At 36.9% G+C, this 144,179-nt stretch overlaps 2 protein-coding genes across 5 annotated transcripts; one reads left to right on the top strand and one right to left on the bottom strand.

The window, feature by feature from the left end:
• Positions 1-47,327: 47,327 nt before the first annotated feature.
• AP5M1 (adaptor related protein complex 5 subunit mu 1) lies at positions 47,328-67,636 on the bottom strand. The gene is made up of 8 exons (XM_032621105.1): positions 67,268-67,636; positions 60,181-60,826; positions 55,325-55,552; positions 54,612-54,751; positions 53,802-53,887; positions 53,592-53,710; positions 50,637-50,733; positions 47,328-48,190 (listed from the first exon to the last, which is right to left on the bottom strand). The coding sequence occupies exons 1-8, from the start codon at positions 67,339-67,341 to the stop codon at positions 48,108-48,110; spliced, it is 1,473 nt and encodes a 490-aa protein (XP_032476996.1). The 5' UTR covers positions 67,342-67,636; the 3' UTR covers positions 47,328-48,107.
• A 133-nt stretch (positions 67,637-67,769) lies between these two features.
• On the top strand, positions 67,770-122,770 carry EXOC5 (exocyst complex component 5). 4 transcript variants are annotated; one of them, XM_032621104.1, is made up of 19 exons: positions 67,781-68,048; positions 81,086-81,180; positions 81,806-81,953; positions 82,946-83,140; positions 86,759-86,823; positions 89,049-89,077; positions 92,459-92,568; positions 93,297-93,341; positions 93,446-93,586; positions 94,554-94,636; positions 95,958-96,167; positions 97,459-97,606; positions 107,835-107,943; positions 111,451-111,571; positions 112,756-112,842; positions 115,071-115,179; positions 115,373-115,588; positions 121,023-121,074; positions 121,870-122,770. In XM_032621104.1, exons 1-19 carry the CDS (start codon positions 68,022-68,024, stop codon positions 121,977-121,979), a joined length of 2,100 nt encoding a protein of 699 aa, XP_032476995.1. In that variant the 5' UTR covers positions 67,781-68,021; the 3' UTR covers positions 121,980-122,770. The 4 variants fall into 4 exon arrangements, with proteins under 4 accessions (XP_032476993.1, XP_032476995.1, XP_032476994.1 ...); XM_032621103.1 differs by lacking the exon at positions 67,781-68,048 and adding an exon at positions 68,290-68,405; XM_032621102.1 differs by having other exon boundaries at positions 67,770-68,048; positions 116,244-122,770.
• The last annotated feature ends 21,409 nt before the right edge of the window (positions 122,771-144,179 follow it).

Genomic DNA, 144,179 nt, shown 5'->3' with positions numbered 1-144,179 from the left:
ATTTTTTTTTTTTTTAAGTATAGGTGGGAAGGGACCAGGCGTTATACAGCTGACTGCTGAGTCTGGGGTTCTTTCTGTATTGAACGTTTTTCTAAGTGTATAGCCATTGAGCTTCAAGAGGACCACAAGTTTACAAAGAAAAGACTAAAATTCAATAATAATTCAAGCATTCTTTTTCTTTCTTACCCTTTGTTTTGGGTGTATGGGAAGCTAAGAATGGGGCATCTCACTTTGAGTTCAGAATGACAAATAATTATTTTGATAGTTTATTTTCCAAAGCATAAATATCTCCTGGGAGACCTATACTTGGCTTCAAATTTCTTAATAGGAGATTCTTACAAGTCTCTTCTTTCAAGTCTGATTCCTACATGGCCTGTTTTAGGTTGAGCTAGATTAATAAAAGACAAAAGTTGCCCATAAAATTTCTGGAGTTCACTTCAACTGGTCCAAGCCAGAGCAGAAAGCTGGAAGTGCGTCACAGAGGAGAGCGCAGCCACAGGGGTGCGGAAGGCAAAGCACAGGGATTCCCGCACAGAGGACCAGTGCCGACCAGCACTCACCAGCCTGAGGGGCTTGTCTGCTCACCCACTGGGGCGGGTGGGGGTTGGGAGCTGAGGCTCCGGCTACGGAGGTCAGATCCCAGGGAGAGGACTGGGGTAGGCTGAATGCAGCCTGAAGGGGGCTACCATGCCACGGCTAGCCGGGAGTGAGTCTGGGAAAAAGTCTGGAACTGCCTAAGAGGCAAGAGACCATAGTTTTGTGGTGCGCGAGGAGACAGGATTCAGAGCACCGCCTAAACGAGCTTCAGAGATGGGAGCGAGCGAAAGCTATCAGCACGGACCACAGAGACGGGCATGAAACGCTAAGGCTGCTACTGCCGCCACCAAGAAGCCTGTGTGCGAGCACAGGTCACTATCCACACCTCCCCTCCCGGGGGCCTGTGCAGCCCGCCACTGCCAGGGTCCCGTGATCCAGCGACAACTTTCCCGGGAGAACACACAGTGCGCCTCAGCCTGGTGCAAACGTCATGGCAGCCTCTGCCGCCGCAGGCTCGCCCCGCATTCCGTACCCCTCCCTACCCCCGGTCTGAGTGAGCCAGAGCCCCCTGCTTCTTTAACCCCGTCCTGTCTGAGCAAAGAACAGACGCCCTCAGGGGACCTACGTGCAGAGGCGGGGCCAAATCCAAAGCTGAACCCCAGGAGCTGTGCGAACAAAGAAGAGAAAGGGAAATCTCTCCCAGCAGCCTCAGGAGCAGGGGATTAAATCTCCACAATCAACTTGATGTACCCTGCATCTGTGGAATACCTGAATAGACAACAAATCATCCCAAAACTGAGGTGGTGGACTTTGGGAGCAACTGCAAACTTCAGGTTTGCTTTCTGCATTTAATCTGTTTCTGGTTTTATGTTTATCTTAGTTTAGTATTTAGAGTTTATTATCATAGGTAGATTTGTTTATTAATTTGGTTGCTGTCTTCCTTTATTTTTTTAATATATATATTTTTTCTTTTTCTCTTTTTGTGAGTGTCTATATGTATGCTTCTTTGCGTGATTTTGTCTGTATAGCTTTGCTTTTACCATTTGTCCTAGGGTTCTGTCTGTCCGTTTTTTTATTTGTTTTGTATAGTTTTCAGCTCTTGTTATCATTGGTGGATTTGTTTTTTGGTTTGGGTGCTCTCTTCTTTCTTCTTTCCTTTTCTTTTTTTTATTACTTTATAATTTTTAAAATGTTAATAATTTTTTATTTTAATAACTTTATTTTCTTTTACTTATTTATTTTCTCCCTTTTCTTCTGAGCCGTGTGGCTCACAGGGTCTTGGTGCTCCGCCTGGGTGTCAGGCCTGTGATTCTGAGGTGGGAGAGCCGAGTTAAGGACATTGGTCCACCAGAGAACTCCCAGTTCCATGTAACATCACAAGGCAAAAGCTCTCCCAGAGATCTCCATCACCATGCTAAGACCCAGCTCCACTCAACGACCAGCAATCTACAGTGCTGGACACCCCATGCTAAACAACTAGCAAGACAGGAACACAATCCCACCCATTAGCACAGAGGCTGCCTAAAATCATAATAAGGTCACAGACACCCCAAAACACACCACCTGACATGGTCCTGCCCACCAGAAAGACAAGATCCACCCTCATCCAACAGAACACAAGCACCAGTCCCCTCCACCAGGAAGCCTACATAAGCCACTGACCAACCTTAGCCACCGGGGGCAGACACCAAAAACAACAGGAACTACGAACCTGCAGCCTGCAAAAAGGAGACCCCAAACACAGTAAGTTAAGCAAAATAAAAAGACAGAGAAACACACAGCAGATGCAGGAGCAAGGTAAAAACCCACCAGACCAAACAAATGAAGAAGAGACAGGCAGTCTACCTGAAAAACAATTCAGAGTAATGATAGTAAAGATGATCCAAAATCTTGGAAACAGAATGAAGAAAACACAAGAAACGTTTAACAAGGACCTAGAAGAACTAAAGAGCAAACAAACAATGATGAACCACACAGTAAATGAAATTAAACATTCTCTAGAAGGAATTAATGGCAGAATAACTGAGGCAGAAGAACAAATAAGTGACCTGGAAGGTAAAATAGTGGAAATAACTATTGCAGAGCAGAATAAAGAAAGAGGAATGAAAAGAGTTGAGGACAATATCAGAGACCTCTGGGACAACACTAAATGTACCAACATTCAAATTATAGGGGTCCCAGAAGAAGAAGAGAAAAAGAAAGGGCCTCAGAAAATATTTGAAGAGATTATAGTTGAAAACTTCCCTAATATGGGAAAGGAAATAGTCAATCAAGTCCAGGGAGCTCAGAGAGTCCCATACAGGATAAATCCAAGGAGAAACACGCCAAGACACATATTAATCAAACTATCAAAAATTAAATACAAAGAAAAAATATTAAAAGCAGCAAGGGTAAAACAACAAATGACATGCAAGGGAATCGCGATAAGGTTAACAGCTGATCTTTCAGCAGAAACTCTGAAGACAGAAGGGAGTGGCAGGACATATGTAAAGTGATGAAGGAGAAAAACCTACAACCAAGATTACTCTACCCAGCAATGATCTCATTCAGATTTGACAGAGGAATTAAAAGCTTTACAGACAAGCAAAAGCTGAGAGAATTCAGCACCACCAAACCAGCTTTACAACAAATGCAAAAGGAACTTCTCTAGGCAGGAAACACAAGAGAAGGAAAATACCTACAATAACAAAACCAAAACAATTAAGAAAATGGTAATAGGAGCATACATATCAATAACTACCTTAAATGTAAATGATTTAAATGCTCCAACCAAAAGACATACACTGGCTGAATGGATACAGAAACAAGACCCATATATATGTTGTCTACAAGAGACCCACTTCAGACCTAGGGACACATACAGACTGAAAGTGAGGAAATGGAAAAAGATATTCCACGCAAATGGAAATCAAAAGAAAGCTGGAGTAGCAATTCTCATATCAGACAAAATAGACTTTAAAATAAAGACTATTACAAGAGACAAAGAAGGACACTACATAATGATCAAGGGATCAATCTAAGAAAAAGATATAACAATTGTAAATATTTATGCACCCAACATAGGAGCACCTCAATACATAAGGCAAATGCTAACAGCCATAAAAGGGGAAATCTACAGTAACACAATCATAATAGGGGATTTTAAGACCCCACTTTCACCAATGGACAGATCATCCAAAATGAAAATAAATAAGGAAACACAAGTTTTAAATGATACATTAAACAAGATGGACTTAATTGATATTTATAGGACATTCCATCCAAAAACAACAGAATGCACTTTCTTCTCAAGTGCTCATGGAACACTCTCCAGGATACATCATATTTTGGTTCACAAATCAAGCCTTGGTAAATTTAAGAAAATTGGAATCATATCAAGTATCCTTTCTTCCTTTTTTTTTGCGGTACACGGGCCTCTCACTGTTGTGGCCTCTCCCACTGCGGAACACAGGCTCCGGACGCGCAGGCTCAGCGTCCATGGCTCACGGGCCCAGCTGCTCCACAGCACGTGGGATCTTCCCAGACCGGGGCATGAACCCGTGTCCCCTGCATCGGCAGGTGGACTCTCAACCTCTGTGCCACCGGGGAAGCCCTCAAGTATCCTTTCTGACCATAATGCTATGAAAGAAGATATCAATTCAAGGAAAAAATCTGTAAAAAATACAAACACATGGAGGCTAAACAATACACTACTAAATAACCAAGAGATCACTGAAGAAATCAAAGATGAAATCAAAAAATACCTAGAAACATATGACAATGAAAACATGATGACCCAAAACCTATGGGATGCAGCAAAAGCAGTGCTAAGAGGGAAGTGTATAGCAATACAATCCTACCTCAAGAAACAAGAAACATCTCAAATAAACAACCTAACCTTACACCTAAAGCAATTAGAGAAAGTAGAAAAAAAATCCCAAAGTTAGCTGAAGGAAAGAAATCATAAAGATCAGATCAGAAGTAAATGAAAAAGAAACAATAGAAATGAAGGAAACAATAGCAAAGATCAGTAAAATTAAAAGCTGGTTCCTTGAGAAGATAAACAAAATTGATAAGCCATTAGTCAGACTCATCAAGAAAAAAAGGGAGAAGACTCAAATCAATAGAATTAGAAATGAAAAAGAAGTAACAACTGACACTGCAGAAATACAAAGAATCATGAGAGGTTACTACAAGCAACTATATGCCAATATATTGGACAACCTGGAAGAACTGGACAAATTCTTAGAAAAGCACAACCTTCTGAGACAGAACCAGGAAGAAATAGAAGATATAAAGAGACCAATCACAAGCACTGAACTTGAGACTGTGATTAAAAATCTTCCAACAAACAAAAGCCCAGGCTTCACAGGTAAATTCTATCAAACATTTAGAGAAGAGCTAACACCTATCCTTCTCAAATTCTTTAAAATATAGCAAAGGGAGGAACACTCCCAAACTCATTCTACGAGGCCGCAATCACCCTGATATCAAAACCAGACAAGATGTCGTAAAGAAAGAAAACTACAGGCCAATATCACTGATGAACATAGATGCAAAAATCCTCAACAAAATACTGGCAAACAAAATCCAACGGCACATTAAAAGTATCATACACCATGATCAAGTGGGGTTTACCCCAGGAGTGCAAGGATTCTTCAATATATGCAAACCAATCAATGTGATATACCATATTAACAAACTGAAGGATAAAAACCATATGATCATCTCAGTAGATACAGAAAAGCTTTTGACAAAATTCAACACGCATTTATGATAAAAACCCTCCAGAAAGTAGGCATAGAGGGAACTTACCTTAACATAATAAAGTCCATATATGACAAACCCACAGCCAACATTTTCTCAATGGTGAACAACTGAAACCATTTCCTCTAAGATCAGGAACAAGACAAAGTTGTCCACTCTCACCACTATTAGTCAGCATAATTATGGAAGTTTTAGCCACAGCAATCAGAGAAGAAAAAGAAATAAAAGGAATCCAAACTGGAAGAGAAGAAGTAAAACTGTCACTGTTTGCAGAGGACATGATACTATACATAGAGAACCCTAAAGATGCTACCAGAAAATTGCTAGAGCTAATCAATGAATTTGGTAAAGTTGCAGGATACAAAATTAATGCACAGAAATCTCTGGCATTCCTATACACTAATGATGAAAAATCTAAAAGAGAAATTAAGGAAACACTCCCATTTACCATTGCAACAAAAAGAATAAAATACCTAGGAATAAACCTACCTAGGGAGACAAAAGACCTGTATGTGAAAACTCTAAGACACTGATGAAAGAAATTAAAGATGATACCAACAGCTGGAGAGATATACCATGTTCTTGGATTGGAAGAATCAATATTGTGAAAATGACTATACTACCCAAAGCAATCTACAGATTCAATGCAATCTCTATCAAACTACCAATGGCATTTTTCACAGACCTAGAACAAAAAATTTCACAATTTGTATGGAAACACAAAAGACCCCAAATAGCCAAAGCAATCTTTTTTTTTTTAATTTTTTTTGTTTGTTTTTCAAAGCAATCTTGAGAAAGAAAAATGGAGCTGTAGTAATCAGGCTCCCAGACTTCAGACTATACTGCAAAGCTACAGTAATCAAGACAGTATGGTACTGGCAGTAAAACAGAAATATAGATCAATGGAACAGGATAGAAAGCCCAGAGATAAACCCACGCACATATGGTCACCTTGATAAAGGAGGCAAGAATATACAAGGGAGAAAAGACAGCTTCTTCAATAAGTGGTGCAGGGAAAACCGGACAGCTACATGTAAAAGTATGAAATTAGAACACTTCCTAAGCTGCTCCGTGGCATGTGGGATCTTCCCGTTCCGGGGCATGAACCCATGTCCCCTGCATTGGCAGGCAGACTCTCAACCACTGCACCACCAGTGAAGCGCAGCAAGATCCTTTTTGACCCACTTCCTAGAGAAATGGAAATAAAAACAAAAATAAACAAATGGGACCTAATGAAACTTAAAAGCTTTTGCACAGCAATGGAAACTATAAACAAGACAAAAGGACAACCCTTAGAATGGGAGAAAATATTTGCAAATGAAGCAACTGACAAAGGATTCATCTCCAAAATTTATAAGCAGCTCATGCAGCTCAATATCCAAAAAACAAACAACTCAATCCAAAAATGGGCAGAAGACCTAAATAGACATTTCTCCAAAGAAGGTATACAGATGCCAACCAACACATGAAAGGATGCTCAACATCACTAATCATTGGAGAAATGCAAATCAAAACTACAATGAGGTATCACCTCACACCAGTCAGAATGGCCATCATCAAAAAATCTACAAACAATAAATGCTGGAGAGGGTGTGGAGAAAAGGGAACCCTCTTGCACTGTTTGTGGGAACGTAAATTGATACAGCCACTATGGAGAACAGTATGGAGGTTCCTTAAGAAACTAAAAGTAGAACTACCATATGACCCAGCAATCCCACTACTGGGCATATACCCTGAGAAAGCCATAATTCAAAAAGAGTCATGTACCACAATGTTCATTGCAGCTCTATTTACAATAGCCAGGACATGGAAGCAGCCTAAGTGTCCATCGACAGATGAGTGGATAAAGAAGATGTGGCACATATATACAATGGAATATTACTCAGCCATAAAAAGAAATGAAACTGAGTTATTTGTAGTGAGGTGGATGGACCTAGAGTCTCATACAGAGTGAAGTAAGTCAGAAAGAGAAAAACAAATACTGTATGCTAACACAGATATATGGAATCTAAAAAAAAAAAAAAAAGGTTATGAAGAACCTAGGGGCTGGAGAGGAATAAAGATGCAGACGTAGAGAATGGACTTGAGGACACGGGGAGGGGCAAGGGTAAGCTGGGACAAAGTGAGAGAGTGACATGGACATATATACACTACGAAAGGTAAAATAGATAGCTAGTGGGAAGCAGCCACATAGCACAGGGAGATCAACTTGGTGCTTTGTGACCACCTAGAGGGGTGGGATAGGGAGGGTGGGAGGAAGACACAAGAGGGAGGAGATACGGGGATATATGTATATGTATAGCTGATTCACTTTGTTTTAAAGCAGAAACTAACACACCATTTTAAAGCAATTATACTCCATTAAAGATATTTTTAAAAAATAGAAAAAGTCACAAATAAACCACATCTAGCAATAAAACAAAACAAAACAAAACAAAAAACCCAAAGTGTTGCTAGTTTAAAGAACTGGTAAGTTTATCAGATCGTAACCAAGCAATTCCTAGCCTTAAATTCTAATTAATTAACCCATTCCAACCCAATTCCTCACTCCCAGGGACCAGAAAACCTTTTATAAATCAAAGATTTTATTTATTTATTTATTTATGGCTGCTCCAGGCAGCATGCAGGATCTTAATTCCCCCTGTATTGGGAACTTGTAGTCTCAACCACTGGACCGCCAGGGAAGTCCGAATTCAAAGATTACTTGATGTCTACTAATGAAGAAATGTGAAAATATCACCCCCTTTAAAATTCTTTTCACACAGGACCAGATTCTGTAAAATGCCAAATATGCTAAGAATTGGGGACATTCATCTAATTTTTGCTTAAATCTCACTGTAAGCCCAATGGAACCTGAAGATATTTGAATTCTCTTATTGCACACTCACACAAATACATACACACAATTTTTTTTTTTAGTAAAACTGAAATTGCAAGGCATTTCTCATCTGACTTGAGTAAAATTATCCTTAATATTTTTACACATCTCCAAAGGAAATCCTTTTTCAAAAAGCTAATCCCATTTATTTCTGTAGGAATTGGAGTACAAAATATAAAGTACCTAGACCTAAGATGCTGTAAATCATGAGTTGCTGTTTCCAAAGAATCTAAAGCTCAAACCACAAGGTTGATACACAGTCAAATTCCTGCATTTTGCTGCCTTTCTTCAAAACTCCAAACTCAAAACTTCACTGAAATAATTTCTAAAACAAGCTGAGGAAATGTGAGGCTACGTGTGCTGTCACACTTAATGCACTGAGGCCAGTTGTGTTAGATATGTTCTGGGGTAAAGAGGAACAGAACTGTATTCTTAAGATTTATATTAGACAATGGTCCAGCTCACTTTAATTTAAAAAATGTAATAACATATAATTCATATACCATTCAACCATTACCACTATCTAATTCTAAAACATTTTCATCCCCCTCAAAAGAAATCCCATACCATTGGCAGTCGCTCTCCCTCTCCCCCAGCCCCTGGCAACCACTAATCTGCTTTCTGTCTCTATAGATTTGCCTATTTTGGACATTTCATATAAATGGAATCATATAACATATGGCCTTTGGTATTTGGCTTATTTTACTTAGTTTAATGTTTTCAAGGTTTATCCATGTTGTAGGAATATCAGCACTGCATCACTTTTATAGCTAAATTTCATTGTATGGGTGGATATACCATATTTTGTTTATCTATTCATCAACTGATGGACATTTGGATTGTTTCCACCTCTTGGCTATGTGAATAGCGCTGCTATGAATAAAATACGAGCATTTTTTTTGAGTATCTGTTTTCAGTTCTTTTGAGGCTATACCTAGAAGTGGTATGGTAATTTTATGTTTAACTTTTTGAGAAACTGCTAAACTGTTTTCCACAGCAGCTGCACCATTTTACATTCATACTAGCAATGTATGGGGATTCCAAGTTCTCCGCATTCTTGCCAACACTTGTTGTCTGTCTTTTTGATTAAAGCTCTCCTAGTTGGTGCAAAGTAATATCTCTTTGTGGTGCTGATTTTCATATTCCTGATGACTAATGATGTTGAGCATCTTTTCATGTGCTTCTTGGCCCTTTGTATATCTTCTTTGCAGAGATGTCTATCCAGATCCTTTGCCCACTTTTTACTTGGGTTACTTGTCTTTTTATTGTTATGATTTCATTTTGTGAGCTTGTCAAGAGCCAGACCCACACATCATCAATATTTAAGAATAAAAGAAACTGTTAGATTTCAATAGGGGGGAAAAAATCCAGATTTCCTTTTCTTTCAACATAGAAAAAGATATACTTACTAGATTTCCTTTTAAATACACAGTAAAATGACTTAATTTTTAATATTTTTATGAGTTAAAATATTTAGATAGTTCAATTTTATTTGTAATATATGAACTAACAATATCTACCTTACAGGGCTGTTGTAAGAACTAAATGGAATATAAATGGAATCATACAATATGTGGCCTTTGGTGTCTGGCTTATTTCTTTTAGTTCACCACTGTATCCCTAGAGCTTCATATAGTGTATCATATATAATAAGCACTCAAAAACAGAACGAATTTGCAAGTACCTAGTAGAGTCCCACAAGCACATCAGTAAATATGAGTTCCTCCCCTTCCTCTTTAGGAAACTTGAAGGAGGAAAGAATAACCACACTAGAAGAGCCCCTTGAACTATCTAGATTGTGGTACAATATGAGTTGAGTCGCTTGCCACTTAAATACTATGAGATTTATGGAGCCGAGAGGTTTAAAGGATGTGAATGTGGAACTCCACCTATCTTCAATGAAAAATGAATATGTTGGAGAATGCTTGGGTTTGGAAAGTTAAAAAGGTCCCCATAGGCTACAGTATTCCTAACTTTGTGACATTGAGTCACTTGTCAACAAATTTCCTGACTTGATGCTCTGAGTGTCAGTGAATTAGACACTCAGTGAGGAAGTGCCCATCATCACGGTGCCTTAAATGGAAAGTGGAAAAGCTAGCATGCGAGGCCTCTTAAGACACTGAGGTGGCTTGAAGACAGAGATATTGTTTATTTTCTGGAAGTGGTTGCAGGGGTACTGTCATAACTGATATTTTATAATTGATATTTTGATTGATAATTGCAATTTCAGGAATCTGTCTCATTATCCCCCAGCCTTCATATAACTAGTTTTATCCTCCAGAAATATTAAGAGGATATTGCATAAATCAGGAAAATTTATTTCCCACCTTCTCATATTATTAATGTCAATGCACACAGCTCAACACAACTAAAAAATCCTTTTTACACATCTTTATAAGCAGTATGAGACTCTGGACCTGAGAAGGGAATCTACTTATTGCAAACTGGAAATGTCATTCTCTGTGATATAAAATTGCCTGTTAGGAGCATGGCAGTTATACAGTTTAACTCTATACAGTTTAAATTAACACAACACGAATAGCTGAAGGCACAAATTAAAAATCATTAGTTTTTTATACTTAAAATATAAAAAAGAAATATTTTAATTTTTAAAAAGTACTCTGTTAATCAACAAACTTCATGTTGCACTTTTTAAAAGGAGATCTGATTTTGATAAAAGAAGTATTTAAAATTGCTTAATAATAATCTTTGAAACAAAAGGAAACTTACCTCTTAAAGCTACTAGACACAGGCAAGCATTGTGAATCTACAAATCTCTTTTAGTTCCAAACCTAATCTGTAGTTAATTTCTTTTCTTCGGGATGCACCAGGCAGAACTGAAAGACCAAGTTATTCTGGTAAATTTGATGAGCTCCCCAAGGTCAATGATTTGGAATACATCTTCTAGCAATGACCCGAGGCTTAACATCTGCTAATTCTGTGCTACTCTAAGACAGTTCTTATCTTACTGGGTCTGAAAAGCAGAATTTCCTTTTAACCTCTGGTATTTCTTAGCAGTTTCTGCCTGTGGTATGATCACCCGATGGTGTACTTTTAGCCAGCTGTGTGTATTCTTGGGGGGTTGTCTGTCTTAAAGAACATTCAGAAAAAAGGAATGGCTAGTTACAAACAGGTGATCGTGTTAGCAGAGGTTTATGGCAGAATTAGACAAAAGCTATTGGAAAGAGGGTGTACATTGTGGAGGAGAGGGTAGCATATCCAATAATGTAAAAAATCATTAGAAATAAATCTGAAAAAAAAAGACCTATCAAGACAGGTAAATGGCTGTTTTTACCTAGGGATCAAATTCTTAGAAATTGAAGCCACGAAAGGTAATTATGTGGCTTTGCAAGCACTCTTTTACTCAGAAACAGCAGTTTTTGTCTAATAAGGCTGCAGGTGCAGAGAGGTGGTAGATGATAGCCATGGAAACATCATCCCTGGGACAACTGGGTGCAGTGAGGGGTGGCAGGGTGGCCCACACACATGGGCAGAAGCCTGCCGTTGTTTTAACATGACCAGTCATATCCACGGCTCTCGCAGTAGTTAGTTCTAAATTGAATTTTGCTTCTCGGGTATGTTTTTCACTTGGGAAATTCAAAACGAGGTCAACAAAGAAATCCATGGCATTGGCATGTTTTAGACACTAGGTGGGATGAATAAAAGAGTTCTCAGGATTCAGGCAATTAAATTGGTTCATCTGCTTTATTCCCCAATCTCTTTATTATTTTTAAAAGCCTATCCTGGATTTTATTTCATAAAGTACTGTGTTCCTCTGAAGTTGTACGTGAATGCTACCCTTATAGGGATATGGGTGTGCTTTCAAAGACATGAGATAAAAGCTTGCCTGTTGACAAATACTACTTTTGTAAATTATATCTTTCCTCTCTTGTATTAGATACTTAAGGATCTCGAAAGTTTTTCTAAAAGCATTTTCTTCAAAGTCATAGCATCCAACAACGATGATTATGCTTATTATACTTACACGAGGCAGAAGTGGAAATTGTTGAAACAATTTGTCCAAATGATCTAACAAATTCACAATTGAGCTATAATGCATCCTGAATTGCTAGGGTACTATCTTAATGAATTTTGCTGCTGTTTGTTCAAATAAAATGGTATTGATTTTAAGGCAATCACAACTGAGATATAGTTCAAATTTCTAATAATTTTCTCAGCAATACAGTTTCATTTCTCACCTGGAAGTAAAAACATGTGTAAATGTGTTGAAATTGTATATTTTGGTAGTACAGTCTCTACATTTTCATAAATTAAAAAAAAATTATAAGATGGGAGCTTAGTTGGGAGTCAAAGTAAGAAAAGATATATTAATATATAAGATCCTTCTTATACTTTTAATTCCCTATAATACTTTAAAAATTACCAAAATTATGGTCATTGAGTTTCATTCTTATGGAGCAAGTAAAAGCAATTTTTAAAAATGACTGATTGAGGGCTTCCCTGGTGGCGCAGTGGTTGAGAGTCCGCCTGTCGATGCAGGGGACACGGGTTCGTCCCCCGGTCTGGGAAGATCCCACATGCTGCAGAGCGGCTGGGCCTGTGAGCCGTGGCCGCTGGGCCTGTGCGTCCGGAGCCTGTGCTCCGCAGCGGGAGAGGCCACAGCAGTGAGAGGCCCATGTAACGCAAAAAAAAAAAAAAAGACTGAAATTAATACTCCTTATGAGGGAAAACTGAAAATAAGTGCATAATTAAGCATATACAAAGAAAAACATCTTATTCTATAATTGTAATAGAACAATTAAATTTATATTGACTTTAACATCAATGACAAACATATGTTCAAACATTATTGTCAATTACCTACAGCATCACATTGTTATTGACAATTATTAGTCATAGCAAGACAAGCATTTTCATGAATACAAAATATCATGGAAAATGTCACAGAATGCAAAATAACACTTTGCAGTTGTCTAGTTCTTTTTGTTTATCAAAGTGTTTTCACATTTGCTATATTATTTTATTCTCAATTTTTAAATAATGAATTTTTTTATACCTCACGCATTTGCACATAATTAAAATTTTCTTTCCACTGAAGAAAAACTAACCAAATATCCAAAAACTCTTCTACCAGTTTTTTTTAACCTAAGTTGTTTTTCAAATGTTGCTCCTTTGATTAACTCCTGTCTCACTGTCTCTGCTTTCCCTTGTTTTATCCTCTGGGAAATATGCTGCTTCAGGAAAATCTTTATCCTCATGATCAGAATTCTTTCATGTTTTCTTTCCTTCTCCCATTGCAAAGGACCACTTAAAGTCTTCCTTGGTAACTATGACATATTCTTCTTTGTTTTATTATACCGATCATATTGTTTTGCCACCAGATGTATTGTATCGATACTACTCAGACTATTTCCTGTATTTCCCTAATTTGTACCTTTCACTCAGAACATAACATGGAGCAGAGACAATAAAGATTCAGTAAGGAATCAAGTTTAAAATCAATTGTGTTTGCTTTATGATAAAGGCCGTATCTGTTTGCTCTGATTTCTTTTAAGACATCAGAAACACTATATTCTATACTTTCATGTTTTTATTACAACTATTCCTTGGTTGAAACAGCTGTAAATTACGTATAACAGTATGTACTTAATAAGTTGTTGTTAGCATAGAAATATCCTTAAGATACTATCTGCTGAATTGTCATTAAAATGAGTCACCAGTCTACATGAAACCAGACCTACCAAGATGATTACTTGTCTTATTTTTACACTTCTTCATTTAACATTTCCTCTGCCCAAACATCTTATTTATTTTTGTGATGTTTTTACTGGGACAGTGGTATCAGTTACTTCTCCAGATTTATTGGTTTATAAAATCTTAGAACATCTGTGTTGAGTCTATTGGCTGGTATGACTGTACAAGTTAGAAGAACTTATAATCTCATCAGTACTATATTTGTTCAAGATTTGTGCATTCTCTATATGTTCAGTTGTTTAGTTGCACTCAGAAACCAGATTATCTACTACTTTATTCTTGATGTCATCTTGTGTACAAATTACCCAACCATGAATTTCCATGGAAATTATTTGTGGCAAATGTTGACTTGTATCGGCCAGAGACTTTTGCTTCCACCACTGCCATTGGTGCCCCTTGCATGTCTCACGATGACTGTTATAGTTCATGCTGAGGAAATGTGTGATTGACCATGAAAAAACACAGTGTCATTTTGACTTGTTTTATCTTTTTGAATTGGACTCTGTGGATGACTTGCTAAATATGTGGATTACTAGATCTACTATGAAATATCTATGCTCTTAGCCCTTTCACACTGTATTTTCTTAACAAGTTGTGGGAATAGGCTATAAGAGTGGATTTTAAGAGATAGTAATTGTTGCAAGGGTGGTCGCCACAGTACTATAAACTTCTTTACTGTCTTTACATGTTATAGTCAAAGGTGATATTTGAACTTAATCCAGTGCCATTTCCATCTTGTTCAAATGAGAAAATGGCTCCTGTGGGAATTCTTTGACTGTTTCCACCTGCTACAGGGTATTAGCAGATTAGACCAAACATTGGGAGGTGCCCTGTGTCATCTAAGCGAACAACAGCACATTTGTTTGCCTTTCTACCTTCAAGGATATTTGAAGGTCAACTTCTGAAGAGAGTGTTTTATGAACATAAAAACAGCCATGTTCTTGTGTAGAAATGGACAGATACTTGACCCAAAGGAGGATCTTCCAACCATATAACTACAAATAGGAAAGAAAGCCTAACATGACAGTTTTCTTTGTGTCTGCTTTTTCAGCATGCTGAGGGCTTCACCCACCCCTAGACATCTCCCGCCCGGGGGGCGCCTGTCTTAGAGATGCCCAGGATTACATTGGAGCTGTGAACAGCGGTCAGCGCTCTTATCCTACAATTGACACAGGAGAAAATCCAAAAGAAGAAGTGGTGAAAGAAGTGTTTTTTCTTTCCACAATTTTGCTTTCTATAAAGGCTTGAAATGTGCAGGTTTCTCAATACTGTTTCTACACTGATAAATGACAATATAATAGCAATTAAATCATTTAATGGGTCGTATTCCTGGAATTTCTCATGTCCCCAATGCAGAAAGGATGGTAAGGATCTGCAGAAATCATGCAACTGGTCTTTATTTCCTTTTCCATAAAATGGAAAGCATAATGGGTAACTCCTTCTTATGTAATAGGATGTTTTATACACATTTAAGAAATGTTCATTGGGGACTTCCCTGGTGGCACAGTGGTTAAGAATCCGCCTGCCAATGCAGGGGACACGGGTTCAACCCCTGGTCCGGGAAGGTCCCACATGCTGCGAAGCAAATAAGTCCGTGTGCCACAACTACTGAGCCTGTGCTCCACGAGCCACAACTACTGAGCCTGCACGCCTAGAGCGCCTGCTCCACAACAAGAGAAGCCACCGCAATGAGAAGCCCACGCACTGCAAAGAAGAGTAGCCCACGCTTGCTGCAACTAGAGAGAGCCTGCGCACAGCAACGAAGACCCAATGCAGCCAAAAATAAATAAATAAATAAATTTATAAAAAGAAATAAAAGAAATGTCATTGGAGAAATGAATCCTATGGGCAGACAGCTCTTAAGATCCATAAATATCTTATTATGCTTGACATCCGTAATACTAGATGAAAGAAAATGCTTTTTCTTTTTACTTTCTTATTGAAGAAAACAATGATATTTTTAAAAAGTTGATATACCATGACAGCTGGCAGAAGACACTCAAAAGTGTGGTCTGTGAGGATTAGCATTACAGTAAACAGTAAATGGGTAATTGAAAGAGTGACTTGTTTGGGTTGTCAAAGGGTTTTGTGAGAGATGTAAGTGCTAATATTAGAGGCACATGGCTAATTCCATATGCCTCCAGAAAAAGGAGACTGCACTTGGGTTTGCTTATTGAAGAAGAAATTATTTTATTCTTTTGTTTTTTTTGTTTTTTTGTTTTTTTTTTTTTGTGGTACGCGGGCCTCTCACTGTTGTGGCCTCTCCCGTTGCAGAGCACAGGCTCCGGACGCACAGGCTCAGCGGCCATGGCTCACGGTCCCAGCCACTCCGCAGCATGTGGGATCTTCCCGGACTGGGGCACGAACCCGTGTCCCCTGCATCGGCAGGCGGACTCTCAACCACTGCGTCACCAGGGAAGCCCAGAAGAAATTATTTTAAACAGTTGTGAAGCCTGAGGAATAAAATCTCCATCTGAATAAATATTCAAATATGTTTCTTGTCGAGAAACAAGGACCTTCAGTGACCAGGGTCCTGTCTTCTTGCTGTGGAGAGTTTTCCAGGTGTCCAGAGGAGGAGATGTGGCCAAGCTTCAGCTGGACGCAGGTGCAGCCACTCTTCCACGGAGAAGGAACAATGTCCGGAGTTAGCCGACACTGGTTTGTCATACCCCATGGTGACTGCCCGTCGTTTGCCGGCTTTTGTCTATTCTTTGTGTACTGCTTGACTCAGCTTGAGCCAAAGAATCAGCAGCTAAAGCTGGAGCCTACCTTTCTGCAGACAGCGTAACGTTTGATGTTTCTGGACATTTTTGCAACACATAACCCCTACCCCGAGCTCCTGCTGCCTTACAAGCACTTCTCACATGAAAGTACAAGACTTTAAAACGGTACCTTCCACACACTATACTCCCATTTAGGAGGCAAGCGGACAGTGTTACAGTGTTTTCTGACAGCTGGCTGTCCATCTGGTGTTTGATGTGTGGCAGAAAAGCACGGTGGGGTAATAAGGGAGATGCTGTTTCTCTAGGTGACAACCTGGCGTTCCTGAGAGCAGACTCCCCTGGACTCCCTGACCTTCTGCACAGCGCGCTGCCTCTCCCCACAGGACCCTAGACTGTCTTCTTAGTGCAGCTAAGCTCTTTCTATGTGCCTACCTGGCTTTTCATCGATTCACAATTTCTTGATGACAACAAATATTTCAACCACTTTATGATGGTGCTGTCAGCATGAATGCGTTGATAAAGGTTTTTAACAATTCCATTCTTTTTCAATTTTTATTTGTGCATGAAATTCTCCTTTATTATTATTCGTGAACAGCTTCTGGTCTTTCCACTACATTTACGTTAGACAAAAAGCTATCACCTTGCAAACTGTGTCAGGCCAAAGATAAATTTTTTTAAACTTTGATAATTTTCAGTTTACTATGCTTGAAGTTTATAAATAGTTCAGATATATGAATACACATTGCTATATTATGCATACCCAGTTTAAGAATTGTTCAGAGAGATATCTTCAAAAACAATTACATTAAAAAAAACCTGTACTTAGTGTCTACAAAATGTTTTGCCTATGGACTGAGTGGAACATTCACTGCCACGTTCTTGTACCTTTCAGCAACCTTTCTCAGAGCCACCAGCAGACTTCCCCTTATGACTTTTTTTTTTCTTTTGATCACACTGCGCCGTATGCGGGATTCCCTGACCAGGGATCCAACCTGCACCCCCCCTGCAGTGGAAGCTCGGAGTCTTAACTACAGGACCGCCAGGGAAGTCCTAGACTTCACCTTATGTTTTATTGGCCAAAAGAGCATTGCTTGGGCTTCCCTGGTAGCGCAGTGGTTGAGAGTCCGCCTGCCGATGCGGGGGACACGGGTTCGTGCCCCGGTCTGGGAAGATCCCACATGCTGCGGAGCGGCTAGGCCCATGAGCCATGGCCACTGAGCCTGCGCGTCCAGAGCCTGTGCTCCGCAACGGGAGAGGCCACAACGGTGAGAGGCCCGCATACCGCAAAAAAAAAAAAAAAAAGCATTGCTTGCCCATGCCTAGGCCAAACCTGACAAAAGAATGGTGCCATGATAATTAACTTATATCAATCAAGACTCACCATCTAGGCTTGGAGCTGGTGCTAGCCCCTCCTGAACGACATGGCTTCCTGGAAGAGGGAGACACCTGAAAGAAGTCAGAATTCATAGGAAGGAAGAAGGGGTGTAGGAAAAGGGGGGTCCAGAGTAAAGTTGGTAGGCAAGGTCACCTGTACACCCTATGCATAGAGTATAACAGTGTCCATGTCCTTAATTATATTTTAAGTGCAATTGAAATGTTTGTCTGTGATGGCTCCTGTTATATAGTCCCATCTCTTCTCAACTACCAAAATCAATAGTGAATTTATTGTGTATTTCTGTGGGGGGAGGTGAGAGCAGGGGAATGGAACAAAGTCCAATTAAACTCAGTTACTGCTAGTAGCTCCCCCAATATGCGTTCTCTCCTCTGCCTAAGGGCTCATTTGAATTAAGTCTGAATATTGAAATTACTAGTGTTCAGAAGTATGAATTAGACGGGCTTCCCAGGGAAACTATAACTATTCCTTACTCATGGTTGACCAGCAGGATCCCTGAAGAGTAAAAACAGAGAAATTGGCATTTAGAATTTAGGGCATTTTGATGAACCACATAGACTCTTTGCCACACATAAATTTTGGGGTGAGGAAGGTAGCCAACATACGAAAAACGATGAAGAAAACTGGATGGAAGAAAATGGCAATGAATGAAAGATGGAAGAGAGACAGTAACAGTGCACATATGTGAGAGGGAGGGAAGGAGCTGCATGCTTTTGTCACTATTATGTTGCTATGGTAACGAAGCAAAATTGGGCTGATGCTGCTCTACTGGTTTTGTTTTGAATGAGAGACCAACTCTGAGCAAGCAGAACGACAAATGAAGTCTTCAGTAAGCCTAAAAGACAGTCTAACTGTATTCCATCTAAAATTTCAATGTAAACTTTATAAGAACTCCTACGTTCCTTTGAAATAATAAAATCTAAAAAGATTCTGAAGACTTACACAGTCATATTAAAGTTTCTTTTTGTGATTTAACAGTGAATGAAAACTTCTCAATTATAAAATACATGTTTGCTGCAGAAAAAATTTAAATAAATAAACGAAAATAGCAGATGATAAAGAAAAAAGGGCACCTGATCCTGGCTGTTAATGTTTTCATGTGTAGCTCTTCAGTCTTTTCATTTATATGTTTTTACCAATTGGGACTGTACTTTATTTTTGTATGTTGAATATTTAGGTTAATTCTAGTTTTTCACTGTCTTAGCTTGGGCTTCTATAACAAATTACCATAGGGTGGGTGGCTTATACGACAAATATTTATTATTTCTCACAGTTCTGGAGGTTAGGAAGTCCAAGATCAAAGTGTCAGCAAATTCAGTGTCTGGTGAGAGTGTGCAGTGTCTCCTTGGTTTGCAGACAGCCACCTTCTGATTGTATCCTTACATGGCACAGAGTAGAGAGAAAGAGAGGGCAAGCTCTCTTGCCTCTTCTTATAAGGGCACTACTCCCATTCATGAGAGTCCCATTCTCCTGACCTAATCACCTCCCAAAGGCCCCACTTCCAAATGCCAGGGGTTAGGGCTTCAACATTTGAAGTTTGGAGGAGTACAGATATTCAGTCCATAGCACACTGTTATAAATAAGGTTTCAAGGGAAAATTTTTACATACTTTTTTGTGTACCTCCATAAATTACCTACAGCTACTTGTGGCATATTGTAGACATTCAACAAATAGGAATTATCATTTTCACTAACAACCACACCTAAGTTTAGTGTGGTCAACAATTATTTGTTGACTTATCAACTGGGGTTCCTCTTCGAATACTACAGAAGGTGCCCTGTAGGGATCCTGTTCAAGTGTATGACTGGAGGGATTAGCAAGCCTTCTGCCGGAGGGTCCCACAAGGCGGCATTTACTTCTCCATGACTTTCAAACCTGATGCTTTGCAGAACCTGCAACAACCTATGCAGTCAGCATCTGGACATGCCAATTCACATAACTAAACTCACGGTAGAGATGGCTAAATTAATACCAAAATTTTAATCGGCAATGAGAAATATAACTGCTAGGGAGATGGCGCATTTCCATCTGCACAACCAGTATTTTCTCCTTTTATAGTCAAACAACAACTGCCCACAGAAAATCACAAGTTTACTAACAAACAGAATCAGATGAGATGTATGTAGCCTTGTTATTCAGAGAGGTCACTCTCTTTCCTGGACATTTCATACAGCCTATCTCCAGTTTTAGTACCATATAATTCACTATACAAGTTTACCCTTTCTAAACACAATTTCCAGATCACCTTGATTGGAATTGTGGGGATTTCTAATTGTGGGGTTTAAGTCACACACTTATAGACAGAGTCTTGGTTTACTTCTTCAGATGGCTGTTCATTTTATGTGGATATCACTAGTTAACTCTAGGTAACTGGGTAACTTTATTTTTCTTTATCACCATATTCATCAATGGTCCCTGTTGGTTGGGCACTTTGGCAGAGAGAATAAAAAGGTTTTAGTCTATTTATTAAAATGCTTACAGAATAAAAAATTTAAAGGCTATGGATATATCTTGAAATATTTGCTTGACAGATATTTATTGATTACTTAATGAAAAAGAAAATAAATGGAGTAACTCATCAAGTCCAGGAACTGTGGATTTATCTGATGGCACAGTGAAGCTGCCATTTTATAATTGTGGTAACTTTCACTGGCACTTCCAAATTTCCTAGGAGGAGAGGATTTGGCCAAGAACTCAACCTCACTTTAAAACACTTTAAAACAACTTTGTTTGGTGCTATGCAGAGGTAGTTGTGGGCCAATAAGCTGAGCATCATCTGAACTAGGGGTTTGGGGGAGGACATATCACGGAGTATGTGAACATTCAGGTCTGAGTCCAAAAGACAATTCAGGATGGTCGTGGTCCATCCTCAAGCTGGTCAGTGTCTTCTGTTTCTTGTGATCCTGTATGAACCTACAATCAGACCAAAAATGATGACCTGTGTGGTCCTGACTGGATAGGGAAGGAAGTAAAGCTGGGAGGAGGATGGTATAATGGGGAGATGGGCAGGGACTGCAGACTGGAGTCCTTGATGAACTTGAAGATTAGGTTAAGTGTGAGTATGAGACTGAGGCTGATGGAGACATGTGAGGTGAGAAAAGGCAGTGATGGGAGAATGGAATTTCTGGTGTGGACGAGTTCCAGAATTATAAATTTTCAGGATGTGGTCATGAGAATGAGTTCTTACCAGAAGATAATGAATGATGGAAAGAGGGGTGTTGGGGACATTTGCTGCTTTGCACAGCACTCATATTCTTTGGGAAATAATCCATCTGAGTAAATGGTCCTAGTAGAGGCTGCCAATCATGGCAACATACTCTCTTGACCACAGGGTTGGGTGTATCATGAAAGTCCAGCAGAATTCTTCCACAGGACTTTTCAGTACTTGGTTGGGGAAGTGGGTGGAAGACGGGAGAAGAGAGTTCCTCTCTGGGCACTGAGCTATGAGGATATGATTCTGGAACAGTGCTCCAGGTGACTCCCAAATCGATATCTCTGGCTCTAATCTCTCCTTTGTCCTCTAGAACTCCTAAAAACATCTCCATCTGAATTCCTCATTAACCCAGGGCCCCGACAGATTTCTTCATTTCCCCCCACCCAAACTGATCTCCATCCTGCATTGCTGTCAGTGGCACCAGCCATCCAAGCCAGACATCTGGAAGTCATCCTCAACATCTTCCTCTTCTTCACGCCCAAACGCAAGCAACCCCCAAACCCTGCTAATTCTACTTTATAAAGATTTGCAAATTTCTTCCCCTCTCTGCCTTTCCACTGCTGTGGCCTTAGTATGTACCTTTATTACAGGCTCTTAACTAGTCTTCTGGCCACCAGTTTTAACAAACCCCTGTCTATTCTGTCCTATTCCCACCCCTACTCTCACCCTGGCTAGAATGTGCTTTGTCCTTCAGCAGCTCACTCCTGCTCTCTCTGCAGCCCCTTCTCTGGCCACACCCCTGCTCTGCAGCCACACTGAACAGCTTGCAGTTCCCTGAACCTGCCACTTTCTCTCCCTGCTCCGGGATTTAGCTCAAAGGCTGCTCACTTTGCCAAAAATGTCCCTTTTTCCTTCTTTCTTCGTGGCTAACTCCTGTTCATGATTTAAGGGGGGACTTGGGTGTTGCTGCTCCAGGCAACCTTTGGTGACAGTTTTCAACCTTGACTCCTTGGTTGAAATCTTCCAGACATGCTCTTACACCACTGTGGCATATGCGAGCAGAGGATTCGCTGCCCTGTGCTGTGAAAACAAATTTGTCTTTCTTCCCCACTAAGCCGCAAGTTCTCTGAGGGAAGAGATTGAGTCTTAGGCAAATTTGTACTCCATTTCCTGTTTGGATTCTGACACATAATAAATTTATCCTTAATAAACACCTATTGAAGAATAGATAAATGAGTGAATGCAGGGAAGATGCTCACTAATTCTAGTTCTTTGATTCTGTGGACCCATTCTCTTCTTGAACAATGATGGTTTTATGAAACACTGCGAGGTCGTGTCTCGTCTGAACCCTATATCCTCATTAAAATTTCTTTTGCCATCAAAGCTGGAAAAATAGTCAAATGTCTTTGTTTTTACAGATGAGGAAACTAAGGCACAGGGAGCTTGAATGACTCTCAAGGGCACACAGCTAGGGTACGATCCTGGGCTCCTCTGTCCTGACTCAGCGTTTTTTTTTCCAGCTACTAAGTTGCCTCCCTCAAGCACTTGTAATTTCAAACACTTTTGATCTTGTTTCTTTGAGGAATGTGTTGAGTGCTTCTAGCCTCAGGAAATAAACGCTCCCACCTGCAGACAGCTCCCAGGAGATATCTGACTCCTTTCTGAAATGATGTTACTCTGTATTTCAGGTAGGAGGGTTAAACAAAGTGTTTCCAATTCAGCTGCCCCTGGCCTCCTCCAAGCACTTCAAAAATTCTAAGGAAAGTCTGCTTCTTCTCTCTGACTGGAAACGTGAACATGGTCTCTGAGACAGGATCCACTTGGTTGTGTAATGCGTCCCCGGTAGGTTTTTATAAAAACCATTTACAAGTTAGTCATGAAACTAAAGTATGTGGTGCTGGAGGTGGTGGGATGGTTGTTCAGAAAGTAAAGCAAAGCTGTGAGTTGTTTCTATGATTGCTTCCCACAGTAATTTAGGCTTCTATTCAAGCCAAGCCTAGTTTGAGTCCTTGCTTCTGTTTCCTTCTTTCTTCCATTCTATGACTCTGTCCCCGTCTGTTAAAATGATCACTCCTGATTTTTCTTCAGCGTATTTCTCTGATCACTATACTTATTGCTTGTGACATTTAAACATGTTTTAGCAAGTCAGCTTGACGGAGGTTTCCTTTAGTTATGTAACATAAGCCAGTTTAAATATTTGATTTATTTGAATTGCTGAATTCAAAATACTGTTGGGCATTTCACATTAATTTTAAGAAGATGCTTTATAGATGACTAGTCTGTTTGTCAAATTATTGCCTTTTACCGTTTCTTAAAAGTTTTCATATTTCTTCTTGTAAGTGTTTGTTAAGGATGGTTACTCACCCAAAGAATAATGGGAAAAAAAGCCATAAACCTGAACAGGAAGGGCCAAGCGGATGGTGAAGACCTTCCATCTTACCCAGGCTTCTCTCGGTTCCACTTTGAACCTTAGATAACACGCTGTTTGTATATATGGGTGTGTGTGTGTATGTATGTTTATGTATACAGATGTATAAATTTAGCCACCATGCATACTTGTTGGGGTGTCAGATCAAAGCACCCTCCAAAACATTCTCTACTAAGGACAGGAACAATTTTGAGCACTGTGGGGGAAATTCCAAGGAAGCTTAATTAAAATCCTTGCCAGAGCAGATACTGCTTTTTCATGTCAGGTATTTATCACAGAATTTTAGCTTTCTTTTAAAAAAGGGCACTCTAAATATTTACTAATAAAACATTCTGAATCAATTTCTTCCTCTTTAAAATTTCTAGGTGATGAACATGAGGACTGTAATTATACGCAGTACTAGAGAAGAAATGATTTGGGGATTGATGCACATGAATTCCATGGCGGCTCCACCTGCCAGGTGGAGGTCTGAGCATCTTCACAAATCCATTCTCCCTACCCATCCTTCCTTGCAGCCTCCAAGAATGCCTGCCCAGGCAGCCTCAAGCTTCCGGTAGGGGTTGCTGTTGTCTAATACAAGGCCTATTGTTCTCAATAGAATTTGGTTATCGCTTCAAATCATTGCTAACCTTTGCCCTTTCCCAGGATTTAATCTGTTTAAATTAATATTGGTTATTTGCTCTTGAGTTTACTGGGAATTTAATCTTATATTACTGTTTAGTACATTAAAGTGCTACTTTGGTTGCTACCACTACACTGATTAGCATTAATCTTCCCCAGAATGTGTTCTGAATATCAGTGAACTTGTTCAGGAGAAGGAATGATAATTTTATTATTTTTAAAACAGTGAAATATTTGATTACTTTATAAAATGCATGAAGTAAATTTTGATGAGATCGGTTCTAGAATCAAACAAAGACTTTCAGAAGAATTGAAACACGCATCTTCACATACAAGTTTTGCCTTTAAAATTTTATTTTCCTGCTGGTAGAGATGCATTATATTTGCATTTTTGAGCCTGAATAATTTTAATTCCATTTTTATTATACAAACCCAAGAGGAACATTTACTTTGTTTTCACTGATTAGTTATACAATTATTCTTTTCAGATACTACATGAACCATGAACCATAATATTATATTCCTTGCTAATACACTTTGGCAAAAGTATTTACATGAAAACACAATACGTAAATGTAATGACTTTCTCAAATGAGCACACTGTTGCCATGAAGCAATCACCATTATTTTAATACAAGTAAAATTCATTAATTTTTCTCAGTTAGCAAGCCGACTTTTCTAAATGAACTAGTGAAGGAAAAACATTGCCTGTTTTATCCTAACCCAGCTGATTTGCCTTTTATTACCAGATGCCTATTTGGGGAGGAGAAAAAAAAAAAGAAGTCTTTAATTTTAATAAACTTGATGCAATGCTGACTCCTACGGGATTAGGTATGGTTCTGATATACTTAGTTTCTTTTTGGTTAGTTTCAAAGTAAAAGTTAGATTCAAAGCAAAAGGCTTTGAAGCCAAGACACTACCTTCAAGACTCTCAAACATTGAAAAGAAGAACTTGGAGACCCAAATGAACAAATCCTTTGAATTGCAAAACTTAACTTACACAAAAGAATATTTTATTTTTTCCCTTTCATTAAAATGTTTAAATCCCATCATAAGTCTAATAACCAGATTATGTCATTTGACACAGACAGTTGAGTTGAGCCTTGTATCTGTAAATACAAATGTAGTTTTTTGGAAAAAAATACAGTTAACTTTGCATTCACATTTATATAGTATAGATTTCAGACTAAGTTAACTGCCCCTTTCTGAAGTAATTTTTTAGTTATAGTGTTGGTTATTCACTTTATGTGTAGAGTAAAAACATCTTTTTTTCCACGTTAAGATAAGTTAAAAAAATGACACTAGCTATGCACATACTGAATAACTCAGGGTATGGGATTTATAAAATCTGTTAGCTATTCCTAATAAAAATGCAAAGACTAAGAATGCTAACGATCTTATATATTTGTGAGGCTCCTGCTCTTAAAATACTTAATATCACTTAATCTAATTCTTGGAATACCTGTTTAGCATTCTTCAGATGGATTGTAAAATGTTAGTTAAATAATATTTCTAAGGGTACGAGGTGAAGACTGAAAATTCCAGTTTCTAGTACTGTTTTTCCAAGATAAGGGACAACTAATACAGTCTTTTGTCTTGTAGGAAGCTGGAGTCAGATGTTAAAATAAAGTTTACATTAATCCTGAGGAAAATTCACAGTATCTTTCTCTTTCCCTGATATTTCAAATAGCTCTTAAGTTGACAAGGGGGTGGAGTCATAAAAAAAAAACAGAAGAATCACAGCAGTAAACTAGGGGTATGTGACATTCTCTAATAAAAGGAACCAGGCTCCTTGGAAAAATGGCTGATTATAGGACTGAGGCAGAAAATATTCAGCATGAATCTGGAGCATCCTGTAGTGCCAGAGAGTGAGGAATTGCTCAGAAAACAAAAAGAAACAAACAAACAAACAAAATGAGGCATGTCAAAGGGAAATAAAAAGCAACCTGAAAAAACTACTAACAGACAAACCTGGAACAATGTAGGCAACAAAATAAATAAGGTAGTATTGGATGTATGAGCCATAGTATAAAATAAATAGCCATGAATCCATAATTGAACAAAAAATGAAATATAAAAAATGAAATACTAAAATATTAATATGAAATAGCCCAATTTAAAAGTTTTAAACATTAGCAAGTAGTTAAAACTCTTTTTAAAATACTGTTCAAAGAAAACGTATTTGTGAACCAAATTGAGTTGCAGGTCTCCAATTTACAATCTAAGCCACAGTCTTCTATTTGCCCTGGGTTCATTTTTCAAGATTATATAGGGTCATTCATAATTTTCACAGCAAATGTAACCCTAAAGTTTGATGTTGATCTTTGGGGAATAGTAAGCTTGTTAAGATATGAAAAAGGAAATGTGAAAAAATGGACCTAGAAATCCTTGCCAAGGACCTACAGTTTTCTCATATAGAGCTGGCCCAACTCCTCAAAACCAACCTGCTTTTCCAAGGTCCTTCTGATCAAAATGGATCCTGTAATATTATCTAGCCTCATAAAGGAGTAGAGAAGCTCCCTCACCATTGATAGGAAAAGATTGATAAGATATATCATTAGGTGAAAAGCCAAGGTGGAGAACAATATTTCTAATATAACACTTTTTGTGGTAAAGTAGAGGAAAATAGAGATATATTTTTATAGTTGCTTGTATAAACATGAAATAAATCCAGAGGTTATGTAAAAATTTCATAACTACTGTGAACCTATGGGGTGGGAACTGGGCAGATGGGACAATCTGAAGAGGAGGCTTTTGTTATATACCTTTTCTTTAGTTATGCTATCACCTTTCTGAAAATTTAAATTTAAAAATATATTCTATTTTAATCACAAATCCATATTCAACTAACTTAAGTTTGAAAAATGTGTTCTGTTGGTTTATGTACTGGAAGAGTCCGGGGGCAGAGTAAGAGATGGCTGGATAAATCAGAACTTTCTTGGTTTTGTTCTCTAACTCTCAACTCTCAGCTCCTGGGTGTTGGCTGTATTCTCTCTTGCGGCAGATGGCTGACCCTCAAAGTTCAGGAAAAATGGCCACAAGATGCATGAGTCATAGGCTTATATTATCCTGAGACCTTGCCAAAGAGGAAGAGAAAACATCTTTCCTTTTCTGACAGTTAAGTCTAGACTATCTTGGGTCACATATCCTTCTTGACCCCTGAACCAATCATTGTGGTCAGGAGGTAGAATACTCTGATTGGCCAGGCCTAGGTCATATGGGAATGGTGAGGATGCCCTCACTGGTACCACACAGAAAGGGGAGGAATATTCCCCCAAGGCTGGCATGATGGGCAGTGAACACATATTTACTATAGAGCCAAGTGTACTTAAAACCAGAACAAATCCAAATCCCTGTGGCTCAGGCATTTATATCTAGACTTACTGCAGAACTCAGGGATCCACAAGATGCTAGGGACCTGGAAAATGACCATTCATCATATAAAAGTTTGCTCTCCATTTATGTGGGCGTGAAGTTGACATCCTTCTCTAAGACCCTACCTGATTAAAGTTGCTATAACAAACGGGAAAACACATCAAGCCCCTTCCCCTCACACACTGTTTATTCACTCCTGATATAGTTTTAGAGTCTAAACTTAAATGATGAGACAAAGGAAGATGTTTGCCAAAAGAAAGAGTAATGCAAGAAGCTCTGATTTCAGAAATGCTGAATTAATCTTCATAACGCTGCCAAATTTTTAGAAAGTAAAAAACTCAGCTAAGCTCATTAAGAAATCATCTAACATGATGATTGAAGACAAAAGGGTGGATATTCAGTTAGTGAGTTATCCAGCTCATGCATCTTGCAGCTTTTTCAGAATCTTGGGAGAACCCACATGCTTCAAGAGAGAAAGCTGCTACACTCAAAAATATCTACACACTATGCATTGTGAGAGGAAGCAGGGTGAACTAAGCCTCTCAAATCCCTTTAAACGTCAGTTTCCTCATCTGCAAAATGGAGATAAATTTGTTTTGCAAAGCTGTTGGGAGTTGTATTTGTGCCCTATTGCTGCTATAACAAATTACTACAAACTTAGTGGCTTAAAACAACACAAAATTATCTATAGTTCTGGCAGTCAGAGTCTGAAATGGGTCAGCAGGGTTGTATTCTTTCTGGAGTCTCTAGAGGGATAATCCTTTTTTTTTTTTTTTTTTTTTTTTTTTGCCTTTTCTAGGTTCTAGAGGCTACCCACATTCCTTAGTTCATGGCCACATCACTCCAACTTCTGCTTCTGTGGTCATATCTTCTTTTCCAATGCTGACCCTCCTGCCTCCCTCTTACAACGATCCTTGTGATTACACTGGCCCACCCAGATAATCCAGGGTAATCTTCCCATATCATGATCCTTAGCTCAGTCACATCTGTAAGGTCCTTTTTGCCATATAGGATAACATACTTATAGGATTCAGGGATTAGAACACAGACATCTTTGGAGGTCATTATTCTGCCCGCTACAGGAGTATAAAATGAAACAATATCTGTGACTATTCTTAGCATTGTGCTTGCCACATAGCAGACATTTGACCAATACCTCTTTGCAGTTTGTAAATTTTAGCAATTCAGATATTTGACTGTGCATCCTGTCCAGCATTAAATTCTTAGATGTTCAGTATCTTTGCGGGGGCAGAATACACAATGCTATGTTCCCATGGATGCCAACCTAATTTTATACATTTATGAGCTCTGTGTACTGACCTTAGAAGATACTTTCTGTCCAAAAGTAAAGGGCAGTCCTTGAATAGAACTATTTTAAACAGTAAATGGTAAACATGCAAGTTCTCTTCAGTTACTCTTTAACCAAAGACCAAATGCAGCACACAAATTGTGGAGAATTTTCAGAGAATACTCAATGTCCTGAAGAATGTTACATCTTGTAAAAGATAGTAAAAGGGTTATTTCATCAAAGTATGTTGTAAGAGGTCAAGATGTAACAATACAGATATTGGTGCCTCAGCAAATCTCCTCATTTGTATTTGGGTTAACAGGTTCCCAGGGCATCTCAGCCTCCCTTTTTTGGGGAGGGTCCTGCTGGCCGCAAACTGTACTCAGTGCAGCCCAGTGGCCCTGAATCAGGGTGGTGGATGCTAAATTGTGAGTTTTTCTCTAGGCCCATTATACTCTAAAGACTTCAGTGGCCAAACAAAACTCCCTATCACTTTGAAGAAGGTATGCAATGGCCTTCAAGAGCCTCCCCAAAAGACTCATGGAGCTTAGTTCACATATCTAAAGAAAGGTAAGATGAAGTCTCCACTAATTTTAGTGAAAAACACCCATGATACCCAGAGGGGCCAATCTTTGCAGTAATGATGCAAGTATTTGGTATGCAAGTATTTGCAGTATTTGGTATGATGGGCCATCCCTAGTATGTGTTCTTTCTGGTTAACAATAGTCTTTGTTTAGTAGTCACTCTCCTATGAGGAAATGCTAATGTAATCCTCACAGTCTTCTGCTGCTGGCTGGGACCTATTATCAATAGGTCATAAATAAACGACTACCACATAGGAAAGACAGCATGATTATATATACTCCTACTACTTCCAATTACAGTTAGAGCAACAATTATAAGGTTGTACTCCTACAGCCACCCTAGGGAGAAAATGAGAGGAAAATGTTCCATTAGCTTAATGAAGAGAGCACAGCAGGGGCACAAATTTTCTCACTATTAGCACCTATGGCGCTACATGAGGGAAGGTGGAGATGCAGGGTAACAATTAAACTTTCTGACAATTAGCCCCTACAAAGTGAGTTCCCTGAACCCAAAGGAGACATTTAGAGAATCACATTTACCTTTTTCTCACCTCTTATCTGAAATTTGAGTGAGTCATTTGCTTGTGGAAACAGAGGGAGTCAGGATGAAAGTTTATTTCAGAGTTGACTACAAAGTATTATTGGCAGGCTTGCTGGAGAACACACATCAGCTGAATGGCGTGGTTTGTGGAAGGGAAGGTTAAGAGAGCTTAAAGCCAAGAAATGTTTACACCAACCTAACTAGAGAAAATATGGATTTGTTCGATGTGAGTAATGTAGCTTCCTTGTTACCTCTGCTAAGAAGATGACCACAGGAGGGGAAAAAACTGCTCCACTCAACGAAGCAGAACACTGACCTCGATCACACCGGTCCACTACTGCTATTGCTTCTTATTGCCCCACAGGGTCGCTGCTGAAGAATGTCCAACAGCCCCCATCCATGTTGCAAGGAGGCCTCTCTCAGCAGGACAAAACCGATCTTAGATGAAGGCTAACTCCTCTTCCTAGGAGCTAGCTTTGACCAGAGTATGCCTTTTTCTGTTTTATACCCCACGTCCTGGTCAGCCTCAGTAACTCTGGATCAGGACTGGTTCAACCCAGAGCCCTCTCTCCCCACCCTTCCCTGAATTTGACACCTCCAGGAATTGGGCAACTTCTCAGTTTAAACCCACAAAATACCCTGAGGGGTTTCCTGGATTACAAATTTCCAACCTCTGACTTCCAATAATAGTGACTGAGAGAAAGCTGAAAAGAAAAATGTTAAGTTGAATAGCAGACTATGTCTTGAGAAACAGTATTGCCTAGGAGACAGCCTTTCAAGCGTGATTATCCTTAACGTCTGTGGGTTTTGCCCGTGTTTCAGGAGATAGTCTGCGACTACAATTAGGCTTTAGGTGTTTGGTGAAACAACCAGTTGTTTTAAAATCATTAATTCGTAACAAGATACTGAGTTGGAGAAGTAGAGTACTTCCCAATTACACCGTCACCAGTCCTCGTGACAAGCGCGGTCACCTCCCTTTCCTGAATCGTGTGGTAGCTACTTTTCACAGCACTTGCTGCTCTCTCCCTGATTACCGGAAGGCTTACTCTTGCCCCCTGCCACCTCCACCCTCAGGTTCTGTGGCCATTGTGCATTATGTTGTAGAAATTACACCACCCTCTGGACCTCTGCATCTTTCTTCCTCCCCCCACCCTCCTTTTTTAACTCCAGAGAATTTGTCACTACTGACATACGCCATATTTTACTTATTGTTGTGACTTTGTTAACGTTTGTTAAGTAGAGCCCTGGGGTGTTGGATGGTGAGCCACAAGGTGTTCAACGAAAACCACCAGGGAAAGTGAAATAGAGAAACTTATTACTCATAGGTCCTGGAGGAGGTACATGACACACTGAGAGGGGCCATGAGGAGAGGTCGAGTCAGGGTGCAGGTAGAGAGAGTGTGGCAGGACCCAGGGCATATGCCTTAATAGGGTCCTCGGGTGGAATGCTTTGGGATTCCCAGGTGAAGGCTGAATTGGTCAATTCAAACCCAAAAGAGTACAGTTTTGGTGTAATCTAAGGGGTGCACAAGGAGAGGCCCTGGGAGATGGGGGAGAGTGCTTATCACAATTGGGGGAGTCATATCAGGATCTTGTGACTCTGCGGGTATGGTGTCAGTTCAAGGTCCCTGCAGGCAGTGTGGCCACATAAAATGAATGCCAAGGCAGGAATATGTGTTATAGGGTCGTATAAACTCTCAACACTTATTTATGTCTTTATTTCCTATCTCTCCTTAATATAGTATAAGCTCCACGAGGGCAGGGGTTTGTTTTATTCATTGCTGAATTCCCAGTGCCTAATATGCCTGAACATAGTAGATGCTCAATAAATAGTTGTTGAATTAAAGAAAAAACTGTAGGCAGAATTTACCAAAGTCTTTGTATATGTGTGTGTGTTTGCGACCCAACCAAGAAAATTCTGTAAGGGAAAGATTTTTGTAACTCCACAACTTGCCTTCCTAACAATGAGCCCTACCATCATTTTCATCACCGTCACTCTTTCCTACTGCTAATAATTTGTGTCATCCAAATTATTTTCCCCAAATTACGTGGCTACAAACGATAGTATTTGGTTTACATAAAATGTGTCTTATATGCATAATAGAAGCATAGCAGGTGACAGAGACTTAGAGATCACCCAGTCATCTTGCCTTGCTCCCACATTTTTCAGATGAGGAAACAGACAGTAAATGATGTAGCCATGATGGCATAGCTACCAGCACTGCCTGGATCTGGGGGCTTTTGTTTTAGTTTTAGGATAGAAAAGTCATGTGACTTTACAAAGCGTTTTGAAAACCTGTCCTCATCAGGATAGAAGATCCCCCGTTAAACTCCCAAGCCCTAATTCCCCATTTGGAATCTGGAGGTAATGATTTATCAAGGTGGACCACGTGAACAGGATGAGTAGGGAATGGTTGACGTGGTGTAATTTGAGAGGTAGGATGGAGGCCCTATAACTTCAAATACAGAACACTCCCAAGGTCAGAAATTGCACCATTGGCCTTTGTGCCAAGCTTTACTCACTCTGCAGTCCTATTTGAAAGGCAAATCTTCTGAATGGTGGAACACACAGGTTCCTAATACTTCAGTGGGTACCGTACATCTCTGGATGTTTTCTGCAGTTGGTGTACGTGGCACAAAACAAAGCATGTTTTGCGGGTAGAGAGGAGAGTAGGCAGTGATGTATTGAGGGCAGGGTGGTCCTCTTCGCATGTACGCAAGAAGGGGATGCATTGTCTGTAGAGAAGCTAAACACAGTAACAAAACTGATCAAAAGTTGGTCTGCTTTTTATTGCCATGTGCCAACAATTCTAAATAATGTTAGTGATGAAATAATCCTCCCCCAAACTCTCTTTTAGTCTAAATTCTAAACAATTGCTGTGGTTATTGTTGAGTTAAAATATATAAAATGAGCACATTTTGATAACTTATCCTTTAATAAACACTGTATCCTGCATGTAGATTGATTTGGAGAATTCCCAATTATACTGTTTGCCCCACACGTGGACCCGGCTACACCCATTCCTTTCCAGAGTAATAACAATTGAAGATTGTTAAAGCTTGCTTTGAAAGCAGTTTCTCTCTCTAAACTTTGGGGCACTACATAGTCCTGTGTTTAAACAGCTTTTTTGTTGTTGTTGAAATTAACAATTTAGCACAGTGATTGGAAAGATGAAGAAATAGAACTTGGGTTGCTTCAATTCGGTCTTTCTGGGCAGTTTTTATTAAAATAGTGAAACAGTATACTAACTCTGAGGTATAATGTTTCTGTTTGGGAAGTGTAAATTTTGTTTCAAACATCTAATCTTTTACTCAATTAGAATAATACCTTCATCGTTAATCATTTGTTTTAAACTAAAAAATAACAAGAAAATAGAATGTTACATCAGTGGTATGTTTTAGTTGTCTAAATTGTACCTTTTGCATGTTTTGGTTTTATTAAAACTCACTTATCAGTTACTGCAATGTTATTTTTTGTTACTGTAACAAAGTTATGTAGGTATAAATTCATCCCCCTTTAAAAATACATCAATGTAATTTAAAAGTAAGTACATTTTAGTTTGTTCTGTGATATTTTATTTTGTATTTTTTACTGGCATGATTATTATGTATATGGCATATATATACATATATGAGATACACACATATGTACATATATATTCAATAAAAGACAATTTTTATTATCTGCACCCCTTTTCTGGCCATCATTCTTGTTCCTTTCGTATGCTGAAAATAATTTTGTCATATGGAGGTGATAGGTGTTAAAAAATCATCCACTCCATATGTCAGATACTGCAGGTATGCCACCAATATCCACACTGACACTACACTGAGATCTTCTACCAGCATCTCTAGTAGCTAGTTGTAACTTTGCAAATAATACTTTGCATGTTGGTTGTTTTTTCTAGTGATTACTAAGCCAATGGTTTGTATAACAATTTGAGTTCCATTTTTAACTCCATCAAAAGATAAGGATTCTTACTATTGTAATTACTTTGTCTTTACCGGTTAAATTAACATTCAGCTCTTGGGGTTGCTGTGCAACACACGATATGATTTTACCTACTGTTTGTTCAAAGTAGTCTTGTCACAGTAACAGCATGCTAGCTTGAAAAGCCTTGTAACAAATAGGTAAATACACGTCTTTTGTGAATTAAAGGGGGTAATTATGTCAGCCTTACTGCATTTGTGGGTGAATAACTAAAAATAATTGAAGTAAAAATGTCAGGAAACATTTGACATTAAATACAAGGAATCACAAGATTGCCATAAAAATGAGAATGACCTATAAAACACAATTTTTAGTTTCTCTTGAGAGAGTACCCACATTAGAATATGAAAACACATGCACAAATACTCTTTTATTTCCCCTTCATTTTAAGCAGTCCCACTCCTATATACTACAGGTACAATTGCTATAATTTTCCTGTCAAAATAGATCTTTGCTATAAAAGACCCCCAAATGATTATTTTTAAAATTTATCTTTATGCTTTATACAAACAGAACCCAAATAAATCCTGATATTGAAAATATTTTGGCTTGCTAGAAACATGTAGGATTATGCTATATGGGGTGTGCTTATTATTGAGATTCATTTAAAAACAAACACACCAGAATTTGCAACTGAGCTTCGAAGTAGTCTTTGGTTAACTACAGACTTATTCCATGATTCTGTCTTTGTGCCAAATCTTTCTGGGAATTCCTTTTTCTTTGTGAATAGCCTTTAAACCATGTGGCATGTTCTTCCAAATATTTGATTTCTTAAATTTAAGCCCCATGACTATAAGATGGTTGATTAAGCTAGATTAAATGGTTTTTTATTTAATACAATGAGGCAATCATAAGATTCATTTTCCTTCTGCAGCTTCTAAATTAGCTTTGAAGGCTTTTGCAAAGAGAAGTCCCCGAAATATCTTTCTTGCTATGATAGCTTCACTAGAATCACCTCTAGAGGAGATTAATCTGAAAGACAATATGTATTTGAATACCTGAAACTGGTGGGGCTGTTGATGATGTGAGTCCCATTTTTAAAAGAGAGGCAAATGGATTCTAATGGTTTTTGATGTAAAGCAGTGATGGTGGCATAACTAAGTTAGCTGTGTTTGAACAAGAGTGAGATACTTCAAGTTAGAAGTCACCAGGAAACTGACATAATCAGTTTCAGAATCATATTCAGTTTTCTCTGATCTTTTTCTCTTAAATTTTGCCTAGAACATTATCAGTGTTCTGATAATGTTCTTTTGCATATGTAATTATTCTCAACCTCATTCCAAAAATGACTTGAGGAAATTAAAAATAAAGCATATAATAGTATAATATTAATAAAGTTCAATGTAATAGGATAGAGTAGTACAATAGGATACAGTAGGATAAAAAGATAGAGAAATTGAGGCAAAGGAAAGTAAAGTTAGAATAGTAAAATGATTCAATACAAAGATGACAAAAAATATATATGAAAAACTCTGCACATCTTTAATAAAGGTCAAAATTTCAGCTCTCAGCTTCCTCGTGACCAGAGAGGAAAATGATCTGTTACAAGAATATATATGTGTGTGAATGAGTTCATTCTCTTTCTCTTCTCTCTCCCCACCCTGTCCCCACCCCCGTGTGGTGTGTGTGAGTGTTTAAGGAAAAGCAGTGGGGCTGGTTAGCTTAACTAGATGGAAATCTAAACCTAACTTTGCCATTAACACAAACTTTAAATTTGTCTGTCCTGCAGTAAATGTGGGGATTTAATATTTTGCTTTTCCCTATTTTGCTAGCACATTACAAAAAAGAAAATACTTGGGATGTAAATAATAGTGACCTACTTCCAGTTCATAAGTCGTTAAGAAAATAGAAACAGCTATCATTATTTGAGGGCGAGTCAACGGGAATGTGTGCCATCACCCGTGTACCATTCACTTTATATGTGCTGTGTCATTTCATTCGTACACCAATCTTATGAAGATTCCTATTTTACAAATGAGGACGCTGGGTCCAAGGTTTACTTAAACAGAGATGGCATTTGAACTGTGTCTGCCTAACCTGGAAGTCACACTATATTCTCCACTGACCACACTGCTTACTAACCCCTCCAAGGGCTTTACTGGAAAACAATGAAGACTCATCCTGATTTCAGATTCCCTGAGCGTCAATCTTTCATTTTCAAAAAGGCTCAAGGTAACTTTTGTGTACCCATTAGAGCTTCAACTTTTCTGTTGCCAAATACTACCTGAACTATTATTTACTCTATATTTTGCTTTATATGTATTCATTTAAAATTTATCAAGAGGAAACTTTATATTACTATTAAAAATGTACAACCAGCATGTTTGTTAGAAATAGAAACATAAAGAGAAATAACTATTAATAGCTGTGAGTTTATGTGGCCTCTAGGAAGCTCTCAGGCACCATCAACTGGGCATCCCAAGGGAAGCCTCTGGTGCAGGACTGGGAAGTTAGGAAGCTCCTCCCTCCCTGGGTGTGGGGAGTGGTCCTCAGCACGAGTTTCCTGAGGGTCACGTACAGGGCTCGATGGTTTTATCATGCCATTCACTTTTCCACTTTCAGATATCAGACAGTCTTCGCGTTGTGGTAGGGCCTCAGGCCTAGAGAAGATGAAGGAATATGTCCACTGCTATTAGAAATCTGTAGCTGCAGCTCAGAGTACTTTATTCAGTAGAGCTAATTTGGGCAAAAGTGCTGGTAGAATAAAAGAAAACAAAATGTTCCTATTCTGTTAAAAGAGAACAAATTATTTTCAACTCTTTTTAGCATTACTAAGATTTAAGTGCCCTGATCCAAAACTTCAGATTTCTAGGAAGCTAAATTTGACGATTCAAATGTTTCATTAAATCAGTAAATCAAGCAATCTGCCTTTTTTTTTTGCGGGGGGCGGGGTTCGCAGGCCTCTCACTGCTGTGGCCTCTCCCGTTGCGGAGCACAGGCTCCGGACGCGCAGGCTCAGCGGCCATGGCTCACGGGCCCAGCCGCTCCGCGGCATGTGGGATCTTCCCGGACCGGGGCACGAACCCGCGTCCCCTGCATCGGCAGGCGGACTCTCAACCACTGCACCACCTGGAAAGCCATTTAACTCTGCCATTAAAAAAAATTATGTTGTCAATTAAATCACTTTTTTCTATTATTTTTAAGAAAAAAATTTCAAGAAAATTCAAGAGATAAGAGTTGGTACTTAAAGCATTTCTTTCTTTCAGATTGTAAATTCTGGGAAAGCAAGCACTTTGTTTAATCTTTACCTTTAATCTTTACATTTTTTCCCCTAGAGTCTAGTACCATATATTACATAATAAATAATGTGTCAGAATATTCTGAATGTATTTATTTCCTTACCAGGTTTAATCAGTTGTTCATCTTATGAAGAAATGATTCCCACATGTAGCAATTAGTTATGAATGGTACAGACTGTATCTTGGACATTATAAAGAAAAGCCTTCCAGAAGTTAATTGAGCTCTGTTAATAGTTTGTGGGTTATTACTGCATTTGTTCAGTGTTCCTGTGGATGAATTTTATTTTCGCTCAATCCCACTTTTGGCAGAATATGACTGCTAGGTCACCTTATAATATGTGAGTTTTGCGTAAATGTCTTTCCATGAATAATGATGAATTGTTAAACTTTAGCAAACTTTATATAAACACTTAAACCCAGTCAGTTCTACGGCCATTTTATTAACTCCCAAAGACCCATTCAAGCAATGGAGTAGGCATTCCTGCAATACAATATACAGCTGAACATTCAAAACCAAGGTCAAATGGACAATTCATATAATTTTGATAGTCTGAAGGCATAACTGTCTAATAACTAGTTGCATGAAAAGGCCATTTTTAATCTTTGATGTAGAAGGGAATGAACTCTAATCAAATACCTATGTACTTAGAACTTTGTATCATTCAATGCTCACAATACCCTATGAAGCTTGGAGGAAAGTGAAGACCACAGACATTAAGTAATTTATCCAAGACCACCCAGCTTATAAATGGCAGAGCTGGGATTTGAAATCAGGCCTGTATGACTTCAAAGGTTATATATTTCCTCTACATCATTCTGCCTTTATGATAAATGCAAATTTTCAAAATAATCACTTGGAATTCTTGGATACTGGCAACTCTACTTCATCAGTATATGGGACTCACCGAAAGCTGTGACTTTATGAGGTGAGGGGAGTCATAGCATACCAGGTCATATTATATTGAACAAAACCAGGATTGACTCTGGTGAATAGTGGGGAGCACACAAAGCCATTGTAGAGTGAGTTCCAGAAGGGAATTTCTAAGATAAGAGTGCCAAATGCTTTAGGGTTTACGGAAGCATAACTGCAAAGAATGTGTCCTATGATGGGCAGCAACTGCAGGCCTCCGCTGTTGCTAGTCTAACAGGTTGAGCCAAAACGCTGCACACTGTGTCTGAAGAGCAGTATCACAGACGGTGACAAACCCTCCAAACAGTGTTAGAGATGGCAATCACAGGGTAGAAACCACCTGTGCTGAATGTGAACGGAACTACCGTTTGCCCAATGGACTTTTTATACACACATGCAAAACCATAATCACTCGACATCATTGATTTGTCTCAGGTGGGAGGACAACCTGCTTTATTTCATATTTAACATTTCATTGTGTTAGTGAATCAAGGCTAAGCTTCTGTTTCTAGTGGCACTGGGAATACAAAGATGCAAAGATGAATGTCATTGTCCTCAAGGAGTTCAAAATATTGGTGAGGAAGGCGGGGTAAAGTTTGCAAACTAATACGTAAGAGCAGTGCTCTAGAGCTTGCATTTTTGTTTTACTTACACACATATGCAGTCGTGTATATATGTATGTATATATATACTCAAATGAAACAAGGTTAAGAATGTGTTCCACAGTTCTACTGGATGTGAACTAAAAAATTTAGGTTTTTAATTTATCTGTCCATTGACAGATGAATGGATAAAGATGTGGCACATGGGCTTCCCTGGGGGCGCAGTGGTTGAGAGTCCACCTGCCGATGCGGGGGACAAGGGTTTGTGCCCCGGTCCGGGAAGATCCCACATGCCACAGAGCGGCTGGGCCCGTGGGCCGTGGCTGCTGAGCCTGCGCGTCCGGAGCCTGTGCTCCGCAACGGGAGAGGCCACAGCAGTGAGAGGTCCACGTACTGCAAAAAAAAAAAAAAAAAAGATGTGGCACATATATACAATGGAATATTACTCAGCCATAAAAAGAAATGAAATTGAGTTATTTGTAGTGAGGTGGATGGACCTAGAGTCTGTCATACAGGGTGAAGTAAGTCAGAAAGAGAAAAACAAATTCTGTATGCTAACACATATATATGGAATCTAAAACAAAAAACAAAAAACAATGGTACTGATGAACCTAGTGGCAGGGCAGGAATAAAGACGTAGACATAGATGGACTTGAGGACACGGCGGGAGGGGGAAGCTGGGGCGAAGTGAGAGTAGCATCAACATATATACACTACCAAATGTAAAACAGATAGCTAGTGGGAAGCAGCTGCATAGCACAGGGAGATCAGCTCGGTGCTTTGCCAAGGACCTAGAGCGGTGGAATAAGGAGGGTGGAAGGGAGGCTCAAGAGGGAGGGGATATGGGGATAATTGTATGCATATGGCTGATTCACTTTGTTGTACAACAGAAACTAACACAGTATTGTGAAGCAAGTATACTCCAGTAAAGATCTATTAAAAAAATAAAAATGCTAAAAAGCTATGACTTTTTAGACCATGGCATTTTAGATTGGCATTAACTCTGCTTCATGACTTCTTGCATTATCCACTTGCAGTGGGTAATGACAAAAATACAGAAGTTATATTATAAATAAATATCTGGGTGTACTTAAAAATAATTAGTTTATCAACTGACTGAGTACAACGTATATTAGCATATCAACAAATTATATAACAGCTCTTCACTTATATATTTTCTGTATAATCCTACTTATACATCATTACATTTTCTTCATTGATAATGCAGAGGTAAGTCTCATATGTGCACATGTGAACATTCATTCAAAATTAGCAACGAAGGGAGGCAGAGAGGGGAGACAGAGTGTGTGAGTGTATATTTGAGTCTTTAGGAATGCGTTAGTATGTCTGTATATTAAGGTGGAAGTTAAATATAGTAATTTCTTTAGAAGTTTATATTTATCTAAATATCAAACATCTGGAAGCAAAAAATATTCCCTTGCAATGTATATACTTACTATATTAGATGTTTCTGGGTTTCTGGGATTCTCTTTTTGGAGAGACAGACCTCCAGGGATATGACATTGTCCCTGGGATGCTCTTCTTTCCTTTGTCTGCCTGGTGAACTTCAACCATCACACCGCTTTGGACAATTTCTGTACAATGTATAGAAGTAGTCTTCCATATTACAGTGCTAACACATTGCAGGAGTTATAATGTACCATTCAAAATCAGGTACTATTTTTTGTCTAGTTCTGGAATGGTATATAATAGGAGCACAGTAAAAGTTTAATATTAATTATGAGTTTTTATTGACTAAACAAAGTTCTCAATTTCAACCTGATTACTCAGCAGTTTTTAAATCCAAATCATATGTTATGTTCAACTTTGTTTAGGCCTTTAACATTAAATTAAATGACTTACTATTTTAGTATGAGGGAAATACTTTAATTATGGGCCTGAAGCCACTTACATTCACCTTAGTTAAAAAGTCCTCTTGCTGCTACCAGTTAACAAGCTGTGAGCATTATTAACCACTTCTCCCGGTGATTTCCTTAGCAAAAGTGGAGTTAGAAGCTTGGCATTTGCTTTATTTTAGATTCAAAAAAACTTTTTTAAGATTATGAACAAAGACTGAAGTTCCTTAGAAAAATGTTAAATAAGATATTCATTTTAAATATAAAATATCCAGGTTAACTCAAATGAAATATTTTTTATCAATTATTTCTATACTTTATATAATGCTCTGTAAATACTATAGAAATGGTAAATAATAAAATATCTGGCAAAGAGGTTCTCAAGAGCCTATAGCATAGGCTAATAATCTTTGCTAAGTGTGACAGAAAGATTTTTAGGCTGAAATACAGAAGACTGACAACTGGTCATCTTGGTGAATCTAAGAAGACAATTCTTCAAAAATTACTCAATCCGTAAGAGATTACAGAATACTGAATTGTATTCAATAACACCTGCAAGGGACCAAGTAAAATGTGGTATTTAAACCCCTATTAAACACTACACTTCTAAAATTTAAAAGTGATTTAGATCGTTCATTTTCCACAGATGAAAGCTAAAATTCTGAATTTTTAATTATTGACTTTCCCCCAATTTTAGTAGTACATATAATACTTATTAAATTTCTAAATGTCAGATTGGTATGCCTGCTTCCAATTGCTGTCTTGTTTAATTCTCAACTTTTTCTTATGAAGTAGCTCAAGATAAATGTAGCTCAAAAAAGCTCTCATAATTATCAAGCTATTTTTCCAATGCACATATTATATATTCAATTACACACTCAAGTAATTTCACAATTGTTTTCATTTAAAAAATTATTTTCAGTTGATTATTTCTTATGCATTGTAGATTCTGGGAGGAAAGTTACATAAAGCATTTGAAAATAATTCAAAGGTGTATTCAAGTGAATGAGGTTTTTTTTTAATAGGATACTTTTCCTAGTGACAAAAATCTTTAAAAGAGAAAGTATTAATACCTCAATATTTCGAAGTAAGATAGCTCAGAAACACAAGTTAAATGCTATTTATTTACTTTTCTAAAATGTACAAATGACTCATTTTTATTATCACTCATGCACTGTAATAGCTGGGAGAACAGCAGGTTGCTTGAAGATGCAACAAATATTCTTTGAACACTTCAATAAACAGAATGTAAACATTCACTTTAATAATGTTTCCTTTGTTAATGCAAAACTGAGTGCATTTTTTCCTTGTCTCTGGTTGAGTCATGACTAGCTGAGTAGCAACAGCAGAGCGCTGAAAGAATTTTTCAACAGCAATTTGCTTGTTCTAATTTACTTTTCAAGGTTGATGATCAGGATCATTATGTGGCCTGCAGAACTATTTCTATTAACTTGATCCAGTCATTCCTCTTGTTCTCATCATATTTAGTTTCCCTGGCAGCTTTAAGTGAATCAGAAGTGCCACTGGTGCTCCAGTTCTATAGTTTCATATACAAAATGAATTCCTATATCCTTTAGAAACAAATCTGTCATACTCATTGAGAAAGTATGGGTTCTTTGAAATGAGTGACTCAGATACGAAACCTTTGCCTTTTGTTCTTCAAATAGAAATACTCTTTCTGGTTAGTGGACCTATGCAACAATAATACCAAAGCATTATCTGTTCAACCTTAACTTTGTTTAAAGAAATTCTAAGTAGCCTCGTGTTTTGAGCTTGAACACAATCATCAATCATCAACAAGATTAAGAAATAAAACTCATGTAATTTTTAAAATTTACATGATGCATACTGGAAAAGGCTTATTTTATTTCAATGTATAATATTCTAATAACGTAATGGGAAATAATCAAGTTATTCTCCACATTTTCAATAAATTTCAAAATCGCTGAATGTTTTCCCAATCTGCTTTCTGTGAGGGAATGTGTATTACTATAGTTCTAACATTTAAAGAGTGCCAGCTAAGTGATTTGGAAAATTCAATGGTATTCTTCACACTAAACAAAACTATAAAACTGGCAAAGAAAAGGAACTCTTACTTCAATCACTGGCAAATTAACAAAGTTAACAATATAAATAAAATGGATCACACTTACCAGGCTTTGCTTCTAAAAGGGAAAATCACAGGGTTTAAAAATATAGTCATTAGTTATCTCTTTATATAACCTGCAGAGGGCACTAAAGTCCCTTGAAAGAAAAAGTAAAAAATTTAAGAGGGATAACAATAATTTTTCATTTTTATTTATTAGTAGTATGTTAACTAAATAACCTTTTTTTCACAGAAACTATCATTTAAAGAGAAGACATTTAAAGGAAACATAGTTTGATTTTAAATGTTTAATGGAGTATTAAGATATACAAATTTTCATGTCCTACTGGAAAAACAATTCAGCAGGTGGTTTCCACCCCAGGGCATCCGTCAATATGTAAATGCTGTGCATCACATATTAACACCACACTACCATCAATTACACAGATTGGCCAGGGCCTGAGAAAAGTCAACCTGGACCTCAGGTAACCTGCTTACAAAGCAGTAAATTAGTAATACAGATAAGGCATTGCATTGCTCCAGGCTATATATAGACAATAATGTTATCATATCCATAAAACAGTTGTTGAAAAAAAACCTAGAAGCTAGCTGAAAAGCTTTCAACTCATAAGAGTTTTCACCATTTTATAAGAGTAACCTCAAGAGTTCTTTGGTAATATTCATTTTATGCACCTCTTCATTACTACTGACTAACATTGTGTTTGCAGAGAAGACATTTGAATATTTAACTTTAAATCTTCTTCTTCTTCTGACATAATGAAATATTTCATAGGGAAACCCACCAAGTTGTACACACTAACATAAAACATTATATAAATACGCACACACATACATCTATGCTTTACATAAATATATTTTCTCTGACAGCATATTTCAAAATATATTGCAACATTTTATTAACTAAAAATTTACTACACAGAGTAAGTTAATTATTAAAAATACTAGTTTCTTAGCAACATGGCCAGGGGATCCTGCCTTCCATCTTACATTTTTTCTGATCCTCAATTTTACCATGGTTAAGTAACTTGCTATCAAAAGATATTTAGAAACATTTTGGTTACTAAATTCAAACTAGATGTTCATTTGGCACAAACATAAGTTAGATATGCATTTATTTGAGTCACTGTTTCAATTTAGAAATTGGATCACAAAAAGTTTGAGCCAAAAAAAAGGTATAAGAAAATTACCCAAATACATAACTTGCAAACTGATACTAGAATAATGAACAATTACAAAGCATTAAAAAATGCTGTCTATAATAATAAAACTAGTCAAGAAACACATCTTACAATTTTATTCTTCAAATATTGTGCAAAATTTCATAGAATGTTTCAAAGTTTAAAGTTATGGAGGAAGGGTACCCAGTTAAATGAGAAAAAGGCAGAAAAAAATAGTAAACAGTTCTGTCGAAATGGTTATTTTGATAGAATAATCAGTTTGAAGTATTTTTGTAATGGTACTTTTATGAAAAAAATCTTGATTCATCATGGGAACAAAACAAGCTCTTTTTCAAGAAAGGACAAAGTTAAATAAAGCTTTGAAATCACAAGTCTTAAGATGAATAATTGTGTACTGCGACATGTTTTCCCAAATTGGATTTCTTTACCACATACCATGACATTTTTTAATGGAGGCGGATGGGGAGAAACTGTGCAGTTGAATAAAATAGAAGCATTTTCTCAGCGTAAGTTGTAGCTTTGATTTTTGGGTTATCTCAGGGCCAATAAATATACACTCTAGTATATGAAACAAAACTAGAAGATATACTTAAACTGTAGTCTTTGTTTCTTCAAAGCCTATGTTTTCTAAAATCATTGTTAGGCAAAGTAAAAAGAAATGTTTGTTCTATTGCATAAGAACTAAACTTCATTCGGTATTCAATTGACTTTCTAACTTAGCAGACAGGACTTTTACATCTTCAAATACTGAAAATAAATTGCATTCTTGGCCCTTGCTTTAAAAGGTTATAGAGAATAAACGCACACCCTGGTAGTGTTCTAGTGATCTCCCTAATCTCAGTTGCACTTTGTCAGAACGAGGTAACTGGTAGTTAAGTGAAATACCCTAGATCAAAGGGGGATTAATCACCAACTGAATCCTTGCTGAATAAACCTGTCATTCAAGAAAATTATTTCCACTGAACTTAGCAGAGGATTGAAGGTATTTGCATAACAGGGACCTACGTACTTCAGCCAGGTTAAAGGGTTCAGAATTCATCCCATGTTTAGCTTTTTGCCTCCTTTTCCTTTCAGCAGCCTGGTACAATGGTTTCTAATCTGATAATACAGCTAACTATCTAAATGATGTCAGAACAGGAAAGTATTGCAAAGTTTGGATGAGGGATGGATCAATTTCACTTTCAGTAACTCCTAAATCTGATTTGTTGGAATTTAAGATGTAATCCTAAAAAAGTCCCTTAAACCTGAGAACTGTTTATTAACATCCCTTTTCTGACCTTTGTCTTAGAAGCAACCATTCTGCTGTGGCAGCGGTCCCTGCAGAGACTCTGGATGATAACTCGACCTACCTTCCTCCCAGGGGTGGTGCAGGAGTCCATGAATATCTATAAAGGATTCTGAAATACTATAATAAAAACTAGAAGAAAAATACTAGTAGTTGTTCTATGTATTAAATTGTGCTTTGAAATATCTTAAATCATACAATGTATATATAAAACCACAATTTTAACTCACTGAAAATATTGAGTTGGTGTGAAAAAATTAATTTTATAAGACTAATGCTTAAAAATTTTTTTAAAAATTTAAGAATTTCTGATAAGGCTATTTACTTCAAACCTGACATTTGAATCAATTATTTAAAAAGTAAAAAATGCCCACCACTGTAAGGGGGATTGTCTTACACTGTTAAGGGTACTGCTGACTTTAAAAAGTTTGAGTACATTTTCAGAAATGTAACACTTTTTGTACATTTTGGAGCTACTGAAGAATAATTATCCATATGATAGACATCAGATTTCATAATCATATTTTGGCACTAAAGGGAATTTAGCAATTTTGCATCCAGCGGTCTGACACCATCCAAACCTTTAACTGGAAGTAGGTGCTCATATTCAGTGCAAACACACAGCATCTTTCAAGTTAAAAAATGCAAAGAATAGTTATCAAAGAAAATGAATAAAATCCATAGCGAGATAATATTTTAGAAAATGATTGAAGTTTTAACCCAAGAAAGGACTCTTAGAGTGTCTTATAGCTTAGAATAAGAACATGTCAATCACGATTAAGCTTCTGGAATCGGAATCCCTTTGAAATGCAGCTGTTTCTTCTTTAATTGTGGCAGAGGACTCTGAAGAAAAGAAAGGTCCAGCCTTAAAGATGAGTAAGGAATACAAAATAGCTCAGGATTAGTTGTGGAGTTCAAAGGTCGCTAATTACACTAAGGAGTTCCCAGACACAGAGAAAACATTAAACAGGTCACCTACCAAACGGGAAACAGACTTTGTCTTCAGAAATTATCCTGAAGTGACAGGTTTCTAGACAAAATCAAAGCATCACAGTGTGCCCAGCTGATCTCAACAGGATGAAAACATGAGTTAGTTTTAGTTCTGTAGCGTTATGTTAGAATGCAATGGCAACAGATGGCATCAGGTTCCCCATTGTCCCTACACTTTTCCAGTACTCCTTAGATTTTCCTCAGGTTTCTAGAAATGTCAGATCAAAGATTCATTGGCTTTTATGATTGCTTATAAAGTTTTGCCTAGGGGGTTATTATACTGAATCTCAGCCTACTCACTAGATAAATGCCTCTTCCCTATTTTAGTATACTTTGCTAAACACTTACACAATCAAGATGTACAAATGGCTCTGTTAATATAAGTGAAATGTTAAGCTTTCCTTGAGTTTAAGAGAGATCAAAAAACTTAAAGGGAATGATTTTTTTCTTTTTTCAAAAGGAACGTTTTTACTACTGATTATCTATGATTAACCTAGAATAACAAGCTAAAGTCTTGGTCTGGAAGTTACTCTATTTTCTTCATTACCTGGGATAATTTTGAACATAGAACATTATGCCATGATAATGTCTTGCAGAAAATGAGTTTATGAGTAGGATTGACCTTAATTTTAAAAAATTACATTTCAAATCCTAAATTTCTATGCAATCTCCTTTCAAACTACCATAGCTCTCTTTCAAGAAGTTAGCAGCTTTTTCTAAGCTTTTCCTTAAGGACTCATAAAAAAAAGAAACCAAGATATAATTTAATTGAATATTAATCTGTAATGCGTATTTTTTTTATATAACTCTTCTAATTCTGTTCTGTAAAAAGAAACTTGACATGGAATAGGTTTTGAGGTTCTTGAGATTTCATCTTTTCTTGAATCGTCATTTAAAGTCCAACTTGACAATGAACTACTTTGAAAACAGAACGTGACGAATAATTGTAAAGACAGGTAGAGAATAAAGAGTATGTATGACTGGATTGTTCCTGAAGAAACCCAGAGCATGCCAATAAGGAAGCAAGGGTGACAAATTTAAAGAAAATGTGCTACATGAAACCGAAATAAGATTTAAGTGATACTCTCTACCCATAAAATAGCTTTTGATTTTTACCTGAATTCATTCATTAATGAATTATAATAAAACAGGAAAAGACCGATATTATATCTAAATTTATATTTAAAAATTTGGCTGCAGATATTCAGTAATCACAAAACACTATGCTCATCTTCTGAAGCTGTCCCACCCCTCTTAATACGCTTACTAAACAAAATGTTATTGTGGCAGATGAATAAGCTTGCCTGAAAAGTAACTCCAGAACAGAGATAAACAAAATAGAATTATGCAGATTCTTTATTAGTCAGTAGGATAGTTCTGATTAAAAACAGGTTACTATTTAAACAATTTTCTTTCATTTTCATCAGCTGTTTTCTCAAGAGATTTACAAAGTTGTTTCTAATGTGGTCTCTGGTATTCTGTAACAACACATTGTACTAGCACTTAGCACTTAGGTTTGGAAGAGCAAATAGTTTTTTATCTTGCACGGCATCTACAATCTATTGGGAGCAGCTGCCTGCAGCTCTGCACTGAGGAGCCTAAGCCCATATCCAGGAAGGCTCAGTGGAGAAAGAGGACTGTGACTGATTAGCCATGTCTGCCACAGAGGCAGGAAGAAACATGTATGGCAGGGTAACCCAAGACTAGTCTACAATAAGCTGAAAGTGAATCACTACATTTTATGCTCTGAATTCATACTTGAGTAAAATCAAAGGGTAATGAAATTGGATACATTAGTCTTTAAAATGTTCTTTCAAACTAGATCGGACTAAAAACATTGAACAAGAGCATTTTGTAATTAAATCAATGATTTTCACTCATAGGTTACATGCATACACCTTAAAAATAAAAGACTGTGATTTAATTTATGTTACTATTGTATAAATCCCATTTAAACATGAGACAATTACAGTAATAATGATCCATATGTTACTGGAGCAGGAGCTTTAGAATTCCAGATGTAATAGTCAGAAGAAATTAGTTTCCGGTCTAAAAAAAAAATGATAAGATTATATTATCTTAAAAATTCAATGAGAAAGCAAAGTCATGATATTTAAAATTGTGGAACACAATTATTTCAAGGAAGGCAATACCTTGAGATATCAATTTCAATTCAATTTTTATCAAGGCATTATTATAACTTTCACCACTTTAAAAATATGGCTTCATTAAATACATGAATAATCCATCTTTTAGCTTATATATGCCAAAATCCCTCATGCCAAATCTGCTAATTTTTTTCTCACATCTTCCCTAAATTCTTTTTCTTATAGACCATTACTTCAGCTACAAAAACATTAAAAATAGTTTTATTGTTACCCTTCTGTAACCTCTTCACCACAGTTCTGATTCTGATCTTGCTATTCTTTATGCATTCAAAGTTTCAGAGATGGAAATACACATCCAACTTTCTAGTAATGTCTTAAAAAGCTTGCTTCAGTGGTTTCTTATTGTTCTGATCAAATTTAAGGTTTCTGTTTTAAGAGCTTTGGACAAATGAAAACCTCTTTAAAGTTTTCTGATATGTAAAACTGAGATGATAATGCTCATTTGGAGCTAGACATGTGTAAGTTCTTATTCCATACATCTCCATGTATCCAATTCTGCCTTTTATACCTTCTTCATAATGAAAAGGATAGAGGTAGGATGTATTACCTCACTGCCTTTTTTTGTTGTTTGTTCAGTTTGAGAACCTAGTAACATTGAGAGGCAACATAGCATATTGGTTAAGACATTGAGAGGCAACATAGCATACTGGTTAAGTGGTCAGGGTCTAGAGACAGACTGCTTGGCTTTGAGTCCAGTTCTGCCATTTACTAGCTATGTGACCCTATTCTCTCTGTTCCGTCAGCATCCTCATCTGTAAAATGGAGATAACAACACTTACGTAGGGTGCTGTAAGGATTAATGAGTTAGCACATATTACATACTCAGAACTGTGCCTGGCACATAGTAAGCAATAAACATCAGCTATTATTATTTAAATCAAGATTATTAGCATTATTAAACTCTTTTCAGAACTAAGTTGTATATTATGAATATAGATTTTATTGTCAAGATGATGGCAAAATAAAGGTTTTTACATAGTTTCACGAAGTGACAGCTATGCTCTGAAACTAACAGAAGAAGGAAATAAAAGATTGGTCATAATTATGCATTTAAAGTGACCTCTTTCATTCATATATTAAGAAGCAGGTGAATTACTGAAACATCCCATTCTGTATTATAATCTCTGAAAATTACTAAAATATGTTTAGTTAATATTAATAAGATACAATATTTTAAACATTATCTAAAGAGACAACATATTTCCCATAGACAACCTAAAATACTGGTCTGTTTGCATTTAGACAAAACTGCTGGTTTGTCCAAACTAACAACTGTATTGTGCCTTCATTAAAAAAAAAAAAAAAAAAAAAAGCATTATGAAGACTCTTCCATATACATGAATTTCTCTAAAAAGCAATGAAAAAATGATGTAGGAGAAAGCACAGGGATGTATGGAGGTAAAGAATATGGCTTATTCTGGTTATATTACATAGAATTTATTATTGCCATTCATAGGTAATTCCTTAGAATTCAGTAGTTCTGAGTTCTGTGATTCTTTAGAAACTTTCAAGTACAAAGTCTTGTCTTATCCTTCCTAGGGACCTAACCCTTAGTTTAAGAAATACTTACCTAAATAGCTTTATTCCCCTTAATATATGAGGCAAAAATGTTGCTGCTTACGTTTATCTAACTCTACCTCATTCTAGCTACTTTTTTGTTCTATGCCACATATCTATATTTGATCTGAATTAAATAATTTTGAATTCATCTACAAATTGCTGTTTCCCCTCCCTATATTTCCATTTGTACTATATGTGTGTGTATGTGTATACACACACACACACACACACACACATTTCTCTTGCCCTCCTTTTGGTAAAACAGAGTACTAAATAATGCTCATTGACTACAACATTTGCTAAAAGTATTTAAAATTTTAAGTAATAATCATACTTAACATTTATTGAATCCATCCCACATGCTAAGCATTATGCTAAGTGCATGGTTGATATGATTTTATTTAAACCTCCTAACAACCTTGAGGTAAATACTACTACTAATTCCGTTTTATATATGAGGAAACTAAATAAGAAGTTCACTAACTTGCCCAAGAGTAAAAGAGTAAATTATAAGCAGAGCAAAGCAAATCCAACTTTAGGCTAGAGCCCACCTCTATGTCAATCCTTGCTCATCCAGACCACTTTACAAATAGGAGAAGGCAGAGGGCAATGTACATAAACTGTTACACAGGATGGATTAGGCCAGAATTTTTATAAATTGGTATTATTCTCTGATCTTTTTCTGTCATATTTTAATTTTATCTTAGTTAATAATAACATAACACCACTTTAGTTACCTTAAGTTAGTTTGAATCTGTACAACTTACATGTACTTATTTTTGGTTTTCCTGATGCAAAAACTTGAACTGAATGCTGATCCGCATAACACCCAGTGAGTGTGTAATCTAAGATCCTAAAATGAAGCTAGAACAAGAAGAGAAATGTACCAAATTAAGGTGATTATTTGGTAAAAATGATGGTCACATTTTTGTCCCTTGACACAAGTTTAGGAATTTATTTCACAGAGTTCACAAAATAAAAATCACAAATAATACTGTGTGTGTTTGCGTGCAAGTGCACATATTCACACATATACACTCACCTTTCCCTTCTGCATTAGGGCTGTTTCTTTGTAAGGCTGCCATTATGAAGTGCTTAACACATACCAGGCCCTTCACTAATATAAACTCTAATCTGCACTGCGAGGTATCCCTATTTTACAAATGAGGGAACTGAGGTTCAGAGATGGAAACACTTAGCGTCCCAGTAGGTAAGTAGTAGAGCTGGCATTTGAACTCAGACCTGCCTGACTACAAAAGCTGGTGCTCCTTCCCCTATGGTGTTTGGTGTTCTGTATGTTCTCTCCTATCTCTAAGGCTATGTGGCTGTGATAGATTTCAGATCATAATTCTTTTATACACCTTTTAGCAGAAACCATAAAGTAATTACTAAAACAGAAACACCAGTTTATCTGGTGTTTGGAGGGAATGAAACGCTCTACTTAATTTTTCAGAAAACTAAAATTTAACTTTTACATAACTAACCTTTCTAAAATGTAATGAATGAATGTATGTTCCTGGATTTAATTGATAATGTGGTGATATCAGTATAAATGCCAATTAATATATTGGGCTATAATAGAGAGGGCCATTAGTACCTTCTCTGAAGGCATAGTGCTGGGCTGTCTCTGAGCCACAATGATATTCACATGAACCATGAAAGGTCTATTCTTACAGAACTCCTGCCTCCTTTTGCTGTGATTCGCATCTTTGCTGCTAAAAGCTTTTGATTTGGCAATATCCAGATAGCTTTTCTATACTTTTTTTCTTCCTTCTCCCTTCCCTGCAAATTTCTCTCTTTTCCTATCTTTCTCCTTTTGATTGCCAAACTAACTGATCACAGACATAGATGTAATTTTCAGATCTTCTCAGCAATTTCTTCCCTATTGCAACTCAAATTATCTAATAGTAAAGGGCTTTTGCTTGCTTGTTTGGTATAATTTTGGATGCTGGAAGTTATGACAAGGTTGATTTCCACACAACTAGATATTATAAAAATAAATCTATTCATTGAACACAAATACGTACTACACGCTTTTGATGCGGCTATAACTGGTTAGGTGATGAAAATGAATAGAAGAGTCATAATCCCTACCTTTGAAAAACATATAGTATAGTAACATCTCACATTTTTTTCTGAAAAACATCTGGAAGAGGGAATTTCTATAATAATCATTGAAACAAAGCTCATGGACATAGTTGAAGCCAATACAGAAGAAATGAATATCACTAGTGTACTTCTGACTTCACTACCATTTCCCCTAGTTGCTTTTACATATAGATTTCAATCTCTCTCTGATTTCTTTGATACTACTCTATTTAGGTTTTCCTGCTACCTTTCTGATCGCATTTTCACTTTCCCTCACTGATTCTTTTGAACCTTCCTCCTATTTTCTCTTATCTTTTTATGACCTTTTAATTTCTACTGCCTCAACTATTTCTTCTTCATGGATAACTCCTAGATCCTAAGAACAGTTGAGCTTTCTCTTGAGAATCAAGCTTTGGGTTTTAAGCCACCTACTGGACACCTATACTGGGGTAAATTGCTATTACCAACAACATATGTGATATGAAGCCCACTCCCTCCCAACTTTCTCCACATTTCTTCTAAGATACAGAACTTTCTTCTAAGTATGTACATCCATTCATCAAATATTTATGTGCTAGGTACTGAACTAGATGTTGGGAATAAAACAATGAATGAATGAGATTCACACGGTCTTTGCCCTCCTGGAGCTTCAAGTCTGGTTTAAGTCACAATTTTTTAATGACATCATCTTTGACTTAAAACTATTTCCTATCTTTCTACTTAATTAGTGAGATTAAAGGCTATACCTTTATCACAGCTCTATTCCTTTTTCTCCCTTCCTTTCTCTTTCTGTGACACTACACTAGTTCAGCATTATTAACTTACTACCTTTCAGCTGGAATACTAATATAGCTAAAAAATAGTTTCTTTGCCTCTAGTTTTTTACTTCACTCACCTTCCTCACATCCATTTCAGATTGATCCTCATAAAGTATCACTTTCTGAAGGACCACTCCCGTACTCAAAGAAAGTATAACATTTTCTAACAAAGCAATGAAAGCCAGATTCAAATCCTCTACAATCCAGACCTAAATCACTTATTCAGACTTCTGTGTGACTACTGTTTCTAGTAGTGCTTCCTAAACATGCCTTGTTATCCTTCATTCCTGTGATTAAGTCATTTCTTCACCTATACAAACGACAGTTAATATTCAAGGCTTCATATCGATGCTTACCTGAGCCTCAGAGTTTTGCCTAAACTCCATCTCTACTACAAAGCTTTCCTTGACCACTTTGGTTGGAAGTGCTCAGTCTTTTTTTTGAAAGACCAAAAGCAGTCAGTCCTGATCAGTTACTGACATGCATCATTGAAAAATCCCTAGAGGGCACAGACTACATCTTACATTCTTTTTATACAAATCTCAAATGTGATATCTAAGAACTGTGTAGAACTAGCTTAAGTTGAGGTATTTAGGTTTTACATAATTCTTTCACCTTAAAAATTTTAAAGTATTAAGTGAAATAGAAAGTGATTACTAAACAAAAAGAATCTTAATAAAATCTAACAGAGGACTTAGACAAAAAGAACAGAACTCCAAAAACAAAAAAAAGTTAGGAAACATTAAAAATCAATTATATGCAATTTGGAACAAAAGGAAAGGTTTCTAATGTACTGAGCCATATAAATATATTTACCTTTAAATATGCTGTACCTCCAATGCAAATCTGGTCAAATGGCTGCTTTTCATGGCTCTTGGCTCCAAAAGTTACAGTTCCAGAAAGACTAATTTCCATTGATTTTGGGAACTTCTGTCCTAAAAACAGAAATACATCAATCAACTATTATAAATTAAATAGATTCTACAGCAAATGAATGAAAAAATAAATAAATAAAACCTAGTTTACCAATATTCCAGATCAATAAGCTTTTCTCTCGAAATACTTCAAGCTGGCCAAAACTAACTTTGTATTCCACATGTGTGACTGGACCTCTTTAAAAAAGAAATGGACAAAATGGAAAGAAAAAAATAATCATAGATATAACAGTTTAAAGAGATTTAAGTCAAATCTTGCTACTGTTACTTAATACAAGGACAACATAAAAGCAGATCTGTATTCAAGTTTGCAGAATAGAGTAGAATAAATAATGAATATTATATCTCAGAAAACACAGAAACACAATAAACATTCTTTTGGTGATGCTATACATTTCATTATTAATTCTAAAGATAACTACAAAGTCATGCAGAATGTATTAATACAGGCACATAGATTGACGTAACATTAAAACTGTGATTTTACTATATATTTATGTATCCTTTGAAAAGAACTATTCTGTAGGACAAACTTAAAAGTAGAACTGATACGGAAGTAATCTTATGATATTAATTCACCAGGTTTTCTAGTTGGGCTTGATCTGTATGTTGAGTACAGAAAAATTGCTAGAAATAAAGCCAGTAGTAAAATAAACCCTGAAGAAGCTACACTGGCTGAAGTTTATAATTTACTAGCAAGTAGTTTAACCAGAAAAATGACAATATTTAAAAATAAAGAGATTATTTTTATGACAATGTTTTGGTTAAGAATCAGCATACATTTGAATAACATAAAATTTTTAGATCTTAAAAATAAGGTAAAAACCAAGACAATTTATTATAGGGCAGTGGGAATGTACTAAAGAAGGCAGAGGTCATGGCATTGTTATTTTATTCCTACCTGTTGTAAAAAGGTATATGAGCTTCACAGAATTCAAAACTATTTTTCACACTTTCATGAAGTTTTAAATTAACTGTTATTTTTAGTTGTACTTCTTCCTCTTTTACTTGATAAAAACCCAAAATTGGTGGCACAGGGACCTGGAAACAAACATAAACACATTTTTATATAATTCCCAGGTTAATGGGTCTAAAATATCAGTGGTGATGGAGAAAAAAGCCTTGCAGTAATATAGTCATTATATACAGATATGACTTTAATGACTAATGGGTTACTCCAAGTTATTCTGATAATAGATGATGAAGCTACATTCCTTCTAAGGTCAGGGATTCTTGCATCTCTTTCTATTTCCAGAGGTGAGAAAGGTGCCTTACAGAGGTGTGTGATACATTCTTTTTCCTACTCCTGCTTGTTCAGATTCCCTTCCTCCAGGGTCTCTATGACCTGCAACACAGAACATGCACTAGACATACTGATCACTGACACCCGCCCACAGTTTCTGCTGCCCTGCTTGTATCTTGACTCCCCAACCCTCCCAGATCAGCAGTAGCTTAATGGGTCATCAATAACTGATTGAAGCGAAACAATCTGAATCTTCTGGTAAATAACTCATGAAAAGTTCTTGTTTGGACCAAAAGTATGGATGATTTGCTTACAACAGAATTCATAAATATGAAGATTAGCAAAGTCCCAACTTCTCCAAGGTTGTTTACCTGAGAAGTGTAGTAGCATAAGTTGAATGACTCTAAAGGTGGAGTGAGTGGAAATTTGTAAGGCCCACTAAATGCAGAATCATCTGCTGCATCAATGCTACTAGAAGTCAGAATGGCAGAGTCGAGAGATGTCACACAAGGATGAACCAGAAAATCCTGAAGTGGAGATCCATTGGTGGGGAGACTCAAGCTGATGGTAACATTTGGCATACTTCCTTCTAAATCACACTGCAACACAAACAAACAGATATTACCAAGATCTTTGAAGCATACATCTTTTGAAAGAGGCCTTTCTTAATTTATCTGAGTCACTTTCCACAACTTAATTCACTTTTCTCTCAAGGTATTATTCTCATTGCTTTCTGTGTTCTGGTTAATGATTCTATCATGCTCTCAGACACCCAAGCCAGAGACCAGGAGAGCCTTCCTAGAGCCCTCTGCTTACATTTAAAACCCTTAAAAAGCAACTTTTCTTCATTCCTGTTACACTGGTACAGGCCCTTACAATTTCTGTCATAGCCCTCTAAGTGTATCTAGACTCACTTTCCTCTAATCAATCCATCCTTCATCAATGCTAGAGCTATCTTAATAAAACATAATTCTAATTATATTGTATCCATGTCAAAACCTCTCAATAGTTCCCCCTCAGTTTTGTATTACTTTTAAAGCCTTTTGCTGTTTGGTTCCCATCTACCTCTTTAATCATTTTCTACCCTGCAAGTAATGCTGGAGACACACTGGGGACTGTCAGAGGATCAGAGACTTATTCTCCCAGCTCCTCTTATCCGGGAGTAAGCCCTCATTCCTATACTAAACACCTTTACTCCCATAAATCTGTAGTGGCTCTTTTTCTGACCCAGCCAGACTGATATACCTTACTTGGGTGTGTGCTGGGGGTGGGGGTGGGGGGCGGTGGGCAGTCAGGCTCTTCCTTTATAACTCAAACTTGACATTTACCTCTATTAAAGCACCCAATTACAACTGTCCAATTGAAGCATATAAGGCTTACTGATAAGTTTTGTTTGGCTAGACTTGTACAATATTTAAAGAGTTGGTGGAACTCAGTAGGTATAATGCTTAGCTCCAAATGCAAGCAGTTAGTTCCACTATCATGTACATAGTCTGCATTATGCATTAACTGCCCACTCTCTAGAGGTGAGATCAAATGTCTGTGCTCCTGTTTGTTTCCTTCTTTAAGCTTTAAGTTTTTGAAAGCAAGAATTATTATATTTTTCTTTGTATCTCTAGTGCCCAGTACATTGCTAAGTATAAGAGATACTCCAGGGACTCCCCTGGTGGCGGAGTGGTTAAGAATCCGCCTGCCAATGCAGAGGACATGAGTTCGAGCCCTGGTCTGGGAAGGTCCCACATGTCGCGGAGCAACTAAGCCTGTGTGGCACAACTACTGAGCCTGCGCTCTAGAGCTCGTGAGACACAACTACTGAAGCCCACAAGCCATGACTACTGAAGCCCGCGTGCCACAACTACTGAAGCCCGCATGCCTAGAGCTCGTGCTCCACAACAACAGAAGCCACCGTGACGAGAAGCCCACGCACCACAACGAAGAGTAGGCTCCGCCCTCTGCAACAAGAGAAAGCCCATGTGCAGCAACAAAGACCCAACGCAGCCAGAGATACTCCAATAACGTTTGCTGAATGGATATCTTTTTATAATTATGAACCGTACCTTTGGTTCGCAATTTTAATAGGAAATGTTTTATATTTTTATCTATCACTTGACATATGTGTGAATTCATGAATATATCTGCTGTATAATGCAAGCATTTAGAGAGCAGGCAGGCATTATGAACAGTACCATGTATAATTAGTGACTTATAAAGGTCTTTCAGTGATAGTTAGAATAACGTCAATCCCATTTGATAATAAAAATGCCAAATAACTACTATGAAACTTAAGAACATTTTAGTATTTTCAACTTTAAATCATCTGCTACTTCACTCTCTATATGTGGATAGCAAGAATTAAAGAAAAAAGTTTTATTTTTTGGCAGATATTTGTGGAGATAATATATGAACAAATATTAGTAGCAAATAGTATCAACATTTTAAAATATTTGGTTTATACTTATTATCCTCTAACACAATTAAAGGAATCAGAGAAACAGCAACCATTATGGAAATAACCAACAAATTATCTGCGGTCTAGGCATCTGAAATACCAGAGCACTAGCCATTCACTACGGGATGAGGACATCCATTCTAGAAGAAATCTGTATACTACCCTTTAAACCAATCTGGCATATGTAGATCTGGACTTTTAATTAGGAATTATACAAACAGAAGGGACCTAGGTACTTATCTAATTTTAAAAATGAGAAAAGAGGGCTTCCCTGCTGGCGCAGTGGTTGAGAGTCCACCTGCTGATGCAGGGGACAGGGGTTCGTGCCCCGGTCTGGGAAGATCCCACATGCCGTGAAGCGGCTAGGCCCATGAGCCATGGCCGCTGAGCCTGCGCATCCGGAGCCTGTGCTCCGCAATGGGAGAGGCCACAACAGTGAGAGGCAAGCGTACCGCGAAAAAAAAAAAAAAAAGGAAAAAAGATTTTAAAAAATTGTGTAACTCTTCCAAAGAGACAGAGAAATTAGTGGTAGAATGAGGATTAGAACTTCAGTCCACTGGCTTTTGGTTCACCAGGTTTCCTACTAGGATTGAGATAAAATGAAGATAATTATTTCCATTTACAATAGGCTTCATAATAAAACTCCTTTAAATACTTTAAAAATGGTTTGGCTAACAGTTATACTATTTACATACAACCCTAAAGAAACATTTAGTTCATGAGTTTCAGTACACCCTCACTATTTTTATTTTTAGAAAAAAGTTTTTTAAAGATGAAAGTTTCCCATAATGATCATCTGTATTAGACCAAGAATAGGAGCCAATCTAAAATTCCCAGAAGCAATAAACTAGGGTCAGCCTATCAATGAGCTGAGATATTTAAATAGCATAATATTAATTAGTATTAAATTATATATAACATATTCCCTGTTCATTATTACAGAATGAAAAAGAGAGACAGTGAATTTTCCTACTTGTATTTTACAGAACTTACAAGAAACGTAGATTCAACTGCTTTAAGAGGTATGAATGACATAATCTGTAAACACCTTAATTTTGGAGACATTTATGATAATTATTTCTATTAAAATTAATAACTGGAATGTATTTTTTTCTTTTTTCAATACACAGGCCTCTCACTGTTGTGGCCTCTCCCGTTGCAGAGCACAGGCTCAGGATGCGCAGGCTCAGCGGCCACGGCTCATGGGCCCGGTCGCTCCATGGCATGTGGGATCTTCTTGGACCGGGGCACGAACCCGTGTCCCCTGCATCGGCAGGCGGACTCTCAACCACTGTGTCACCAAGGAAGCCCTGGAATGTATTTTTGATCATAATAGAAGTGAGTTTAAAACAGGCACATAAATTTTTAGGCCACTTTAAGGTTAAAAAGGAAAAAAAAAGACCCAATTTGTCTGCCAGGACTCTTCTAATTCTCTATTCTTGAAATCTACTTTTATCTATTGGATTTGCACTTAACTACTCAACATTAATATGATATATAAAAAGTTTGTATTAATAAGTGCAGAGAATAAAAGAAGATAACAGAAAAACAGACACCTGAGAATATTAATATGTACTTGTAGACATTCTCTTGGAGGGGCTCTATTTTTGATCATTATTGAATGTGGCACTGATCACTGCTAACTGTATTGTTATTTTCATTGCCTTTTCCTATTACCTAACCTTAAACCACAGAACCCTATATTAACCTAGTGACTTGTTTAAATAAAACATGAGCCCTTGAAAATGGCTTCAGATATTAAGTCAGAGATTTGTCAATTTCACCCCCTCTAGGAAAAATGGAAAGTAGGTACAGTGACTTTAAAATATTTTCACAAATTCTCTGATCCTACTCTTTTCAAAAGATGGAGCCTCATCCCACTCCCCTTGAACGTGGACCAGACAAAGTGACCTGCTTCTGATGAACAGAAAGTGGCAGAAGTGATACTATGTGACCTTTCAGCCTAGGTAATAAAAAGAATAGCTTTCACTTGTGCCTCATGTGGTTGGCTGTCTGTATGATCATTTGATCAAAGGGAAGGCAGTCACCAAGTTGTGAGAACATTCTTAAGCAGCCTGTTGAGAAGTCCACATGGAAAGAAACTGAGGTCTCCTACCAATAATCAGCACCAACTTGCCAGCCATGTGACTCAGTCACCTTGCAAGTAGAACTTCCAGCTCCAGCCATACCTTCAGGTGACTATAGCCCCAGCTGAACTCTTGACTGTGACAGACTTCCACACTAGAAGTTCCCAGCTAAGTTGCTCTTGAAGTCCTGACCTACAGAAACTACGAGTATAATAAATGTTTATTGGTTGTGGTAACAGGTCAATTCATTACACAGCAATGCAGTTGACCCTTGAACAATGCGAGGGTTGGGGCACTGACCCTCTGGTCAGTCAAAATCCACGTATAACTTTACAGTCAGCACTCTGTGTCCAAGGTTCTGCATCTGTGGATTTAGCCAACTGTAGATTCAGCCAACTGCAGATACTATAGTACCAAATGCAGTATGTATTTAGTGAAAAAAAGCCACGTAGAAGTAGACCCACGCAGTTCAAATCTGTATTGTTCAAGGGTCAAATGCATATAGTCAGTATAATTAGTAAGAAATGCAAAAAGATAACATTATAAAATTTCACGTGAACATAACATTTAATGACTGCTGTTTATAAGAATCAAGAATGTCACATTATGATGTAAAATAAGGTCGGCAAATTTTACTTTTCTCCATAAATGTTAAGTGCTATGATAAAACAAGTACCAGAGAAAATCTCACCTTGCAAGTGACAACTCCAATGACTTGCCATGTATCTGCTATATCCTGTTTATCATATTGCATGGATTTTACCTTTTCAGTGATAGAAATAGAAACCTGTGGTTTTCCTTTGTATGTTCCAGCTTTCCAGGTCGGCTGTTTTTGTGGATGAGTAACAGAAGCAAAATTAATACTATCCAATGAATTCTGTAAGTTGGCATCTAACAAAGTGCCAAAGGGACAAGCCTGTAGAAGCAAGTCGGGCAACTGGCTCAATTTTGTATTTAGCTCACTGTCATTTTTTTGACCTGAGTAGAGAAAACCCTGTACCCCAAAAAGAAGTTCAAAGCCTTGTGAAATTCCACTAATGCTAATTAATGGTGGACGAGGGGATAAAGTTTGTTCAACCAGTGGAACACAAGCGTATACCATGCCATTCTTCATGAAAGCAACAACTGGCCAGAGTTCTTCACCTCCTATCGGGAGTGCATAAATGGATGTTTTATTGATGTGTGAACAGCTATCACGACTCTCCGAAAAGTCCTTATCATCACGCAGTAATCTCAGTTCAAAAAGCAGTGCTTTAAGGAAGGGACCATCTTCAGGAACAGGCACATAACTTGCTCCATTGAAGACTTTGGCTCTTTTTTCAACAGTTGGATACCGTCTGTATTAATGGAAACAAAACCATAATTAATTCCTGCAAGTAAAATAAAACTGCAAGTTCAAAACCTAAAAACAAACACAAAACATAAGGCAAACACTAATAACAAAACACACAATAACAAATACACACACCAACAAACAAAAACCACAACCAAAAAACTATTATATTACATGTTAAATTCTTACTAAAACAACTACCTGTTGTGTACTTGATATATCTCAAATGATAAAGTACCATTATCTATTATCTAAAAAAATTCAGTTTAGTTGATTTTTTAAATAGGTAGAGTAGAGTACCTGGTTCTAATTCAAAATCCTAGTCTTTGGCCACTCAGATTCGCACTTAAGCAAGGCGTGTATACCTGTATACATTTTAGGCATCTATAAGGACTTTTTTTTCTTTATCTTTTTAAAAAAAGTTTACTTTTTATTTCCTCCTTTCCTTTGTTTTTTAATCACAAGGAACATCTTTCTCCCCACTCAATCCTACCTCCAGGAGTAACCACTGCCAAGGGTTTACTGTTTCATCCTTCTAGAGGGTTTTCAATGCTTTTAAAGCATAAACATAAACACACTGTTATTTTAAAAAAAACAGAATGATACATTTTGCAGTGAAACTTACTTTTTACACTTTCCAAGTTAGGTCATATAAAGTTACAGCTGCACAGTATACCATTGGGTTAAGGACCTGCAATCTATCTGGACCCCCATTGGTAGAAACATCACTTCTTTTGTTGTTACAGATAAGGCTGCAAAGAAGATTTTCTTGTCTTGTCTTTCCTTTCCCCTTTCTCCCTCTCCCCCCACCACTTTCTAACTGAGGTATAATTTAGATATAACATTATATCATTAGGTTGGTCAAAAAGTTCATTCATTTTTTTCCATAAGATGGCTCTAGTAGTGCTTAGTTGTCTTTAACTTCAGTGTTCATTTAAAAAAAAAATCAAAATTGGAGAATTTCTGTGTGGCCATTTTAATATTGAAAAAGAAAGAAAAAGCAACATTTTCAGCATATTATGCTTTATTATTTCAAGAGAGGTAAAAACACAATTAAAACGCAAAAAACAAGATTTGTGCAGTGTATGGAGAAGGTGCTGTGACTGATAGAACGTGTCAAAAATGGTTTGCAAAGTTTCATGCTAGAGATTTCCTGCTGGACGATGCTCCACCATTGGGTAGACCAGTTGAAGTGGATAGCAATCAAATCGAGACATTAACTGAGAACAGTCAATGTTATAGCACACTGGAGACAGCCGACATACTCAAAATATCCAAATCAAGTGTTGAAAATCATTTGTACCAGCTTGGTGATGTTAATCGCTTTGGTATTTGGGTTCCACATAAGTTAAGCAAAAAAAAACCTTCTTGACCGTATTTCCGCATGCGATTGTCTACTGAAACATATCAAAAATGTTCTGTATTTGAAACAAATTGTGATGGGTGATGAAAAGTGGATACTGTACAATAGTGTGGAATGGAAGAGATCGTGGGGCAACTGAAATGAACCACTACCAACCACACCAAAGGCCAGTCTTCATGCAAAGAAGGTGATGTTATATATAGTGGGACTGGAAGGGAGTCCTCTATTATGAGCTACTTCCGGAAAACCAAACAATTAATTCCAACAAGTACTGTTCCCAATTAGACCAACTGAAAGCAGCATTCGACAAAAAGCATCCAGAATTAGGCAACAGAAAATGCATAATCTTCCATCAGGATAACGCAAGACCGCGTGTTTCTTTGATGACCAGGCAAAAACTGTTATAGCTTGGCTGGGAAGTTCCAATTCATCCGCCGTATTCACCAGACATTTCCAGATTTCCATTTATTTCCGTCTTTACAAAATTCTCTTAATGGAAAACATTTAAATTCCCTGGAAGACTGTAAAAGGCACCTGGAACAGTTCTTTGCTCAAAAAGATAAAAAGTTTTGGGAAGATGGAATTATGAAGCTGCTTGAAAAATGGCAGAAGGTAGTAGAACAAAACAGTGAATACCTTGTTCAATAAAGTTCTTGGTGAAAATGAAAAATGTGTCTTTTATTTTTACTTAAAAACCTAAGGAACTTTTTGGCCAACCCAATAGTTTCAGGTATGTAACATAATGATTTGATATTTGTATACATTGCAAAATGATCACCACAGTACGTCTAGTTAACATCTATCACCTTACATAGTTAACAAAAATTTTTTTTGTGTGATAAAAACTTTTTAAGACTTCCTGTCGGGGCTTCCTTGGTGGCGCAGTGGTTAAGAACCTGCCTGCTAATACAGAGGACACAGATTTGAGCCCTGGTCTGGGAAGATCCCACATGCCGCAGAGCAACTAAGCCCCTGTGCCACAACTACTGAGCCTGCGCTCTAGAGCCCGCGAGCCAGAACTACTGAGCCTATGCGCCACAACTACTGAAGCCCGTGCGCTTAGAGCCCGTGCTCCACAACAAGAGAAGCCACCACAACGAGAAGCCCGTGCACCGCAATGAAGAGTAGCCGCAATGAAGTGTGCGCAGCAACGAAGACCCAACACAGCCAAAAATAAATACATTAAATAAATTAAAAAAGAAAGACTTCCTGTTTAGCAACTTCCAAATATGCAATACAATATAATTCAACTATAGTCACCATGCTGTATATTACATCCCTATGACTTATTTATTTTATAACTGAAAGAGTATACCTTTTGACCCTCTTCATAAATTTCTCCCACCCCACCACAGGACTTTTTTTTCTGATTCCATCTTAGTAGAGTATGATGGAAAAAAGTGGTTCAATTTAATCCTCCACATTGTGGATTCACTAGTTTACTGAGTACACTTGGTACCCTAAGTCTTCTTGCCAACCCCTACAAAAACATGTAAGAGCATCTTAGTAATAGTGGTTTATCTCTATGGCCCTGGAAGATACTATGAGGTAACAAAAAGAATAAAATGAATAATCTTTTATGGTTTCCATGCTCTATCCTGAACAGTAAGTTACTAATTTGTCCTTTTTTTGGGGAAACAGAAATTTACAAAAATGTTAGATCACATCTTCTTAATTAAAAAAGTACTTTCCCGATTCCTTATCTCTCCACTCCAAAGTCCACAACAAAGTCATTTATTTGCTATTAACTTCTGTGTAAATTGCCTAACTTCCCTAAGTCTGTCTTCTTATTTGTAAAATAAGGGAGTGGCTAAAGAACATATAAGCAATTCTCATCAAGAATCAAGAACAGACCTAGCCAAATAATGTTTTTCTACTAATTCACTAATACTACTAATAAAATATTGGTGTTTACTAATAATTCTAAAAAAGAAAAATAAGAATGTATTCAAAGTTATCCATGTATTAGTGAACCTCACTCATTTACATTCTGATGCATTTTCTTGATTGAGGAAAGGGAAGAATTAGCTAGCCCTCCAGTAATGGCCTAGCAGGTGAATGCCACTTCTTTCTCTTAGTCTTTGAATAAGGATAGTTAAAAACTCTGGACTGAACTCTAGTCCAGACTACTATCCTCTAGAGGATAATTCAAGTTCTCTTAAGTGTAAGAATTTCATGATTGAAATTGTAAAAATAAGTTTGTCTGGGACCTTATAGAATGTCTCAATATATGTTCAATAAATACTTTGCCGGATGACTCAACCTGTCATTTCAGAGTTATTCTAGGCCTTTTCTAAAACAGGACTTGAACTTTAAATGGCCCTGCAACTACAGGGAACAATACTAACGTAAGCTAGACTTAAGCTGGTACTGTTACTATCTATCCAGACAGCAAATCTCTAAACCAGAATCTAAATCAAGTTCTGTTGTGGGGAAAAAGTAGCTAGATAGAGGAAAGATCATTTACATTCTTAAATCTTAAGTGATGGCCATTATCCTTTGGCAAATATGTGGATAAAAGGCCAGTGCATATCTGTTTAGCTCTAACTCTGGCCCCAGGAGGTCAGAAAACAGAAAAAAAAAATAAAACCTAACTAATTCGTTCAATGATACAGGATAAATAAGTGGCAGATGAATTATCTGAACCCAAGTTGCTGCCTTCACAGAGATGTTGAAAAGTCCACCCAAACAAAAAGAATTTTTCTTTTGAAATATTCTGAGCACAGTGGGAAAGAACTCTGAAAACAAGCACAACTTCTTCAAGAAACTTATTATTGTACACAGTACAAAAATCTTACCTCTACGAGATGTTAAAATAAGCTACAAAGCCACAGATATAAATACACTATGGTACTGGCAAAGAACAAAGTAATAGAACTGAGACAGACCAATGTTTATATGGGAGACATAATAAGCTACTATCAACAGCCCCAGAAATCAATGAAGAAAATACATACTATTTGGAAGATGATGTCAGGAAAACTGCCCCACAGCGTAGAGAAAAACAAAATGAGAATACTACTTAACACCACATCCAGAGATGGACTACAGACGGATTAAAGGCCTAAATATAATAGAGAAAATGATAAAGTCAAGAGGAAATAATGTAGTAAGATATCTTCAGGAAATAAAGGTAGGAAAAGACTTCAACAAATTCCCCCAAAGGGCTAACTACTTTGACTGCAACAAAACTAGGGATTTCTGTTTAACCAAGGGTAATGAAAAGTTAATTGACAATGACAATAAGTTAAGATAAAATATCTATAACAGCTAAAAATGACATAGGACTAATATCAAGATTATGCAATGAACTCCTGCAAGTTAACAGGAAAAAACCAGCAACTCTTGAAGAAAAAAACAGACAATGGATATATACAGGCAATTCACAGAAGAGGAAACCCAAAGGCTGTTGCTACACAGAGAAATGCAAATGAAAGTGAGATATTCTTTACACCAGTACTGGCAAAAAGTGGAGTAAGTGTTAGGAAAGAATAGAGATACTGCTGATGAGAGTGTAGACTGGTCAAAGTACTCTGAGGAGCTAATTATTTGGTAATATTTAGTCAAAATCAGTATAGATATGCCCCCATGTAACTGTCTGAGGTTATTTACTGCAGCACCGTTTTGATAGCTGAGTCGGCAATCTGGGAGATCATCACCGGGGGAAGGGGAGATGTAAAATGTGACAGATGTAAACCATGGAGTACTACAGAGCAAGTAGATGCAATGGCCTAGATCTGCACTATCCAGTATAGTAGCTGCTAGCCATGCATGGCTATTTAAACTTAAAATGAAACACAATTAAAAACTGAGTTCCTCAGTTACAATAACCACATTTCAAAAACTCAACAACTACATGTGGCCAGTAGCTGCAATATTAGACAGTATAGATTTAGAACATCTCCCATTTCCATCATTGAAGAAAATTCTACTGGACGGTGCTGCCCTAGATGAACAAAGTAACCTGGATGTTTCCTAAAAATAGTGCTGAGAAACCTGACAAGCGTAAGAAAAGGGAATGACATCTATAGCACACTTAATTGTATAATTTGAAAAATACATACACAAACACACAAACAAAAGGATAAAGATACCAAAGGGAATATATAAGTAAAGCAGGAGTACCTAGGATGGATGGACCAATAAGGCTGATGAACCATATTGAAGATTATTATTAACCTCCTGAGGTACAACAACAAGAACAACAAATGTAAGCCAGGTACCCCAGAGAAAATGGTAAACTCCAAGGCTCGATGCCTTCAGTAACAAAAATTGTTAAGGCAGGAAAGAGGGAATTTTTCATATCCACATTGCCTACCACTTTTCCTTAAAATTACACTCATCTTTGTCAGCCTCAATCTGGATTCAGAACTAACTACTTCACTACAGAGCTTTTCTCAGGGAAGAATGAATGTTTGCAAGAAAGAACTGTCCACCACTGAGAACAAAAGGTGAAACAGATCACTCAATTGCCACCCATATTTTACAGTGAGTTACTGTATATTCTCTTCACAGAGCTAGTTTGATAAAACGTGGCAAATTCTAAAAGTGGAACCAGATCAGCTCACACCATTTTAAAAAAGTGAATTCAATTTAATTTTTTGTACTTTTTCAATTTTCTTCAACAATTAGGAACTTTAAAGTAAACTGAGAATTTCTGGGAATGAAAAATAATTATAAGCTGAAAGTAACAGCCTGATACTGCTCAGCAAGAACTTTCCATAAAAATGAGTTAAAATGTCCTTGAATGATTTTTATTAAAGTAGAAAAATGTGAAATATGTTTATTGCTCAGGAAGTTTCCTTTCCTTTCGTCATCTCTACATCAATCTTACGTAGGTGGAGTTACGATACAGTAACATTAATATGAGAAAATACATAATACTTAAAATGTGCCAGGCATCAACTCATTTAATTCTCACAACACTATAAGGTAGTATTATTACAATCTCCACTTAACAGATGAAACAAATGTTAAGTAACTTGCCCAGGTGTCGGACCAGGGATACACAGCATCACAAAACTACGCTACACCATCCATCTGTCCGATCCATCACGCCTGAAGATTTAGATTTGCGTTTACCTGGAGAATCTGACGGTGCCACAAAGTGGACTTCCCGGTTCGTGACTTATGAGCCACACTGCCCGCTGGGCCATGATAAGCCACTAAGGCATCAGCTCTTCTCTAAGGTGGCCACCGAAGAAGAGCGCAGACCGGCTTTCTCAGGCGTTTTCTTTTACCAGAAGCCCCGAGGCTCACGCATCTAGAGCCACATTCTGCCCCACCACAGACAGGTCGGGTTCAGCAGAGAAGCTAACTCCTTCAGATGAAGTCACTAAAACCTCTGAGTCCGCGCTGGACAACACACGCCACAAAAACTTCTGTGAATCCGCCCTTAAAACCTCCGGAAATCTATTTATCCCCACCAACCCTGCTACTTTCTTCCTCTCGAATCCACTTCCGGGACGGTAGCCCGCAAGGATCATGATGCCTCACTCGCCCGCGCGGGGAGCCTCTTCGCGGTTCGCCTGCTGCTCTCCCCCTCGCCGGCCCCTCCCAACAGCCACCCGGGAGCGCGCAGCTCCACTTCCGGCGTACGAGGCGGTGACAATGGGAGCGGCGCGGGCGGCGCCGGGAGGCAGTTGACAGGCGTCTGCGGCTTCGCTTCATGGCCGCTTTCCCGCCCCGCCTGGGCTCTGCGGGGAGCGGGGCGGCCCGCGGCGGCCGGGAGCCGGAGCTGGTGAGCCGAGCAGAGACCTGTGCGCGGCGCCGCTGAGGCGCAGCATGTGAAGAAGAGACGGCATCCAGTACGAGGCGAGCCTCTCAGCCGGCCGGGATGGCCACGACGGCCGAGCTCTTCGAGGTGGGTCTCCGCAGCTCTTCAGGGAGTGGCGGGCCCGGGGTGTGAGCAGCGAGGTGGGCGGGCAGAGGAGCGGGCGTTCGCGGCTGCGGGAGCAGCCCTGGGGAAGGAAGGTGAGAAGGGGGAGGGGTGGGGTGGTGGCTCCCGTGTCGGCGCGGGCGGAGCGTGAAAGGGGGGAGGGGTGGCTTGGGGACCGGGGTGGGGAGGTGGGCAGGGGAGCAATCCCGGAGTCCCAGCGGAGGAGCATTGGTTTTGTCCGCACGGCTGGAAGGGAGCCTCGGGGTTTGGGCGTTGGAAGATGAACTCGGGATGAGAGTGGGAAGGGCTGACTTGGGGCACGGAAAGAGGAGCCTGACCCAGGTCTGGTGAGACCCGTCTTGTCGCCTGGATCCCCGCGTGATATTCTAGGGCCCCCCCACCGCCTTGAGATTGGGACGACTAGGCGCTTCTGGTGGTTCAGTAATGACTCCGTTAGCCAGTGTTGGAAGCGGCGCTCACTTGCCTACCAGTTTACCCTTCTATTTGAAAAGGCTGTAGTATTTTTTACGACGATAAAGGCCTACTAAGCCCTTTCCGACTGAAGGAAGTCAAAAGTAAAATTAACATTTGTGTTCGGCTCTTGAGGAATTGAAGTGTATTATAACCCCCCTCAGCTCGGTGCTTTGTGACCACCTAGAGGGGTGGGATAGGGAGGGTGGGAGGGAGACGCAAGAGGGAGGGGATATGGGGATGTATGTATATGTATAGCTGATTCACTTTATTATACAGCAGCAACTAACACACTGTTGTAAAGCAATTACACTCCAATAAAGATGTAAAAAAAAAAAAAGAATTCTTAACGCGTGAGACAGTGAGATTCTAATGTGTTTCTTGGACCGTTTTCAGTCTCTAAAACTTAAAATTCAGTTTAGGGGAATCCTGTGTGAGAAGCTGTGATGCTTGAGATAATAGAATAGGAAAATTTTAATTAGACCACCTAACAACGTGTAGGGGATCTTCTTTTGTGACAGAAATGAAAACTGAGATATGAAGGAAGGGGAAGGAAGAACCTTTTTGATGTGTGCTTGTGTTTCATATTGAATAATAAAAGTGTAAGAAATAATTAAGGCTGCAGTTGACAATAGATAATTTCTCCATAAGTGAAAATTGGATCCTTTTTTCTGCGTGAGATTCAGCAGGTTTTGTTTGGGTTTTTTTGGCTTAAAATTTGAATGCCACAGTTTCTATAACAACTGGGAACTTTTCATTTGTTAGCTAACTATATTTTGGGTTTCTATCAGCTTTTGGATAGATAATGCATTTATTGAGGAATAGTATATGCCATTTTTATAATAAGTTGTAATAAGATAGTAATTTATGAGTGAAAGAATATAATTGTAAGAAAGAATTGGGAAATATTAATTACATTTCCTCAGATTTAACTGTAGGGATATATTTTACATTAATTTCTCTAACTCCAAAATTGTGCCATCTGTTTATTGATTGACACAGGAGCAGGGAGACATTCTTTTTGCTACAAGCTTTTACTGTATGTTCCTGAGCAAGATACTAAGTAATTCTGTAGTTCCTTGTTTTATTTTCACATTTTTGTAAAGGTAGAAAACAATTTATGAACTTGAAGCCTTTAATATAATGAAATATGGGACCAGCCAGCTATTAATAGAAAACTGTTATTTTGTCATACAGTTTAGAAGGCATTAACCTTTGGGCTTATGGATCCTGCTTGACATTCCCAGTTGTCTTTTTTTTCCTTGAATGTTTGATCGCATGACTCCACATATACTTCCTTGAAAATATATTTGATTTCTGTTCCCCCTGCCCCCACCACGGGGGAAGGAGAGGAGGTGGAGAAATATCTGTAGTATATTTAGCTTTCTAGGGTCTTGCCATTTAGTAAAGTAGTTAAACTAAATTAGGGTTTAAGTTAACTCAGTGACTCCAGTTATGATAGCAGGTAATATTCACTTACCAGTGATGATAGAGACAGACTAGTCCTGTGTCCACAGTGTTCATAGAACAACCTTGAACATGCTTATGGATCTTAACTCATGTGACTTTCTCTTTCCTGACCATATGTAGTATGTTGTTTCATCAAAATTAAAAGCGTATTACCTTAGGGACTTCCCTGTTGGTGCAGTGGTTGAGAATCTGCCTGCCAATGCAGGGGACACGGGTTCAAGCCCTGGTCCGGGAAGATCCCACATGCTGTGGAGCAACTAAGCCCATGCGCCACAACTACTGAGTCTGCGCGCCTGGAGCCTGTGCTCCGCAACAAGAGAAGCCACCGCAGTGAGAAGCCCTTGCACTGCAACGAAGAGTAGCCCCCGCTCGCCGCAGCTAGAGAAAGCCCACATGCAGCAACGAAGACCCAAGGCAGCCAAAAATAAATAAATAAATAAAAATTTTTTTAAAAGCATATTACTTTAGTAGTTACAATTAAAGGTAAATAGTCATGATTAGGAAGTGTATTTATCTTTTCATCCCTACAGTGGATTCTACTCTTGAATAAGTTTTCATCCCTAAGTGAAAAGTTGGTCTCTTTGCTTTAGAGGGAGAAGGAAAAAAAGAAAACAAAAACCAAACTTCGTTTGTCACCGCCATTTCCTGTTGCTTTTGCCTTAGGACCTAGGTTGTAGGAAAGTCAGGGAGTGCTTTTTCTCTTGCTTCCCTTTCTTAGTCACAGCTGGAGAACTGTGGAAAACAGAGGTCAGGATGTAGTCAAGGATATTTAGTTTTTGTATCCTGGCTTTAATGCACCAATAAACTGAGTTGTGTTTTAATTTTTTCACATTGAAAAACAAGTTAAATCAATACAAAATTATGTTTTGAATCCATGAAATTTCATAAGTGTTAATCCTATTTCTTTCAAAATCTTATTGGTCCTGTGAGACTTCCTTTTTAACATAAACACCTTCATACAACAAAATCAAACTACCGGATATTTCCTCAATTGACAGAAATGGTTTAAAAGTTCTGTCTGCAGTGTTTCTAAATGATCACCTCAGGTTGGACATTCTAAACAGGAATTCCTATGTGGTTTGGATTATGTCCTCTTTATAAAAAGTGGCGGGGATAGTAAATTTTTTCTCTGTTGTCATAAGTATTCCTCTCTTTTCACTGCACTACTGAGAACATTGTACTCCCTTCTCACTTGCTATTTTTCTCTCCTGTCATTCTTCTGGAGACAATGACTATTCTTCTGCTTGGGCAAGCTACCTTTATGGGAAAGTTCTTTGTTAAGTAGGGTCTGTTACCCATTCATTCAACAAATATTTGTTGAGTACCTACTAAGTTAATGAGACTGCATGTCTCAAAGGGTGTGCTGTATACATATTAATCCTATGAGATGTGCTGCAAAAAACCCAAATGGTTCAGAGCCCAAGGAAGTTTTGGGTATGGGCATGCTTTGTTTCATTAGAGATTTACAATATACCTTAGTATGTTAAATATTCTAAGAAGTTCATTTCCCAAACTTCTTTGACCATGAGCCTGTTTTACTTTCTACTGTTAATTTTGTGAATTCTGTGGAACATACTTTGGAAAATGTTGAATTATATATAGAACTCGCCCTTACTGTTAAATAAGGGAAGAGAAGATAGATATATAACTATATATATATGTATAAAGCAGACAAGACGATAAAAGTCCAGATATAAAGGGAGGTAACTGTAGACCCCAGAGACAAGGGAAGAGTTCATTTTAGCTGAAATATAGCATGCATGAAGAAGAAGAGTGCTATGTAAGGTAATCGGGGTTTAATTGTAGAGGTCCTAAATGCCACGATTAGGAATTTGATTTTTTTTTTCTTTCTTGTAAACGTAGATGCCTTGATAATAGTGTTTGAGATCATGTAATTTGACTGTGGTGACAATGGCTGTTTGACTTCCAGATTAGAATTTGAATAGCTAAGAACACGTTTGTGTAAAAACATATTTATGTCTCTTAGATTTACAAACTAACAAAAGCTATTTAAACAGACTTATTGAAAAAGACTTATTCTCTTGTTCAATTAACTATTTAAATATGTTTAATGAACATGAGATATACAAGTAAGGACCACTCCTTTACCTTCAGGGTGCTGAAATGCTACTTGTTTTAGACATGTTAGCTATTAAACAAGTGTTTGTGGAACCTTGCCACCAATTACAGTATCATGTATATGAGAAAATGTATTCATTCAGTAAACATTTAACTTATCTTACCTTACCTACCTTAGGCCAGAAATCCTTCCAGGTACTGGAGTTAAAAGATGGTTTGAGTTGGAGTTTGAGATGGAGTCAAAGAAAAAAAAAAGAACTCTTCTCTCAACATTCTACCACTACTCTCAGTATTACTTCATTTCTGACACCAGATGTGTGGGGATTTTCTTCCACAACAGTTCAGTTCAGTTTTCCAATAGACACTGACTGGGTGTCCTACAATTCACTCTAATTCTGATACTGTTTACCTGGAGTTAGCATCAGATCCCACAAGTTAAGGGCTCAGTCCCACAAAAATGCCCCCACTTCAGATACCAGTTGCAGTCCAGGTTGTCACCTGTGTTTCTGACTGACAGCTATAAATTGGAGGGTCTCATGACCCCCTCTTAGAGATTCAGTAATTTGCTAGAACGGCTCACAGAACTCAGGAAAACAGTTTACTAACTAGATTACTGGTTTATTATAAAAAGATAAAACTCAGGAACAACCAGATGGAAGAGGTACATAAGACAAGATACGGGGAAGGAGTGCAGCACTTCCCTTCTCTTGGGTGCTGCCACCCTTCCAGCACCTTGATGTGTTCAGCAACCTGGAAGCTCTCTGAACCCCACACTTTAGGGATTTTTATGGAGGTCTCATCATGTAGGGATAATCATTAACTCAACCTCTAGCCCTTCTCCCCTTCCCAGAGTATAAGGGGTGAGGCTGAAAGTTCCAGGCTTCTAATCATGCTTATCTTTCTGGTGACCAGTCCCCATACAGGAGCCCACCAAGAGTTGCTTCAGTAGGACAAAAGATGCTCCTATTACCCAGGAGATTCCAAGGGATTTAGGAGTTCTGTGTAAACCACTCCTATCACCTTTGTCACTCTGGAAATTACAAGAGTTTTAGGAGGTCTGTGTGAGGAGCCAGGGTTGAAGACTACTGGAACAAAAGATGCTCCTAGTATGCTTATCACTTAGTCCCTTAGTTGTCTTGTGTGTGCTTTCTTTCTACCTTTCCATGGGTAGGATGAATCCCATTTTGCTAGTCTGAAACGAAACAAAACGTTTGTGGTGCTTTTCAAAAGAATCAATGTTCAATAAATGTAATTCATTTAAATCCACCATGAAACACATAGTCTCATGAAAATCAAATCAAATGTGGTTAAAAGGAGAGCCAAATGTGATAAAATTCACTTAGTTCCAGTGCCAGAATTGCATAAAGTTCATATTTGGTTTCTGGTAGAATCTTGGATTTATAACACCATAGAATGCCTATTTTTTTATTTCTGGAGTGGAGGGTGGTGGTCCTGCCTTTTTGGTTTTGGATCTATAAAGCAAGTTTTGATTTTCAAGATCCTGTGCAGGGGATTTGGCCATGGCCCCGATAACAAGTGGTTTGATTTATTGCGCATCTATGGTGTGCTCAACATTGTTCTGTTGACCACAGCTGGAAAGCAAGAGAAGTGTATGACAAATCCTGCCTTTGCTTTCAATTTAATTTGGAGAAGAGAAAAACTTACAAATGTTACTATAAAACAATAAATGACAAAATGGCAGTAATATAATTTTTTGTGTTGGCATTTGAATTTTTAAGCCTCCTAGGGGTTAAGAGTAAAGAAATCAGTGGAGATCATCTAGGGAAAGAACCCTTTCCCCATAAGTATCCTTGTAGGTTGAGTTACCTGGTCACAGGTAAGGAAGCAGAAGTAGCATGGGTTTGAAAAGAAGACTAGAGGAGGCTGCTGGTAGTGTACCTGTTCATTTTGGGGCGCAAAGAAATTTGGTTAGGTAGTGTAATATAAGAACTTCAAGGGCAGACTTAAGAGTGTAAACTTCATAGTTTAGGAATTGCATACGGAAATTTCTGACTAAAAGGGAATATAGTGTTTTAAAGATTAGTTTGGCAGTGGTCTGCACAATGAATTTAAGAAAAGCACCTTATATAGGAAGTACTTGAACCCACCTGTTAGTTTGTTTAATAGGACACAGAAATACTTCTCTCTGAAATCCTCTGAGCCTTATTTTTATTTTTTTGCGGTACGCGGGCCTCTCACTCTTGTGGCCTCTCCTGTTACGGAGCACAGGCTCCGGACGCGCAGGCTCAGCGGCTATGGCTCACGGACCCAGCCGCTCCGCGGCATGTGGGATCCTCCTGGACCGGGGCACGAACCCGTGTCCCCTGCATCAGCAGGCGGACTCTCAACCACTGCGCCACCAGGGAAGCCCTGAGCCTTATTTTTTAATCCAAGCAAACGAAAATATTATAGGTTCTTTGAGTTTGTGGGTGGCTGTAACATATTTTATTGGATCTATTTTTGGGAAAGCTACTATAAGAAAATATAAACGTTTGGTTGGATTTTCTCAAGGAAACAATGTTAAATTAGGGATTTATGTTCCTGTCCAAGGGCTTGAGGTCTTAATTTTTAATAGAAATGACCACAAACCCCAAGTTTTTATTACAATTGGTAGCATTTGTAAAGAATAGGAAATCAGTTTAATAGATCAACACAGTAATCAATTATGTAAAGTTGAATTTAATATGATAGTATCTTTGTGGTACACACTTAGATTTTTGTTTTTGTTTTGGCTGTTTGCTTTTAATTACTACAGAAAAATAGAGATTAAGATATACCTTTGTCAGGTTCACGAAATTCTAAAAGATTTTTGGGGTAATAGTTTACAGGTATCTTTGAGAATCCTCTTAGGAGGACTTGGTCATTTGGAGGTCTTGGAGAATTTGTTAATTTGACTATCTTTTTCTCATTGTAAATGCCTTTGCAGCAATGCTAAGTATTAGAAAGTAAATTATTGGGATTTATTTGGTTTTATAAGCAGCAAAGGTTTTGTTTTGTTTTTTGCTTTTTCGGAACTTCCATTCCATTGGAATCAGTAGTTGATTTATCTTAAACTCTTGTTGATAATTTGATTGCGTCTGCAGATGAAAGCTGAACTTTGCTTCCAGGATGCTGTTGTCTCCTAAGTTTTCCTCCTGCTTTACTGGTCCCCCTTACTTTGTCTTTTGTTGGATCCCTTTCCTCCTCCTATCTCCACATGTTGGCATGCCCTTCTTCTTCCTAGATGATCTCATCCTGTTCTGAGGTTTTAAGTAACTCTAAGATTATGTCTAATGCCAGTTTCTTCCCTGTAATACAAACTTATTTTTCTGACTCTGTCTTCTGCATATTCACTTGTGTATCTAATTGGCATCTTCAACATATCATATGCAGAATAGAACGCTTACATCCCTACTCCCTTTTCCATCTCTTTCCCCAGTCTCACTAAATGGCACCATTTACCATTCATACAGTTGTTCAGGCTGCAGACCTCTATGAGTAATCATGATTCCTTTTTAAAATTTCTCCCCACATCCAATTCATCAGCACTTTGTATGAGTACAGTCTTTAAAATGTCATGAACCAGGCCACATCACAGTACCCCCTCTACTGCCACTTTCATCTGAGTCATTAGCATCTCTTGACTAGACTAGTACAGTGTTGCAGGTTTTCCCAGAGAAGCAGACTTTGAGACAGAGTGTAGTGTGCAGAATATTTATTAGAAAGTACGCTTGGGATAAACACATGTGAAAGGACAGGGTAAAGAAGCAAGATTGGGCCTTTGGAGAAGTAGCAGTACAATGCTGGCCCAGTGATAATGGTGATGATCCCTGTGGGAAGATCTGGAACTAAAATTACCTATCAGAGTTGTCCTGCTTTTTACCAAAGTGGTCAGGCCTTTATATCCCCAACTTATTTAGTCATTGGATATAGACCACATTGAGAAAAGTATGACATTGAGTGAAGTGGCTCTCTGCAGCTGAGTGGATCCCTGAAAATACTGCCAGGTGAAGGTTCTGTGCTGACAGCACTGCTAGCAGTTAGAGCAAGACCCTTCTTGAAGGGAGATCTGGATGACACGTGTCCACTGCAGACCACCCCTGTGCCACTAGACTCTATGTCTTCACATACATTTGGGGGGTACCTCCTCTAGACTATAGTTGGGGTTCTTATCCTGGAGGAAAATTAGAAGGTGGTTAGTGGGATGAACTATGGCCCCTACTGTTGCATGTGGTCTCAGGTTGCAACTGATATCACCTTCCATTTTTTACTCTCCGTTCTAACTCCCTCTCACCTTCAGCTAGTATGTCTGCTGCTTTAGGTGGCTTAACTGGTTACCATACTCTTCTTAGGCCGGGGCTGCGCACATGTCCGTGTACTTTCAGAGTTGGTCAAGGGAGTATCACAAGATCCTTACAAGGAGATCTCTGTGTCAAACATATTGTTCCCTGCCCCCTCTGTATAGTAGCCACCCTGTCTCCCTCTGATGATGTCAGTTGCCCTGCCAAAGATGGTCACTCCTCTTGTTTTTTATTAGCTGGATAAAAGCAGCCAAATGCCCAGGCAGCACTTGCAGTTATAGTTTATTGGGACTCTTAATTATGTTCCCATACAAAAGTATTCCCCCTTTGGAGATTAAGACCTCTAACCCTGTAGACCTTAGAATTGCAGGAATAGCAAGAACAAATTGGGAGTCATGATGATCAGGGCCACTTCTGATTTTATTCCTTGTTCCCAGGCTCATGTGTTTTTTCTGTTGGGGACACAGCATCATATAAAGGTTTTAAATTCAGAATGTATACTGCATTTTGGCGGATAGTGCTCCATCTTTATAGAGTATTGTCTCTGAACTGGTAGTTCAGTTATACCTTCAGCAGGCTCTTTCAGTGCTCTATCAGACTGGCAGTTTCTGGGTGGTATGGTTTATGATATGACCAGTTGATTCCATGCCCATTGCTGTTAAATGGGTCCCATGGTCTGATATGTGAGATCCTGTGCCAGGAGAACAAACACTTCCTCTGAGGATAAGCAAACTCAATTTGGAATGTTTCTATTCCTGTTAGAATGAATGACTCTTCCAGCATGGAAAAAGCCCAGTGTAGTCAACTTGCTACCACATGGCTGATTAGCCTACTTGAAGGATGGGGCTGTTTTAGGAGCTCAGAGGTGGTCTCTGTCACTCTTAAGCTAGATCTTTGGCTTTGACACTAGATGGATCAGCCTTGCTAAGTAGTACCTCATGCTGTTGGGGCCGTATCTCTGAACTGTGTTCTCTCTGTTCATGTGCGCAATATGCTAATGCCGGACAGAGGCTGGCTGGTGTCAGCTGGCAGAGTCGTCTTGTCTGCTTGGTTGGTGTCTTCTTGTGAATGTTAACATGTGGTACTAAGATCTTCATACTTCATGCCCAGTCTCATGTATCCATTCACATGCCTGTACCCCAGACTTGCCTGTTCTCTTTCTTTCAGTCTTTTTCCTCTGATAGTCAGGCCCTTTGCCATTGTCTGTGAGTCCATATATATTCTAACTGCAGGTCAGTTTTCTGTCCACCCAAGAGAATGACCAGGTGTATTTCCCAAAGCTTTGCCTTTTGGGAGGATTCTTTTTTCTTGCCACTGAGTTTCAAGCCACTGTTGAGGGAGGTTGTAATTGCAGCTGCTGTCCATTTTCATTTGGCACCCACATGCTTAGCCAACTCTTCATAAACCAAGCTCATGCTATTTCCTTCTCTATCATCTGGTTGTAAGAGATTCCCATAAGGCCATGCATGTGAACTGAGGGAAGGATGCTAGTGCAATAGTAGTGGAAGACATGGGAGTTTGGGCTACCTGCTTATGCAGTTTGCTTTGTGGTTCTGTTCATGTTTGATCCTGGGTTTACTACTTCCATCTTATGATGGACAGTTCCTAGGTCCACTTGGGGAGTCTGTTAGAACACACCTCATGTTATAATTCTGGATGCATGGTGGTCAGGTGTACCTTCTCTGCCAGAGTCCAGAAGCGTATTAGGAGTTGTTCCTCAAAAGATGTGTAATTCTGCTGCAAATGGCATGATCTTCTTTCACAGTCCAGGGATCTGTGTTGTGATTATCCCACTGGAGCTTGCTATAACTCCACATGACATTGTTTCTTGGCACTGATTACTTTAATACTTCAGTAAATGCTGATTTCTTTAATACTGTTGGGTCTGCTAGGTTGTATGGCCCCCTCTTCCACAGATCCCTTTTCTGTTTTTGTGTTACCTGATATATGTGCCAGAGTGGGTGTGGAATATGTTCGCTCCAGAAGCTGAAAAGGCCTACCAGGTGTTATGTGTCCTTCGTTGTGGTGGAGGTGCAAGGTACCATAGTTTGTCCTTTACTTTGAATGCAATGTCCCAGCCTCCCCTGTCTACCTTAAAAATTTTATTGATACACTGTGCCCGTGAATCTTTATAGAGTATATGTCTCAGTCTCTGGATCACGTGTGTCTTACCAAGCTTTTCCAGTGTGCTAGCCAGTTCTTGCTCATTTGGCCCAATTAGCATGATGTCAGTTCATAAGAGGAATCAGTAAGATGTTCTGCAGAATGTCCATACAGTACAGATCATGTTATAATAGAGGGTAAGAGTTCACACAGCCTTGAAGCAAAACTGTAAATGTACACTGTTGTCAGTTCTATGTGACCATGAACTGTCTGATCCTCTTTGCTGGTAGGGATGGAAAAGAACGTATCACCTAAATCATTAGCCATATAGCATGAGGCTGGGAGGTACTGCATGTGGCACGGCAGATGTAACTGGGGCTACTTTTTGGTTGATTATTGAGGTAGTCATCCTCCAGGATTTGTCTGGTTTCTGCAAAACCCAGACTGATGAATTAAATGAGAAAATGATAGGTAACATTACCCCTGCATCCTTTAGATGGGGGTTGGCAAATTTACAGCCCATGGGATACCTGCCTGTTTTTAAAGTTTTATTGATACATAGCTAGACCATTTGTTTATGTGTTGCCTATGGTTACATTTGTATTACATAGGCAGAGTTGAATGGTTGTAACAAAGACTCTGTGGCTCTCAAGCCTAAAATACTATCTAGTCCTTTATGAAAAAATTTGCTGATCCTTGCTTTAGAGCTTTAAGAGTGGCACTAATTTTTGCCATTCCACTTGGTTACTACATTGAGTAGGGAGGGGCAATTTCAGAGACTTTTACTTGGACTTCCCCACCATAATAGTTCCTACTCTGTAAACCAGGGACTCAGTGTGGAAGTTGCATTGGCCATCAAGTGTGTCTGTTCCTATTAAAGGTTTGCAAACTGGGGAAATGGCCACTAGTTGGGCTAATGGCCCATTGGACTGATGGTGAGCTTGACTTTGGCTAGGAATGTGTTTATTACTTGGCTCCTGTATGTCCTCCTCCCATATGTCTCTTGAGTCCATGGTGCTTTGAGTCAATCAAGAATGTCAGCTAGGACCCTGTATACAACAGACCTCAAAAAGTTTGAGTATTTCCCTTTCCCTAGTATATAGTTACTCAAGTAAATTGTTGTAACTGCTTTTGGGGAAAGGAATAGTAGAATCATTACTGCATATGTTTGCCAGCATATTGCAGAGTCCTTCCTCCTGGGAACCTGGCCTTTTCTTCAGTCGATAACGGGGAATATGTTATAGTACATCCTTTAAGACCTTAGTACAAGCTGTGGATTCTCACCACCTCTCTTGATCTCATCTACAACTATTCTCCACTTCACTCACTGTGCTCTAGTCACACTGGCCTCTTGTCATTACTTGCATACTAAGTTTGTTCCCTGTACTTGGAGCATTCCTTCCCCAGATGACTTATTCCTTAGCTGCATATAGTTCTTTGTTCAGAATTTACTTTTTAAAAAAATACTTATTTATTTATTTATTTGTGGCTGCTTTGGGTCTTCGTTGCTACATGCAAGCATTCTCTAGTTGCGGTGAGCGGGGGCTGCTCTTTGTTGTGGTGCGTGGGCTTCTCATTGCAGTGGCTTCTCTTGTGGAGCACGGGCTCTAGGCTCGTGTGCTTCAGTAGTTGTGGCACACAGGCTTCAGTAGTTGTGGCTCGCGGGCTCTAGATGCGGGCTTCAGTAGTTGTGGCTCGCGGGCTCTAGAGCACAGGCTCAGTAGTTGTGGCGCACGGGCTTAGTTGTTCTGTGGCATATGGGATCTTCCCCGACCAGGGCTCAAACCTGTGTCCCCTGCATTGGCAGGCGGACTCTTAACCACGGCGCCACCAGGGAAGTCCTATCCTGCTTTTTTAATATCAGATATTATACGTGAGCATTTTTTTCTCATTTCATTAAATTTTTTTACAACATGACTTTAATAGGAAAATAATTGTTTTATCCTGTAAGTTTACTATAATTTTTCAATAATGATTTTGTTGAATATTTGTGTAATAATTTTTCAGAGTTATATATAATACAAAAATTTTGTGTTCATATCTGCTTTTTCCCTTAGAATTTTAAAAGTAGAATTACTGGTTTAAAGGGTATGAGCATTTGTAGTACTTTGATGTTACCAAAATGTTACCTACTGTCCTCCAAAAATACTGTACCTTTTAACATTTCTAAGAATAATGAGAGTGAATTTCAGCTTACCCTCTCTTGTATGCATATTATAATTAAGGAAAAAGAAAAACTTCGTCAGTTTGTGAGGCAAAAAGAAGAAAAAAAAAGTGATAACTTGACCTTATTTGATTACTAGTGAAGCTATATATATTTCATGTTTCTTGGCCATTTGTATTTCTTCTATAAATTGTTTGTGTCCCTTGTTCATTTTTCCTTTGGTATGTTCCTGCTCATAATACTCTTTAATATTTTAATATACTAATTTTCATTAAGTAATTTGTTTATTGAAGATTTTTTAAATTGAAAAAGCCTGTACATTTTAATAATACAGATATATTTAATTAGTAATTTAATTTTAGGTTCTCACGTGGTACAAACTATTTCATTTTTGTAAGTAGTATTAAGTCATGGCCTGTGAAACTTTTTAAAGGAACATTTATTTTGTAAACTAGGAGCCTTTTGTGGCAGATGAGTATATTGAACGTCTTGTATGGAGAACCCCAGGAGGAGGCTCTAGAGGGGGACCTGAAGCTTTTGATCCTAAAAGGTGAAGTAAAAATTTTTTTTTCGTAGACCCAATCTAGTACAAATTTGTATCTGGAATAGAGGTGACTGTTGGAATTCCTTTCAACATTCATGTAAAGGGAGTTAACAACTGGCCAATAAAAGGAAGAAGCATTAGAAGTTTGAGATTTATTTTTTTCCTTTTATGTTTCTTTTATTTTAGAGAAGGACTTTAAGTGATATGGGGGAAGCGATTTTATTGCATTATGAGAATTTAATATTTTCTCCAATTAGTAATAAATTAGAAATGGCTGGCTATACCTCTAAAATAAAACATGTTGAATATGTTGTTTTAAGTATCGTAAATTGGGGGAACAAAAATTCACCATACCCTGGAATGCACAGTATTATTTTTATATAGTACAATTTACCTTTTTAACTATTTCTATAAAATCGGTTTCAATTCTGGGGGTTAATGGAGATTCCATATGAGGTTTTCATTTATGTCAGACATAATCCCTAACAGGATGCTGAAGAGAAAATTAACATGTTCATCCTTACCTCAAGGAATGCTCACTAATACTTTATGTACAATTATAAGTGAACTGGTCACTTCCTAGTGATCAGTTATAGATGGATTGATACATATTCTAATTTTCCTTTGTTAGATTATTAGAAGAATTTGTAAATCATATTCAAGAACTCCAGATAATGGATGAAAGGATTCAAAGGAAAGTAGAGAAACTAGAGCAACAGTGTCAGAAAGAAGCTAAGGAATTTGCCAGGAAGGTACAAGATCTCCAGAAAAGCAATCAGGTAAACAATTAGTTAAATAATGAGTAGTTTATATAGGCTTTAATATTTTTATTTCCTTTCAGTTTTCAGTTTTTAAAAAAAATCTAATGCAACAGAATTGTTGAGGTTTCTTTATACTGCTCCCATCTCATGGGATAAAATGTTAATGAATTGTTATCAGGCACTCTTGGTGCACTTGCTTGCCTACTGAGTGTTGGTTTGGGATCACAGTACTCCCTTAGGATGGGGTGGTATCCATTACAGTGTGGTCCTTGCTTTCTCTTTAACAATGCAAACTTTTAAGAATGATAATTCAGTAGACCTGTATTTTTAGGGGGTCATGATTAGCTTGGATATTTAGGTATTTATTTGCATTCTCATTTAATCATAAAGCAAAATAATAATACCAGACCAGCTATTGCCTGGATGAAGTTTTTCCCTAGAGGAAACCTGGTCTGGGAAGCTTCACAAAAGTCATGAGGTACATACCCTAATGAGAATGCTGGTGTAACTGGGAAAAGCATGTGCAGAACTCTTCCTCAGTCCATTTGGGAGTAAAAATGGACTCTTCCTCAGTCCATTTGGGAGTAGATCTCTAGACTGACTCTGGGGTAAGTAGGCCAAGCTTCTTAGCCATTCTTAGGCCCTAAACTTAATCTGGAACCTCTGAACCTCTTTCACAGCTTGGACCTGATGTGGATTGCCCTTTGTAAATGTAGTTAGAAGAGCATGTTTAGCATTGCTGCCTCCCAGGGGCTGTTTGTTCTTTAGTGTTAGGGGTTAGAAAGCTGATTTCTGCTCAGATTTCATATATTTAGATTCCTTCACTTAAGCATGTATAACTGTTAGAAAATAATAAAGTCAGTAATTTACATAAGATAATGTGTTTTTAAGTAGTTAAGGTGATAGATTCCAAATACTTCTAATGCAGATTCCCCTTGGTAATAATGATAGTATTTGTAGTTAATCTGGGTTCTCTGATTATATTTTATGCTTGTTCACATTTTTCCTAGGTTGCCTTCCAACATTTCCAAGAACTAGATGAGCACATCAGCTATGTAGCAACCAAGGTCTGTCACCTTGGAGACCAGTTGGAGGGGGTAAACACACCCAGACAACGGGCAGTAGAGGCTCAGAAATTGATGAAATACTTTAATGAGTTTCTAGATGGAGAATTGAAATCTGATGTTTTTACAAATTCTGAAAAGGTGAGCACTGTCAGAAGGATAAAAGCAAATTATAGCATTAATAACAATGCCCTAATTATGAACTGCAGTTATTACTTTCCAGAGTCAGACTTCAAATCACTGAGTTAGGTGACTTATTAAAAGTCTTTATTCTGAAATGTACACTTATCTACAGATTACTGATCAACTATATATATTCAGATTTTTAGTTGGATTGCCTGGCATTTTTGTTTATGAAATTTGTATCGTTTAGAAATGTTGAGGTAACTATTTTAATAAATATTTCTTTCTCATAATTGACTCTTAATATTAACAGAATTTGATAGGCACATTCCATTGGGTGAGGGGGTGGGCTGACATAAATCATTGACAAGCTGAAGTATCTTTCTGTGCAAGGAATTCAGAGCTTCTAGTTTTTGTTACTTGAATAAAGATCTTTTACAAAGAATTAAAGCATACTTTGGATCAAAGAGAATAGAAAAATCTGAATTAATTGTTCATGTTAATCTTTTTCATAGCACTAGTCACTTAATCCTGGTCTAAGGTTGCATGGTGTTGGCTGCTCTACAATCTTGGAAGAGGTTATTTAGCTCACTTTCTTCCCCTTGGGGGAAAAAATCAAAATGCATGAAAAAATAGACATTCTTATGGATGGTATATGCACATAGTGACATTGTCCACTAATATGTTGAATACAGTCTTCCAGAATTTTTCTGAGTGTACTCCATGGGATATCTCAGATAGTGAAATTTTAAAAACTAAGTAGTACTGAAGTTCACTTTGAATTAAGCAACACATTTTTTTGTGAGTAGGAACTATATAGGGGTATAGAATTTATAAGTTTTAGAGATCTTTAAAAGGAATGATTACATATCTAGAGATAACTCCTCTAAAGAAAAGGCAGTATTTTAAATAATGAGTTTCAGGAATTATATTTGTAATATAAAGTAGAACTGATAAGATTAACATCAAGAACATTATCATACTTAAACACTTGTAAAATACTGGCAATATCTAGCTTTTATATATTCACGTGATTTTTATGTATAATAGTGTATACACACACACACACACACACACACACGGCTTGAACACTGAACTGTTTTTCAGGATACCTTATGGAATGCTTTTATTTTATGTTTCCTAAATATAAACATACATATTTCTAATGTATTATAAAAGTACATATTTATACATATAAAAAATTTATATATATATATAAAATGGTATATAATTCAAGTCTTATACCTTGGGTTACCTTGGATTATACCTGTTGGACTGTAGAGTATATTTATGTTTTGTTATAAACAAAATGCCGATATTTTACCCAGTGTGAGTTGGTCTGTTTATTTGATTCAGCTCAAGGCAGCCATTTAGAATCTAGAGAAAAATAAATATTTTAAAATTGAATGATTACACATATTTTTATCCTGATTTGTATTGCTTGTAATGTTTTGCATAATGAAATTATGTTTTTTACACTTTTCTTTAAACATTTTAATTATCAAGTAATTGTGTAGTTCATGGTATTACTGTTGTCTCTTAATTTTTAAGATTTTGATTGAAAGAAGAAGAAAAAGTATTCATATTCTTGCTACTTCATTCACTTGGTCATTAGCTGTCTGTAATTTTTAAAGAGCAAGTAGAGCTAACAGTGCTTAAGCTACTTCCTCTTATTTTCTCTCCTTTGCTTCGCTCTCTACCATATCCCATTTTCTTTCATCTTGTTCCTTTTTTCTTATACTCTAGTCCTCTTTTCCCAATTGTTTTGTTTTTCTCTCATATCTCCCATAAGTTTTGGGTTACTGTTGAATCATTACTTTTGGCCTGGTACTATCACAGTTAACTACACTTAGGAACATCATATATGGTATTAGATTGCTAATTATTAGATAAACTTCTAAGTATCTCAATTTCTGCACTGTGTGCCAGCCACCTTCCCAATGGAAAGAAAAGGAAAATCACCCATGTAGTTAGGGAGGTGTGTGATTTTGGAAGGAATTAGAATGCGAAAAGATAACAACCATCTTTTTCCTTTTTCTTCCTGCTCCAAAGTCATTTTTGCTTTTTTTTAATCTTTGCTTTTAAGAATCTTCTAATTTTCTTCTCTGGGAAAAAAAACCCATTTTATGACCATAGTATATATTCCCTCTTACCTCTGTCATTACGGAGTATGTTAGTTGTTTCTCTTCTTAGCATCACAACTTAATGTTCTTCATGTAGATAATGCCTGATGACCCTGATTATCTTTAACCTGTTAGCATGGGTGGTCTCTCACCTTACCCTAACATCAGTAGCAGATATAAGCAAGTTATTAGATTGTGGTTTTGAAAGCTTCTGTACTTTTATAGTATATTTCAACTGATGGATGACCTTAAGAGCTACTTGTGCTTGAAACAATTTTTATAAAATAATTACCTATGGGAATTCCATAAAATCAAGTGTTATTTACTCTGCTGTACTTCTTACTATATTAAGTGAAGTTTGCAAACACTTCCATCTCTTGAAACAACAAGAACAAACTCCTGATAGGAACATAAAACATGTATGTAGGTCCTTTCTGAAGGGAGTATCGGTGAGAAAAAAGGGTGGACATTGCTAGTACAGCCAAATGGCATGGTGAAAAGAGATAATGCAGTGGTATCTGTGCCCATGTTCAGTAGAATAGAGTGAGCATCTGGTAACTGAAAATGACAGTGACATGCTGACTAGGAGAGAAGAGATAACTGAAGCAGAAATGCTATCTATATTCACTATTGTTGGGCAAAACAACAATATCGTTTGGTCCTGCTTTTGTTTTCCATAGTTGCTTGCCAGACTTCACGTGAGTACTTGGTTAGAAAGATCTTTGTTAATGTTCTCAGCTCTTCCTTCACGTTTGTATGTCTCTCTCTTCTTTTTTTTTTTAGTGTAAAAGAAAGTGAATGATCATAAAATCATTTACTTAAAGGTGTGCCAAAATAAAACTCAATACTTATTTGAAATTTGTTTTAAAAAGTAAACATTATATAACTCCCCTATACATTTAGTGTGAATAAGCACAAATGTCTGCATTTTAAGAATTTTGGACCCCTTGCCTAAATCCTTCAGTTCCACAACTTGAATAAGTACAAACATTTCTTTACCATATTCCATTCTAGAAACTTCATATTAAACGTAATCTTTGCTTTTATAACAAGTTTTATAACTTGATATGTTCATTAAATGACAGGCATTTTGTTGTTATTTTCTTCACTTAAAATGGGATTTATACAGCAGTATGATCTGGATTTTTATAAATCTTGTTTATCATTTCACAAACTCAGAAGATACTTAAACTTGCTTTCAGCAATCAATGATTTGAATTTTTTCGGAGTAAACTTGAACTGCAGGTTTCATTGGGAAGGGATTGTGGCATTATAAAATCACAAGATTTCAGTACAATAATGACAAATATTTATGTTTTATTGACTCATTATTGGTGATACCCCAGATGTATTCCTGTTGCTCATAAGATTTTATTTGTTGTGTTTTTTAAAGAAAATTGTTTGGGTGAGGGTCTGTGGGCATACATAGAAGAATATTACTATTTTTAAATATAAAATTATTTTTTGATATGTATAAAGGTTTTGTAAAATTATTGCTTTTGTTTTTTAATAGATAAAGGAGGCAGCAGACATCATTCAGAAGTTGCACCTAATTGCCCAAGAGTTACCTTTTGATAGGCAAGTTTATTTCTCAGGAGCTAATTTGGGTATATGGTGTAGTGTATAGAATAAAATTGTACTTTTTCCTGTATGATTTTGCTCATTAATTCAACAAGAACTTATTGAGGACTGCCTTTGTACAGGTACAGTATGTAATAGCTGATTGAAAAAAATGTGGTATCTTAACAACTAAATTTAATGATATATCTTGAAATAATTTCAATCTTATGTTTTTCTTTTGAAAAAAATTGATGGAGAATTTTGAAATTGGAGTAAGATTTTGAATTTTCTTTGTTTTTTGGACTTTGATCAACAGACTAGAAGGGGACAGAGAAAGCTTAAACATGGGGCTCTTGAGCTCCTTTTTCTTCTGTCTACATGAGAATTCTTAAGCTTTTAGGGGTCTTGGGCACCTTTGAAAAGTTGGTGAAAGCTATGAAATTTCCTTAAAAAAATCAGATACACAGGCCGTTGTATAAAATTTCATGGAGTTTTAGACCCTTTAGCCTATCTGTAGGCTCCTTCCTAGGGACTTCAGGTTAAGAAGTCCTGTTTTAGATGCAAGGCCCTGGGGCCATTGCTAAGTTAAGTATTAATGGTTTCATCCTAAAAGAACTTCACTGAGAAGGAAATTCTTTCATGATTTCCTTTAGTTCATGGAATGTCAGACTCTATAATAAAATCTTGTTAACAGTGGTTCTCCCATTTAAATATCTGGAAAAAATGTCTTCCCTTTTAACAGATAATATACGTATTTTATTCTTTTGGTAATACTTGAAAATCCTGAGGCACAGGTAGAATGTAAATGTATTACTATACTTAAAGCTTGTCCATTATGTCCCAAACATAGAGTGAAAGTGAATTCCCTACCCCCAAATATACCTTATTTTACTCTGAACTTTGTATCATCATAAAGGATTAGCAGTAATCATCATCTGTCATTTAGCTATTATTAATAATTTCATTTTGTCACCCACAAAAAACCTCTCTTTAACTTTATTTCAGAGTTAAACCATTTACTTAAATGGGTAAAATGTGTGGCTCACAATAACTGCATCATAATTGTTGGCTTCATCTGTCTCCCACCCCTACAAACACAGAGGCATATACTCATCTTCTCCTGCTTCTCAATTACATGCTTCTCTTACAGTTTTGTTTTAGCCTGTCAGGCCTTAGAATTGAATATATAGCCTAATCAAGTTTAATTTTTTCACAAAGATCAGTATGGCCTATCATACTTTGTGATCCACTGTGACTTTGATATCAATTTTGTATAGATCTTTAAATTATTAGCTTCTTCATCTGTCTTTGGCATCTCTTTTGCCAGCCACTCTCCTGTCTCTTCAAACTAATCACATAAGATCTCTCAGCATTAATTTTCCATGTTGTGCATTCCCCCTGGATACTTATGATTTGAAAAAAGTTCTAGTGTATGGTAGTGTATGATATTTTAGTTTTTGAATTTGCAGAGGTTGAATGCTAGGCACATTGCTGGGTCCTTTTTATGGCTTCTATTTTATTTTTCTAGTTTTAAAATAACTCATTTGTATATGCTTATTTTATAGTTGTTTTTCTTTAAGTAACAATAGTGGAATGTCATATGAGGAAATCCCAGCTGAGGGGAAAATAGACAAATATCAAGTGAATTTAAAATGCCAGTGAATATGAGTAGGGACAGTAACCCAGTTGTTGGGGCTTTCTGGGTTATTAATGCCTCATACAGAATTCCTCCCTTTAAAAGGGAATTGGTGGGACTTCCCTGGTAGTCCAGTGGTTAAGACTTCGCAGGGGGTGCAGGTTTGATCCCTGGTTGGAGCTAAAGATCCCACATGGCTCTGGGCCAAAAAACCAAAACATAGAAGCAATATTATAGCAAGTTCAATAAAGACTTTAAAAAAAATGGTCCACATCAAAAAATAAATTTAAAAATTTAAAAAACGGGGTGGGGGAATTGGTTGTTCAATGTGAATTTCCTCAGTGAGAACCAGAGACCTCATCTGGATTGCCCAAATTCAGTTTTGTTACATGGCATGCTTCCTACTATCAGTACTCTCTCATCTCTGGCTTTGTCTTTCCCTCCCCTCCCTCCCTCCCCCCGCTTCCTTTCTTTTTTTTCTGACAACATTTAGTATAGAGGGTTCCTATGTACCCCCAAAACCAGTTTCCCCTTTTATTAACATCTTAAATTACTATGGTACATTTGTCACAAATAATGAACCTCATCATTGGTTTTTATCTTTCAGATTTTCAGAAGTTAAATCCAAAATTGCAAGTAAGTGGGGTTCTATTTATTTAACTGTTTTGGATAGGTAATCAAGCTACTTGTATAAAAAAAAGAAAATAGTAAAAGAAGAGAGTGGGAAGAATGTCATCCTCCCACCCCATCCCTGAGTTTGATTCCTCTTCCTTGAAACAACTGTTATAAATTTCTTGAGTATTCTTCCAGAATATTCTATGGATATACAAGCATAAGACATAGATTATGTATATAATGTGTAGAATTTAGTTCTGCTGTCCGCCTTTATTTTAAAATAATTGGTGGCATGCTATACAAATAGCTTCCATACCTTGTGTTCTTGGCATACTATACAAATAGCTTCCATACCTTGTGTTTTTAATTTAACAATGTATCTTGGGGATTGTTTTTGTATTCATACATACAGACCTAATGTAGGTTCTCTTTTTTTAAAGCTAGCTCGTGACCATTTCAGTACCTATTTAACTTCTTACATGATAGCTTGATTCTTGATCTTTGGATTGTATTTTAAGCAGATCATTCTGAATTTCTTGAAAAGCTGCTATATTTACAGGCTTCCCTGGTAGTCTAAGTCACTGTTTTGAGAAGTCATTGAAGTTCAGAGACCACCTGTTTTCCCAGAAGTGTACCGTAATAGCCTCAAGAATGTAGTGAATCAAATACCACATGTTGTCTTAAGGTGTACCTTGGTATTGAATCTGCCATTGTTTGTAGTAAAGGCATCTGAACTCTAGTAAAGTGTTTTATAATTCTGCTCACCCTTTCCATAAATTCAGGTTTAAGATTTTTCCTGTCTCTTGCTATCACAAATGACATCCAGAAGGCTTTTCCCAGGCAGCTGCTTTTTTTTTTTTTAACATCTTTATTGGAGTATAATTGCTTTACAATGGTGTGTTAAGTTTCTGCTTTATAACAAAGTGAATCAGCTATTCATATACACATATCCCCATATCTCTTCCCTATTGCGTCTCCTTCCCACCCTCCCTATCCCACCCCTCTAGGTGGTCACAGAGGACTGAGCTTATCTCCCTGTGCTATGCAGCTGCTTCCCACTAGCTATCTGTTTTACATTTGGTACTGTATATATGTCAGTGTTACTCTCTCACTTCATCCCAGCTTAACCTTGCCCCTCCCCATGTCCTCAAGTCCATTCTCTATGCCTGTGTCTTTATTCCTGCCCTGCCCCTAGGTTCATCACAACCTTTTTTTTTTTTTTTCAGATTCCACAGATACGTGTTAGCATACAGTATTTGTTTTTCTCTTTCAGACTTAATTCACTCTGTATGACCGACTCTAGGTCCATCCACCTCACTACAAACAACTCAATTTCGTTTCTTTTTATGGCTGAGTAATATTCCATTGTATATATGTGCCACATCTTTATCAACTCATCTCTTGATGGACACTTGGGTTGCTTCCATGTCCTGGCTATTGTAAAGAGAGCTGCAACGAACACTGTAGTACATGACTCTTTGAATTATGGTTTTCTCAGGGTATATGCCCAGTAGTAGGATTGCTGGGTAGTATGGTAGTTCTATTTTTAGTTTTTTAAGGAACCTCCATACTGTTCTCCATAGTGGCTGTACCAATTCACATTCCCACCAGCAGTGCAAGAGGGTTCCCTTTTCTCCACACCCTCTCCAGCATTTATTGTTTCTAGACGTTTTGATGATGGCCATTCTGACTGGTGTGAGGTGATACCTCATTGTAGTTTTGATTTGCATTTCTCTAATAATTAGTGATGTTGAGCATCCTTTCATGTGTTTGTTGGCAATCTGTATATCTTCTTTGGAGAAATGTCTATTTAGGTCTTCTACCCATTTTGGGATTGGGTTGTTTGTTTTTTTGATATTGAGCTGCATGAGCTGCTTGTAAATTTTGGAGATGAATCCTTTGTCAGTTGCTTCATTTGCAATATTTTCTCCCATTCTGAGGGTTGTCTTTTCATCTTGTTCATGGTTTCCTTTGCTGTGCAAAAGCTTTTAAGTTTCATTAGGTCCCATTTGTTTATTTTTGTTTTTATTTCCATTTCTCTAGGAGGTGGGTCAAAAAGGATCTTGCTGTGATTTATGTCATAGAGTGTTCTGCCTATGTTTTCCTCTAAGAGTTTTATAGTGTCTGGCCTTACATTTAGGTGTTTAGTCCAGTTTGAGTTTATTTTTGTGTATGGTGTTAGGGAGAGATCTAATCTCATACTTTTACATGTAGCTGTCCAGTTTTCCCAGTACCACTTATTGAAGAGGCTGTCTTTTCTCCACTGTATATTCTTGTCTCCTTTATCAAAAATAAGGTGACCATATGTGCGTGGGTTTATCTCTGGGTTTTCTATCCTGTTCCATTGATCTATATTTCTGTTTTTGTGCCAGTACCATACTGCCTTGATTACTGTAGCTTTGTAGCATAGTCTGAAGCCTGGGAGCCTGATTCCTCCAGCTCTGTTTTTCTTTCTCAAGATTGCTTTTGCTATTCGGGGTCTTTTGTGTTTCCATGCAAATTGTGAAATTTTTTTGTTCTAGTTCTGTGAAAAATGCCATTGGTAGTTTGATAGGGATTGCATTGAATCTGTAGATTGCTTTGGGTAGTATAGTCATTTTCACATTGTTGATTCTTCCAATCCAAGAACATGGTATATCTCTCCAGCTGTTTGTATCATCTTTAATTTCTTTCATCAGTGTCTTATAGTTTTCTGCATACAGGTCTTTTGTCTCCCTAGGTAGGTTTATTCCTAGGTATTTTATTCTTTTTGTTGCATTGGTAAATGAGGATGTTTCCTTAATTTCTCTTTTAGATTTTTCATCATTAGTGTATAGGAATGCCAGAGATTTCTGTGCATTAATTTTGTATCCTGCTACTTTATGAAATTCATTGATTAGCTCTAGTAGTTTTCTGGTAACATCTTTAGGATTCTCTATGTATAGTATCATGTCATCTGCAAACAGTGACAGCTTTACTTCTTCTTTTCTGTTTTGGAATCCTTTTATTTCTTTTTCTTCTTTGATTGCTCTGGCTAAAACTTGCAAAACTATGTTGAATAATAGTGGTGGGTGTGGGCAACCTTGTCTTGTTCCTGTTCTTAGAGGAAATGGTTTCAGTTTTTCACCATTGAGAACGATATTGCCAGCCAGCTGCTTTTTTACATAGCAGTGATAAATGGCAGTCACACTGTAGGAGCTCACCTGTTTTACTAGTTGGGAAGATTTTTTGGTTTTGAAAAACATATTTATATACCACAGTATATTATCGGGTTTTGATCCACTACCTATAATCTCATGTAGTTTTTGCAATTCTTTTAAAAGAAAGCTAGATTCCTAGTCATTATATTTATAAAGAAACCATATACTCATATATAATTTGGATACTTTGTCTCATTGTAGCTGAATGACTTTCTATTTTTAGGTAAATACCATGACTTAGAATGCCAACTGATACAGGAGTTTACTGGTGCTCAAAGAAGAGGTGAAATCTCCAGAATGAGAGAAGTAGCAGCTGTTTTACTCCATTTTAAGGTAAATAGTAAAAGTTTAAAATGCAGATTAGTCTTAAAGAGTACAGAGGTTATATGAATTCTGTATATTATAGTCTCTGTTTTTCCCCAGTTGTATGAGTCAGTGATAATTTTCATTATTTGGAATAATTTGAATGTACGTTTGTATCTTTCTCCAGAAATGATATTAAATTTTAGGTAGTTAATATTATTTAAATAAGGATCTTATATTCAATAATATTAATATTTTATCACTGAATTTTTATGTAGTTTGACATAGAAAATCATATTGTCTGCCTTCTGCATATTTAATGTATTTTTTTTTTCAGTCAAACATTTTTTTTTTTTGCGGTACACAGGCCTCTCACTGTTGTGGCCTCTCCCTTTGCGGAGCACAGGCTCCAGACTCGCAGGCTCAACGGCCATGGCTCATGGGCCCAGCCGCTCCGTGGCATGTGGGATCTTCCTGGACCGGGGCACGAACCCGTATCCCCTGCCTCGGCAGGCGGACTCATAACCACTGCGCCACCAGGGAAGGCCCTCAGTCAAACATTTGATGAAATAATTCAAAAGCAAGAAAGATTGACCTTAAGTTTGGAACATAGGAACCAGAGAGTAGCTATTACCGTTGGCCATTTATTGAGGCATAGACATAGCTTTATTACATATAATACCTCTTTTATTGACATTGTTGTTATTATTGTTATAATTGAACCAAAAGAGTGATATGTATTTCTTTCTTCTTCCTAGGGTTACTCCCATTGTGTTGATGTTTATATAAAGCAGTGCCAGGAGGTAACATAACAGTACACTTTATTGTATTTTATTTTATGCTAATTTGTGTTTTTAAAAAGCATTTTAAAATTATATATTCAATGTAAAATTCCTCTGCTGTTTAGGGTGCTTACTTGAGAAATGATATATTTGAAGACGCAGCAATACTCTGTCAACGGGTGAACAAACAAGTTGGAGATATCTTTAGTAATCCAGAAACAGTACTGGCTAAACTTATTCAAAATGTATTTGAAATCAAACTACAGGTAATTTTAAACAATGACTAAGTACTTAAGGCAATATGTGATTTTTTTCCTCTATGTTTTAAAAGTTTTTAAAATTTAGTTTGTATAATATCCTTAGGCATAGTAATCCACTTATTAAGTGTAGGAGAAAGGAATGACAGTGTCATGCTTTAAAAAAAAAAATGTTTTGTTGTTTACTAAGAAAAAAGGTGCTAATCACTCAGTGTCATCAGAGGATGTGTTTGAAATTACATATGTATCAGGTTGTGTGGTAGGTTAGCCTCAGTTTTAATTTTTATTGGTTTCTTACCTTAACCAATAGATGGCATTTTTGAAATTGAACAAGAATTACAAGCTCAATCTGTAGAATTTTTTATAATATGGTACTAAGATTAAAAGAAAACACAGGAATTTCATTTACAACCTTGACTTCTATAGCTCTGTACTTTAAGGCAACATTTCCTAAACTATGTTTACCAATGGATTGAGCAACATTAAATAAGTGTTGTCTTTACAACACAATTCAGGACTTTTAATAGCCTTTAAAGATACTAGTATGTATTGTGATTCTCTAGAAGTGGAGATGTAATGTACAGCATTTCCCAATTTTACAGTAGTGTCTCAAAGGACACTAGTGTTACTTAGACTACAGTTTGGGAAAAGCTGCTTTAAGGAATTGACCATATTGATATAGCTTCAGGTTTTGTTTTTTGGGATTTTTTTTTTCCCCAATGTACTTCATGAGGCAGGATAGGCAGATTTCAAAAGACAAGGTATTTGAGATTCTTAATGCTTATTCCCAACACTGATAAGATGTATGAGTAAATACGAGAAGCAGTAAAAATTCAAAACCTATTTTTTTTTATATTGGTCTCTTTTCTATGCATTGCCTTTCAGTTCAAGAATATGGAGTAATTCTAGAGAAAAAAAAATTGACTGTATAATTTAATATTTACTTAATTGACAGAATGTTGACTTTTTGTTTTAGAGCTTTGTGAAAGACCAGTTAGAAGAATGTAGGAAGTCCGATGCAGAGCAGTATCTCAAAAGTCTCTACGATTTATATACAAGGTATATTTTTAATTATTAGAAAATAGTAATATCTCACATTTTCTTTTTTTCAAATAGAAAATGGGGAAGTATTCAGGTATTTTTGAATAACAGTTTGTCAGATAGCAATATACCTTTTAGCATTAAATACTTGGCTGTATAGACTAGTATTGTACAAGAGCAGCATTCTTAGCATGTTAACTTAAGGAATTGGATATTATGCTTTATATTAATGTACTTTAATGAAATATAAAAACCTTGTTTAAGACTTGAGAATTTTGTTTCTGATTTTAATTGTAAGCTAGTTCATTATTCTTTAATTCTTTTCTTTAAGAACTAGTATTATTACATTTATCTGCAGTTAAAACTTCAAAAGTTGAGAAAGGGAGTGACAGACTCTCTTTTAAATTTATTTATTTTATTTTTATTTATTTTGGGCTGTGTTGGGTCTTTGTTGCTGTGTGCAGGCTTTCTCTAGTTGCGGCGAACGGGGGCTGTTCTTTGTTGTGGTGCCCGGGCTTCTCGTTGCAGTGGCTTCTCTTGTTGTGGAGCACAGGCTCTAGAGCGCAGGCTCAGTAGTTGTGGTGCATGGGCTTATTTGCTTTGCGGCATGTGGGATCTTTCCGGACCAGGCCTCAAACGCGTGTCCCCTGCATTAGCAGGCGGATTCTTAACCACTGCACCACCAGGGAAGCCCCCAGAGTGACAAACTCTTATATGACAATTTCAGACTTAAGCCTGATGTGAAAATTTGTCTTGTGCTTTTGTAAATGGCAGTGTTATACTTTGTAGAAGCTTCATGTGGAGTTTTTTTTCCAACTCTATTGCTTTTCTTTATTGTCATCGCTTTGAGAAGAGGGTTTTCAAAAGTACCTATAATCAGGAAGTCCATCTCAGCAACAGCACTATTGTGAGCCTATCTTCAACAGTGAGAAACAGAAAATTAGAGGAAAGTCCAGGGACAAAGACTAAAGAGAATGAACAGTGCATAGACTTCTCAGTATTTTGACTTGGGTACCATGTCATGAATGGCATACTTGAAGCCATTCTGCCACTGTTGCCATTTCTAGTCTGGTTGGTTGCCTTAGTTTCCTCTCCTGAGTCATCTCTAGGAGTTTATGGTAGTTTTCAAAACCATGATGTTGTTTGTAATATTCATTCTACTTAATATATATAACCCTATACAGTCGCTGTCTGCATCCTGAGTAACTTCCCAGGGTTTAAGAAATGGTGGTGTAACATAAGTTATTAAAAAGTCACGTTATAAAAATATGTATTTCTTAAATATTTTTACTATACCTACAATATACATTAATCTTTTTTCTCCCTTTTGCATGAAAAGAACCACAAGTCTTTCCAGCAAGTTGATGGAGTTTAACTTAGGTACTGATAAACAGACTTTCTTGTCTAAGCTTATCAAGTCCATTTTCATTTCCTATTTGGAGAACTATATTGAAGTGGAGACTGGATATTTGAAAAGCAGAAGTGCTATGATCCTACAGCGCTATTATGATTCAAAAAACCATCAAAAGAGATCTATTGGCACAGGAGGGTAAGTGTTTTTGTTAAATGTTATAGTTAAAACTAAAGATATTAAAAGCTATTATATTTGGACAAACTTGTGAAATATTGATAGTCATTAGAATTTTCTGTGAAGAATTTTTTTAATTCAGTTTGTTTACACCATTCATCAAATCCTGTCCTTCAAGCCACATGTTGAAATGTTCCTACATAACATTATTAAAATGTAAAGCAGAATACTAGTACCATAAAGAGTTCGTCCCTCGTGCCCTTCCTGCCTGCCTGCCTTCCTTCCTTTTTTTAGACTGAGTAGATTATTCCAGGTTATTGACTAGGAAGCACATTGTTTTATTGCTGCCATTGCAGGTGTGGTTAAAAAAAATGCAGATATTTCACAATTTTGTACCCTGAGCTTTTTCATGACTTGGGCAAAAAATTATTTAATACATTAAAACGTGAATGTACTTACCTACTAGAATAAAATTAAATGATTTGCTGTAAGAATTGGTGGCAACTCAGTTATCTAGATCTCAACTATCTGGAATTGAGTTGATTTTTGGATGAATCAGAATGACCTCTGTGGAGCCATATAATCAGAGTTGACAGTTCACATAATGCACACCCAAATCATTTTCTTGTTTCCCAGTTTGTCATATATTAAATAATGATCATGGAGAGATTATAATTAGGAATAAGAAGTGACATCTCAAAGGCAGTAGTAAGTAAAAGAAAAAACCTAAAAAACAATCATAATGTTTTGAAAAATTAGTTCACAGTCTGGAGCTATATATTCTAGGACCAAAAAATAAAGTAATTTTCTAAAGATACTATCATGTAATAAATGTTCTTAATGACCCTCAGTCATTGAGAAAAGCTAAATTATGTTTAATGATAATGAAGAAATGTACAATATGTTTAAAGGGTTAATATGTTTAAAAATCTTTAAAATTTTAAAGTTTGTTTTAAGCAGGACCATTTAGTTATCTGGAATATTAACTTATTTGGAAAAGTCCACTTCCTAAGGAAACCAGACAAGGAGTTTTGGGCTACTGAGTCAGAATTGTAGAGTTGAAAGAGACTTTAGAGATAATAACTCCAAATCTACTCATTTTTCAGACGAACGTCTTCTGTTTAGAGATTAATGCTTGCTTCACTTTACAGAACTACTTACTGAAATTAGAAGTTTTAGGTTTCCTGGCTATTGGTCTATTTTTCTTTCTTCTTTCTTTTTCTTAGTTCATGTATACTAAGTTTGAGAGTATTTGAAATTGAAATCTATGTATAGTAGTGTTCTTTTTCCATTTGTTGGTATTATGCACTAGTATTCAAGATTTGAAAGAGAGAATTAGACAGCGTACCAACTTACCACTGGGGCCAAGTATCGATACTCATGGAGAGACTTTCCTATCCCAAGAAGTGGTGGTTAATCTTTTACAAGAAACCAAGCAAGCCTTTGAAAGATGTCATAGGGTAAGAGTAATTATAAATTTATTTTATTTGTATATAGTTGTGTATTTTAATTTGTCTCTGGTTAGGAACAATTGTTTATTGTAATAAAAAAATAGGATTTTTGCTTGGGGAACAGAATTATTTTTAAGTTATTTAGAAGTATATTTTAACATAATTTTAAAGTTGAGCGTGTCACATTTTCTTTAGTGAGATATTAAATCAAGATATGAAAGGGAAAGTTAGACCTATCTTATAGAGAAATAGAGCATTAGGGAGAGAAGGATGTTTAAGAACACAGATATCAAAGGAAAGGAAAAGTTGACTCCATTAAAATTTAGAATTTCTGGGCTTCCCTGGTGGCACAGTGGTTGAGAGTCCACCTGCTGATGCAGGGGACACGGGTTCGTGCCCCAGTCCGGGAAGATCCCACATGCCGCGGAGCGGCTGGGCCCGTGAGCCATGGCTACTGAGCCTGCGCATCCAGAGCCTGTGCTCCGCAATGGAAGAGGCCACAACAGCGAGAGGCCCACTTACCACAAAAAAAAAAAAAAAAAAAAAAATTAGAATTTTTTCCACAAACATACTTTAACGAAGTAACAGATAAGTCACAGCCTCTGAGAAGGTATTTGCAACCAATATGACTAGCAGAAGATTTTTTTTTTTTTTAATGTTGAGCCTTCTTTTAATTTATTTATTTTTATTTTTGGCTGTGTTGGGTCTTCGTTTCTGTGCGAGGGCCTACTCTAGTTGTGGCAAGCGGGGGCCACTCTTCATCGCTGTGTGCAGGCCTCTCACTGTCGTGGCCTCTCTTGTTGCGGAGCACAGGCTCCAGACGCGCAGGCTAAGTAGTTGTGGCTCACGGGCCTAGTTGCTCTGCGGCATGTGGGATTCTCCCAGACCAGGGCACGAACCCGTGTACCCTGCATTAGCAGGCAGATTCTCAACCACTGCACCACCAGGGAAGCCCACTAGCAGAAGATTTATAAAACAAATATTAGTGGTTAATAATTGTATACCACATACTATGTTCCAGGCACTATTCCAAGCAGTTTAGGTATGTTATTAACTCATTTAATCATTGTAACATTTCTGTGAGGTTATTATTCCTGTTTTACAGAGGAAGAAACTGAGGTACATACTTCTTAAGTATGAAGTTGAGGCAGTCTTAATTTTTTATTTGTATTGATGTATATTGTCTATATACTTATATTGATAGATAGTAAATCAATGCATATTATACATATAAATATAAATCAATAGAAAAGTCAAAGGCTACACATAAATACAGAAAATATAAATTATCAATAAGATATTCAGTCTCACTAGTGGGGAAATGAAACTTAAACAGGGAAAATACTGTCATTCTTGATAGGTTGGCAAAAATTAAGAAGTCTGTTGATACTAAGTATTGGTAAGGGTGTGGAGCAATAGAAGTTCTCATACACTGCCAATGGAAGTAAAAATTGGTATACTTTGGAGAGTAATTTGTTAATTCCTTAGAGAAATTTGTAGGTGCACATGACATGTCTAACATCATAAGCTGTGTTGTTTGTCGTGGTGAAAAATTAGAAACAAAGTGTGCTGTAAAGAGGATTGATAAACTAACATTGTTCATATACTAGAAAACTATATACCAATTTAAATGACTAAACTAGAGTTACATGTATCATCAGCATGAATAAATCTCAAAAATGCAATGTTTAGTGAAAAGAGCAAAATGGGGAAAAGATATATTCAGTATACCACAACATAAAATTTTAAAAAGTAAAACAATACATTATTCAGGAGCATATATAAGCATGGGTGTGATAAACAACTTCAGAGTAGTGGTTGCCTTGGGAGGAATACCCAAGGGACGTTATCTATATGTATAATGTTGGACAACTCCTGCCCCCGCAAAAGGAAGAAAATCTGAAGTACATTTGGAGAAATGTTAAGATATGACACATCTGGGTAGGTGATGGGTATATTTGGTACAGTAATATCTGTACTTTTCTGAATACTGGAAATATATTAAAATGTTTCTAAAGCATCAGATCATCAAACATGAAGCTGTTAACATATTTATTTGAATCACAGCAACTAGGTCTAAATCATGACCTTCTGTCTGGAAAGTCATGAGATTGAAAATCAGTTTAATTCATTGCAGTCTGATCCAACAAACATTATTTTGTGTTTACTTTGTACCATCTGCCATGTTAGGCATTGAGGTTATAAATACAAGACATTTACATTACTTTTGAATAGTGTGAAGAAAAGAGGTAGACATATAAAGAATTAGTGCAAGGTAGGTAAACACTGCTGGGACCAAAGAGGAAACAACCAGCTCTGCCTGGTTAAGGAATTGAGAAAGAGTATCAGGAAAGATTTTAAAACGGAGGAGACATTTGAGGTCTGGATCTTGAAAGCTAAATAGGATATCTTCAAGAGGATGATTCTGGCAGGCTGTTTCAGGAATAGAGAAAATTACGTACACAAAGACATACAGATATCAATCACGCAGTATGAAATGCTTGAACTAAAAAAGGATATGGGGAGAGTAATAAGTCAGGAGGTTGAAAATGTAGACAAAAACTGTTTGTATGCCATACTTAGAAATTTGGACTTGACCTTGTTAGGTGATGATGGAAACTTTAAAGGATATTAAAAAGAGCAGTGTAATGAGCAGATTGGTGTTTTTTTCCTTTCTTTTTAAAAAACTTAGTAACTTTGAGATATAATTGACATTCAATAAGCTGCATGTATTTGAACTGTACAATTTGATAACTTTGGTAAATTATGTGTACATTTGTGAAACTGTAACGCAGTCAAGATAATGAACAGATCCATCACCTCCAAAAGTTTCCTTCTGCCTTTTTAAAATCTCCCTTTCGCCTCTATTTCTGTCCTTGGGCAACTGCTGATCTGCTTCACTGTAGATTAGTTTTCAAAAAGAAGGGGATGCTTCAGTACTGAGGCTTGAAAGCTAAATAGGATTTTTCAAGAAATTGATTAATTTTCTAGAATTTTTAATAAATGGGGTTGTAGTATATTATAGTGTATACATGTGTTTCTGGATTCTTTAACTCAGCATAAATATTTTGAAATTCATTCATGTTGTGTGTATTAATTAGTATGTTCTTCTATTGCTGAGTAGTATTTTATTTAATGAATATGCCACAATTTGTTTATCCATTTACCTATTGATGGCAGTTTAGATTGGCTCCAGTGTTTGACTATTACAAATGAAGTTGCTGTGAATATTCATGCATATGTCTTTATGCAGACATATGCTTTCATTTCTCCTGAGTAGCTATATGATGTGATACGGTAATTCTTTTTACGAAACTGCCAAACTGTTTTTCAAAGTTGTTTCGTTTGACATTCTTACCAGCAGTATATGAGAGTTGCATTTGTTCCACATGATTTCCAACATTTGGTATGATCAGTCTTTATTTTAGAGTCTAATAAGGTATGTAATGATACCTTACTATGGTTTTAGTTGGCATTTTCCTAATGACTAAATATGAGCATCTTTTCTTGCATTTATTTGCCATTCATGTATATTATTTGGTGTATTTTGCGTGCGTTTTTTAAAATTGGGTTGTCTGTTTTCTTATTTTTTGACAGTTGTATATCTGGTTAAAATTCATTTATTCAATATGTGATTTACAAATGTTTTCTTTCAGTCTGTGGCTTGTCTTTTTCATATCTAAAGAGTATTTCAAAGAATAGAAGTTATTAATTTTGATGATATCCAATTTAACACTTTTCTGTTATAGGAGGTTTTTTTGGTATCATATTTAAGGAATCTTTGCTTAACCTAAGGTCACAAAGATTTCCTCTTATATTTTCTTTCTTTTATTTCCTTAAGTTTTCTTTCTTTTTAAAAAAATACATATTTTAAAAATTTTTCAACAGTTTTGAAGGGTTACTTTCCATTTACAGTTATTAGAAAATATTGGCTATATTCCCCACATTGTCAATACCTTGAGCCTATCTTACCCCCAGTGGTTTCTGCCTGCCACTCCCCAACCCTTACATTGCCCCCTGCCCCCCTGCTCTGTAACCATTAGTTTGTTCTCTGCATCTGTGTCTGCTTCTTTTTTGTTGTATCATTAGTCCGTTGCATTTTTTTAGATTCCACATATAAGTGATATCATACAGTATTTGTCTTTTTCTGTATGACTTATTTCACTTAGCATAATGCCCTCCGAGTCCATCCATGTTGCTGCAAATGGCAAAATTTCATTTTTTTTAATGGCTGAGTAGTATTCCCTTGTATATATATACCACATCTTCTTTATCCATTTATCTGCTGATGGACACGTAGGTTGCTTCTGTATCTTGGCAGTTGTAAATAATGCTGCTCTGACTATTGGGGTGCATATATCTTTTGGAATTAGTGTTTTTGGTTTTTTTGGATATATACCCAGGTATGGAATTGCTGGGTCATATGGTAGTTCTATTTTCAGTTTTTTGAGGGACCTCCATACTGTTTTTCATAGTGGCTGTGCCAGTAGGAATGTTTACATTCCTACTAACATTGTACAGGGTTCTTTTTCTTCACATCCTTGCCAACATTTGTTTGTAGACTTGATAGCCATTCTGTATGAGGTGTGACATGGTATCTCATTGTGGTTTTGATTTGCATCCCTCTGATGATCAGTGATGTTGAGCATCTTTTCATCTGCCTGTTGGCCATCTGTTTGTCTCCTTTGGAAAAATGTCTGTTCAGATTCTCTGCCCATTTTTTAATCAGGTTTTTTTTTTTGGATATTGAGTTGTATGAGTTTTTTATATATTTTGGATATTAACCCCTTATCTTGCATATCATTTGCAAATATCTTTTCCCATTCAATATGTTGCCTTTTTGTTTTGTTGATGGTTTCCTTCATTGTGCAAAAGCTTTTTAAGTTTGATTGTGTCCCATTTGTTTATTTTTGCTTTTGTTTCCCTTTCCTGAGGAGACAGATCCAAAAAAATATCGCTAAGACCTATGTACTGCCTATGTTTTCTTCTGGAAGTTTAATACTACACTGTTTTGATCACTGTAACTATAAATCTTGAATCAGGTAGTGTGAGTCCTCTAACATTACCATAGAAAGCATTTTCATATAAGTCTGATAATCAATTTTTCATTTTCTGGGGAAAAGAAAGTTTGGGATTTTGACTGGAATTGCTTTGAATCTATAGTTCTGTTTGTGGAGAATTGACGTCTTAGCAATATTGAGTTCTCAAATACAGTTGATTTTTATATGTTGATTTTGTACCTGCAACCTGACTAAACTCACTTATTCTAATAGCATTTTTTGTAGATTCCACAGAATTTTCTGTATAGAATATCATGTTTTCTGCCAATAAAATCAGTTTTACTTATTCCTTTCAATATAGATGCCTGTTGTTTTGTCTCTTGCCTTATTGCCCTGGTGAGAACCTCCAATACAATGCTGTCTATAAGTGGCAAGAGCATACACCTTGCATTATTCTTTTTGTTTGTTTGTTTGTTTTTTAATCTTTTTTTAAAACATCTTTATTGGAGTATAATTGCTTTACACTGGTGTGTTAGTTTCTGCCGTATAACAAAGTGAATCAGCTATACGTATACATATATCCACATATCCCCTCCCTCTTGCTTCTCCCTCCCACCCTCCCTATACCCTGCATTATTCTTGTCTTTATCATTAATATGATGCTAACTGTAGGTTTTTCTTTTTAAAATTTTTTTTATTGATGTATAGGTTTTTAAAATTAATTAATTTATTTATTTTTGGTTGTGTTGGGTCTTCGTTGCTGTGCACAGGCTTTCTCTAGTTGTGGCGAGCAGGGGCTACTCTTCGTTGAGGTGCACAGCCTTCTCATTGTGGTGGCTTCTCTTGTTGCGGAGCATGGGCTCTAGGCGCGCGGGCTTCAGTAGTTGTGGCTCGAGGGCTCTAGAGCCCAGGCTTGGTAGTTGTGGTGCGTGGGCTTAGTTGCTCCGTGGCATGTGGGATCTTCCCAGACCAGGGCTTGAACCCTGTCCCCTGCACTGGCAGGCAGATTCTTGACCACTGCACCACCATGGAAGCCCCTATTGACATATAGTTGATTTACAATATCATGTAACTTTCAGGTGTACAGCACAGCGATATGTATACACATATATGTATACATATAAATATGTAACCTTATAGGTTATTACATAATATTGAATATAGTTCCCTGTGCTATACAGTAGGTCCTTGTTGGTTATCTGTTGTTTTTTTTGTGTGTGAGGTATGCGGGCCTCTCACTGTTGTGGCCTCTCCCATTGCGGAGCACAGGCTCCGGACACGCAGGCTCAGCGGCCATGGCTCACGGGCCTAGCCGCTCCACAGCATGTGGGATCTTCCCGAACCAGGGCACGAACCTGTGTCCCATGCATAGACAGGCGGACTCTCAACCACTGCGCCACCAGGGAAGCCCAGGTTATCTGTTTTATACATAGTAGTGTGTATATGTTAATCCCAGCCTCCTAATTTATCCCTCTTGCATCCCGCTTTCCCCTTCAGTAACCATAAGCTTGTTTTCTGTGTCTGTGAGTCTCTTTCTGTTTTGGAAATAAGTTCATTTGTGTCGTTTCTTTTTCTTTTAGATTCCACATATAAGGTATATCATATGAGATTTGTCTTTCTCTGTCTGGCTTACTTCACTTACTATGATAGTCTCTAGATTCATACATGTTGCAAATGGCATTATTTCCTTCTTTTTTATGGCTAAGTAGTATTCCATTATATATATATATAAATTTATACACACACCACATCTTTATCCATTTATCTGTCAATGGACATTTAGGCTGTTTCCATGTCTTGCTATTGTAAATAGTGCTGCTATGTACATAGGGGTGCATGTAACTTTTTGAATTATAGTTTTATCTGGATATATGCCCAATAGTGGGATTGCTGGATCATATGGTAATTCTATTTTTAGTTTTTTAAGGAACCTCCATACTGTTCTCCACAGTGGCTGCAATTTACATTTACCAATTTACATTCCCACCAACAGTGTAGGAGGGTTTCCTTTTCTCCATACCCTCTCCAGCATTTATTATGTATAGACTTTTTGATGATGGCCATTCTGACTGGTGTGAGGTGGTTCCTCATTGTAGTTTTGATTTGCCTTTCTCTAATAATTAATGATGTCGAGCATCTTTTCATGTGCCTCTTGGCCATCTGTATGTCTTCTTTGGAGAAATGTCTATTTAGGTCATCTGCCCATGTTTTGATTAGGTTGTTGGTTTTTTTGTTATTGAGCTGCATGAGCTGTTTGTATATTTTGGAAATTAATCCCTTGTTAGTCGCATCATTTGTAAATGTTTTCTCCCATCCTGTAGGTTGTCTTTTAGTTTTATTTATGGTTTCCTTTGCTGTGCAAAATCTTTTAAGTTTAATTAGGTCCCATTTGTTTTTCATAGATGCTGTTTATCAGATTGATGAAATTCTTTTATTCCTAGTTTCTGGGTGTTTTTATAAGGATTAGATGTTAGACTTTGTCAAATGCTTTTTTTGTTGTTGTTCTGTTAATGTGGTTGGATTACATTGATTTCCAAATGTTAACTTTGCATTCCTTTGATAAACCCCATTGGTCACCATGTATTATCCTATTTATGTATGGTTGGATTAGGTTTGCTAAACTTTTGTTAAGAATTTTTGTGTTTGCCTTCAAGAGGGATATTGATGTATACATATTTTTTTCTTGTAATGTCTTTGTGTAGTTTTGGTATCAGGGTAATGTTTGCCTCATAGAATAAGTTGGAAAGTGTTCCTTCCTCTTCAATATTCTGGAAGAGTTTATGTAAAATTGGTGTTATATTTTCCTTAAATATTTGGTAGAACTCACCAGTGAAGTCATTTGGGCCTGCAGTTTTTAACTTTGTGAGGGTTTTAAACTACAAATTAACTTCTCTAGTAGATATGGAGCTATTTTAGTTACCTGTTTCTTTTTAAGTGAGCTTTGGTAGTTTGTGTCTTTTAAGATTTGTATATTTCACACAAATTGTTGAATTTATTGGGATTAAGATGTTCATGGTATTGCCTTATTATCTTTTTTTTATGGTCAATTGATCTTTGTGTGTGTGTGTGATTTTTAATTGAAGTATAATTTGTTTACAGTGTTAAGTTTCTGGTGTATAGCAAAGTGATTCAGTTATATATACATAATATATATAATATATATATTCTTTTTCAATATAGGTTATTACAAGATATTGAATATAGTTCCCTCTGCTTTACAGTAGGACCTTGTTGTTTATTTTATATATAGTAGCTTATTTTCTTTTTAATGTTTGTAGAATCTTTAGCGATGTCTCTTATTCATTTTTGATGATTGGTATTTTTTTGTGTGTGATCATTCTGGCTGGAGGTTTATCAGTTTTATTGGTTTCCCCAGAGAATCAGCTTTTGGTATCATTGACTTTTCTGTTTTCTGTTTTGTATTTCATTGATTTCCACTCTTTATTACGTCTTTTCCTTCTGCTTACTTGGGTTTCATTTCCCCTTCTTTTTCTAGTTTTTTAAGGTGGAGGTGAGACATTGATTAGAGACCTTTCTTATTTTCTAATATAGGCATTTAGTCTTATAAATTTCCCTTTAAGGTACTGCTTTAGCTGCATACCACAAATTTTAATTTGTTGTATTTATTTTCATTCAGTTCAAAATACTTTTAAATTTCCCTTTTGATTTCTTTTGGCCCAAGAGTGGCTTGGAAGTGTGTTATTTCATTTCCAGATATTAGGGGATTTTTTAGATGTCTTTCTGTTGTTGATTTAAATTTGATTCCGTTGTGGTTAGAGGACATACTTTGTGCGATACGAATCCATTTTAAATTTATCAAGACTTGTTTTTTAGCCCAGAATATGATCCATCTTGGTAAGTGTTTTATGAATATTTAAAGAAAATGTATATCCTGATGTTGTTGGATAGCGTATTCTATGAATGTCAGTTAGGTCCAGTTGATTAACAATGTTGTTTATGTCTTTTATATCCTTACACATATTCAGTCTACCTCTTCAATGAGTTATGCATGAATGTACGGATGTAGAGAGGAGGAATGTGAAAAATTAAATTTATGTTTTGTGGCTTGCTAAGGGCATTTGTTAAGCATCAGTGAGCAAAGAAGGAAGGTGAGGGTTGTGGTAGAGAGACTGATGAAGGGTAAAGGTTAGGATTGTATTAAGAAGACCAGGAAGGGAATTGAGTAATACCAAATTAGTATTTATAATCAGTAGTGATTTAGGGAATTTAAAGTGGGTTATGCACTTCAGTGCCCATTACTCTGAGAGTGGATCACAAATGGAGACTACAAATAGGCAATAATCGATTGATAAATAATATAGGAAGCAGTTATAAGAAGTTGAGAGGTAATTTTCTAACTTTTAAAGAGGGATTTAATTTTCTCAGCATAATTACTAATAATTCCTTTACTAAGTAGTTAATCAGCAGCAGCAACATCAACATCAAAATGAAAATTTATTATTGTGAACCTATTATATGCCACTGAGCTAAAAATACCTTACGTGCATTTTCATACTTTATTTTCACCTCAAGGCTAGGATATAAGTACTATTAATATTATTCCTACCTTACAGATGAAGAAATTGAGGCTTGGTGGGGTTAAATAACATCTCAAGGGTTCACTCAACCAGGAAGTGATGAAAGTGGGATTTGAGCCTGTCTTATTTTATAGTGTGTCTGTTATTGATTTCCCATCCCCACCCTCCAATAAAATAAAGAATCCTTTTTGTTCTGAGTTTTACTAAAGTAGCATTTGTTCATTTGGTGGCTCTCAAAATTCTTTTACTGTGACTCACAATAAGAAAGGCACTTTACATGGCAGTTGAGTGTACATTTATTATATGTATTTATGTGTGTGTGTATGTTATGTTTATATGTGTTTATTTCATTAAAACATATTTGGTTTTAATGTGTACTTTAGACATTATTTTCTATTGGTTCTCTCTTCTTTTCTCTCTTTCTTTCTTGTCACAGTCCACTAATGGGTTACAATCCAGGTCAGAAAAACATTGATCTAGTCTAAGCCAGGAGAGTTGTAGACAGACACGGAGCATTGTAACTGTATGTATATGAGAAAGGCATTTTGGGTGGGCAGGAAGAGTTTTAAGTTATCATTTTGATACCTGAATACTGACTATGTCTTATACAAAGTTGATTGCTAAAAAAAAAAAAGAAAAGTATTGACTTTTTTTAAAGGTAAACTTGAGGAACGATGTATTTGGTTTTTGTTTTTAAAGCTCTCTGATCCTTCTGATTTACCAAGGAATGCCTTTAGAATTTTTACCATTCTTGTGGAATTTTTATGTATTGAACATATTGATTATGCCTTGGAAACAGGACTTGCTGGTAAGTATATTTATTTGTGTTATACTTCGTGTTAAATTCCTTTGATCCTATTCGGTTAAACTATGCATAATGTTGTTTTATATATATTCAACTCTATCTGTCAAAAGCAGTTCAGTGCAACAAAATGCTTTTTGAGCTTCTGTAACAAGGATTTGTCAGATGCTAGAAGCTATAGAAAGACACAGTTCTCATATTGCTTACATTGACCAGGGCTACATGAGTCACTACAGTGAATGGAAGAATGTAATACAATGCTGTAAGCTATGAAATGCCAAAGAAGCAGAAATGGAAGTGACAGCAATTCTGGTTGAGACAGTTGAGTAAAGTAAGATTTAGAAAGGAAAGTAAGCCTTTTCAAAATAAGCCTGGAGAGGAATAGATTCATATAAAATTTTTTCTTTTATTTTTGGTCTTCTGGGTTTACTGGTATTAATAGGATAATAATGACTTCTTCCCTAAATCCCAGTCCCATTAATTCAGTTGCCTCCTTGACCTCTCTCACCTGTTCTGTGTGCATTTCAAATTTAATATATCCCAAATGAAACTTCTTCCTTTCTCCTTCTTTTCCGTGTCTTTAAAAGGCATTACTATTTACTGTTTGCTCAAGGCCCAAACCCCGGAGTTGTCATAATTCTTCTTTTCATCAAACCTGATAGCCAGTCTATCAGCAAATACTGTCTGTATACTGCGAAACATAACTCAAATTCGTCTACTTTTCTCCATTTTTGCTGATGCCACCCTGATTTAAAGATCATCATTTCTGTCCATTCCTAGCTGGTCTCTTTGTGTACATTCTTACCTTTCCAAATAACTGACTCCATGTAACAGTTATGTTATAAATTCAAGGGTCTTAAAATTTCTTGCTTAAGACCCTTTAGTGGTTTCCTGTTAGTCTTAGGGGAAAAACAACAAAAAACTCTTTATGAAAGTATAGCTTTTGATCTGGCCTCTTATATATTCATCTTCATCTCATATTGCATTTCCCCTCACTACCCCAGCCCCTTTGGTCTTCATTCATTTTCCTCACTCAGGTTCTTTGCACTTGGTAGCTCCCTACCACCCAATCCTTTTCCTTCAGCTCTTCTCATGTCTGGCTTTTCACCCTTCTGATCTTAGCTAAGGTGCTACCTTCTTAGAGAGGCCTTTGCTGATCGACCTAGCTAAAGTGACACCCCTTTCCCAGCCTAGTTACACATTATTTCATCATTGAATTAACTTTTTTCATAGCACTTGTTACAATGAAATTTTCACTTGTTAATATCTGCCTCACTCACCAGAATTCATTCATTGAACACATGCTTATTAAGTCCTTAACCTTGTACTCATGCAGCTTACATTCTTGTGGAAAAGATAGACAAATGACTAGTAAGTGCAATGAATAAAAATAAAATTGAGTAAGGAATAGAGAATAGTAATGGGAGGTAGGATGGGGAATTCAGGGGCAGAGGGCTTTTTTAGAAAGGCTGGTCAGAAAAGGCCTCTCTGAGGAGACATGAACCAGAGAGCTGAATGAAGTGAAGGAGTAAATTGAATATTTGGAGAAAGAGTATTTTAAGTAGAGAGAACAGCATGTAAGTTCTCTTGAATAGTGAACTTCATGGGAATCTTACCTGTCTTAAGAATCTTATCTGTCTTAATTGCCATTATAGGCTAGCACCTAGAAAGCACATAGCACATGCTCAAAAATGTTTGTATATAACTTCATTCCATAAAGTTTCTAAGGTTGAAGCAAAATTACCCATAATTCAGTAACCTTGTGGTTTATTCTTACCCTTTTTTTTTTTTAACCTGCAGGACATAGATAAGCATTTGTAGCCTGCTTCCCCCCCTACTCCACCCAATACAGCAGAAACTTGACATCAAGTATTTAACATTTGCCATTTACAAATAAGCTAATGTGGTTATTTGTATCGGGATAATAATATCCACCTCAAAGATGTGAAGATTACAGAAGATAATAAAAAAGTAACATGAATTTGATTCTATATGGTATGAAGGAGTTGTTCTTTACCTAGTATGGAAGCCTAGCTTATTCATTTTAATAGCAGTATTCATAATTTGGAAGGGCTTAAAAATTTTCTGGTAGGATGAAAATGTCCCTTATACGCATAAACATTTTCCATGCAGCTATTTAGTTAGTATATACTGCTGTTATTTCTAATGATTTTACAAAATTCTGTCATGCATATATATTATAAAGTTAACCACCCTCTATTATTAGACACCTTGGATCTTTTCAGCAATTTAGTAGTATAAATAATGCTACAGTGAACAATTGTAGAGCTTAAAGTGTTTTCTTTATTTTGAATTATTTTCTTTGGATAAAATTCTGGCAATGAAATTACCAGATCAAAGTGTATTGCAAATTAAAAAAATTTTTATACGTATAAACGATTTTCCTAAGGGTTTTTTTTCCCACTAATCTATACTGCTGCTGGCATGTATGATTATACCAGCTATTTCTGCACACCACTAAATATTCTTTAAAAACTTTAATAATTTAGTGGTTAAAAATGTATATCACTATTGCCTTTTCATGTCTTTCATTAATAGCAAGGATTAGTATTTTCTACATGTGTATTGACTTTATTTTTTTCTCTTGTAAATTTGTGTGGGAGCCTTTAATTTTCTTATCAGTTGGTGATTTTGTCGTTTATGGGAAAATAAAACACCTTTATTTTCCATTTTTAAAACTTTGGAAAAAAATCCTCCTCCTGTAAAGAACTCTAGGTATTAAACTTTTGTTTCCTCATTTTCTGTGAGTATTTTTCCTAGCCCTTTATGTCTTTGAACTTTAGCTAGAAACATAAATGTCTGTGGTTAGTAGGGACCTTAGAGTTTAACTGTTACTCTCTTACAAGAGAGGAAACAAATCTGGAGAGATCAGCTGTCTGTTTTGGGGTCAGAATGTGAAGTGGCTTGAATACAGTGCTGAAAATCTGGAATTTATTATTTTGACAGTGAGGAGACTTTGAATTATTTTTGAGGAAATAGTAGAGAACATGGTGATGAAATATGTTAAATACATTATTATGGCAACAATATATAGCATAAAAGATAAGGAGATTTGAACCAGGATACTAATAAGAAAATTATTTTAACTGTTATCAGAGGTAAAGAGGCCTGGTTATAAGAAAAATGGTTATAAGAAAAATGGTAGAAGTGTATTCATGGCTCATGAATCATTGTGCATAAGAGGGCAGAAAAGGGAAGGAGAAGGCATATTCCAAGATGGTTCATTTATTGATTTATTTAGTTTTTATTTATCTCCACAAATAATGAAGACTTGAGTAGATAGTGAAAATTTGGATGTAAAAACTTTGGATGAATTTTATTAAATTATTAACAAGCTTAATTTTACTCTTCTGTCCACAAAAATTATTGCTGATTTAATGAAACAGCAGTTACTTTTATGCATGTTGTATATATAAAACCACATTCTTTTTTCTGTTGCTTACATGAATTTCTTTAATATGATTCTAACATATACATGCCTTCCAACTTTAGGAATTCCTTCTTCAGATTCTAGGAATGCAAATCTCTATTTTTTGGATGTTGTGCACCAGGCCAATACTGTTTTTCATCTTTTTGACAAGCAGTTTAATGATCACCTTATGCCACTAATAAGGTTAGTCAAATTGTCTGATTTTCATTGGTGTTTCAATGAATATTATAGTATTCTACTTCTTGTTAAAATTTAAAAGTAATAGATGTTCGTTAAAACATAAACAGGAACAGGAGGGTGTGAAATAAGTAAAAGCCCTTTTCCTCTTCCTTGCCTTCCTGTTTTCCTTCTGTGGTATTAATTTTGGTTTACTGAATGTGTCATAAACCTAAATCTGATATGAAAGACAACTTCTAGCTTGTTCCCATTTATTATAATAAAAAGATGTACAATAACAATTTTATGAGATTAATAGGACAGGTTTTGATGAGGCATTAAATGAGGTTTGGTTTATATCTTCCTATCAATTTATGTGAACTTTTAAAGCATGTAAGGATTAAATAAGGTAGTGTATATGTGAACGTGATTTTTAAAATTGTATGTGTAGTATAATTAAAGAGGATGAATATTCATATAGAAGGTAAAATTCTAGACATTTTGTATAAACATTGATATGCCAAGAAATAGTCTAGAAATGATCTCAAAGATAAAGATTACTTGTGATCCCTGAATCACATTTTGAAAGGAAATTTACTTTTTAAAGAGCTCTAATGTCACATAACAAAGAATTCACGTAATTATTAGGGTTGCATATTCTTTAATATTTTGGGTGTTTTTTGACATTTAGGTAATATTCAGAAGGTAAATATGGCTACCAAGTTGGTTTTGTTTTTCGTTTTTTTTAATATAGGAAAGCTAAATACAATTGAATTGGGTGTTAGTCTGCAAATTTTAATTAGTATAATTTGCTATATTCTCAAGACTTTGTGATTTTTCTTACTGAAATACCAGAAATTTAATTAAAAAGGAAACCAAATAATTTCAGAATTTCAAAATCATGTATTTATATTCTAAAGGGATGTCTCCTCACAGATGAAAGTAATAAATCTAAATCCTCCTCTTCCTTCTCTTTTAACATGTTAATTTTTCCTAGCATGACTATTGTAATGAATTGGGCATAGTGAATACTAAATAATTACTTTACTATTTATATGCTTCTTGGATTGGGGAGCAAATTAAAATAATGTGTGTGTGTGTGTGTGTTATGTATGTGTGTAGGTATATAGCTATACACATATGCCTATGAAAAACTGTTAGAATTGTAAGGCTACTAATGTGATCTTTTTCCCCCTTTAAACATTCAATAGCTCTTCTCCTAAGTTATCTGAATGCCTTCAGAAGAAAAAAGAAATAATTGAACAGATGGAGATGAAATTAGATACTGGCATTGACAGGCAAGTTGTTAGTTTTACTATTTCTCTTGCATTTTTGTTGTGTTTATTTTTTTATTTAAAAAAATTTTTAACCTCTTTATTGGAGTATAATTGCTTTACAATGTTGTGTTAGTTTCTACTGTATAACAGAGTAAATCAGTTATATGTATACGTATATCCCCATATCCTCTCCCTCTTGTACCTCCCTCCCACCCTCCCTATCCCACTCCTCTAGGTGGTCACAAAAAGCACCGAGCTGATCACCCTGTGCTATCTCTTGCATTTTTAAAAAATTGTTAGAACACCATTGTAACAACATGAAAATGATTTTCAGAGAAGAAGAAAGTCTATTTTAATTCCACCATCCTGCTATAACGTTTGATTTTATTTTTACATATTGCTTTCATCTTTATTAGAATGTTGTTTTTATTGCCTTCCAGGTTTATTATTTATGGAAGTCAGTATGTTTAGACTTACTTTTAAAGCAGATTCTATTTAATATTTTTTTTTGTAAATGCCCCCTCCTACACATACACACACACACCCTCTCGCTCTCCCTCTCTCCAAACTCCTTAAAAATGGTATGTAACATAGAAGATTTTATTTTCAGTTAGAACTGTCAAGCTAATATCTGAAATGCTTTAAATAAATTTACTGATTTTCTAAAAGTAACTTCCATTAAGTGAATGCAGACTCTACATTCAAAAAAATTTTTGTAATGTTTATTGTAGTTAATTACCTGTTCATAATATGGAGCAGTGAATCTCTGTCTTTTGAGATGATAGTGGGCATTTATTTATTGATGATGATAATAGCTACTATTCGGTTTGGCCAGAAAGTTTGTTCGGGTTTTTGTAACATGAAAAACCCAAACGAGCTTTTTGGCCAACTCAATATTTATCAAGAATTTGTGGACTTCCCTGGTGGCACAGTGGTTAAGAATCTGCCTGCCAACTCAGGGGACACAGGTTTGAGCCCTGGTCCGGGAAGATCTCACATGCCGCGGAGCAATGAAGCTTGTGCGCCACAACTACTGAGCCCGCAAGCCACAACTACTGAGCCCGCGCGCCACAACTACTGAAGCCCGCGTGCCTGGATCCCGTGCTCCGCAACAAGAGAAGCCACCGCAATGAGAAGCCCATGCACCACAATGAAGAGTAGCCCCTGCTCACCGCAACTAAAGAAAGCCCATGCACAGCAATGAAGACCCAATGCAGCCAAAAATAAATAAATGAATAGATAAATAAATAAATTTATTTTAAAAAAAAAAGAATTTGCTATGTGCCGGGCACAGTACAAGAATCTTTACCTGTATAATTTCATTTATTAAGTAGGAAATACTATTCCCATTTTACAGGTGAGGAAATGAAAGCGTAAAGAAATGAGGTAGTTTGCTCAAGATCATAATGCTGGATATTTGGGACTCAAATTCTAAAGCCCACGCTACTAGGTTTGGGCATATTTTTATTTACTGTAATTCTCCTCCTTTCTCTTCTATTCAAGAAAACATACTTGAATATAAATTAGTTACAGGAACTGTAGCCCTTAATATCTTTGTCTTTTGCCAATCTATTATCCTTTCCCAGCTTTATTTTATTCATTGTTGTGCTTAGATTGCTTGGTCCATCTCTTTAATTACTCCCTTGTAATTACCCTAAAATTTATTTCCTTTAACCATAATTATCTTACAGATCCTAAAGTCTGGATTAATGCAGACTCTTTTATTCCCATAACCGGATGGCTGATTGCTGTTGGAGAATGCCACATAACTCAAACATTATTTGTGCCATTACAAACACATACTCTCATTTCTCAACTGGGTCTTCACTACCACTTGTTCAGCCTCCTGCTTGTCCTTAGACTGTGAAACTCGGGTTCTTCTCACCTATTCTTCTAAACTTTGGCCATTCCTCATAAGCCCCTCTATCTTACTGCCTTCCTAAGCATTCTCCAAATATAGTTGTTAAGGAAACAAATTAGTGACAGTTTTCTAAGATCTTTAAGATTTCCTTAAATAGAGTAATGGGCAAATGAATCTTTGCCCTGTGTTTTGAGCAGGAAGCTAATAAAACTAAGAGGTCTTTGATGTCAAGACCTAGAATTTACTTTTTTAAAATCTAAAGTGTACCCATAGTAAAATAGTCTCATGGTGACATGAAATGAAATAATTTAAATTTAATTTAGTATAAATAAAAGTAAATATAAAGTAAATTAAATGGATCAAATACATGGTGTTCTCAATTCTCTAGGACATTAAATTGTATGATTGGACAAATGAAGCATATCTTGGCTGCAGAACAAAAGAAAACAGATTTTAAGCCAGAAGATGAAAACAATGTTTTGATTCAGTATACTAATGTGAGTAAAATGATTCAGTATGCTACTAAGAATAACTGCTTTGTTTGTACTTTTGTTAACATTTCATTGGTGTATCTTATTCTCCACGTTTTTTTATTTTATACTTAGAGATTAATGAGAAACTATATGTATTTTCTCCTTAGCTAAGCTGATACACATTTCTATGTAATAAGTATAGAAAAAATTTTTACAGGCCTGTGTTAAAGTCTGTGCTTATGTAAGAAAACAAGTGGAGAAGATTAAAAATTCCATGGATGGGAAGAATGTGGATACAGTTTTGATGGAACTTGGAGTACGTTTTCACCGACTTATTTATGAGCATCTTCAGCAATATTCCTATAGTTGTATGGGTGGCATGTTAGCAATTTGTGATGTTGCTGAATATAGGAAGTGTGCCAAAGACTTCAAGGTATGTATTCACAAATATCAAACTTGTAAATAGGTTCAAGAACATAAGTCAGATCATAAAAAATGTGTACTGACTTAAAATCATCAGTGAAAAATTTATAACTTTGTTGACATTGTAGTGAAACAGAACTAACATTTCCTAACTGAAAAAGTATTGTTGCAGTCATATTTTCAATATTAACACATTTTTGCTTTGAGCTTCATTTTAGACAAGGCCATATTTCAGTTCCATAGTCCGAATGACCTTATTAAATAACGCCCGTGACTAATACTGCATATATCAGATATCAGGAAAATATGTTCTTTCTTCATGTACCTCTCTCTGAAATCAGTTTCCCTTAATGTTTAAATTATTTAAGAAACCTGCTAAATCAATGATAACTAATTCTAGTTTACAAAAGTATAAATGATTATTACTATTTAAGAAAATTGGCATAATATGAATCTTTTCAAAAAGATTATAGTGAGTTTTATAATGTCTGAAATATTTGAGTTTTAACGCCTCAGGAACTTTAAAAAATTCTGACATTGAACTCTCCATCATTAGTTAAGTCCTGAATAACAGTACGTAAGTGAGAAGAATTTACAAACTGATTGTAAAACTAAACATTATCTTGTTTCAATGTTATTTTTTTCCTTCCCTTATCTCAATTCAGATTCCTCTGGTATTACAGCTTTTTGATACTCTGCATGCACTTTGCAATCTTCTGGTAGTAAACCCAGATAATTTAAAGCAAGTCTGCTCAGGAGAACAACTTGCTAATCTGGACAAGAACATTCTTCACTCCTTCGTACAACTTCGTGCTGACTATAGATCTGCCCGCCTTGCTCGACATTTCAGCTGAGGTTGAATTTACAAGGGCAGTGTGTTGTACTTCAGCAGGCCTTGGTTGATAGAAAGCACAGGTGGTTTCTTATGACACAGCCAACATTTTATTGATAAATGACTGTTTAGAAAAACAGCAGCCATACTTACCCTTGAGATTTTATTTGAAATTTGGACACTACTAAGCATATTTTGCTTTTTCCCTTAAGTTGGATTTTAATTCCATTTTTGAACTTATAAATTTCAAACTCTGTAAAGCTATATGTCATTGTTTTCATCCTGGAAAATGTTAGTGTCAGAAGGCAAATGAGATGTTACCAGTGTTCTGGTTCATGTTCTTTAACATAGTCCATTGGGAAATTTCACCATCCTGTTTTGCACTAAAGATGGGTAAAATTCAGCAAAACTACATTTATTATTTATCAATTTTCAATGACCTTTTCAGCACTGGTAATTGTGAATCAGGTTATTTTAGGTTTTCCTAGAGAACTTTTTGCTTCTTTCAGAAGGTTAATTAACAATTGGGCATAATTTTTGTAGTTGGTTGATTGGATTTTTCTGAGGTACAACAATAATACTATTCCAAGAAAAATGTTATAAACCTAACATGATGAAATGTTTTATGTAGGTATTAGCAGTGGATCAGAATACATCTGCTTTCTGGGTAAAAAAAAAAAAAACTTAAATGTTTACAATTTCTTATTTGGTAAACAGATTTTTAAGCCAAGGCTGGCAAGAAATTAATAAAATTACCTTATTTTATATTTTGCTTAAGATAAGGTGGAGGATCTTAATTAAAGGACCATATTTATTCATTATTTTAATATTACAAGGGAAGTAAAAAAATGAGGTATGGTCTAAACGGTGCATATGAGAAGTATTGACAGTGTTTAGCAACAATGCAGTCCTTTAAGATTTCTACCTTTATGCAAAACTGGAATAAGATGGAATGGCTAAACATGCAGGTAGTCTTCTATTTTAAGAGGAATTGGGAATTGATAGTTAGCATTATATTCTAAGTCTCGAGATAAACTTTGCAAGGACTAGTTGCTTTTTAAATCTATAGTTTCTGTCATTACCTTTTTCAGGGCATTTCTGAAGCGATTCCTACTGAATGTAGTTAATTGAATTGGCTTAATATGGTGGCATAATAAATCACTTATAAAATTTTAAACATCAAGCAGAAATTTAGAAATATCTTTACTCTAAAAACTATAAACTTGCTCTGTGAGAATGCATTCTTAGCTATATGTAGTGTTTCAGCTTTCATTGTGTTTTTCATAGTCTTCAGGAACAGATAAACTTTAATGTTCAACTCATTCTTGACTTTTCTTTTTCCTTTAATGTAGGCTTTTTGGCCTAATTTTGGAAAACTAATTTTAAGAATATGTTTCTGGGGCTTCCCTGGTGGCGCAGTGGTTGAGAGTCCGCCTTCCGATACAGGGGACACGGGTTCGTGCCCCGGTCTGGGAAGATCCCACATGCCGCGGAGTGGCTAGGCCCTTGAGCCATGGCCGCTGAGCCTGTGTGTCCGGAGCCTGTGCTCCGCAGCGGGAGAGGCCACAACAGTGAGAGGCCCGCGTAGTGCAAAAAAAAAAAAAGAGAAATATGTTTCTGAATGTTCATCAGCTTTACCCAAACTTCCAGGTCCAGAGCGAGCTAGCTACTGTTTAAGTTACTATTGACTGAATTTTCTTCATTTTCTGTTTAGCCCAGTGTTATCAGGGTAAGCAAGAGAAATGAAGTATGCCAACTTTTGTCAAAGCATTTTAGGAAATTGTGGCAGCTTTAGAAGGCTGTCTAATTTTCTATTCCTTAGCCAAAGGAAAGCTAGAACAGGTTTTGGATACTAGAGAAAGTCATATGCTTGTACTATTGCCATTTTAGAAAGCTCTGATGTGAATTCAAATTATACCTCTGTTACTTAAAGCCAACAATTTTAAAGCAGTAGTTTTACTGGCCACTTGAACTCTTTGTACACAGTGTCAATTTGTAAAAAAATAAAAAAGGGAAAAAAATATCAAATAAAACATGAGAGAACACTTTAAGACTTCCAAATCAGAAAAGTGCTTCAAATTATTTTGTTTGGATTAATTTTTTAAATGTAAAACATATATTTGTTGCTTAGATATTTTGTTATTATTTCCATGTTTGAGTTCTGTGCAATATTTTCCATTATGTCCATTGACAGGACAGTAACAAAGAAAACTCATAAGTGACTACTTAATTTAGAAGTGTTAACATTAATGCTCAATAAACAAATTCCCTGCAATTGTTTTTTTTTTATTTCACTCCATTTTTACATTTTGAGGACATCCATACTGAATTTTATAAATTATTTTTTATTTAAATTTTTAAGATGTTTCTTATTTTTCATAGCATAGGTCTTCCTTTTTAAGCAGAAAAATACTTGACTATATAATCAAAATTAGAAACAGATTGTCTTTCTCTAAGAAAAAAAATTTGTTATATAAAGCAGTATGCATTCTTTGCATTCATTGTATTTCATTTTGAAAGTATTTTTCATATTAATGGACACTACAAAATTCTCAAAATATATGGCTCAAAAGAGATGGTCAATAAGTAAAATGTTTTTCATATGCACATGGTAAAATTTTAGGTAGCGATAATGGAACTTTGTATATCAGTAACTTTAGTCAACATTTGAATAAAGAAAATCTTTATAATTTTCCGTAGTTTCACATGAGCTGACATGCAATGTTTAGATAATGTTTTGAAATTGAAAATAGACTCTTAAACACTGCGTTTTTAGAAAATGCAGAAACACTCGATAAAAAGCTTGAGTGTATTATGTTTTCATAACACAGAAAGTGAAATACAGAACACAGGTTTAAGAAGGAAGTCTAACTTCTATAAGTTATGATATTGGAAATGACAGCTAACCAAAGTAGCTGAATACTTCTTATGAGGAATTGTTAAATAATGGCTGGTTGCATCTTTAGACAGTTGGTTATCTGACTATTTCAAGGCAGTTATTAGTAGCCTCATTTTGAATATCCCCATGTTTGCAAGTCCCTAGCACCTTTCTTGTTTTAAAAAGAGCTTCTAAGTAAGTTAATTCCTGATATATTTTAGACCATCTCTTTCCTTTCACTTTAAATATATCACTCTCTGAATATAAGCCTTCTCACTCACCATAAAATAATTTAATTAGCCAGTAGATCGACTCAAAGTGGAGAATTTACTGCTTCCTTAAAATGTCTTTTTCTCATCTGTGATGGTGAAATATTTACATCTATCTAGATAAAGAGATTTTTGTTCTTGAAATGCCACAAAACCCATTAAGGTGGTCATGTTTATGAAGTAGTGCTTAAGGCATGCTTGAACTGCACGTGAGAGTAAGTAAGATTCCCTGGGTGCATAATTTGTTAGTGACTTTAAAAGCTCAGATCTGGGAGTTTTAACTTTTTTTTTTTAATACAAAAATATTCTATGTATTACCGTTTATTGCCCATTGGCTCAGAAGTATGACATATTTTCTAGAAGCATAGTGATTTCTAGTGGAGAATTTGACATATGAAGCATTCTGAGGTTTCATCCAATTAGTTTAACTATATTCAGTCCCTGTAGTACTTCTCTCTGCTTGAAGAAGTCTGTCCTGAAATACATTGTGTACTTTGGAGGAAAAGACCAGTCCATATTGTTACTGTAAATAATTCTACCTAAAGTAAAAATAGCATTTAAAAATGTTTGATGCATAATAAAGTATAGCTATATTTATTGACTTGAGTCCCATGCACTGTGCTAAGCCCTTTACTTACATTATCTCATTTGGTTTCAAAGGAGCCCTAGGAGTAGGGTACTGTTATCTCCATTTGACAGACCCCGTGCACAGAAAGTTTTAAGTAGATCTGCTCAAGGTCTACAGCTAAGTAAAAGACTCAGATAGAAACCTGAATGTTTCTCACACTTTATCTTCTATACACTATTCTCCTTATGCAACATAAAATATTGTTTGATAGGCTCATTAGTTTTGCTTAGTCTAATTTTCTTTTCATCCAATGTTTGGTTCTCGTTGTAGTGTTTAGATTATGAAGTTGAGATACAGGGCTAATATCTAATTTACTGTTAGACTTCTTCGTAATGTGTCCGGTATGTGGTCATACTTTTATAAAATTTGGTTTTTAAAATTTTATAAGTGGTCATGAAATTTTAATTGAATATTAAGTGTGTACCTACTAGAAATCTTTCCATCAAAAAGTTCCTTAGTGAGTTATTTTGCATAATCATAATACTGTTTGAGTAATAATTTTTGCAACAGAAAGACTTCAGGTATTTTGTACCATATTTTGTAACATGGGAGTGAATGACAACTCTACCTTGAAAGATGTGAAGAAATCAGTATTTCTACCTTCAAAAACAGACTATTTTAATGTCACAACTTTGCCAATTCTGTTGTTTATTTAGTGCATTGGTAGTTTTAAATGGCTAATGCTGGAGTGAAAACATGGAGAAAAATGTACTCAATGTATTAGCAATAGGGGTCAATTTTATGTAATCAAATATTGCATATTTAATCTTTTTAAAATTGCCTTAACTCTTAACTTTTATTCTTACCACTGATCAATCTTTCTCTTTCCAAATTTAGGGGAGAAACAACCCTCAAGTGTATATAGGAGAGAAACCTGACACATTAGAGAGTAAGAATTTTAATTGGTGATTTGAAGCAGCTGGGTTGATAACCCTGTGCTTAACAAGACTGATATTTTTAAACTAGGCCCTGTATACTTTAACATTGTTATCTGGGAGGTAACACTAAACTTCAGTTCTTGTGATTAATAACACTTTTGTGGTGGAGAGACAAGTAATTAACTATACTTGCTCATTTTCTAGGTGGTTTAGAAGGTTGCAGTCTGCCTCACCATACAAAGCTAATTTAAATATGAATATATAACAGTCATACTCCAAACAGCAAACAAGCTCAGAGGAAAGTCATTTATTCAGAAGGCATAGATTTGCACTAGACGGCAGTGATGCATTACAAATATATAATTATTTTTACTAATATTTGGGCAGGTGGAATGGATTAGAACATGGTCAACATTATGCTGCTGCTAACATGTATTTTCCTATATTAATATGTACTGTGCAACATGTATTAAAATTGTCAATAATTCATTTTAGCTGAGACACTAATATTTATATTACTGTGTTGAAGAGACAGTATCCAACTGAGCCACTTTTAATTTAAAAGTCTGAAACTGGAATTAAGTTTACTTTCAAAAACCACTTAAATTACTTTATAATCACTGGAAGGTCAATAAAACATAGAATTATCAGTGACTGGTCACTTAATAGGAAGAAGTATGGAGGGGTAAGAATAGGGATAAGAATCTGGAATGAGTTAAATTAAGTTTCATTTATACTCAGATGAGTGACTTCCTTTTGTTTTCACCATTGGCAATCTTAAATGAAGGAAAATGTCTTTCTTCCAGAGTATCTTCATATTAATAAACTAAGTTTGAAGATTGGATGGAACCAACTCCAAGGAATTAATCTCCAATGGTGGACTTTCAGATTTTTTAGATTAAACTTTGAGAGGTAGGAATCGTTCTTGATGCCCCTGTAATCTTAAATAGGCAGGCGCCTTGGAATGGGGCCAGCCCTTTTTACCTGCCTGTCATTTTAATCTTCATACTGTGGGTAAATTTGGTTTCTTTGAACTCTGGCATTTTGTTGTGGCGGTCTATCAAACCTGCAGCTTTTTGCTATAGAGAATATTATCCAAATAGAATCTGGACAATGCTGAACTAAAGCAAACTGTGAAACTACCTCTTAAATGTATTGTTTGCAAATGCTGTGTGCTAGAGGATTCACATAAAATTATATGAAAATACTTTATAACGAATAATACTAAGTGCCTCTATATTAGGATTCTTCAGAATGTATTTTCAATTTTTGCCACAAGGGGGAGAAGTTATTTTTATAGTAATACTTACAAACATTTTTGTTTGATAAAAATAGAACTCACATAGCTTCTCTCTACTGAACAGCACCTATGAACATGTCGCTATCCTAACAGGAAGAGTGTGTGAGTATGTGTGTGTGTTTAAGATTCTGAAAGTCATGTGTGAGAAGAATTTCTGGGTGAATTAATGACACAAAACTAAAACAGTTTTGAAGAACATATATGTGCACAATGGACCCAGGAACTGGACAGACTTCGTCATTAAAATTGTTTTTTAATCATTGAATTCCTTTATCAGCTCTTTAAGAATAATAAGAATCTATTGATTCATTTTTTTGCTTTCTGCTTTTTAAAGAAAAATTTTCGAAATAATCTCTAACTTACAGAAAGGTTGTAAATATGGTACAAATAAAATTTTTCCACTTTGAGAGTAAGTTGCTGTCATGATGCCCCATCACTCTGCAATACTTTTGTATTTCCAAAGAGAAGAAATTCTCCTATATAGCCACAATACAACCATCAAAATCAGGAAATTAACATTGATATATTACTCCCATCTAATCCTAAGACCCCATTCAGGTTTCACCAGTTGTCCCAATAACGTTTTATAAGGATCCACTTCAAAATCATGTTGTCTTAGGTTGTAGTGTCTCTAGTTTCTTTCACTCTGGAATGGTTCCTCAGTCTTTCCTTGACTTTTACTACCCTTGGCACTTTTGTAGATTATAAGCCAGTTATTATGTAAAATGTCCCTAAATTTGGTTTATCTGTTTCCTCGTGAATAGATTCCAGTTGCTTTTTTGGCAGGGGTATTACAAAAGCAATTCTGTGTTCTCATTGCATCCTATGAGGTAGTGCACAATTTCAGTGCACTATTTCTGATGATACTCATTTTGATCACTTGCTTAAGGTACTACCTATCAGGCTTCTTCACTGTAAAGTTACTTCCTCCCTTTGTAACTATTTTGTGAGGAGGTCGTTTGAAGCTATGTATATATCCTGCTCCTAATCAAAATTTCAGGTTATTAATATCTATGAATTCACGGTTTTCTACTCAATGGATTATAATCTGTTATTTATTTTGAATCTCAAATCATCCCCCATTTGGTCAATGGGAGCCCTTTCAAGTTGGCTCCTGTGTCCTTTGACAAGTTGCCATCATTTTTTAAGTACTTTCTTACATTTGGGCACACAGGTTTCTCCAAACTTACCTTGTACTTGCCTGCCCCATCTTTGGAATCAGCTGTTTCTCTGCCTTTTAGTGGAAATTGGTATTTAGAAACTACAATTTGTGCATGAGATGTGCTTATAATTGAGATATCGGTGCCACACTCCTTCTCAGTGGATGGTGCTCTAGGGCTTTATGTGTGTATATACATGTATATGTTTTAAATTTACATACACATACACTTTACTGTGTGACACCCTTTTCACCTCATTTGAGCTCCAGTACCCCATATTGTATTTCTCTCTTCCCCCATGCAGGAGGGGGACTTCCTCACTCCACTCAGCGTCTGAGGCTTTGGCTTTAGGACAGGTTGGGGGAATGAAAACAGTCATTACAGAAAACATGTAAAGATTTTAAAAATCTAAATAAAAATTACTCATAATTTCATCATTCAGAAACAACCTTTTTTTTGGTGTATTTTCTTTTATTGTAGTGATCAAATTAATAAAGCTGAATTGAGAAGGGTAACGTGTTTATGCCAAAAACACGAGGCTTATATTTTAAGGAATTAAATTTGAAATCATATCATATGTTTTTCTATAATACGTGGCCTTGCTACTATGAGTAGTTGTTAATTAATGATAAAGTACATCAGAGAAACTGATTCTGAGAAAGGAAATCTGACCATTAAGGACTAAATACAAATAGGATATTGGTACTCTATTGCTAATAAAATTCAAAGAAAAAATGATCATAAAATTGTGTAGGCCAGCAAATAAAAATATATTTAAGTATGATCAGCTTTATATGAGAAAGGAGTCTGTATCTAGACTGGATTTAATAATACATCTTAAACTTCGTTTGAAATAGGAGTCTATATATGGGCAAAGTACTTAATCCTCAGTTTCCTTGTTAGTGCTCTATGATCACTGCTAAGCCTAAAATTCTGTAATTCCAAATGCAGGCATTCTGTTGAGAATGTATAGTGATGTCAGAAATGGATTAGCTTAAGAAGTTATGTCTGAGCCCACTGAGAGTATCTGAGAGCTAGATCCTCCTCCAGTGCTGCCAGCTTTCAGTGACTGTATACCACTTTGATTAAGAGCTAAGGCTCTTGAATCAAACAAATGGCAGATGTGCATCTTGGCTTTGTCACTTGCTAATTATGTGACCTTGTGCGAGTGTTGTAAAGTGGGGAGAAAAGACATTTGTGGTTTTCATCCTCACCACTTCTATCAGCTTTTTGAAGGTATTTCCAGTCCTATGTGGGATCACCTCATTGGCTCATTTTTCATCTAACCAACATTTATTGAAATGTCCTTTGTCCAGTACTGTATTAGAAGTTAGGGATATTAAGATTAAGTAATAAGATCCTGCCCTCAAGAGTGTAGCCTAGTGAGAAAGTTAATGTATGCAACCAATGATAGTATTCTATAATAAGTGCTATAACAGTAGCATGGAACCAAGTACTGTGAGAATCCACAGGGAGCTGTTACTAAATTTGTGGGCTGGTGGGGAGGGTAGATAATTAAAACTATTAAAGTTACCTTTTATTAAACACCTATTATGTGTCAGACACCTTGCTAATAATACATTTGTTATTGTGCTTAATACAGTGGGAGGTAGGTACTGTTTTTATCCCCATTTTACAAATGAGGGAACTGAGGCACAGAGAAGTTAGATAACTTGACAGAGGTTAAATATCTAAGAAATAATAGAGTCAGAATGCAAACTATAACCACAGGCTTCCAGAGCCAGTGATTTAACCACTTTGTTCTGTTACCTCCAAGAAGATTTCACACTAGACTTTTAAAAGTCAAGGAGCATTTCAGGAAATGGAACAGGTAGAGGGGCATTCCAGGTAGATGTGACTCACACTTGCAAAGGTGTGGTGCATGAGTCACTGGTGTATTCACTGAATGTGAGTAGAGCTTAGGGTGTGTGGTCTGTCAGAAAGGCAAGTAAAGCCTGGAACATTTGGGTCAGGGTTAGTTTATTAAGAGTTTTAAATGCTATGTTAATTGTTTAGGCTTTATCATAAAAATAATAGAGAACCAACCATTAATGATTAAGTAGGTAAATGACATGAACAACTCTTTAAAAAGGTGGCTGATAGGAATGTGTGCCATGGGTGAGAGGGCAGAAGAGAGCAGAAGCTAGGCTACTGCATTAATCTGGATGCTGAGGGCCTGAACTGGGGGAGTAGCACAGGAATGAAGAGGAAGTGATGGACTCAGGAAACACTTGGAAGATTAAACCAATGGGACTTATCTATTGTTGATTATTGGATGTGGAGGGCAAGGAAGAGAGGGAATCAAATATGATTCCAAGATTCTTAGCGTACATATCTTGTTGAATACCAACATTACTTACTTACATTATATACATTAGCAAAAGTACGTTTAGGGGGAATGTCAGTGAGTGCTGGAAGAACATCTATTTTCTCACCAAGAGAACTTGGTTAAGGTCATGTAAAATTTTTTAAACTTTTTAATCATCATCTTTTCAGAAATACTAGAAATGGTGCGAGAAGAAAACCATCCCTTCTTTATGGCTTTGAAACAGAGGAATGATTTTGAAATTTTAATAATACTTTGATAATGTATAGTTGTTGGGTTTATGTTTTTAAAGCAAGAAAGAAAGCTTTCTAGCATTTTAGTGTATGGATATAATGGGTGGACTCAAATGGAATGACTCCAGTCCTCTAGAAAATTTAAGCTGTGAAGTATGACTTCCTATAGTTGGACTGTTTATATCCTAGGAATGCTTCCCGATTCTGGACCAGAATTTTAACCTTTAACCTTGAGGATGTCAAGTATCTTCTTATGGGAAGACACTGCAGATCTATAACACAGTTCTTAGCCATCATATTTAACTGTGATCCCAAAGAAAGCATGTTTATCTCATTAAGGTTAACAAATGACTCCTTGGCAGTAGTATGTGTAAAGTATAATTACAAATTATGGATATACCACAAATTAATTGTATTTGATGGATTTCAGACATGTTTTGAAGGCATATTTTTGGATCTTTTGGAAGTTTGACATAACTGAGTTGTCTTAAGCAGGGTAATAGTTAACCAAAGGATTAGCAAAATCCTTTAGAGGTAATTTATTTCTGAATCTGATTTTTAAAAAACCCAAAACTCACACATTGTCATCCTTTTATCAGATGCCTTTTACTCTGCTTTAGCAATTTTTTAGCACAATGAAATAAAATTATTTTCATTGTGATTACTAATGGCTTTGATCAAAAGAGATCATATACAGAATATTGAATATTTTTGTTTAAGAAAATTGTGGATACAAATTTCATTAAAATTTTGTGATTATATTTAGTAAATATTTTAATTTTAATACACATTTAACTTTCATCAGTACAGAGAAATGTGTTTTTAAAATAGATTGTAATATTTTGATTTTTCTGTAAAGATTATAAAAAAGTTAATGATAGTCATACATAACCACAGAATACATATTCATTTCAAGTGCACATGGAAATTTAGAAAATGGGCTATGTGCTAGGTCTATAATGTCCTAACAATTTTCAAAAATTTGAAATTATTCAGAGTATGTTTTGTGACTGTAGTGGAATAAAGTTAGAAATAAGAGTTTACTAAATTTTCATACACTTGGAAAATAATTTCTAAATAACTCAGGAGTCAAAAAAATTACACTGGAAATTAGAAAATATTTGAACTGACTGGTAAAAATACAACTTATCAAAACTTGTGAGATGCAGCCAAAGCAGTGCATAGAGAAACATTTAAAGCCTTAAATGTGAATGTATTTAAAAGAAGAAAAGCAGAAAACAACTATTTAAATCTATTTCAAAAAGTTAGAATAAAGCATCAAATTAAACACATAGGAAAGTAGGAAGGAAAATAACAGAAAATAAAATATAAAACAGAGAGAGGATCAACAAAAACAAAAATTGGCTTTATTGTAAAGACTAATGAAACATAAACCTCTGCAAGACTGATCAAGTAGAAAAAGAGCACGAATATTATCTCAGGAAAGAAGAGGGAAACTTCTGTACATATTCTGAAGACATTAAAAAGAAAACTGAAGTGGGACTTACCCTGTGGTCCTGTGGTAAAGAATCCGCCTTCCAATGCAGGGGATGCAGGTTCAATCCCTGGTCGGGGAACTAAGATCCCACATGCCGCGGCGCAACTAAGCCCGCGTGCCACAACTACTGAGCTTGCACGCCACAACTAGAGAGCCCACACGCCCTGGAGCCCACATGCCACAGCTAGAGAGAGAAAACCCTCACACTGCAACTAGAAAGAAGCCCACGCACCGCGACACAGGTCCCGCGTGCAGCAACTAAGACCCAACGCAGCCAAAAAAACTTAACAAAAAAAAGAATAATACCAACTCTTTGCTAATAAACTTTAAAAAATAGATTAATGTTATCCTTCGAAAAAATTTAAAAACACTGATACAAGATAAAAAAAAATATTAACAATTCTATATCTATTACAAATAGCTATTCTTTAATTAAAGACTTTCCTGTGAAGAAAGCAGGCTTAGATGACTTCCTTGATTAGTAATGGTAAAAGTTTTGAAAGCTATCTTCCTGAGATCTGTAAATGCTTGCTATCACCACTTCTGTTTAACATCATAATGGAGATCCTAGCCAATACAGTAATGCAAAAAACATATATATATATATATATATATATATATATATATATGTATGTATAAGGCAGAAGGGAAGAAATAAAACTCATTATTGGCTGATACTGTGATTATGTACATAGAAAGTCAAAGAGTACAGATAAGTTATCAGTGAATTTAGCAAGGTTACAAAATCTGTATGCTACAGATTAACTATAGAAATATTCTTTATACCAGTAAACAATTTGAAGATAATTTTGAAATGTTATCTGTTACAAAAACATCAAATACCTAAGAATGAAACTAGTGAAAGACATGTAAGACCTCTATGCATAAGACTCTAAAACATTATAGAGAGAAATTAAAGGGAGTGAAAGGCCATGTTTATTGATCAGAACTCAACATTATAAATCAGTTCTCCACAAAGTGATTTATAGATTTAATAAAATCCTAATCAAAATCCCAGCTCATTTGTTGTGGAAATTGACAGATGACTGAAATTCATATGGAAATGCAAAGGTCCAACAATAGACAAATACTCTTAGAGAAGAAAAATTTGGAGAACTTTCACCACTAGATACCAACACATTAAAAAGTTACAGTAAGACAGTGTGATATTGACACAAGAATAGAAAAATAGACCAATAGAGCAGAATAAAGTGTCCAGAAATAGACTGACACATACATGGATACTTGATTTATGATAAAATTGGTGCTGAGGAGGAGTATATTTATGAATCTCCATCCCTCCTCCCTGCTTAATACCATACACAAATTCTTGGTGGTTTATGCACCCAAATGTGAAAGATAAAACAATAAAGCTTCTGAAAAATAACAGGCAAATATATTTGTAATAGAATAGGAAAAACTATCTTTGCAAGTGACAGAAGTAACTCTAACTTGGATTACATATAAATTAGGAACTCCCAGTCATGCTAAGGCAGAAAATGAATAGACTTTGCAGTCAGGTGTGAGAGGGTCAGGACGAAGAGCCTCTGAATCTCTGGAGGCTAGAGATTGGGGAACTGGATTTAAAAGCATGAAGATTCTTGAAGAAATTTGTTGGTGGGAGTTAAGTTGAAAAGACCAAAGAGAGTAGGGAAAATATTTGCAATATGCATAATTGACAAAAGATTGGTGTCCAAAACATATGAATAACTTCTATAAATCATTAAGAAAAGGACATTTCAATAGAAAAATTGGCAAAAGATTTGAATCACAGTACACAAAAGAGGATATTCAGATTCTCAACCTCATTGGTTATCAGGGAATTGCAAATTAAAACCACAATGAGATACTATTACACATTCCACAGAATGGCAAAAATTAAGAAGCCTTGACAATTCCATGTAATGGCAAATGTGAAGCAAGTGGGATTTGTATACAATTCTGGTAGGAACAGATATATTGCTATTTGGGTAACTTTGCTATTTTCTACTGCATATGCATACCCAGCAATTCCACTCCCTTCCTTTGAAGGGAAGGAAAGGTAGTGTCTGAGGAGGTGGCTCAAGAGCTTAAGTCTTGGGGTATTGTTTTATTTCTTGATCAGGGGACAGTTACATGAGTATGTTCACTTTGTAATAATTCATAGAAAAGTACATTTACAGTTTGTGCACTTTTCTGAATTTAAGTTATATTCTAATTAAGCGTTATTTAAAGTAATTGAAACAGAACTACTTTGGTTTTGCATTCATAGCCATTAATGGTGCTATTAAAAATAATGTAAAATCTAGAGGCACATTTTCTAGAACTTTCTGGATATAATACACCTCCTGGCTTATGCTGTTTGTTGAATAATTTATATCATATGACCTCAGAGGATAGGACCTACTAGAGTAATTCCTGTGTAGGTGGATTAAAACTCATGTGTGTATATATAATATTTTTTCTCTTTTCTCATTCTAAAGTAATGTATACATGCTCTAAATACTCCAGACATTACAGAAATATACAATGCAGTATAACCAGAAATATCTAGGTAGTGTACCCCTGCTTTATTGGCTTGGTCTACAAAAGGTCAGTTTTTTAAAAATAGTAAAATTCTAAGAATTCCAATCCAACACCTAGAATTCCCCCAAACCTAAGGTTGTAGAGGTTAATAAAGCTTTACTGCATGCTTGGGGGATAACCAAAGAACAGCAGCAAAAGTGATTTACTCTGCCATTGGCAGTGATTTTTCTCAGGCTCATGTGCCCTGAATTCAATATCAGGGACCCCATGGACTTTCTATCAGGCTCCCAGATGTTGAGGCTAATTTAACGCCCATCAACAAAACTCTCCAAGAACTTTAATGTGCCAAATCCGGACTCAAAGAGGCTCTGTCTGCCCCGTACCCACACTCCTGATTCCAAGGCCCGTTCATTTTTCTGCTTTAAAATGATTTGAGAGAGGGACTAGATGGTAAGTCACAGTAGAGTGGATTTCTCAAAGCCCAAGTTAGTTCATTTTAATAACACCACAGAGGAACACTGAGAGTCCTATCTAAATATACATATAGGAAAGCATTTCTCCAGTGCTTCAAGAGCCCAGCACAGCCAACACCACATCTGGTTGCTAAACAGAACTCCTCATGATGATAGCTAACACTCAATGGAACATTTACTTTATGTCAGATGTTATTTTAATGACTTTATATTCAATCTACACAAAAACTATGAGGTAGATACTACTATTGCCATTATTTTATGGTTAAAAGAGTGGAGGCGTGGAGAAACCTAAAGCAAGTTCACCCAGGTAGGGGAAGTTAGAACCAGGATTGAACATGGGCAGTCAGCAATTGGTACCTGTACTCCTAACCACCACGTTACATTTCTTGGAAAATAAGCTGCTCAGATGATAACATCTGGCTTTGGACTTCTGACGACTTCACATGCTTCTCCAAGATTAACTGATGAACTCTTACTTTCATATAACAAGAGACTATTTTGAATAATTTTCCCCAAACAAAGGGTACATCTCAGAATAAAATGGATTTATCTACTACCAGGAACCCAAACTATCCAGCAACTCCCCAAAACCAGATCCTTTCACAAAACAAACCAGTTCATTTAAAAAGTGGAAAATCCCTGTAATCCTGCTCAGTGCTCAACTCTGTTAGTAGACATGTTATGAATTTTGATTTGGGTAGCTTCTCAAACTTGTTCTTAACTCTTAAAGAAATCCATACCTTTCACATTTAAATATGCAGCAAGTTGAACATTGATGTGACCCTTCATAGCACAAGCAGAGGATGAAAATACCTGAACCAAAATGAAGAGTTTAGGGAGTAAGCCTTTCCTTTGTTATTTAGAGCCAGTGGGTGAGAATTCATAGGCTAGTTAGTAATAATGTTGCCTAAGTGTTGGGCTAGGCCAGACCCAAAGCCTGATCCACATTCAAAGATGGGCAATAAAAACGACTTGAACTCATTTTAAGATTACTCTGATCCAATTTACAAACCTGCAAAAGAGCAGCAATACAAGTGTGTGAGTGGAGAGGCCTCAGTGTCTCCTTTGCTCTTCGTGGAAGGGTGCCCAAAGTTCAGAAGTCAACATGGCAGGTTTCCAGTAATGAATCACTGCACAACTCTACCTCAGAGTCGTCTTATCCTAGGATAAAGGCCCTATCAGCACTCAAGGGTTTATCATTCACTCAATTCAATATTTACTGAACACCTATGTGCTAGGCATTGGTCTAGGCACATGGGATACATCAGTGAACAAAGTCCCAGATGTTGTTGAGCTTACCTTTTAGCAGCAGAAGCGAATCAATACAATTAGTAAGTAAAGTCTGCAGTACATTAGAAGGCGATAAGTGCTTTGGGGAAAAAAACAGATCAGGGTATAAAGAAAAAGAGTTGGCAGGGAAGAGCTTCTCTTTTCAATATGGTAGGATCAGCTTTATATGTGTGCAGTCTGTGCAGTTACACAAGGCCCATACTCAGAAGGGATTGCACTTGGTTTAATGCTCTGCTGACATCATCTTGAAATTCTTAATAATTTTGTCTTTGAACTTATGTGTTGGGTTTTTTTTATACATTTATTTATTTGGTTTTGGCTGCATTGGATCTTCCTTGCTGCTCTTGGGCTTTCTCTATTTGCGGTGAGAGGGGGCTACTCTTTGTTGCGGTATGCGGGCTTCTCGTTGCGGTGGCTTCTCTTTGTTGCAGAGCACGGACTCTAGGCGCATGGGCTTCAGTAGTTGTGGCACGCGGGCTCAGTAGTTGTGGCTCACAGGCTCTAGAGTGCAGGCTCAGTAGTTGTGGTGCATGGGCTTAGTTTCTTCGCAGCATGTGGGATCTTGCCTGTCCAGGGCTTGAACCCGTGTACCCTGCATTGGCAGGCGGATTCCTAACCACTGTGTCACCAGGAAAGCCCCTGAACTTATGTTTTCTAAGTGAAGTCTGATGGGACAATGGAGTATGTGTATAAGCAGAGGAGGTATGCACAATTTGCATGTCTGCCATGTCTGTTGAGATTCTAATTGAAAACTGTATTACATTGGTGTATTAATTTGGCATTTTTAGATTATTAAGTTCTTTCCATTCAAGAAGATGGTATGCTTTTCTATCTGTTTTTATGTCCTCTGGTGATATCATATAGATATTTTCTATTTAGGGCCAGCACATTTCTTTTTTATTTAAATTCTATTTTAATTTATTCCTGGACCTTTTCTGGGTGGACAGCAGTTTCGATGCAACGCACATTTTCTTCATATTAAAAATCAGCATTTTGTCTTTTGACTTAGAATCATAGGAGAAGGGAGAAAGTTCCGGAGAAACACACAACTGGGAACAAAATAGTCTTTTTGTTTCCTGGCATGTTGTATTTCTGGCCATCCTTTGCTTGCGAGTTTATTCTTCTCCTTCAGACCCATTGAAATTGGGTAAATAATCCTTTTGGGGGAAAATACAGGGATCAGTGAGTCTCAAAGTTAGAGTAGTAGTGGATAAGACAAAGCCTGTACTGGCCATGAGAACAGACTGCTCTGTGTGGTTACTTGTTGGGATAACCATGGCTGTCAGCAAGACCAAAGAGAAGTAGCCAGAGAGGTCAGTGACCCCATGGCCTCTTGGGTGGGGTCTACATATGTACCTTTGACACCACTGGCCACTGAGGACTAAATGCAAAGAGCAGCACAAGCAGGGACCACAGGGGCTGATGTGATGTGTGGCCAGGCCTGATTTGTGCAAACCAAGGAAAATGAAGCTCATCCCAGATCAAGAAGGCTGTAAATGTTATTGTAAACCTCAACGGACCCATTTAGTCAGCAGAAATATTTTCACCAGCAGTGTAGGATGTGCAAATGCATAGAGATGGAGCAGCTAGATGAAAAATAAGAGCAAAATCTTAAAAGTAGCAACAGCATCATGGCAGAAAGAGGTGAACATTCTAGACTAAAGTGGACACAGAGATGTTTTGGTATGCAGCCAGAACCCAGCAGCATACTGCTGGAGACATTGTGACTCATGGAGGGCAATCAGCCCAGCAAGGACAATCATGGACCCAAGAGGAAATGAGGCAGAGAGAAGAGGTACCAGACTAGGTCTGAGACAGCTTCTGTTTGCTTTGGGCTATAGGAAAATACCTGGCCTTAGGATAAAGGCCATTTACAGTGGCCAAGAGAGACCTTCATTTAGGTGTTAGAACAGAAACAAGAGTCTTTTGCACCCAGCTACATTTAGAAACCAATAAGCCATGATATTGGTTTCTACCAGAACAGTTAATTGTCAGGCCCCAGTTTCATCGACCACTGCTCTTTTGAGGTTCCTGGCAAGCAGAATGCGAGGCTATTATTAGGATCCAGTATGGCAACACTACTCTTGAACATTCATTTTTCAGCTGAGCATTGTGAGAACCACAGGCAGGGAAAGAGTTAAGTATGTCAAACTGCATACACAAAATAAAAAGGAGGGAGAAAGAAATGTTACCAGCATATTTTTAGACAATAGACATGAAAATGCGGGCTCTTCTCGGTATGGAAAAAAATTTCCTTTTCATACATATTGACAGCCAGAGGGGGTTATTATTGAGAACATGGGTGAAGTTACTGCCAGTTTCTACTGGTACTCATGTTTAAAAAGAAACTATGGAAACCAGAAGAAGGAATATTAATTAAGTTCAAATTTGGAATGTCTTTGCCAGGAGTAGATGAATGAATTCAATGAAGCAACCTGTTGGGTTGTAATTCAGTGTTTTGTTAGCAATTTAATAGAATGTTGAACTTTTCATAAATTAACACTTTGTTTTAATAATCTTATTAAAAGGTTGTTTCTTGATAAGGTTAGTCCTGGAATGTCATTTTGTTTTAAATTTAAAGAACCAGTATATATTTTTTCTTTTTCACAATTTTAAATAACTGCATTATTGGTTATTTATAAAAATATTTAATAAATTTCTATGTTAAAAATAAAAAGCACAAAATAGTATAGACAAGTAAATGTCTTTCCCACTTCAGACTCTGTCTCCCTGCTACCCCTAACTAAAGAAACCTGTTATTAGTTTCTTGTGTATACTTTAGAGATATTGTTTGCACATCTCTTTCATACAAATTCACAAAATCTTTTGTTTGTTAGACCTATTATAACTCTTTTTAAAAGTTCCCTATTATATTTATATTCAAGGCCCTTTGATGATCACATCTTTGGGGTATTATTTTCTAAGAACACATGCCTTTTAAAAGAAAATATTTTCTAATAATGAAAGTAATATGTCTGGAGAGGGTAATGCTAATGAGAAAATACAAAATGGGAAAACTTATTCACCTGAATAAACCTGGAGAGTTTACAAGTAAGGCTTCACTGGTCACTGCAGGGTTTAAAGGAAGTTTCCACTTTACAATGTGAATATGTTGCAGTCGTCTTAGTCCTTAGACTAATTTGCTTCTTTCTGGTGGGGAGGATAGCAATGTGGAGAAAACACTGACTAAACCGAAAATCAGCTCCATTTAAATGTGAAGCTGCGTTCTAAACACAAGCAGAGTCTGCTGAAGGACTCTGAACATTAAGCTGCATGCCTTGCTGAGTTTTATTCCAAATAGACAACAGCAGATGGTAACAATGCACTTCTCATAGATGGTAGGAGGGAGGCAGTCTTGTTTCAAGTAATACTATTTCTGGGCGATAATCCAAAATGCGCAGTAGGCAGAAGTTAAAAGGAAGCGCTTGCTTTTAGGTTTTTAAAATATATCCCTTAATCCTGGGTGATGATTGACAATCATGATTTAGAGTATGAGGGGCCTCTCTTTAATCTGGCAAGTTTGATGTTATTTGCGTATCTAGTAGGGCTTTTATTCAACTAAAAGTAAGTGGAAGCCTATGCAATTGATGCTGCATTTCAGAATTGATTCCTGGCCTGGTACTCTATTTACAGATTAGTAAGTACACAGGATCCATCCTCCTCCTCATCTTTTTGAAATTTAAAGGCTCTAAAAGACACATGGACAATTAAAATGTTTCTTGCTGTGTAAGACTATGACCAGGAGATGACGTTTTCTCCCTATAATTTAATTTCTTGAGAAAAGAAGCAGTCTATAAGATTATATTATAATCCCGATTTGATTCTTAAAGTATAATATTAGCCATTGGTATTTCCAAATGATTAAAATGTTGTCATTTCTGGCTTTGTGTGGTTTGTTATAAGTTCTTGGGAGAAATTTTAGTGAATTATCTCCAAGTCTACTGCGCCTATTACAAGGTTTCTAGGGAAGCTTTCGTAAGAAAAAGATCAGTGTTCAGCCATTGTATTCCTACTGTTTTATCATTTGTGACAATAAATTGATTTAAAAACACACATTACTAAAATATAATTAAGTAATAAATTCCAACACATGATACAGCTAAGAAAAGGAAATGAACAGAAATGAAATTTAACAGACGAATTTGACAACAGTAACAATAAATGTGGTTTTTATTGAGGCACTTAATCACTAATGTTAATGTCTCTGTCACAATTGAATTAAACAAAGCAAAATGGGCTTAAGGGAAGAGAGAGAGCTATATGTGAAGCCCAAGTGATTTAGTGTTTGACCTGTGTTCTCATTATGATGTTTTTAATTATGTAATTTGGGGGAAATTTTTAAGAAGTAAAACACATTCATTACAGAAAAGTATAAAAAGAAAATAAATATTACCCTCAACTCCAATTTTCAGAGACAATCACTGTCTTGTAAAGTCAGTTTTTTCCCCTTATCTTGGTTTAATCCAGGTTTAAGTATAAAATGTACCTCCCAGGAGACATTCTGGCTGCTGGGAGCGTGCAGAAGTGTTCAGAAAGGGTCCCTTGCAGCTTCTGGATCCGGGGTAAGTGACACAGAGCACTACAGGTTTGGTCTGTGTTTTGTAGCTGCGCTAGCAGTGCTTTCTTCCTATAGAAACCCCAGTGATGGGAACCTTTGTGTTTAGAATATATTCTAACCTAATAAGTGAATGTTGATAATACTTCTTTCTGTTAACATTTCAAAAGCCCATTTTTGCTGCAGAATCATGTGTTTGATATTTAAAGGCTATTTAAAGGCTATTTGGATATTTAAATCCAAATAATAGAAAAATAGTATGAAAATCATGTTGGAATATCCATTGCAAACAGTTATTAAACCCAAATTTCCTTTTTGCCTTTGGACCTTCAGTTTCTTGCCAGTAAATGATTGAGTGATTGCAAAAATGAAAACACTACTTGCCTACACATTTGCTCAATTTATTCATAAGGATTGCATAGGTTAACTCATCAAATCTTAATGAGGATTTTCTGAGAAGTATAATAGGTAGACCTAAGTCTACAGGCTCAAAAATTAAATCCCAACCCCTCAGAATGCCAAATCTGGGGAAAAGTCAAGGACCTTCCTCTCCAGTCAGCGATGGCCATCATCCCAGCAACCTATCCTGTCACATGGTTTTCCCTCTCCCCAGCATGCTATTCCCCTCCCTCCCTCACACCCTCACGTTGCTGGCTGCACTCTTCCTTGGAGATGCTACTCGGATGTCTCCTGTGCCATGAAACCTTTGTCTCCTGCCCCTGGCAAGGTTCCTGGCACCTCCCTCCACACTGACAGGGACCTTCACACACACACAAACCTCCACCGCAGCTCTCATCACCTCCGGTTTCCACCATTTATTTACTATCTGTCTGCTCCTTACCTGTGAGCTCCCACAGCCTAGCACAGCATTAAAAAATGATTTGTTGATGCATTGACTTACTAAATAGATGAATAAACAAATGGATGGATGAATTTACTCATAAGATAAAGGTGTCTAGCACCCAGCCTAGCAGCACAGTTAGTATGCATAGTAGTGATAATAGTTTCTGATCCTATGACTCTTACTGAATAGTTATCAGATTTTGTGTTCAGTCCTTTAATGAATTACTCTTTTATGGTGATATTATTATCCTTATTCTACAGAGGAGGAAACTCTGAGGCTTAGAAGGAATAAATCACTTATCCAAAGGCAGACAGCCAATATCTCATGGGGAGGGGACTCAAATTCATGCTGTCTCATTCCAAAGCCTGTGTACTTACCAATATCAAATACTACCTTTTTCTGCAGCAGGCAGTCAATACATGTCGAATGAATAAATGAATAAATGAACGGGTACTCTCCTTACATGTGAGAAGTTTTGGTGAGGAGCAAGTAAGAAGTTGAAGTGAGACTTAGCATCAGGTGTGTAGTACGTGCTCAAGAAATGGCAGTGCCATTGGCTTTATTTTGTCATATGTTCTATGTAGAAGAAAACAACCCAAATAGCATCAGTGAAAATCTGACTTGAAATTAGGGCTGGATTGATATATTTGAACACCGTGGATGTCAAATATACTTGTTCAAGATTTGTTTAGTGGGGAGGGGTCAACACTGGCAAGAATGCTTCCTTTTCCCCCCCTTTCAATTTCCTCTAAAAGCTTATGTATTTCAGTAGAAATGGGACCATGTTACATTTTGCCCTTTACGTTAGGAGGCATGTATAGAGACCCCAGTTCACTGTCAACACATTTCATGGTATTTTTAGCACTTCTAATATATTGGTACCACAGACATTGGTCTGGTTGGTCCACTCCATAATCTGACTCTGTGTAAAGAGAGATATTATTATGAAATGTGCCAAAAGATGTCACAAGTTCCAGGTTGATCTCCATGGCTGAGCGATTCTCAACCCTAGTTAGTTTTGAATCAGCTGCATTTGAAGAGTTTTAAAAGCCTTCCAATTCCTAGCACCCAATCTCAGAGTTTCTGATTAAGGAGACCCAAGGAGTTGTAGTTGACATATGTATTTTTAGGAAGCTCAGCACTGTGGATTGGGATGCGCAGCCCATGTCCAGAACTGATGAAACAAAGTATGTAAAGACTTTGACATATAAATATAAACTTTCCTTACCCTGAACCCTCCTAAGCAGGATGGCAGACAAAAAGGGAATAAGGATTTATTTCCAGCCAGGTCTGAGGAGGAAGGGGCTCTGACGTGGATGTGCTAATTGGATTAACAGATACAGTTCAGTGGTTCGCAAAGTTGACTTTTCTTTGCACTCACCCCGGGGCAGTTTTAAAAAATAATCTGAGTTCACTGGCAACACATTTCTGTGGTATTTTTAGAACTAATATATTGATGCCATGGGCTCCCACCCCTAGAGGCACTGATCTAGTTTTGACCTAGGTCTCAGGATTTTTTAAAGCTAGCAGGTGATTCTAATGTGCAGAAGTGTTTGAGAACCACCGGTCTAGTTGAGGAAACTACATCAGATGTCAGGTAATTGACTCTTTGCAATAGCTCCTCAACGAGGGTATTCTCTTGGATTGATCCTTCTGCCACTCCCCAAATCTAATGCACAGAAAGCAGGTCTCTGTTTCAAAGGAAAGGAGAAGGAGAGACAGTGAGTATGGCTAAAACATAGGAATCTCTGGTTTTCTAGAGTTTCTAGGTAGGGTCTCAGGAAACATATTGTGGAGGCACTTTTTTGTTATGTACCTTTGCTCTACCTTTATTCTCAGTAAGAAAGTTCTTGACTTTAATTAAATTTCCTAAGCTAAGGTATAAGCTAGCCAACAGGAGTAGTCCATCTGGCAATCAAAGATCTCGATAAAAATGAATATGTTGGCGTTATGGTTTGTGTATGAGCCGCCTCATGAAGGCCTGATCACTCTCAGGTGCAATGATAAGACTGGTGCAGAGCCCACCAAGCTGAGAACCAGACCCAGCTTTCTTGATGATCCTACCAAATTGCCACCCCACGAAACTTGCGCAGAAAGAGACGTCTTTTTCATTTTAAGTCCGTCTCTTTACAGGAAGACCCAGGAACCATCCCACAGCATTTACCATGTTGAATACATTGGGGCCTCTTACTCCCTTAGCTGAGTGATGGAAATCATGGGCAGGTAGTTGACTTGGGTCTAAGAAGAAAAATAATCTGACAGCTTGGAGACAAAATAGAGATAACTGAAGGGTCTAAGTGCAGGCATGAACACCAGTCAAAGGGCAGTGTCTCCGAGAAGTAGACCATGAGACAGAACAATCCTAAGCCAAATACACATGTTCGAAGGACCCTCCAATGTCCAGTTCCATGAAACTCGCTAGTGGAGATGAGAACCATAGGAGGCTGGGGACAATTTCAACACAGGGCTCTTCTCTCTTTCCAATTCTCCCTCTACTCTGCATCAATCTTGTGGCCTGCCTTGAAAATCTCACAATTTAGGCTTTGTTATTTGGTATAAAATACAACTATCTCCAGAAAGTGCAATAAGCCTCCCCATTAATGTCTATACAGTGATTCTCAGCGCTTGCTACATGTTAGAATCACTTGGAAGGTTTTTTAGTTCTGTTTTTTAAATACTGAAGCCAGGGCTTCATTGTCAGAGATTCTGATTCAGTTGGTCTAGGGTAAGGCCTAGGTATTAGTATATGTTTTTTAAAAATGAAAGGTAATTTTAATGTGCAAAGTTGGCAATCACTGGTCTAGAGTGTGAAAATTTTGATCATATCATTTCTGGAGGGCAGATTTTGATTGGGAAGGAAAGAAAACTGAATCCTTGGGCAAAGGGAGGTAGGAAGAAGTACCTGGGGTTTTTACAGGAAGATGGGGACAATGGAGATTAGGAATGAGGAGGTGGCACTGAAAATAAACTTCTATTTATCAATTTTGCCTAGGGCTGGCTCTGACCCAGGACATAAGAGAGATAAGAAGCGAGGAGGAGAGTGAGTTTATGAGAAAAGAGCATCTTCATGAATACATATTTAAAAACTGTCTTAACAAGCATTCTCAACATCACTGGGTTTCGGAAATTGACCACCTCTAACAAAGCACTTTTAATTCCTGTAGTATTGATTCTTCCTGGAAAATCCTAAAATAAAAACTAGCACAAAATTGAGTATTAAAATATCTATGGGAGTAGTGGTAAGTGAGGTGTTTGCTTAAGGATCCCTCAAGACAGTTTATATAAGAACCTTGAAGTGTGCCCTCAGAGAAATAAGTCATATTTTGTTATTGTAAAATCACTGTGTAAATGTCCTTTTTTAAAACACCAATCCAATTTTATCTTGCTTTAGTTTGCTTCTCCATCATTTGCCAGCTAAACAGCTTGCCCCTTGACCCATTCACTTGTCACTTTACTTGGCATGAGAATTTTAATTAGTTTTGTTGGTTGTCCTCCTGACTTTTGTTTAGAACATTTTCCAGGGCTGCTACGTTACCTCTAATCCACAGCCTCTGAGAGGCAGTGTGGCATCATGCACTGAAGTTGTGCATCCTGGGTTTGGATCTCAAGTCTTTGACCTTGGGCAAATCTTGTTGATTTCCTTTTCCTCATCTGTAAAATGGGAACGATGCTAATACACTGGCAGAATTATGAGCATTGAGTGACAATACATGTGAAAATTGCTTTATAAACTATATAACATGCTGTGTAAAGGATTCTTTCCCCTTCCATGGCCCTCTCACAGGGAGGGCCTATTAAAGCTCTTCAGGATAGGATGAAAGGGGATGGATTATTGGGGTATATCTTTAAGACATCTGCTCTTGGTCTATCGATCATTTCAGAACAAATGTGCTGAGATCATCCTCTGGCCTTCCTGAGGCCACGGCTCAAGAGTCATCATCACCAGCCTCTGGGCACATCACTCATTGGGTGCTCTGCTCCAGAATCTGACATCAGAGAGATTTGTATGGACTGTTGGGTTGGTAGATTTGACCTCGGGTAGGGCTCTTCAGTTTGTGATAATCAGAGTGAGCCACGTGGCTTTGAAGGTACAGGACAAGAATTTCCTCTGAAGATTATCATTTTAGCTTTGGGTCCACCAATCTCTAAGCCCTTAAAGGGCCCCTTTGTGGTCTGTAATTCCTTGGGGTTGTGAGAATCTCCTATAACATCAATCCAAGACACTCTCTTAGAACTTTATTGATAGGACTTGTGGTTGTTCATCAGTGTCGTATGGTGGAATCTGCTATGCAAATACAATTCAATAGGAAATACTGGGGCTTGTTTATCCTTTCCTGTTCTAGGCTGTCCTTGTCTTGATCTAGGACAGTGGTTCTCAATGTGTGGTCCCCAGACCACCAGCAGCAGCATCACCAGGGGAACTTGTTAAAAATGCAGATAAATCATCAGCTCCACCCCAGATCTTCTGAATTAGAAACTCTGGGGGTAAGACCCAGCAATCTGTGTTATAAGGAGCCCTCCAGGTGATTCTGATTCACTAAAGTTTGAGAACCACTGATGTAGAAGGCAGCTACCTAGGAAGCTGTGACCACCTGTGTTCTCTCCTGGGTTCTACTTCATTGGAAGTAGAAATGAGGATCTTCAGATGCTTCTCTTAGGTACCTTATTGTAGTCACCCAGTGAAGGAGCCATTATCAGTGGCCTTGTGCTCTGAAAGCAGCCTGACTGGCTGGCATTGGGTTCTCCATCCACCTAACTGCTCTCTCAGAGCTTTGCTTCATCTGCTTCCTGGATTCAGCTGCCTTTACTTTCAGGCCGAACAATTTTGGGAAGAAAAGTGTATGATTTCTCTTCTTGGGTAAACGTGCATTTTGTTATCTGACCTCAAGAAATAGCATGAAATTAACTTATTTCCCCTACCCTTGGTTAAAAGAAATGTAATTTTGTTCTGTGGCTCTTCACACATTTGGTGATATCTGACCATAAATAGTTTTAGGACTAGAGAGGGTCAAGCAAATAAAACAGCCTTGCCCATAGGCTGGGGAAAAAAATTCTGCCCAACAAATTTAAATTGCCTTTCCTTTGATCATAACACATATTGGTGGCCTGAAGGAGGATAGTACCAGTGAGCTGAAGGCTAAAATTTCCGTTTCTAGGGCTTCCCTGGTGGCGCAGTGGTTGAGAGTCCGCCTGCCAATGCAGGGGACGCGGGTTCGTGCCCCGGTCCGGGAAGATCCCACATGCCGCGGAGCGGCTGGGCCCGTGAGCCATGGCCGCTGGGCTTGCGCGTCCGGAGCCTGTGCTCCGCGGCGGGAGAGGCCACAGCATTGAGAGGCCCGCGTAACGCAAAAAAAAAAAAAAAAAATTTCCGTTTCTATCGTTTTTTTCTTTACCTACCGGAGTGGCTATCTGAGGGACTGTTGGTCATACTCACTCTCTAAGTAGGGTTTTGTGTCAGTTTCTGCTTTCAAAATGTGCTGGAGATCTGAGTAAATTTTTTACCACTAGCCAATATCGTATATTTTCTTGTTTTGCATATGATCACCACTATGGTTTTACTATCTTAGTAACATTAGGGCGATATGGGAAAAATATTTTCCTTATCTTGTTTTTGGTCTTGAGCCCTAAAAGTTTGTTTCTCAGAAGGTTCTAATTGAAAAGGCCCGTTCAGGACCTACAAATTTAATGGTGGTTTCTGTTATTCAACTCTAGGATTCACTGAGATAGGTCCATATTAAATAAGATCCCCTCTTCATTTGGTCACAAATTCAAGATTCTACTGTGTAGCAATGAGCCCTTCACCAAAGCTTTACCATTAAAGCCAATATGCTAGATTCTTTCATTTTCTCACCACCAGATACTTCAGGGGAGAGCCAGTGATCTTTGACTTTCACTCCCATTTTATTAAGCTAATTTTTGTCATCATTACTCATCATAAGGTGACAAATGAGGGCTGAAAAAATAAACTGGCTGAGATGTGAGTCACAGTGTTCCAAGGAAATGGCCAGGGCAAGCTTGTTCAACTAGCTGCTGGGTTCTGGGTAAAAATGAACCATCCAAATCCATCCCTTTCCCAGCTTTGGTTGGCACCACCTGTGGCAATATTTCACTCTGGCTTATATATCAATGGGGATAAGTCTGGGTCTTGTAGCTCTCTGGGACTAACAAGACTATGATAACAATTCCAAAAATTTTCCAGATAATTACCTTTTCTTGCATTGACCCAATGGTGGGAGATTGGGCTGGGAGGATATATGGTTATGAGGTCCCACTCTCTGCTTCCCAGCTTCCCAGTGTTTTCCCCTGAAGCCTCAGCCTCTCCCCACAAAAGGTTAGAACTTTAGCCAGCCCCGTTTGAGAATGAGGACTGGGAGAAAACAGGAGTCAATTGCAAATCTTGATACATCCAAACTAATTGGGGCTTTCTGTATTAAGATTGTCGGCACACGAGGTAAGAATATGTTCATTTCTGTTTGATGACTTGAATTGAAAATACAGGTAGTATACCCCTGGGAGAAAAAGTTAATCTTTATTAAATCTTTAATGTTTTAAGACTTATTCTTTATCTTCTACCTCATTTTATTCCTGCAGTTTTGCATTCTGATAGGTTGGGACTTCTTTCATGATCTATGTTTTTCAGATGAGGAACCTGAGGCACAGAGCAGGCAGGTCTAAAATCACACAGCTTTGACAGAAGTGGGGATGAGACTCAAATCAGTTCTTGCAATGTCCAGCCCAAACCCTTTTCTACCTCCCTTGAAGCAATGAGTGTTAGTGTGGCAGTTATATACCTGAGATGCTGCAAACTTTGTTCTCCTTCCCCTCAACCAAAAGAGTAATCCAAACAATAGTCTAGCATCGATAAAACAAACACCTTTTGAAAAGTGACTAAAATGAACAAAATGAGAACCGGACTCAAAAAGGACAAC

This window comes from Phocoena sinus, chromosome 2 (genome assembly GCF_008692025.1).
Source record: "Phocoena sinus isolate mPhoSin1 chromosome 2, mPhoSin1.pri, whole genome shotgun sequence".
NCBI classification, from domain to species: domain Eukaryota; kingdom Metazoa; phylum Chordata; class Mammalia; order Artiodactyla; family Phocoenidae; genus Phocoena; species Phocoena sinus.
Note: the sequence above shows the minus strand (reverse complement) of the source record. Positions and strands in the feature narration are given on the sequence as shown.

What these genes read in the sequence shown, in the direction of transcription:
- AP5M1 (XM_032621105.1), bottom strand. Translation starts at nt 67,341, where the DNA reads ATGGCCCAGCGGGCAGTGTGGCTCATAAGTCACGAACCGGGAAGTCCA. An exon ending in GGCACCGTCAGATTCTCCAG is followed by an intron (nt 60,827 to 67,267) that starts GTAAACGCAAAT and finishes CCATTAATACAG; the next exon opens with ACGGTATCCAACTGTTGAAA. An exon ending in CATATACCTTTTTACAACAG is followed by an intron (nt 53,888 to 54,611) that starts GTAGGAATAAAA and finishes TCTTTTTTAAAG; the next exon opens with AGGTCCAGTCACACATGTGG.
- EXOC5 (XM_032621101.1), top strand. Translation starts at nt 68,355, where the DNA reads ATGAGAGTGGGAAGGGCTGACTTGGGGCACGGAAAGAGGAGCCTGACC. An exon ending in TTTTTACAAATTCTGAAAAG is followed by an intron (nt 83,141 to 86,758) that starts GTGAGCACTGTC and finishes GTTTTTTAATAG; the next exon opens with ATAAAGGAGGCAGCAGACAT. An exon ending in CAAGAGTTACCTTTTGATAG is followed by an intron (nt 86,824 to 89,048) that starts GCAAGTTTATTT and finishes TTTATCTTTCAG; the next exon opens with ATTTTCAGAAGTTAAATCCA.